This window comes from Triturus cristatus, chromosome 12 (genome assembly GCF_964204655.1).
Source record: "Triturus cristatus chromosome 12, aTriCri1.1, whole genome shotgun sequence".
NCBI classification, from domain to species: domain Eukaryota; kingdom Metazoa; phylum Chordata; class Amphibia; order Caudata; family Salamandridae; genus Triturus; species Triturus cristatus.
Genome location: NC_140595.1, coordinates 49,212,150 through 49,349,237, shown reverse-complemented (window position 1 = coordinate 49,349,237; position 137,088 = coordinate 49,212,150). Strand labels below are relative to the sequence as shown.

The 137,088-nt window shown below is 45.1% G+C and overlaps 1 protein-coding gene across 2 annotated transcripts; it reads right to left on the bottom strand.

Moving 5' to 3' along the window:
* Nucleotides 1-16,648: 16,648 nt before the first annotated feature.
* On the bottom strand, nt 16,649-112,724 carry ZBTB7A (zinc finger and BTB domain containing 7A). 2 transcript variants are annotated; one of them, XM_085639518.1, is made up of 4 exons: nt 112,285-112,724; nt 81,509-81,578; nt 47,437-48,714; nt 16,649-18,832 (listed from the first exon to the last, which is right to left on the bottom strand). In XM_085639518.1, the coding sequence occupies exons 3-4, from the start codon at nt 48,699-48,701 to the stop codon at nt 18,379-18,381; spliced, it is 1,719 nt and encodes a 572-aa protein (XP_085495644.1). In that variant the 5' UTR covers nt 48,702-48,714; nt 81,509-81,578; nt 112,285-112,724; the 3' UTR covers nt 16,649-18,378. The 2 variants fall into 2 exon arrangements, with proteins under 2 accessions (XP_085495644.1, XP_085495645.1); XM_085639519.1 differs by lacking the exon at nt 81,509-81,578.
* Between the last annotated feature and the right edge of the window lie 24,364 nt (nt 112,725-137,088).

Here is a 137,088-nt window from a genome sequence, read left to right as displayed (position 1 = left end):
GCTTGTGGGCAAAAGGTGTGTCACACAGTAGGCTCCAGAGATTGAGGAGCGATACAGCGGCACCGCGAGGGAGACTGTGGCCCACGCCGGGGTATGCGGGCGCAAGGGGCTCAACTCCTAATCCTCTGGAACAATTAGGCCTCGCACGGACTCAGGGGTGAGGGAGAGCTACACTGCAGACTCTTAGAAACGCACGAACCAAAATCACTGCTCTCCAATGCAAAGTATATGCACTAGATAAACGGGCGGTGTTCGCGGAAGGAAATTCATAACTAAATAACATTAAAATAGTGGGAATCCCAGAGGGGAGGGAGGACCCATCACTGAGACAGTGTATATCAACATGGTTGAAGTCGTGGATCTCAGAGGAGGATTGGTCACCATGCTTTACGATAGAGACAGACCACCAATCACTGGCCCCGAGTCTACTGCCTGGAGCACCACCGCGGCCAATGATAGCCAGAATATTTAATTTTGCAACCAGAGATAGCCTGAAAAATAGTTACAGTGAGATGTGAATCCTCTACATGATGATTTTTCTAGACTATACTCTAAAAGAACAACACAGAAAATCCTCCCTGGAAGTAAAAAGGAAACTGCACGCCATGGACATCCAGTATATTTTACGCTTTCTAGCACACCTGAAAGTCCTCTATAAAGACAAATCTGTATTCTTTGACACCCCAAATAAAGTTTGGACATGGCTGGAGAAACAACCCCTGCCCAGAAACAGCCCAGGCCTACAGCCCCTAGGCTGCCAGACAATAGGACACAGTGGGCAGTTGGACACAACTGAAAAACGACACCCAAGAGCCGCCAATGACATAGATTCGAGGAAGTCAACATGAGTGGCACCTGGTTAATACATCAGTCCTCGGAAGGAGCTGGAATGGGTCTGCTACTGATGACCAGTAACTTGCTCTCCCCTCTTGCCATACGTATTGTACTGAGGGACGGAGACAACAGCAAAGCTTATACAATAAATTGCCATGCAGGAAAGCAAATAACTCATTACTCCTAATCCATAATTGTTCACTATCTTGGGGCGACAGACTAAGCATGCATTGGGGAGGCGGTTAGTTTGGAAACCACTGCATGGTAAGGCATGGAGGTGAGGAGTCGGGGTTTTGTTGTTAACTGTTTACTACTCCGTGCATTTGCAGTTGGAATGGAACACACAGGACCTCCTCACAAGGCTGACAAGAAGGCATAGATGCCCCGAAATGGTAGGTGGGAAGGGTGGAATCACGTTTTTAGGAAATAAATGATAGTAAAGGTGTTAAATTGAAATTTGACCCTGTATCAGAAGAAGCAAAAAAGTAGGCATAGATGCAGAATTGTGGTCAGAGTACAATGACTCCTGCACTAACTTTCCTGACATGGAACGTAAACTGGTTGCGGTAAAAAAATAAAAAAAGGACTAATCGCTAGAGCACTGAAACAATACAAGAGATACTTTGTCTTTCTACAAGAAACACACTTCAAAGGTACAAATTAACACTTCATTCGGAGAGGGAAATACAAGCTGCTGAGTTACTCTGAATTCACAGTACGCTCCAGGGAGTGGGGATACTAACACGAAAATCAGTCAACTTCCACACCTCCCAGATATAAACTGATAGTAACGGCTGATAGACAGCGGTGTTTGGGAGTGGGAGGAGAACACGCCTAACACTAGTGAATGTGTACGCCCCTCCAGGCCTACAAGCGGTCACATTACAAATCCTGGCACAGCTATTAGCGGACTTACCACAAGCCCTTACTAGGAGGTGACTTTTTCTGGTAGTACATCCCGACAAAGCGAAAAACGCACGAAACAAATATCCCAAACTACACCGGGGAAACTGGAAGGATTCATAGAGGCCTTGGCGATGGAGGATATCTGGAGAAGGCCACACCCACAAGAAAGACACTACTCCTATTACTCAGGAGCACACAACTCCCAGTCAAGAATTGATCACTGCTTGACACCCTGCCCCACCCTAAAACATTTCAAGACAGCAGAGTACTTAGTCAGAAGTATATAGGACCACTCGCCGCAACAGGTTGCACAAGGCACACTGTGTCAATGAGAGAAGGGGCATTAGAGAATTGCGACATTGCACCTGGCAAACTCCAAGGAGGTGGCGAGCCTGGGTAAAGCCACAGGGCATTATTTCAAAGAAAATACAAATTTGAAACAGGGTGCTGACAAACTATGGGAGCATATAAGGCCACTACCAGAGAAGTGATCATATCAGCCGAGGTGTGGCAAAAGCGAAAGATGGAGACGCAGATGACAGAACTGGAACAGGACATTAGGAAATTAGAAGCGGAACATGCACAGAGACCCATGACGAGACTAATGTGAGATTTAGCACGGACGAGAGAAGACTGTAGATTTACACTGACTAACAACGGTAAAACCCCATACTTCCTCCACAAAAAAAGCTAGTAAGAAACAGGAGATAAGGCTGGCAAACTACTAGCCTGGCTAAACATCAGAGTGTGTGAACAAAGAGACATTCGTAAGATAATTACACCTGAGGTGCAAGAGATGACAGCCGCCCAGGAGATAGCAGAAATGTTCGCTGACTATGTCCAGGCCTGTTACCAGTCACGCCACACACCATTGGCGCCGGACCTAGATGGCTTGATTCGAGATAGCTCCACACAACAACTAACTAAGGTACAGAGGGACTCCCTAGAAGAGGAGCTCATGGAGGAAGAGATAGGACAGGCAATCACACAATTACAAATAGGGAAAACGTTTGGACCGAATGGCATGTCGATAGAATTTTTAAAGAAAATGGCGAATAAGGTGCTCAAGCGGTTGCACACTGTGTACACATGCACGCCAATCTCAGACATTAACAACAGACTTGTGTACTGCGACAATAACTTTAATATATAAAGACGGAAAGCCTGAGATCAATGTAAATCCTACTGCCCAATATTGTTGATTAATGCCAATTTTAAAATCCTGGCTAAGGTGCTGCCCAATAAGCTACAAACTGTAACTGTTGACCTGATTCTCCCTTATCAAACAGTTTTATTCCACAAAGATCTACCAAATCGAACCTAAGTGACTGTATAACAATAAGGCCTTTTGGCAAAAATTAACCAATAGCGGTAGTATCTCTAGATGCAAATATAGTGTTTGACTCTATTGAATGGCTGTACCTACTCGCCATTCTTAAAAAAAATGGACACACCCCTAGATTAATTTCCTAGATTTGCCTCCTGTACATGAACCCTCTGGTGAGCAAAAGGGTTAACGGCGCATTGTTGCAGACATTCCCCATTGGGAGAGGCACACAACAGGGATGCCCAATGTCACTTATGCTGTTCACCCTGGCCATTGAACCACTGGCAAAATGAATATGAAAGGACGCACAACAAATGGGTGGAGCATGGGAAGGGGGATGGGAGGACCATATCTCCTTATATGATAATGATGTCCTGCTTTACGTGGCTAACCCCGAGGAGTCTCTTAACAGACTAAGACTACTATTCATCATATACCAGACATGTATACGGAACTCCGCATTAACTGGGCAAAATCACTCCTGCTCTCGATGGGTGGGTGGCAACCACGGGAGGCCCTCCCAAATACCCCTAAGGGTGGAAACGCAGCATTTTAAATAGTTATTCTTGTGGATCACTAAAGACGACGGACTGCACTACGAGGACAATCCAATCTCTTTACTGGCTAAATTAGAAGCAACATTGAACACAAGCATCATGTACCATTCTCGATATTGCGGAGGGCGCACTTTTTAAAACGATTGCACTCCCGAGGTTCATATATATCCTACAAAATACCCTATACAGGATACCCAACCATTTCTTCGCGAGGGTAGATCACTTTTTAAGGACACTGCTGTGAGCAGGGGAAACACCCTGGATCACTCGGAAGATTCACCAACGCTCAACATACCACGGTAGAACTGCATTACCAAACGTCCGTAAAAGCTATATGGCAGCACAGGTTTGTGTAGTTACCGATTGGGCGCACTCCTCAGCGGAGTAACTGGCCTACAGACTGGTCAGATTCACATCAGGGGCAGGGGATACATACATGTCCTAAACAAGGGTAAGCAGGAGGGCCAACTACCACCAGTAACAGACACAGTCATTCAGTCAAGGCATAAACTAACCAGAGAAATGGGATGTGGGAAGAGACTGACTAGCAAAACACCATTGTAGATGGGAATGAGACTGAGGGAAGTGACTTAGCTACCTGGCTTCAAGAAATGGGGAATAATTTCCATATCGTCACTAGAACACGAATGGGATTGTTCCGTTCAAATATCTACAAAAAGAATTTGAAATGGCCCCATCCCAACGGTTCAAGTCCCTACAGTTTAGATATGTATTAAACTCTATAATCCCGGCTGATGAGGAGACGAAAGAGGATTCCCCGCTTGAAAGGAGATTATTCAATGGCCACATCACCACTAAGGCCATATCACTCACATCAGTACGATTATGATTAACGCGATAAGAAAACCACACAAGCTGAGGGAAAAATGGGACAACGATATTGGGGGTAGAGAGGATACGCAGTTTGATTCCCAAGAGAAGTATAGACTAGTGCAATTAAAAATCCTGCACAGAGTATAATACAGCAGAACACTGCTAAACACAATTGCAGTGCCGAGTCAGAGACATGCCATGCAACTCTGGGGAGGGAGGTGCCCTCTTTTATATATTGTAGGAGTGCCCCACATTTCACAGATAATGGGGGATGGTAACCCGCAGGCTAGAACAAGCCACAGACTAAACCATTCAACTAACGGCCACATTGGTCCTGGTGGGGATTTTGAAGGAAACCGAGGCAACCAGTTACTAAAAACTGCTGATAAATTTGGGATACAAGGAGGCGAAAAGAGATATAGCTCAATGGTGGGGAAGCGCATTACTCCCCACGATACAGGACTGGAAGAAGGGAATGGATTTATGCACGGTCATGGAGCAAGCAGTGTATAAAGACAGAGGCTGCCCTCAAATATTTACGACGATGGGGGGGCATGGGGATGACGAGGCAGGTACATAAGATACTGGGCTGGGAGAGCCAGTAATGGAATGGCATGACCACTCCCTTCAGAAGACGGCAGATGGATATTTTGTCCCCCCTTTTCCATCTCCCAATCCTCCTCATGAACCAAAGCAATCAGGCTGCATGCAGGCCTACAATTTACTCAATCTACTGTAACCAATGATATGCATGTACACAGCAAAATTTGTATACATAATCATCCTGTGGTGGGTATGAGGTCGCGTGAAAGACACTGGAATTGTTATTCTTACTGTGTTAAACAAAACTGAATAAAAAATGTTAAAAAAAAAAAAAGAAATTGCATTGGTACTCTTAGTCATAAATGATAGCGTGTGCACGTGTTGTTGAGTTGCATTCATTTTATTGTATAGGTTTAACAGAGAAATTGGTCTAAATAAACTATATTTAAGTACAAAAGAAACAAAAAAACTCAACACTGACCTGTATGACAACTGCACCAATGGTGGGTCTCCATCAGGTGACTTTCTTTCACTTGGTTTAGGTCCTCACCATCTCCTTGGCATCAAGTCCTTCATACTGAGGGACAGATGATCCAGCGACCTTAGCTTCACATCCTTTGCTTGCATTGCTTTGTATCTGGTCTGGAACAATATATCTGTATCCATAAGGACCACCTCAGCGCTACGCCAATTCAGGAAAGAGTTGAAGATGCACCACTTAAAAGAACACCACACCACACTGCAGTAAGAATCCAATAAGCAGCTATTTCTCCCATCACTCATTGACTTTATGCTTGCCTTTGACACTGTACAGCACTTTGATGTCTTTTTGGCTGTTTCGTGCTATACAAATACCCCATGCATACATAATACTAAGACTATCCAAAGCTTCTAGGTTCCCATATGTATTGATTTTAGCAATGCCGATCCTATATCTTGCTTTGGCAGCTCGATTGGAGAATTTCCCTATTTACTCTGTCGATCGCCTAAGAGTAATCTAGAGCCCTATTATCTCTTTGTTTGGCTGAATCTGCCATTATCCATTGTGTCACACCCTGTCCTGAAGCCAGTTTGTTCTACTGATAGAATAGCATTATTAGTCACCCAGTTCTGTGGCTCCTTTAGTAACAGACTGGCACAGATATTTTTTTCCCTCTACATCCAACAGTGCATTGCTGGGTTGGGTGGTTCGAGAACCTTTTTATGCAGTCAATAGATGATTGAACCAATCAAAGAGTCTAATATGTATGAACAATTAATGATGGATGTGAAAAGAATCCGCAATAAGGATTGCGAAAAGATGAATTTATTTTTAGAGCATTAAGAGGTAGCCTATTGGGGCCAGGAGCCCTGGACCATATGCTTACACTTATCAAGTCTGAGATTTTACCATTGTTGATGGTTAAGCAACTAGAAATATTCCCAGCTACATTTAGAGTGGATATATAGGTCTTAAATTAAGTGAATTTATATGGGTAGTCCATGTTCTGAAGTTGCACTGTTTGTGTTCAGACATTGTTCCAGGCCTTCCAGTCCATTTACAATTTGCCATCATTTATAGAATCATTTGTTTTTACCCTAGCTTGCAAGATTATCTAAGTGTTGCTAATATGCTACCTTTTAACTTCCCACAGCTTTAGTTTAAACAGTTTTTTTTTAATTTTGGAAATTTGCTGCATGTTGGCTACTGCCATCAGTTTTCAGAATAACTTTCTCACCTCCCTTTTGGCTCCTTTGAAGATCCTTATTTCATTTGTCTACCAGCCCTTCAAAGGACTCACCTTTCTTTCATGCTTCATGGAACTATTGCTTATTAGAACCAGTAAGTTGGTTAACATTTTGAACCAAGGGTCCTGTTTTTCCATGCTTGTGGTTTATGAAGTAGTTAAACACCTTACTTTATCTCGTATTTTTCCATATGGACTATTGTTGCATTGCTATCCTATCCTATCCTATCTTGTTCTTTTTAGTCCACTGAGCCCTCCAAATCCTCAGTGGATATAATTTCTTGTGCCAGGAATATTTCTGCACGACATTTTATCACTTGAGATCTTTGATCCCTTTCTATGATACCCTGTATTGTCAAGTCCAGACAATGTTGTACTAAAGGTGTAGTAATAAACAAAATAGTCTTGGACTGCCTCTCGAAAGCTTGAGTGAGGAGCAAACTTTATTGGTATATACAATTTTTTGTTCTGCCATTGAGGGCTCTTAAGTTTGATCTTTCCAAGAAAGAAAGACTAAGTTATCATGTCCTGTATTTGAAATATTTTTATCTGGTATGGCCCAAGTATGGTTTTGCCTGACACACCATTCATTGTTCGCTTGGTCATATAAAATATTATAGTTAAAATCATCTATTATTATCACATGACCCCAAAGGAATTCCTCAGACATCTTCTGGATCCATTCTAGTATTATGGTATCATATTTGTTTTGAATTCCAATGTGGGAGGAATATTTAAATTTCATAATAACATTGTGGACTCATCAAGCAATATCCTAATATTCCAGTTGCAATATCCGGACATTACTGCTCCCCCTTTACTACTGTGCTGTATTTAATTCCATTTTCCTACCGATGACGGAAAAAACTGATCCCTTAAGGGGACCTTGGGCCCACGCTTTAGCTAGTCTTGAGTTAAAATCATTTAAATCCATCTACATACTTTGGTACCGTATGATATGTCTCTTGGAAGTAATTGTGAAACAACTCATGAAGATCTGGTTATTCACTGTATTTTTTTCTTAAACAACCCTCTCCCACCCAAAAACTGTTCCAGGACAGCCTACCAAATGTATGTTTGCCACAACTGATGCTGTTCCGGACCATCTGCGTGAATAGATTGACAGGTCTAGGGCACATATCCTCTAACTGGTTCCTCCTCTTGCTCTTTCCTATTTCTTGGATTCAGTATCTACTCTGCTTTAGCTTCTGATGCTTTATTATGATGATTTGCTACATTTGGTTTCTGTCTGCTTAAGGCAGCAGCTTTCAGTTTTGCTTTAAGATAGCAAAAGATATATTTGACGTGGTAAATTGTAATACTTTGAGTTTGACTTCCTTTGTTGATATTGAAAAATCCTCAAATTTCTTGAGTAAAATGATGAATATCGAGGAAAAAACCCTGGAAAATGTTCCTCTATCATGCGTTCCTTTTGGTAGAGAAAATTCACCCAGTGAATTCTGTTCTGAGTTTCACATAGTGCTCTATAAATGAGACCATATTTGTTACCCGTGAATCTTAAAAGAGGCCCTTTTCCCACTGTAATGACCAATTAGTGATGGAGATTCTGCTTTTCAGTTTTCGGCGAAGTCCTCTTCGTAACACAAGTGAACATGGATAAAGTGCTCTTAAAGGGGCCATCGAGTGTAGAGCGAAACAGTTTATCTTTGCCAAGCCCTGCATGTTTATCAATCACCAATAGCAAGAAGTCTAGAATGTTGCTTGTTTTGATGATGTCAGCTGTGGTTTTGAGGTCCACTGTGACATCATTCACTCTACGGACCCTTTAAGATTGGCATTTCCCATTTGTGAAACCAGTGGCATATTACAGTGGTCCTCCCGCTACGTTCTTAGCGTGCCAGTTAAATGTCAGATCTTTTTCCTCTTATTGAGTAATGTGGAGATTGCCTCAAAGAATCTTTTTTTTTAAATGTTTTTTTCCTACTTTCTATGCCACTAAATGATACTTTCTGCAAATACTTATCGGCTGATATTCATTCAGGCTGATAAAAGCGACACAGTAAATCGCGGCATCATGGCCTATTATATGGAGCATTCACCGAAACAGAAAGCCAATATCCAAAATCCAATCATCGGCATTCTTTCAACAAGAAATTTGTTTTTTTTCTTGATTTACAACATAATCTGAAGTAGATGATTAAATATGGGTAATGCAAATTAAAAAAAATCTCAGACAAAATAACAATTGTTTACTCTTTTTAACGAAAGCATTGTGCCAGGTCTATCCAGGAAAAATAAAACCGAAGAGATGACTTGTGCTGATGCTTTTTGTGGAAAATCATATATTTCACATTTGCTCTTTTGACGGATGAGTGACAAGAAACAAAATAGACTTCTGTTTTTCAGGGTAATTCTTTTTATTTCTTTTTCATTCTTTTTTTTTTTTTTAAAGCTCCATCCCGCCCTGCCCGCCCCAAAAGTGCAATCTTTGTACTCCCATACATTTTTTTAAGGACAGCGTTTACTGTCCAGCCGCCGGAATGTATCCGTTGGGGTCTGAGCTTCGAACAGGTTTTTCGCATTCGGCCCCTTTTGCACACACAGTAATGAAATCGCAGAGACACTACTGCCCTAACCATGTGCCCCAGCCTAATTCACCATTACCCAACAGCCAGGGAAAAACAAAAACAGCAACATGAGAAAGAAACCCTGCCAAGCCCCCCAGGGGTGGGCAGCTCCCTCATCAATCTCATTCCCTGCACATGTGATTCGAGAAAGAGGAGGGTGTAGAAACAATCCCATCTGAACATGACTGTCAATAAGTTGTTGTGAGACAGTCTAGTGACGGAACCACATACAAAGTGGCTAGGAGCTGGGGGGCTTGGTCAGTAGAGTTCTAGGTTTAGCAATGCAAGTTTTAGGGGGTTTCCCATGGAAAGTTTTGAAGGCATCTATAGAATCTGATGAAAATAGTGAAAATGTAAAATCAGCAGTGTGGCAAAGGGGTGCACAGGCAGATTCTAGATATTTAGTTTATTAGAAAATATTTGTTTAAGTCCAATATTAAAAAAGCAAGGAGCTTGGGCACCATGTCCTCCTTTTTCAGAAACCTGTGATCTGATTTGCAAATGCATTGGGTTGGCGGAATGTGCGCTAGGCATGGACTCTGTTGTTTGTGAGCTGGATGTGAATGGTGCTCTCACAATATGGCTTCTATATTGGCTGTGATCTCAGAAATTGACTTGCCTGGGACATTGCAAGGCTTTTTGGGGCCCTCTGTGAAGTGTAATAGTTTTACCACAGTCCCCTGAATGCTATCTGGCCCCGCCCTGCTAGCGGTGCCACTAGTGGCTGCCTGGTACTGTCTTGTTCTAGAACTAGCCATGTCGCCAGCACATGTATTATGATGTTACAATGTCACTTTCAAGTTGATTGTGATGTCAAAATGTGACTCATACACGGGCTGTTTTGTCACAAAGCGACTAGGATGCAGACAGCGATTTCAGAAAGCGACGTACACAAGATGTAAAATTACAGTGTGACCTGTGTATGAATTGTGATGCCAGAATGTGGCTTTTAGGTGGATCGCGATATCATGGGACTTGCAATGTCAAAACGTGGCTCGTATGCAAATTGTGATGCCAGGACGTGACATGTGCATAGATACTGGCAACAGAACTAGGCCTGTGCATGGACTGTAATGTCAGAATCAGCCATCCTTATGCACTGTGTTGGCATGATGTGTAATCTACATGGATACAAATATTAATCAAGTTCTGATATCACAGTTTTCAGGCAGTGCAAATGTGGTCATTTTAAGGGCTTCTTATAGTTCCAAGTCAGTGGTATAACATTTTACATCATAAACCATTCCTAACGCTAGCAAATCTCATCAAACTGACACATTCTAGCATTTCTGTGATCATTTACATACACCATGATGTCAATTTTCTCTATTGCTTTTGCCCAATGGACTGTGATCATAACCACGTTTGGCAATGCAAACATACAATGGTGGGCAAACGCTCACATCTGCAGGAAATGCATCAACGGGGCTAGAGAGACCTAGGCAGCTGCCAGAGGGCTTTGGCTACGAAGCTAGTTCAGCAGCATCTGAACTTACTAGTCAGAATCTTAGGCGTAGCAAAGGGTTAAGGGTTCACACAAAATGCTGCCACACCCACAATGTTTTGATCATGGTTGCAGGTTTCTGCACAAAGAGGGAACATACTTTTCTAAAAAGCAAATATAAATTTAAATAGATTCGAAAAAAAATACATATATTTATACACCCCCATTATCTCCCCGTGGGATTAACCCCCACGTTTCAAATAAATAAATAAATACAAGAGCATTTCCATTGGGTTTGTTTGGGGTGGGAAAATCGCAGATTATCTGCTCTACATTACCCAGAATTCTTTGGGTTGTCCTGCCATCTTGGATCGGGATTTTCAATCCCATGCTCACATAACAAAGCTAGCTCTGGGTAGTGAGGAGCTGCATTGTTTTTTCTTGGTCTGATTTCTTTTTTTTTTTCTTTAACTGATGTTCTCCTGTACGTCTCATGTCCTCAGCTGATGAAGGATCACCCCTCCCCCACATCACTATAAAACCTCATTTTAAAATAGAACCTCTTAAAGTTGAAGCATCTTGTGAAACACACAACTAAAAAGACATCTGAGTATACAACAGATTCAGCCACCCTCCTGTACTGGTCCAACCACCCTTTTCAACCCATACATCCCTCAAACCAACACCCCCCTCTCCCCTGTGCAAGAGAAATAAAATCTTCACTGAGCCCAAAGGACCCAGTTAGTGCTAAGAAGGACCCTACCTCCCAGTGGCTAAGAGACTGCATCAAAAGCAGATAGACAGTAGTGAGGGCAGGTTGCCCTGCACGTAAACAGTGAAACAGAGGGCATCCACCCACACGCTCACCAATGGAATCGCCATTCAGGCACTTGCGATCAGAATCTCTTTCGGAAACAAGCATACCTCTTCCCCACGCGCTGGCGAGGCAAAATGTGCAGCTGCTAGAAGTGCTGTCTTTACGTTCTGCTGATGGTTTGGTGTGTGCAGCCAAACAGCTATACTCGCATCATGGTCAAGGATCCACTCCCACTGTGGTCAACAGATAGCTTCTCTTTCATGTTGCATAAATGATGGTTAGTCCTCGTCCCCTCCCACCCTACTATCATACAAGATTCATCGCCTTATATCATGACAGGCATGACATAAACGGACCTTTGCTCGCCTTTTAAAGCTTTCAGTCCATGTTGATGAGAATACAAAGAATCTCTTGCTGACCAGCAGTCCAAGAGGTTTAAGCTCCTCTGCCCACACTCCCTTCTGCCCATACTCGGGTGGGTCTCAAGTGGGAATCAACAGGGAATGGTCCCACTGAAGGCATTTTCTCCATCCTCACAACATTTCTCAACCAGGAACAAACCAGATCACACTAGGGATGTTTTTCTCCTCCTAACTCTCTGCAGATGCCTTGTGGGAGGTTCTTTGCAGAGCTCTCCAGTGATGAAAGGTGAACATACTTTGGCCTTTGCTGTAGATCTCAGTGGGAACACATGTGCAATGGTGCATCTACCTGTGAACAAGCATGGCCGAGGGGTGAAGTTTACAAAACACACTTCTAGAGACGATATATTCCAGCTCTCCATTCTGACTTTTTGCTCGGCCTGAAAGATACATTCACGCTTTTTGGTACTTTTTCCTTCCAGCAAGAGGGGTACACAACAGGACAAGAGACTCACTGCTCCTAGGAACCCTAAGTTATTATCAAAGAAAGAGTTTGAACTGTGGTGTGGGCGATGGTCACCCATTCCTAAAGACCTTCAGATGGCTGAGTTACTATACGAAAGAGCAGGCCTCAGAGTGTGTGAGCGTCCAAACTCCAAAAGCCTCAAATTGTGTGGCCCTTTCACCTTCTAGGTGCTGGACATCTACATTTCCGGTGTCAGTGGGATATCGCTTCTGACCAAGAACCCCTACCCAGACCAACAAAAAGCCCACTTGAACTAACTGTCAGACCCACTTTGTTTCCCACTTTGACCGTTCTTTCCATTTCAAGACCCGCTTAAAAATCCAACAAGACAATCCAGGCAAGTCACTATGCTGGACCTGAAGGCCAGGAAATTCTATTGAATGGATGAGTTCTTTTAGGAACGAAGAGACCACAGCATGGAGTGAAACCTGTACAGGTGGCACCAGGTACGTAAACAGCCAACACACACTGAAAGCACTCTTACAAAGACAGGCGACAGCTGTTTTGATACATTCTGTACCAGGAAAACACATCCGGTGAGCTGTGGTTGATCGAGACGTGTCAAGAAAGGTGATAGGTCTGCAGAGTCTCTGGCAACACTTTACCACAACCTGATTTTTTTTTCAAAATGAACATTAAAAAATAAAAATTCTGAGCAATAAGGATTCTGTCGAGGCTCAACGCGGTCATCCAGTGTATGCTGCGTTACTACTGACTGGGTGGTGGCGATAAGGTTAGACCTGTCAGACAGGCTAAGGCAGACTGGGCTTGGAGATGTGTGGAACCACCCCTGGACATGAATATTGGAGGGGAGTGTTCACCTTTAGTGCAAATGCCCAGGACTTGTGCTAAAGTGTTGCTTACACTGACTCCAGGAAATGCTTACTGATGGAAAGCTCCGACCCACACACACATACATACATACACACACCTGTTCCCCAGATCCCAAATAAAGGTAAAAGCAGTTTATCAGAAGGAAGCTATGGTATCCCCATAGTGTACGCCACGTGACCAAACTCTCCTGATGTGTTCCATTTTTGGGACAACGCTCACCATGTTGTAGAGAGAATTTATAGGGAGGAAATAAAGTTTTACAATTTTCTTCAGAGAGCAATCCCTATGTTGGTCTTGAAATAGAAATTAATTCTCATTTGTGGCAAACCACATTTGCCTGAGATTTCTTAGCATCTCACAAACTCTTAAAGGCCAATCTTTAGAGTATGTCAACAGAATGAAGAGACCCCCTCCAAATTCTACTTTGAATTGGAGGTTGAGGAAACAGGAAAGGGCTCATGTTGCCCCTGAACTAAGGTAGTTGGAGAGCAATCGAGGGAGCGGTATACATGGTCAGATGAACTCGGTGTAGGAGAGGTAGGACACTGAAAGCACAAGAGGATATCACAGCTTCCTGTTACATTAGGAACCTCAAGTGACTGTCTATGTACAAGTCCACACTCGATTTGCATATGCGGTTTTCAGCCAGTGCATGGCAAGAGGGGTCCCGGGATACGCTGGGTGTAAGGAGGGTCGGCATTATTTTAAAGCCCAATATATTGAGCTGTGGTCAATGCAGCCAACACAGGTGCCTTCCTCCAAAATATATGCTAGATGTGACAGAACTATTGAGATTTACCGGTCAAAGCCTGGGGTACAGGATATCACATTACACATTTCAATGACTGGCATAATTGCCAAAAATTAAACGAATAACACAACACGATTCTTATTTACCATGGCTGAGGGGCAAAGGTGTCAAGAATGGAGCAATGTAGTCTGGCAGCCTGCTCAGGCCTGGGATGTACATCTATCTGTTGTTATGGCAGGTGTTTGGGTGCGAGAATAAGGTCTATGAATGTTTGAGTTTGACAGGGTTACTGGTAGATTTGTGCGTATAAATGTGTCAAACTAAAAAAAAACAGAGTTTACAAACCTTTTGCTTTGGAAGTGTATTGGTGGTATGCCTGTCTGCCAATGTAAGAGTTAACATCTGTTTGTGTATGAGCTTGTGAGTATGGGTATGTTAAATCCACATGTTAAAGAGCGTTCATGAGTCAAGTTGGGGTTCTTGCACCAGCGCATGTTGGTTGGCATTCATGTGCTTGTTTTCTTATATCTGAACTGGTGAAGCTGTAATGCATGTATATTTACTTAAGAATGCTCTTCTGTGTTGTTCTTTGTATGTGTTTGTAAATCTTTATGCATGGGGTGGCGTGCTTGTATGGAGTGGTCTCTTTAATACGTTTGGGAGCGTAACGGTCTGCCTCAGTGTGTGCTTTAGGCAGTCTGTAGGTATTCATTTGGTGTTTGCCTGTCTGTAAATGTGGGTCTGTCTCACTGTGAATGTATGGTTCTGCTTTTATGTTTCCATCCTATACCTCCATGGTGTTGCCTTTGTCTGTTTTCTTCAGGTCCTCTCTGTGCATCTGTATCTGTGCTGCTGTTTTCCATGTATCTGCCTACATTTAAGGCTCTGCCTCTTAGTTGACACCCTTTCTCATGCAGGACAATAAAAACCATGAGAAAACAGCAATTGCTAGGGTAATGAAGAGAGAAACCTCACATACCTTTTGTTCCTACACATACGACTGTGCTCATCTTTACAGGACATGGAGTCTTATCAATGGGGACGACTCAATGGGTCTCACAAGCGAAGCCATCTAACTGACCCATTAAATGTCTCTACTGCCTATGTGGAGCAATCAGGGCCTAGTGCATCTGATGCCATCCACAATATAGGCAAGGACTGCAGCTTTCAGAAAGTGGAAAAAATCTAGAGGGACAAAGACAGCAGAGTAACATATGTACATCTGGTGTTTTGAAGAAATGGCTCCTACTTCTTTTCACTATTTCCATGGGGTTTCATCAGGAAATTCTTAAAATGTGTTACTTCAAATCCCGCTAAAACCTTAAAGGCAACTTCTGTGCGTAAGGAGAAAAATCTCTGGTGCGTGTCACCTGATGTAGTAGATAACAATTGAAGACACCAAAAAATTAAAATACAACGTCGCTCAATCAGATTGTCAGCCTTGAAAAATCTAATTGGGCGAAACATATGCAGAGCTACGCTGAGAGAAAATCTAAGTGGGATTCGGCGTTTGATCATATGTTCGATTCTGAATGCTTCATGTGCATCCTCCATCTTGGAGTAGCTTTGAGTCTGCATTTACGGTACCCAAACCACGGTGCTTCCCCAAGGTAACAAATGTATGTCCCTGTTTTGTTCGAGGCCTCAGCGCCTTTCAAATAAATAGATGTGTGGAAGGAACAGGATAGGTTCTGGCCTGACGGGAACACATTGAGCTGAAGGAGGGCTGAGACTTGACCACTTCTGCTATGTCGCGCAGATGAAGAGGCAACAACATGCGAAAGTACACGGCAGCATCAACCTTGCACTGTGGGTCACAATTTTTATGTCAGATGATTAGTAAACCTGGACTAATTCAGTTCCCAGCTTACATGTTCACCAGCTTAGAGCAAAAATGTCCTGATTCTGCAACGATATCCGGAACACAAGTGCTAACACACCCTTCCACTTCTTTACACTCTTGCCTCAGCCTATCGTATAATAAGCACCCGGCCCCACCAAGCCAGCCAATGCCCACAAAAAAACAACCATTCTGCGTGTGAATCAAAAACAGGGGGTATGTTGCTTTGGTCAACTGAAAATTGCAATGCCAACAGGCAGGACTTGAAAACTCAAGTGATCTTTTTCAACAACCACCTTTATCACCTGTATCTGTCAACGGCAGCCATGTTTAGGGTTGTTTACGTGCGAACCTGCCGGCCTCCTCCCACATGAAAATTAAGACCTTAGGTTACAGTGCAGACTGGCTTTTCCCAACTTAGGTAGAAAGAAGAATTGGTCTGCCATAGTGTAACCCAATAGGCTGAAGCTCTACTGAGAGCTGCTGGAGTGTCGGATGGACATGGGATTCTGAATGCGTCTGGGGGTACCCTCTTTGCCAGCACTGGTTGTAAGACATTTGTTTTAAAAATACAATAAAAAGGAAAAACAATAAAAACACAATAGAACCCATAATTCCTGCCTACATTTTCAAGCCTCCTTTAGAAGTGCAATCCACTGTGAGGGGTCAGATAAAAGTCACATAAACTAATTAGCACAAGCCTCCTCCCCTTTTTCCCCCCCACAAACCTCCCCCCACCCCTTCCAACCACTATTTTCTCTGTTTCCCATATAACCCACCCACCTTATATCACAGAGTAGAAAAATAAACCCCTTCTTGCTTTGCTGCTCTTTCTATACCTTTTCTCGCCATTTAATGGTTTCTTATATATATATTTAAATATATTTGTTAAAGTCCACTTGTAAACACCCTCTCACTGAGGGTTAAGATAAAGGGAAAGCCATCGGATCGATACTATCCCTACTACTAAGACTCAATAGCTTTATATTGCTTTGGAAACATGCCACACAAATCCTTCCCCATATTCAAAACACACTCTTCTTCTGATCCACACAGTCTTTTCTCACACTCAAGTCCTCCCTACTATCCTTTGTAAACCAGTGCTAAGAATGAAATGGAATCCAATTTCTTAAACTCGCTAGCAATAGACTCCGGGAACAGAAAGTCTTTAAATACGTGCCGCTATGGTACAACCATGGTGTTGGCAACACGAGGCTTCCAAACCTGGGCTTTCCATTTACAAACAATTGTAATTTGGTTGTGTCTACGTAAACCAAGACTACTGGCATGAGGGTCTGGAATGAGATCCAGGGAGTCCCTGGCGACACAGAGTCATCCGGATACACTACTCTACTATGTAGCCCACAAGAGACAACAACTGCAGTGTCCTCAATTCCAACCCTTCACAAAGAAGAGCAGAGATCTATTATGATATTCTGTTAAGCGCTCTATCAGCTATGGAAAACACCATTCAGTGCTCCATCGTAAACGTTCACAAATATTTGAGGGAGAAGTGCTGACTGCTAGCATCGCTGTACTTAGACGAGAACGGAAGGACGATGAGCACTGAAAGCTAGAGGGCAGGAAGAGGAATGAATTCTTGACAAATCTCATAATACGCAAACACACAACAGAGCCCCAGCTTTTAAATATACTCTTCAAACCCGGGCAGGTGCTAAGGAACCTTGTCCTGGAAGTGCATAGAAACTTCAGTAGAAAGCTGCACCGGAGGATTATTTCACACTGTATCGGTGTGTCCAACAAATTTTCTGTAGGTTAAAAACAACTGAAATTCCATGCATTAAATTATATAATGTGAGAGGGTGTAAGCTGATACATGAAAGTTGCCTGAGCTTCTGTGTTTCACCCTACAGAAAATTTCCAGAAGGCTATAATGGCATTGCAGGAACTTGCACCGAGTGCTTTAACTGTGATAGGAGAATCCTCACTAGAAACTCCTTTAAGAACGCGGAAGGCCTCTGAGAAACTGGGGTCTATTTCTCAGACATACTCCTTCACTAAGTTGTGAAAGCGATCATCTCAACATTGGCCCTCTCGCCATCCAACCTTCCACCCCCATATTCTCATGACCCTAGAAACAGACTCCTTTCCTAAGTAGCCCCAACCCCCAAGAGTTTTGCCATTTCAAGTAAAGTAAGGGGGTTTTGTTTGGCCCACCCTAAAAATAAAATCTAGTTTGCAAATAGCCTTCCACTGATATGGGCAAGCAAGATGTCTTCCAAGTTTGTGTGTTACGAGAACACCTCTTTCATAAAAATATCATTGGCTTCAGAACAAGCACCCTCTCTCTCTCTCTGTTAAAACAATTTGAACAGTCAAGATTCTTTGAAGTTGGGAGAGAGTCAGTCAAGATACTACAGTTATAAAGAGGAAAGTGCTAATTAGATTTTGTGACACCTCATTGTACATACATATATATATATATATATCTATTTAAATTTATATATATATCTTGCTTTTTTGGTTTTTATGAGAGTTTTGGGGCAATTTCCCCAGATAAGCTCCCTTCTACATTCTCTCCGGCTGGAGTTTCATTTCTGGAGCTATTCTCAAAGTGCATTTCTTGTCCGATTTCACGGATGTCCTGGGCCACTGGTTGTGCCACTGGAACCGGGGTGCCCAGGCTTCCGGGGTTGACTGGTAGCGCACAGGGCGCTAGGCCGCTGACGTCTCTCACCCGGGGCTTGCGCCCCCGCCGGGATGGAATCCCGTTGCAGCCGTCCTTCTTAAGGTGCCTGTGCAAGTGGTCAGACCGGACAAAAGTCTTCAGGCAGCTCTCGCACTGGTAGGGCCGCAGCCCCGTGTGCACGCGCATGTGATTCTTCAGGTCGTAGTTGTGAGCGAAGGCAGCGCCACACTGCTGACAGAGGTAGGGCTTCTCCCCAGTGTGCTTCCGCATATGCACCTTCAGCTTGTCTTGCCTGTTAAGAAAGAAAAGAAACGGCATCTGAGCATCATTCTTTCGACACAACTAACCAATATGACACAAAGTGACAAAGACACCTTCCTTAGGTTCCCCAACTTGGCTACAACATGGACAATAGTAGCCTCAAATTCAGTAACTCTGGTGCAACATGAACAACAATGGTGAACAACAATGGCACCAGATTCCCTAACTCACCTGAAACATATGCAGAAAAGATCTTAGATTCTCTAACTCAGTTGCAACATTGATGACAATGGCTCAGATTAGGTAGTATGGCTGCAACATGGACAACAATGGTCCTGATTTCCTAATTAAGATGCAACATGGACTGCAATGACCTCAGATACCCAAACCTGGCTGCAATACGGGCGACAATGACCTCAGATTGCCTAGCTCGCTACAACTCAGTAAGCAGACTCAGATTACCTTGCTCAGTCGCAAATCAGACAACTGCCTCAACTATCATAGCTCTCCTACAACAAAGTCAATGGCCTCTGATTGCCTAATTTACCTGAGACAAGGAAAATAAGGCCTCTGGTTCCCATTTCCAATAGAAAAAATCACACATAACTCCTTAAATAATGTGAACGCATCTAATCCGACTAAAATACATAAAACAAACCCAAAATAATGTAACAAAATTAAAAATATTGAACAAGAGTACAGCTAATTGATAACAGCCTCTGATAATTCGATATAGGTTCCTGTATTAGAGAAGAAGAAACAAGTTTAATTTACATTATCTGGTTTCTAATAATTTGGTTACTAATACAAATATTAAGGTTTTCTTTTTTTTTGGTAAATTGAAAGATTTCCCATATACTTATGCCTTCTAACTGCTCAGGGGGTACCATATTTCAAAATAAAGTGAAGCATCAGGAGGCCTATGACAAGCTTGGTCAGAGAGGGATCTCAAATGGAGCATGTGAGAAGCAATGGAAAACCCTATTGTTCAACATTTGCAATGCTGGTTGTTTGCCGGCATTGGTTTTACCAACAATGCGCTAGCATTGCAATAACAGTCATGGTCACCTTTGAGTGTTATTTTGTATACTTCCAAGACAGCTGTCACCTTTCATGTACATTATGGTGCTCCTAGGGGGAAGTGCTGAAAATAATGTTCACACACCATAGAAGATTATTTTATATGCTGCCAAGAGTCCTACTAAGTAATGCCATAATGCAATGTGGAGGCCATATTGAAAGCATAGAAAATAACCTTCCAATATGTTCGGCTGCAGCTACTGGCTTTGCCAAATTCTTACACAAAATTGCATCACAATGTGTGGTATAACAGATAGCAATGGCTGCCATCTTGAACCATTACTTTTCTATGCCTCAAGATGGCCACCACGTTGCATCTACATGCAATTTGAGGGCCATCTTGAAACAGTAAAACCATTCCAAGATGGCTGATTGTTGCTAGAGGCTTTGCCAATGCCAGCACATTTTTCCAAGCATTGGCATTTACAATAGCAGCAGAAGAAAAACAATGAATTATGTGGAAAAGATATTCCTTGTTTTAAACTGATGTTTACAATTTAAGGTATTTAAGTATTTTAGAAAATTACTTTCAACTAAAACATTTTGATGTTTTGAATACTCGTTGACACCAACAAATGTCCAAGGGCCTGCTTTAGAGTTTGGCAGACAGGTAAGGCTAGCCAGTCACTTTATTACAAGTGCATTATAAGGTAAACGAGCACCCGTCTAACAAATTCTATATCAGCCTAATATTGCTTTCTAAAATATAAGTTGTGACATCTAAGTGCAGCAGATAGGTAATGTAAGAGACCTGCGATTTTCAAGATAGTGTGTAGTGGGAGAGTTTGAGCTATGATGGAGAACGAGCACGCTTTATCTTGAGGAAGATGTTTATATATCATCTTTGTTGTAAACCATGCAACATCAAAAGTAGAAATTAAAAAATAAAAACAAGCGACTTCTAAAAAATAAAATCAAAACAAAAGAGTGAAACGCACACAAAAATTGTCTCCTGCCAAAAAACAAAACTGAAAGCACAGAACACATAACAAACAATGGCAACAATATTTGTCCCAAGTTATGTTCAATGTACATTTGAAAACACAGACATATTCTGGGACATGAGAAAGCATCGCTTTTTAGGTTGAAGATAGCGCAGTGGTCTGGTTGTTAAAGACTTCTTGGGGACATTCTGAAAGTTCTATAAGAATGCATTCTCCCCAGCGCCCACTCGGGACACCTACATCTTTTTTTTCTTAGGGGACATTGGCGGGTCAACCTCCATGGCTCCGCCTGCTCCATGCACAGGGCTGTGCAGAAGCTAGCAAACACTATTTAAAAAAAAGAAAAAGTATGTAGGGCAGCCACCTATGGCACTCTCCAGCACTATCCCCACTGCCCGCCGGCTCCCTGCTAGCGCAGGAGCTGGTAAAGTTAGTTATTTTATTGTTTTAATTGGGTTACCGGGTGCCCACCCAGGGTGCCCCACAGCATTTGTAACATTGGGGCTGAGGGGGTAGCCCCATGGTCCCTGCAACCCTGTAGGGTACTCATCCTACACCCGCCCCAGAGAAGCTGTTTTTTTTTTTTTACTCCCACCAGGTACAAACAATTCTTACATTTCCCTGCCCTTATAAGAAGTGACAGGGGGAAACATTTGTGCTTCCATCTGCTGCTCCTGCCGGGTGTGGACTGCCTGGGATACTGCACTGAACCGGGCCTGTCAGTTGTGGTTCCTGGGGTCATAGAATGGCTCAGAATACGGTGGGGGGTTGGGGCGTGCACCTCCCCCCTATAATTCGTTATCGGCACCAGTGGATGGAGTCCCCAGAACCTCGGACAACTCCAACAGGGAGCGCCTCCCCTTTAATTAAAGTATTGACTCCGGGGAATGGGGTCTCGGAGCCTCATGTAGGCTCTGGGAGGGTGGCCATGCCCCGCTCCCCATTAAATTAATTATCACCCAAGGGATGGGATCCCCAGGGCCTCAAGCAAGATCGGGGAGGGGGCTGCAAGCCCAGCTCCCCCATAAAAATAATTGCCCAGCTCCACTCTGGCCCTGGCCCACCCCGGGGGGATATTTTTGGAAAGGGCGGGAGACTGTGCCTTAAAAAAACTAAAGCAGATTCGCAGATCCACCGCAACTACGCAGTCACATGTTTAAAACATGTTTTAGACCGCAGGGTATCTCTACCCTGCATCCTTATATATTTTTTTACCTTGCATATTTTGACCTTTCTTACAGAACAAGGGACTGAGTCCCAAGTCCTAAGATGAAATACACTAAGTGTTTGAGCCTTAAATTCATGAAAACTACAGAACGGATTTAAACCAAATAACAAAAAGCATGCATTCTGGACCAAGATCTAGCTTTCTGCCAAATTTGGGGATAAATCCATTCAGCTGTTTGGGCTCGAGCTGTGTCTAAAATGCCTATGGTAAAATGAATGCGGAAAACACAATCACTCTGACATTTTCCTGGAAGCAGCTGAGGTGGATGAGACTTTTGTGGAAAGTTTTGTCAAATGGTGCTGTAGTTGGATAGGTGGTTCTAACTATAACTACCCAGTGGCGAATGCCACTGGGAGATGCATAGAAGATTTGCTAATCTTATGATTTACTACTCTAAAGTGCCGCCTTATCTGCAGTAAGACTGTAACAATACAAGTTTATGGAAGGTTAAACGTTTGGCAGTTTGGAGACATTCATGTGTTTAGATGGGGAAACTGAGACTGATTTGAATAGGTTGGCGATCGAGATGCTGCAGATACCAGAGAGTTTCCAGATACATTGTTGCTAGCGGATGTGGCCTTGCGGCCAGTGATTGGAAGGCGGCACGTATTGCTGTGAATAGCTGTTTTGTATGTCTTGGTTTTAAATATCAGTTTTATATGACATATAATTTTTCAGTTTGCAGTGGAGTGTGCAAAAACCTTATAAACAAACTGTACCTGAATGGGAATCTAAAATCACATAATAACCAGTGCAGATCGTGTCCGTTTGTCTAGCTACGCTTAGCGGCATTTTTTGGGTATAGTTTAATGTTGACCTGTGTGGTTTCAATAGGAGACACTACGTGATCTACGCTGCACAAAATTTTAACAATACCGTTCATGCAAATGTTAAAATGTTTTTTTATAATGGTAACCGTCCTGAAGTAGGATTTGATTTGTATAATTGATGTAAATACTACTAATGAGTATGTCGAAGTATATCTTCCTCTTCTATGGTATTATGTCATCAAAATGGTGCTTTTCAGATTGAAAAAGGATGTTGCGCAGCCAAAACGTGTCTCTCTGTGTCACCGGATCAAAAGTTGCCTGACTCATTGAACAGGTTTAAATTTCTCCTGTCTGTGTGCTCTCTTCACAAGGGAGTTGGGAGGTGCTAAATATGTGTATACATATATTATATATCAAAAGTATATTAAAACATTTTTTTTTTACAAAATTACGGCAGTCAATATTCTGGCTACGGCATGTTTCTAAGACAGTATTTAAAACATAACGTTCTTCTGGAATTCACAGTCAATACAACTTCAACTGGTGTAAGAGCAAGTTATTCTCGCCAACCTGGATTTATTTCCTGCTCCTCAATAAAGACTACCCTGCTATGAATGCCTGTGGTCTTGCAGAAACACTTCAAGCCACATCCACCTTGGCCCACCCAGAAGAACAATCATGCTTTCTTAGACCATGCTCTGCCTCATCTCTGCCCACATATGGCTGGAAAGTCAGTTTTACACCAACCCTCAAGTACAAACCCTAAAGGCGCACACTAGAGCTTACGGCAAGAGCAACGCGTCTCACAGCACTGACATCATCACCGTAAGACAAAGCGCTCATGCATTCTCTTCTTCTTCCCATTCCTTCTTATTCATGAGGATAGACCCAAGCAGCATGCCCTCGCTTTAATAGCGGAGATCAAAAACACAAGCCACACCTCAGTTGCTGCTAACACATCAACTTTAATAACTGACCAAACAGGAAATCAGTGTTACATCAAGCCGGCTTCGTTTCAGGCATGGCGCCACAAGTGTGAAGTTAGACCTTGGAACTGTGTTGCACCATTGATTCACTAACTTGTTAAGGAGAGTTGGAACTGAGCCTGGCTGATTTTATTTTACTAGTTTAGTGTGTCTCCCTGAAAGTCTCAAAAGAGCCTTGGAGAGAACTGTTCTGAAACTGGGAGTCACGGGACGGTTTCAGGGCTTATGTCGAACCATTAAATATTTGTCTCACCTGGGCTCTTCCATTGGAATGGACATATTTACAGAATCTTCCCTTTGAACCGATCCTGAGAGATTCAATTTGGAGGTCTTTTTCATGCTGACCACAAATTGCGAAGGATAGCTGTAAGGCCTGAACTCCTGAAGGTCCAGGAGTCTTTTTTAGGGTTTTTCTTGACAGCGAGGTCCAGTAAGTTGGCTCAAGGTTTTTTCTTTTTTGAAACAGTAGGTATCTTCTTTCATCTTGATTTAAAACCCGCCTTCGCTTGATAGACTTTGCTCACATAATGGGTATTTTTCTAGCTCAGCTAGCTTCCTATCGATACTACCACAATCTCTTAAGTTTGGAGCAGCAGGTAATGGCTTTTGGTCTCCTGCTCCACAACGCCTCAGTGGATATAGATGGTCATTTAGCTGACTGTTTGCTGGTCTAGGTAGGTTTACCATTCCCAAGCAGTGGGAGGATTACCTCCTTTGCAGAAAGGAGCAGCACCTTGTTGCAGACATCTGCATGGCAGCAACCTTGGGTACTACCTTGGCTTTTGTCTTGCACGACCACCTGGATTTTGAAGTCTCTTCTCCACTGGACAATGGGTCCCAGACTCTGCTGTGCTGCAGGGTCAATGTGACTTTGATTTCCTATTTCCAGTGTTATTAAAGTAGGAGTGGTGAGAGCAGGCTGTAGTGTGGTATGTGCTTTTATTTCAGGTCAGTGAGATCAAAGACATGCATGGTACGTAAATCCTAACGAACAGTAAAGTATGAGAGGAGGAAAGGGACGAGGAGACCCCCAATACATACCAATGATCAGTATTGCGATGCCCCTTCCTCGCATCAGAAGCAGAAATGTTTCTACCTTGATCTCTTTCAGCCTAGGTATACAAACATAAATCCTTTAAGGTCATTTACAGGAAGAAGGCGGAGCTTAAAGTATTTTTGGTGTAGTTTAAAATGGTTAGGTAATGGGGCGCTCGGCTCCCTAAGTGGAGAATAATTTTATGACTAGAACAGAGAAGGACAAAAAAAAGGTGGTAATTAGACAATATAATACTTCCATTCGGTGCATTACTATTTTAAATAGCCGTCAGTTTTTTCTCTCAGAGTATATTTTGGTTTTTAAGCAACTGTAATAGATTCTAATAGAACAATTGCAAAGAGCATGGAAAGATATTGGAGCTTTCGGATCCACAAAACAACGTGCCCTCGGGTAGAGCCGGGTCATGAAATGTAAATTTACCAACATGGGGTCAAACTCCTCGTTAATTTGTCTAATATGCAAACCTTAAGTTTTCTACTAGATAGGAGAAGTATAACGGGGCCCCCAGATAAACTAAATGAAGCGGCTTTGCTGAATAGTAAATTAAAACAAGACATTCTTTACTAAATCTTTAGCTCTGCTGGAAGCTGCAAGAGCCAATAAATCAAAAAACCATCATCTTGCATATCTTTATTACAGACGACAACTCTGAGCCAAAGTGACGATGGGGACACAGACTCAGCTCCTGGTAGGAGAGCCGTCAGGCCAGCAAGAATGAGATGTTGGTTGGAGGGGACTTTCATTCCTAACGAAGAACTCTGAAAAGGACTATGGGGTACCCGAAAGTCCCTAGTGAGCGGACAGAGTGTCTCAACACAATGAGAACATACTCGTTTTTGACCCTTCTAAATCGACCCATTAACATTAACGGAATCTCAGATTGGGGGCTGAGCAAGTTTCTGTTAGACCATTACATTTGATTCAAACATTAAAAACCTGACTTTAGGACCATCAGATCACTGATTGGGGATTTTGTCAATCTTTTTGTAAGTGATGGTATGACACTATTGACACACATGTACATACTTTCTCCAACAGCCTATGCTTGGTTGACTTGCCAGTTTAGGCCTGACTGCACAGAGCACCTCCTGCAGCGGCAGCGCTCCTTCGTACTTTCAGGAGCATCCGAAGGACCTGCTGGGGATTGGGACTACCTGGGCCTTCAACTTCTACTATTGCCAGCCCTGTCCTAGTTCCAACTTTTTTTTTTACCTTTAAATTTAAGCCACTCTGTCTGCCTCATGCCTATGTACTCTATCCTTCCCTTCCCACTTTGATTCTCTTCTCTTGTTGACAGGCTCACTCCTGCAGTCAGGCAGATAATGTGAGTCAGTTCCACATGTCGGCGCCAGCCAATCGCCCTTCTGAGGCTCGGTTGGCTTCTAGCCTGTGGGAGTGGTACACTTGGCACTCTTCCCTGGACACAAGCTGCATTCTGAGGCTCACAGGCGTTGGTCTCTTCACTTACAACATGGGTGTGTTAGCGCTGTTCCTCATCCGACCCTCTCCTCCGAAAGAGGTGGAGGAATATGCAGGTAGAACAGGTTAGAACACCAACCCCACAAGACAAAACACCCATTTTATGAGTCAGACTTGAAAATGTCTCCCACCGCCATCTCACTGCCCTTTTCGTCCTCCCTACATCATTGGAGCCCCAAAATCACCTGCTCTTCTTCACCTATATTTTATCTGATCAGTGTGGAATTTCTCAGGAAATTGATCTTTTGTTTCATCTTGCACAATCTACCTCCCTCTCACTTATGTTGACCCAATCGTAAAATCTGATGCACAACTCCTCTCTATTTTGGCTCCTACATTCACGCTCTCATGCCAATACCGGACCCCTTTTACCATGTCCTTCCGTCTTGCACACCTTGCACCTGCCTTTCAGCCAGCCTAAGGCTTCCCGCATTTCCTCTTTTCTTCAATTTGCACATGGTTTGCTCCATCCCACATCCTCTCCACTCTCCTTTCTATAGTTGCCTCATGCACTTGTCACCTTCCCTTCTGTGCGTTAGCCATGCCTCCTTGCCTCATGCATGTCTGCCACCTGCCCTCTACCCTTTTTCAAATGTGATCCTCTTTAATGTCCTGTAGAGAACTGTGAAAGTGATTCCCACATGCAGTTGACACACTTAGTCTCCCCCTAATGTGTGCAGTCATCTGTGTTACAAGTAAAGAATACATGTGGCAGTATGCAGCTATGCTTCTGACTACCTGTGTTTGCCTCCTTTTCTGATGCAGTTTACATATCACTGCGGGCTCTCACAACCCTACAACAAGGCTTCGGTGACAATGCCAACCCAAGAGCAGTCTCTGCCTTGCACTTACTGCTGCGCTGTCATAATTGTTGCTTACTGCATGCCGGTATCCTGCAATCCCTTCAATCCACCTGATGAGGTCTTGGGTCGCGCGTCTCGCTACTCTTGTGCGAGCACACGCTGAACTGGATGCTGCGACTCTGGCTCACTGTAATGGCGCCTCCTGATTCTGAGATCCTGCAGCGGCTCCTTTGGTGCCGCTGCATAAGAGGTTTCTTACACGCCCAGACACTGACTACACCACCGCGCTAACGGCTCTAAACGTGCAATTCACCACACAAGCGAACCTTATATATGAGCGTTTCGTCCTGTGCCAGGTAAGCCCAAATGAGTTCATAGATGCCTTTTTTGTTCACCTAACTCTCTGCCACCGCAGGATTCCATTTCACTTTTAAGCACAAGTCGAGTCAGAGCTCGAAAAACTAGACGGGGCTGTCATCATAGAGAGGGTAGACAAATGTACCCCATGGGCCTCCCACATAGTTGTACCCAGAAACCCAAGTCAACCAGGTTCCATCTTTGTTGACATCCGGGTGCCGAACAAAGCCATCAAAGGAGAACGCCGCCTGACACCCACCATTATAACATAAATGGAAGCAAGTGGTTCTCGAAAATATATTTGAAGTCTGGCTATCATATTAAGTTCCAACAAGAATTCAGGATACATTACCATATTTTCGACACACATAGGACTGCAACTCTACAAGAGGATGAACTTTGGCATCACCAGCACAGAGGTGTTTCAGAATTTTATCAAAGAAATGCTGTGCAGTGTATACAGAATACTAAATATCAGTGGTGACATTCCAGTTTATTCCACCACCACTGAACAATATTACGACAGCCTAATCTGACAGAGTGGCCTGACTCTCCATCAGGATATGTGTGAATTTCTCATGAACGTTTTATTCTTTAGGTACGGAGTCTCTAAAAAAGGCATCTCCCCAGACTTCCAAAGAGTCCACGACGTCTGGGTGCCATGCCCACCGACCAATGTTTCAGAAATGAGGAGCTTCCTGGGCATGGTCACCTACTGCAGTAGGTTCATACAGAACCTTACAGCGTTAATGAAACCCCTACGTGACCTACTGAAGGTCAACATACCATTGAAATGGGAATACACTAAGGCAGCTCTATCAGCAGACACCAACATGAGATACTACAGTCCGTACAAATAAACAGAGTCAACGCATGTCACGGGGTTTGGGGCAGTGCTAATATAAAAGAAGCACACAATGTCTGGGCTCCAGTTGCTTATGCCAGCCAGGCTTTAACGGAAAACAGAACAGAGATATTGTCAGATAGAGATAAAAGCTATTGCAGTGTTGCTGAAGGGCTGTAGGCATTTCTACTTATACCTCTACGGAAACACTTTCCAAGTATGTACAGATCAGAAGCCCTGGTGCTCTTTTTTCAAGGATCAAAGTCCAAAACTCCATCTCAGATCGAAAAGTAGATCTTGCAACTCCAACAGTACTCTTCCAAGGAATAATGTCAATCAGGGCAGGAAAATGATGTGCTCTGTTGTTATAGAGCTGCGACTATTGCAGAACATGAACTCACTCAAGAAACAGAAGCATACGTCCGCATGGTTACAGATAACTCCAAACCCAAGTCCCTTAAGATGACACGAATCAGTGAGAGGAAACTCTGGACCAATAACTGGTGGACCGTCATGTAAGAACACACAATTATGACTCCCAAAACCCAAATGCAGATTCAAGCAATTCATTACATTCTTAACGATTTGTCACTAGTGGAAGATGGTCTGATTCCATGAGATCAGCGCATAGGGATCCCTCTATGCCTATCCCCTCGCTCATGTTAGCGTCCACCAGACCCACCAAGGGACTGTCAAAACCAAAATAAGACTAAGACTAAAGGTCTGGTTTCCAGCCTTCGACACCCATGTCAGAGAGACGATAGCTTTCCCGTCATGCCAAGTCGTGGCACAGCCGCACCTGCCAGCACCAGTAATATCCTAGGATGCCCTTATGCCATGTACCTGTCTGAGTGCAGACTTTGCCATGCTGCCAAGGAATTAACACCTGCTTGTAGTAGTAGATGAGTTTAGCAAGTATATGTGAATCAAACAGCTTCACCTAACATCAGCTGAGGAAGTGGTGCAGAAGTTTGAGAAGATATACGCCACTCATGACGTTCCACAGAAGGTCCAAACTGATAATAGGACACCCTTCCACAGACAAGAGATGCCAGCACATTTCATCTCTCTAGGTGTGAAACATGGAAGAACAATGCCAAGGTGGCCCTAAGCAAACGGAGAAGCTGAAAGGTTCATGCGAACTCTAAATAAAGTGATCCACATAGCAGAGTTACGACAATGACCACATACAGACGGCCATTTACACATATTTTTTTTATGTGATTATCATAACGCCCTGCATGCCAGCACTACAAGTATCCAGCTGCCATGCTTGGAGGGACAGAGACCAGAGAAATTGACCTGAATCACTCGTCCTGGATTTCCACAGTTGAAGCCAATAAAGCCATCAAATAGAAGAACCATGAAGCTTTAAGCTGATGCCGGAATTCAAAGACTCAAGCTCTGAAGGTTGGTGACCCCATGTTGCTACGCACATGTCAATAGGGAGGAAAGTTTAAACCTTGGTTCAAACATCACCTGTGATATATCTCGAGGGTCAAGAGCATCACAATAACTCCAATTCGAGGGGAAACCAGCATTACTCACAGCATCTCGCACCTCAAACAAGCAGCGCAACCTCCGCAGTAGCCTAGAAGGTCCAGCCTGCAGTCTCACCCAACGGAATCTGTACAAGGTACCCTACCTCGGTAAAAAGGAGTGAGTAATGTCAAAAAGGACTCTCCACAAGACCAAGACTCAACTCCAATGCTGGACGAAACTAATCCACGATCTGGTTGGCACCAATATTCACTGATGCCCCATCTCAACGTTACAAGGACTATGAACAGCAAAGAAACACTGCCTTCTAGTGCTGACTGCTCCTATCAGGTTGATGCATTGATGTATTACATCCACCATCTTTTCCTATTTCGCTTTCTTTTGTTGTTGTCCTTGTATCTTTCTCATGACAGTGTTTTGTTTGATCTAAACATTGGGAGAAATGGAATGTCCTGTAGGGGACTGTGAAAAGGGATTCCCCTCTGCAACTGACATTTGGATTCGCCCAAGCATGTTGTCACACATGTTCTAAATAAAGAATGCGTGTCTACGTGCGGCCGTGCATAGATATGTGCCCGACTGCCTGTTCATGCCTTCTTCTTTGCTGCAGTGTGCGTACCACCAAGGCCCATTGAATAATTACACCTCTGCTTCGATTTTACCTCCCACTGTCCACCACACTGCCCTCATCGCCATTCTTTGTCTCATGTTTGCAGACTACTTTATTTCTTACACATACCGTCTCTTTTCTTTCATCCACATTTGTGTCTCATGTCTCTTTCGTATCTCATGCTTGAGTGCCAGCATCCACCTTTCGGATGTGGGACACCTTCCTTCCCATGTACATGCTCCTTCCTATGAAACTATGTGTTTCTCCTCATCCCTTACTCCAATATGAAAACATTGCCGATAGGAGAAAGTGGGGATGACAGAGAACATATAGGAGTGAGATAAAGAGACATCAGTGCAAAATGGTGGAGAAAGAGGCACGAGGAGGAATCAAGAACAGGCAGCCTCGGTATTCATGAGTTAAAGCACAGGAAGTGAACGCTGGTGGAAGAAAGCTGCATGAGGTGGAATGAAAACTAAGCAATCTCGGTATTCATGAGATAAAGAGACAAGAAGTGTAGCGGTGGAATACAGAGGCATGAGGTAGAATCAAGACCAGGCAGCCTCGGTATTCATGAGAAAAAGAGAATGGAAGTGTAGGGTGGTGGAAGAAAGATGCATGAAGTGGAATCAAGACCAGGCAGTCTCGGCATTCATGAGATAAAGAGACAGGAAGTGTAAGGTGGTGGAAGACAGAGGCATGATGTGGAATCGAGACCAGGCAGCCTCAGTATTCATGAGATAAAGAGACCAGAAGAATAGAGAGGTGTAAGAAAGAGGTATGAGGTGGAGTCAATAATAGGCAGCCTTACTATTCCTCAGCCCCTGTATGTGGCACCACCATAGGCTCGCACCTAAGAAAAACTTTGGGCACCTGCACATTAAAAAAAAAATCTGGCACTGTTTACACCCTGGTTCCTTACCTAGTCTCATAAATACTCCCATAGGACTCCCTTTATTGGAGATTCTATGCTTCAGCAGAGCCTACTGTTAAAAAAAAACGTGCTTCAGCCTTCCTTTTTCAGGGTGCACACTCGTCCTCCTACCTTTTATGTCTTCATCTGACCCGTTCCTTCAGGAATGCTCCTAACACACAGTAATTCCTCCCAGCCCGCTCTTTTCTCTCACCGCACCCTTAAAAACTCACTGTACAGGATGTCTACAAACCCAGTTCCTTCTTCCACATCAACCTCCATCAACTCTGACCTCTTCCATGCAAGGCATCTCTAGCTCGCTTCCATCTTCTATGAGGGAAGTTCCTTTCTACCCATTGGGTGCGGCTCCCACCTGCTCTACACTGCAGGTGCCTTCTCTCATCCCACGCTTATTTATTTTCCTCCTCTCTCTCCCTCTTGCATGCTCCTTCCTTCTTCCTCCCTTCTTGCTCGCTCATGTATGAGAAGGAGGCATTACTTGAGCACTCTGGCGCTTTTGGGAGTAGGTGTCATGCCACCTTGTGTCTCTCTCAGGCAAGTCTGTAGGGTCAGCTTACCGTCCTTGTTCCACTCACATGGCAGCATGGGGCCTTCCTCCTTTTTAGGTCGAGCCTGGGCAGTACATGCGCTGCTCTGTGAGACATTGTATTCAAGTATGGAGTTGAAGCTCCGCCCACTCCCCGCCCATATTTTTCATTGGCTTGTGTCATGGTCCTTTGTAAATGCTGGCTTCTGATACCTTAATAGGCTTGTTAGTCCCTCCTTAGTATTGCCTTGTCTTCATTTGTAACTCCCCATGAGGACTGGCCCTTTTACGTCTGTTGTTGCACGGTATGTCTTATTTAGTCTGCAAGTATTATTTTTTTTAGTGAGTTTCTCCTACTGCAGACACAATATGTTTTCCTGCAACATTCAGCGCGCCATGCGCGTTTTCGATAGCCAAGCAGCAACAATGGCAGGAGCTTCTTTGAAATGAAATAGAGCTCGCATTTACAAGAGTTTCAGCTAATGGAATTGTAAATAACAATGCCTTTTATTTATGTATTAATTATCAAAACAGATAAATAAGAGGCATTGTCATTTACAATGCCAATAGCTTAAACTGTCGCAAATGCGAGACCTATTGCATTGCAAATGCTTGTTCTTTCATATATATGAAAAGGAATGCACTTGGCAGTCCTCCCATCTCCGGTTGCATGTTGGAGCGTATGGCCTCTGTACTTTCTACTACATGCAGCTCGTCAGTGTGTCGTTGGCATTACAGACAAGACGATAGAGAGGCCTGCAGAAAGGGAACACCTACTTATCAAATGATTACCATCATGCAAATAAGACAACTGACTTCTGTCAAATCAGGTGTCATGCTGCTCAGCGCACTAGTATAGTGCTGCTGTCCTGTCTGTGGTCTTCCCGCTTCCACGCAGTTCCCCTCGCTGCATCATCATGTTATTACCTCCTCAACAGTTCAGTGACATGTGCGAAGACACTACACCCAACTCAACAACCATAGAAATCCACAAAGATGGAGACGGTTCAGTCTGCAACACTGATGCAATCGATGATCATAGCAACTGATGCTTCGTGTGATGCACCGGGTGTCAAACGAGGACAGCAGGACAGATCAGTCTACCCCTCCCTTGGAAAGAGGACAATTTCCTTCCTTCCTTCCTTCCTCGCCATGCTGCTTTGATTCAGTGCATTGACTGCCAAGTGAGGGTGAGAGAAAGGATCAGTTGAATGACTTTGAGAATGGCAAATTGTTTATGGCTGACCTTCCTTTTCAATTCGCCTTGAAGAGCATTATGTAGAAGATCGATTTTGAGGGAAAGTGCACCTTTGGGACTTTACACGTAATTCCAACCCGCTTCACCAGTCTGCACGAACCTTTTCAAAATCAATCTTGGACGCACGTGAACATTTTCAGGAAGGTGGAGGAAAGTAACGGTTGGAGACCCCTGTACTACAGTGATTTCCTCTTCTTCCTAAATCATCTTGTAACCCTTCATGCCCCAGAGCTGCAGCTTCATCTGTTATCTAGCCATGAAATTTACACACACAGATAATACTGATGGAAGATAAAAATTACTTGGCTCACCTGGTCTGTCAGAATTCTTGTCTTCTGCAATTTCCTAAAATCTGCTTGGTCTACAACTCCATCTTTGTGAGGCAGGGTTCTTATGGGCGGGAGGGAGGGGGTGGTGTTGTGGCTTCTGGCTGAGGGAGGGTGCGAGATGGAACCACACCTCCTTACTACTAGAATGCATAATACACAGGGCCTGATTTACAAAGTTTTCTCGGTGCATAAGTCAGACATGTGCATGGACAACATCGAAGACTGTCCTGAAAAACTGATAGGTGACTCACAAAGCCAATTCTGCATGTAGAGGTGTCATTGCCGCAATCCAACATTTTACCACGCCTTTAGCTCTTCCGCAATCGGAAGACAGAATACCTGATGTGAATTTCCCAAGAAGTGTCTGCAGGTCATCAGGGAAATGTGATGCAAATGAGGTGAACACCAGCAGAGTCATGACTTTGAGGGGCCCCACATGTCACACATGCCTTATGATGTATCTCTACACTTCCAAACCTTCATTTGAGAGATCCAGGTACGCAGCAAATGTGGCAGGGTCCGCCACCAGAAATTATTTTCTACTTCAGGAAAATGTGGAGGAGAAAAATAATTCTCATGTTCTATGAAAAAGAAAAACATCTCTCTCATGTGTGAGGAAAGTAACAATTCACTCTTGAATTATTCAGATCACCAGTGGTGGATCCTGTTGTTGGCGCTAGAATTGACTGTCCCAACTCATTATTTAGGGGCTGCGAAAAACAACTGATTCTTAGGTTCACCGTGACCCAAGAGACTCCACGGGCTAAGAGTAAAAGATCACTTTCCATAACAATTTTAACATTGTGACGCTTTCTTTACCTGGACGCCCCGTTCGTATGGGCCTGCTACTTCTATTGACCGGATGTACATAGTTGTTTACTTGTACTTGGTTATGTGGTTAGTAGAAATGTGTTAAATGTCTAGTTTAATAATGTGTTGCTTTGATTGAATCCATGGTGGTGGGGCACAGGGTAAGGGATGGTGGAGTCTAGGGGGGACGAGGTAGTGCTGAGAAAGTAGAGCAGCTGGGGAATGGTCCAGCCCACGGTCCATCTGTAGGGTGGCTCGGTCTCCTCCTCCAGTGCCCCTGTCTCCAGGCCTAGCCGTGAGGCTTCACAGAGACCGTGTTAGCGCACACTGAAGGGCACCTCTTCAGCTCTCTGAATCAGGCTACACAATGGCATGCATTCTCTTTGTTGTCAGAGGAGTAGGAAGGCCAGGGTGGAGCAGCATTCGGATCAGCACCCAGCAATCAGAGGCTGGCAATACCAGCTGTGCTTCCTCCCAGGTAGGGTGTTGAAAAACAAACATCTCCAACGCAGAGCACGGTGCACATCAGCAACAGGAAGCTGCAGGAAGGTGGGGAGTGGCAGCCATGTCAAAGGGGAGAGATAGGTCTCTGTCACAGGGGAGGGCAGAGACACCCGTGTCACTAAGGAGGTCATAGGGGAGGGACAGCTGTGTCACCAGAGGGGATGGAGAGTTGGCGGTATCATACACGAGAAGGGTTTGCGCGACAGAGGAGTTCAAGGTCGATGTGCCACCGGGGAGGGCATACAGAGTTGTATAGGGGAGGGCAGAGATACCTGTATCACAGGCGAGGGAAGCAAGCTATGGGACCAGGGAAGGGGAGTGGCTGTGGTGCCATAGAGGAGGGGAAAGAGTGAGACTGGGAGGGGGAAGATTGCAGTGCCTCAGGGGAGGGCAGAGGCATGTATACAGGAGGGCAGTGACACGTCACAGGTTGAGGGAAGAGAGTGATATCACCAGGAGGGTAGGGAGACGGTGGTGTCGTAAAGGAGGGGCAAGATTACGACGGGGGAAAGGAAGGATGCTGTGCCAAGGGGAAGGGCACAGGCTGCTGTCCACACTGGACGGCAGATAGATGTACCACTGGGGAGGGCAGAGACTTCTGTGTCACCAGAGAGGGCGAGAGAGACAACTCTTTCACAGGGCTGAAGGCACAGACCGCTATTTCACTTAAGGAGGGGAAAATGCAGCTGTGTCACAGGGGAGGGGAAAATGCAGCTGTGTCACAGGGGAGGGGAAAAGGGAGCTGTGTCACAGGGGAGGGGAAAAGGGAGCTGTGTCACAGGGGAGGGGGAAAGGCAACTGTGTCACAGGGGAGGGGGAAAGGCAACTGTGTCACAGGGGAGGGGGAAAGGGAGCTGTGTCACAGGGGAGGGGAAAATGCAGCTGTGTCACAGGGGAGGGGAAAAGGGAGCTGTGTCACTGGGGAGGGAAAAGGGAGCTGTGTCACAGGGGAGGGGAAAAGGGAGCTGTGTCACAGGGGAGGGGAAAAGGGAGCTGTGTCACTGGGGAGGGAAAAGGGAGCTGTGTCACAGGGGAGGGGAAAAGGGAGCTGTGTCACAGGGGAGGGGAAAAGGCAACTGTGTCACAGGGGATGGGAAAAGGGAGCTGCATCACAGAGAGGGTGAAACAGGATGACAGAGGAAACTGTGGCAGAACAGAGGGCAGAGACAGCTGTTTCACAGAGAGGTCTCAGGGCAGCGACAGCTGTGGGAAGCAGGGAGGGATGGGCCAGCTGTGTCACTGAGGAGTGGGAGGGTACTGTCTCTAGAGACATTGTGTCACAGATAGGCCAGAGTCACCCATGTCCAAAAGAGGGGAACAGCAGCAGCTGTGTCACGTGCAGGGGTGTGTGGAGCTGTGTCCAAAGCCAAGGAAAGGGCGGCTACGGGGCTCTGCCTCGGCATAGAACCCATGGGGAGCCTGACAAGCAGCCAGCACGAACTCCGAGGAGGGGATTCTTGGTTTTACATGCAGGGTGGACCTGGCGCTCCTGTTAGTCTCTGGGGCCCATACTGGCTTGAACCAGTCTTAGGTGTCACAAGGGAGGGAGGCCAGGCCAGCATGTCATATGAAACATGGGAGAGACAGCACTGTTAGAGGAGAGGGGAAAGGCAGCTCTACCACAGGAAAGAGGGGAGAGACAGCTCTGTCACAGGAGAGACTGGTAGAAAGGCAGCGGTGGCACAGGCACTACTGGAAAGGCAACTCTGTCACAGGAGTTAAGAGACAGCTGTTGCAGGAGATGGAGCTCTGTCACAGGAGAGGTTGGAGTGGCAGCTCTGCTACAGGAGAGGGGCAAGAGAGAGGGCTGCCACAGGGGAGAAGAGAGGGCTGTCACAGGAAAGAGAGAGGGCTGTCACAAGAGAGAGAGAGAGGGAGAGACAGCTATGTTACAGGAGAGAGTTGGAGTTCTTTTACAGAAGAGGTGGAGAGATAGCTATCATAGGGCAGAGGTGGAGCTACAGCTCTGTCAGAAGAGAGAGGAGAGGCAACTCAACCACAGCAGAGGTAGAGAAGCAGTTCTATTACAGAAGAGGTGGAGAGGCAGTTGTGTCACAGGAGAGAGGTGGGAAGACAGCTCTGTCACAGGAGAGAGGCAGCTGTGTATCAGGAGAGAGTGGAGAGGCAGCTGAGTCACAGGAGGGGGAGAGAGGCAGTTCTATTACAGGAGAGGTGGGGAGGCAGCTGTGTCACAGAAGAGGTGGAGAGATAGCTATCACAGGACAGAGGTGGAGCTACAGCTCTGTCAGAAGAGAGAGGAGAGAGGCAACTCTACCACAGGAGAGGGAGAGCGGCAGTTCTATTACAGGTGAGGCAGCTGTGTCACAGGAGAGAGGTGGGAAGAAAGCAGGGTCACAGACGAGAGGGGAGATACAGATCTGTCAGAAGAGAGGCAGCACTGTCACAGGAGAGGGTGGAGTGGCAGCTCTGTCACGGGAGAGGGTGGAGTGCCAGCTCTGTCACGGGAGAGGGTGGAGTGCCAGCTCTGTCACGGGAGAGGGTGGAGTGCCAGCTCTGTCACGGGAGAGGGTGGAGTGCCAGCTCTGTCACAGGAGAGGGTGGAATGGCAGCACTGTCACAGGAGAAGGTGGAGTGGCAGCACTGTCACAGGAGAGGGTGGAGTGCCAGCTCTGTCACAGGAGAGGGTGGAATGGCAGCACTGTCACAGGAGAGGGTGGAGTGGCAGCTCTGTCATGGGAGAGGGTGGAGTGCCAACTCTGTCACAGGAGAGGGTGGAATGGCAGCACTGTCACAGGAGAGGGTGGAGTGGCAGCTCTGTCACGGGAGAGGGTGGAGTGCCAACTCTGTCACAGGAGAGGGTGGAATGGCAGCACTGTCACAGGAGAAGGTGGAGTGGCAGCACTGTCACAGGAGAGGGTGGCGTGGCAGCTCTCTCATAAGTAATGCTGACATTACTGACAGATGTTGTACTAATAATGGGCGAAAACCTGCCAGTACCCTCATCTCGCTGGAACTCTCTCTGGAGGCTTTTTTCATGGTGGCATTGGAGTGCCAAGTGAACAGCAGAAAGAGTGTTTCAGTTATTTCTTGAAACACTCACCCACCTTCTATACGCATTAATGGTATTACCATTAGAGTTATATCCATTTCCCGGACAGGGGCCCAAGTCATGTTTTGAAAGAAAACACAAAAGTCATCTGGCACATTTTGTCACAAACGGCTGACGTATTAAAATTACACAAAACTGTTTTATTATCAATACTGCGTTGCCTTTTCTGGTGGTAGCATAAATATTGTGACCTATTAGAAGATTCTGTGTATTTGAGATTATTTATACTCTTGACTATTAGCCACCGCCTTACATTAGGAGTCATCGCTGTACTTTGACATCTCCCCAGTGATTCAAGGGTGTGCCATTTGTTGTGGGTTGAGTAGAGTTATTATAGAATTATGTCATCTTCTTTTTAGCTCTTTACATTATATGAGATGTGGATGTATTCACCAACTTGCTTCTGGTCTTAAATTTAGCGAGGACACTTCAAGATTTTTTTATGAATTCATATTAAAGTTGCTGCTTAAATCTTCAACTTTTTGATGATTTCAATTTTTTGTGTAATGATTGGTCAGATTTTTGCAATTCATAGATCTATTTTGATGGCCTAGCATGGGTACAATGTCCAAGATGTCTGAGAAAGTTAAACTGTCGTGCCTGGCAAATGCTTGTCATCTGCAGATCACAAATGTGAATCTAAGTAAGGCAAACTCTGCTGTTCATCCTTCTGGAAAACTGAAAATTATTAAATTGGATAAGGCAAGCCTCTTATTTAATGTAATTTCAATGGCAGGATCGAAGTATGAAGCACTTCATAAAAACAAGTTATCCTTTTTAATGTTGTGAAATGTTTCTTTACAGCTATGGAATAATGTTTTTGTTAAAAATGTGGTTTGATTTTGAAGTGTGAATACACTTCTAGAGTTAAAAAAGCAAACAGGGAGACTGAAATGCAAGAGATACAAATAGAGGAGGAAGAAAGAAAAGTGAAGGGATAGAAATTACAAGAAGCGAGAGGAGACGAAAGAAAAGCCTAGAAGAAAACAGACACGAATGGATAGCAAGAGAATGAGAAAAGGCAGAAAGGAAAAATAGAGGAGAACAGGCCAGGTGTAATGAGAGGAAGAGAAATGTGGATAACACAGGAATATCGGAGAGATAGACAATAGGTTGGAAATGGCAAAAAAGGAGAAAGAAGGGAAGAAATAGGAGGGTGAAAATACGAGAAGCATGGGACTGGATAGAAGGAGAGAAAGTGAGATGGAAAACAAACTGAGTAGGAAATAGAACATGAAGGTAGGAAGTGATCTCAATGGAATAGGGAGCATGAGGGAAAAGGGATGGAAGGATGAACAAACACTTCAGGAGAGAGGAGAGACGGACAACTAGGAAGATAACAGGAGTGGTACAGAAAACCAGTTAAGAAAACTAAAGAAGTAACAAAGTCAGGAAAAATAATGTAAAGGAAAGGGGTGAGGGGAAAGAAGACTTAAGGGAAGAGGATGGACAAAGACCAAGGGTTTCAGATAAGGAGAGGAATATATGGAGGAGAACAGTGGAAGACTAACAGAGGAAAAGGGAGAATGGGAATGTATAAGAGAGGGAAAACGTAAATTAGGAAGGCATGGATGAAGGGGCGAGGAGAAAGAAAAACAGAACAGAAGAGAGAGAAGGCGAGGATTAGTAAGAGAAGAGAGAAACTATAAAGTGAAAGGAAGGAAAAGGTGAATGGAGGAAGAGAAGGACAGGGTAGAATGGAAAAAGAAAACACAGGGGGCAATATATTACAACCATGAATATATACAATAGACCCGTGTTACAGAGCTACAGATACAGAAGCGTTACAAGAGAAACATCATATTACAGGGCTGGGAGATCACTTTGTTTTAGAGGTTTAATTTGGGGAAAGCGAGGTCTTATTTAAAGCAAAAGGAAGAGTGTATAATGGGAGAGAGGAAAAGAAACCGGGGAGCAGCTAGATTAAAGCAGTGATGGCAGAGAAAGGAGCACTAGATTCAGGAGTTGAATATGATTCATGTAACTAAGAAGAGACTTTGAAATATTTGAGACCTGCACAGATTTGACCTGAATATGTAGTACATATTACAGACATCTTCCCACACTTTTCTGTCTCCCTCTCATAAAAGAGTATTTACCTACAAAAACTACAGGAATTTTAGACTTTTCCCCTCAAAGGCAAATCACTGTATTTTCACTTTGAATAGAAACTGATACTAGCTCCCCAGACCCTACAATTCCCTAGCGTGAAACTACTGCTTGCATTAAGGAAAGGATACCATGGCTGTTTACAGGTGTCGGAAGCAGGGTATTGGTTGAATTTGTACAGGATCCTGGAATGGGACAGATACTTCATATCTGGAGAGATCAGATGGAATGCTAGATTTTCAATGTAAAAGTGGGCAGAGGTCAACACTGCTGTCTCACACCCTTCCGAGGATAATAAATGAATATTCAGTCCCCGAAGGTAGATTTCCACACTGGTGGTTGTCTGCTAGCTTAGCACTGCAACTGGTCTATTGGAGCGCTGCATTTGTGTTGGCAAGGTCTACTGCCCACCCAGGGTAGAACACAGCGGGTCAACTTGGACTCAAGTGATCGCTGTGGAGGGAAGGTTAACCAGGCGGTGATCTCCCAGTTTATTCCCCGCCATTATAAGCTGAAGAAGACACCTTTCAACCTCTAGTTGGCACTCTCCCTAATACTTCACTAATTCTGCAACTCAATGAATGGAGTAGTAGATCCATGCCCCATCTTTATACATTAGGAGGTTAAGCCTGTTGCCAAAGATTTTCATAAGCTTCTGTGTATGGTTTTGTTTTTATTATTAAATATATAAATATATTTATTTTACATCAGCCTTGGTCGTGGGGCTGTCCATCATCCAGTTACAAAAGCAGTACTAAGATAGTTTAAGATAACAAATACTGTTCAACTCTGAGGAAAGGAATGGCCAAAAGCGTGAGAAGGCGAAAGGCAAAGCAGCCCCTTCCAAGGATCTCAGGAATAGATAGTGGTCGTTGTGGGCAGGGAGCTGCTGTCTGAATTTCACTGCTTGCAGGCGGGGCTCAACACTGACCACATCTCCTCACACAATAAGCCCATGAACATACTTTGGAGAAGTGTCCATTTTTATCAGGCTGAAAACAGACTCCATCATCACATTTTTAGCTACGAATGAGGAGATTCCTTTTCTGTAGCAAAACAAATATTGTTTCGCTTCACAATTTTGGGAGTTTGGTGCTCTGCATTTTCTTATCCCAGTGGAGATTTCTACTATGTGGAGGGGTGGAATAGTCTTGTGATCCTCCACCAAAGTGTGTGTCTTCTACCCTAGTTTCAATTAGCACCCCCTGTCTGTGTTGGCGCATTCTGTTCCTATGCATTCTCTAAGTCCATGAGCTTCTTCCTTTGTGACTGGTCTGCCTACTGTGGGTTATCCCAACGAACGTCAGAGGGGAGGCTGGGTCGTCAAACCTTCCACCAATCGCATATCGTGAGTAGTAGGCCTTGTGCATGAGTGGTGGTGGTGGCAGCTGGAAGGTATGCCTCTGGCTGTCTGTCATTATGGTCCATCGATGAATGAGTTTAGATAGAGGTAAGAACTGCAAGCGAGGTCTGTCATCACAATATCACACTGTGACGTATACGTATATTGAGGACATATCTTGAGATCAGCTTCAATCCAGGCTTCCACATCCGACATAGGCGAAGGTCCTCGACCAGCTATGGATTCCAGAGGCAGGATATTCATCTTCTAGATGACGCCTAAATGATCAGACTGGAGACAGACACAGGCTTTCTAGACCAAAAGGCATGCCCTCACATCACCGTCTCCAACTTGGTTTCCGCATATCAGTCTTCGTTCTACCTCCAATCCTCCTTCCTCCGAAGCCCTCTGTGCTCATTTCATGCCAATCTTCCCCCATACAAGTCATTGCCTCTTTCTTCCATGCCACTATCCTATTGCTCTTCTCTACATCTCGCAATCCCTTTTTACTCTATCTCGAATTCAGTTTGCATTCATCAGTCTTACTCCTCCATATCTCCCCTCTCGTCTCCAACCATACTCCCTCTTGTAACTTACGTCCTAACTCCTATCCTTGCTAAGGCTCTGCTCAGGTCCCTCACTGGACTCAGTCATTTTTAAAATAAGTTTTTTTAGTCGCTTCTCTTTATTGATTTATTTGAAGAGCTTCGTAAGAGCACTACGGAAGGCGCGTTCCAAAATTACACTGAGGCAGTAGTGCGAAAACCATGAAACAGTGAATTGTCCACCATAGAAAAGAGTAGAAAAGCCTTAAGAAATGATGCTTTGTGGCACGGAGAAAACAGAAAAAGACAATGACTCATTTATTTGACAAGTCATCCTTCGAATGAATGAACCACTTGCAAAATATTTAATATTAGAAGCCATCACGCATCCAACTCATCTCAGCAGGCAGCAGAAGATGGTGCAGGTTGGCTCAGGAACCTCATCCCTCATGGTAGGCGTTGCAGGTCGTGGTGCAGTTGCACGGGCACGGTCGGGTTTCAGCTGTGCAAATTTAAATTGCAAACAGAGGCGCAACCAATACACCTGCACATTGGAGGGCCTTCCCTCTTTCTGCCTGCTATGTTTGTACTTGACATTCCTTCATCCCCTCAGAAGGAACACTTTGTTTCCTCCGCCTCTTACTCTTGACTTATGGTGGTTCAGCTGCATTTTTGTGTTTCAAATCTACTGGCAGGAAAATACATACTTTTTGCCCAGCACATGCAAGGAAACGCTTAATACCTTCACTAAAAAGAAATTACAGAACTTCGAGGAGTGTGCAAAACTGCAAACTTTTTTTTTTTTAATAATGTCATTTTTTGCAAAATTACTTGTATTTTACAAAATGTAGTTGGTTGTAATCTCATGTAAAAACTGCAGGCAAGTGTATATCTTGCATACAAAAGAAATGTAAGATAACAGACAGGTTGAGGTGAATAGGTCTCTGAGATGCTGTATCGCTTTTGCAGCAAGACATTGTCTCTTTGAACTGGTATCCTGAGGGCATGAATTATGAAAAGCTGTTTCGTGAGATTCACAAAAAGCAAAATACAGGAGCCTTGCGAATTTCGCCTGAAGAATGAAAATACCACCCTGGCCTACCACTTGGCTACCCCTAGCGAGATCTTAGTAACTCTCTAAATACCACCCAAGTCAGGACAAAGTGAAGTAAAACCAGACCAACCTAGGCTGAGATCACAGAGAGCTCGAGAAAGCCAGGTCAGGACAGGGAATCTAAACCGTGTCACTTCTATTCGATTAAATCAAGTCAACAGAAGAAAAAGTGAGTTTTTGAGGCCTTGAGAATCTGCAACATGCTGCCTCTTCCAGAGGCAAAGCAGTCAGTTAGATTCTGTGACCTCGTTTGTCAACAATCTCTCTGCTTTATTCTTAGTGACTGAACGATTCATTGTCTAAAATCTAGTATGTTAAAAAGCCGAAGAATCCTTGACCAGAAATAGGACCTCGTATTGATGCATGAACCGATATCAAATGTACACGCAACTCGATGGTCATCTGGAAGCGGGTGGGCATGAGAGTGAGTGGAGAGATGGGTGAAAGAGAGGCCTGGTCATCCACTTCAACTAACAGATTTGTTAATACTGAGAATGCGTCAAACACATCTTTCCCAAATGCACACCCTGTGTTCACCACAAATCCAAACCAAGTTTACAGGCACAATATAAAAATTCCTTCAGGAAAAGCCATTCCTTTTTCATTTATATACGGTAATTTTCTTGCTATGAAAATCACTTTTTTGGGTGGTTGAAGTTTTTTGAAGAGCTACAATGAAGCTCACTCAGGGTTTTCCATTTATTGAATATAACCTGGACATGCCAGTGGTGCAAGGTATATAGTGACCAGGCTCAAGCTGAATGCAAGTCACTACATCTATAAAGCTTTCTGTTACTAACATTTACAGTGCCAACCACAATACAATATTTCTCCGTTGTCAATATAGATATATTGCATGTATTTTACCACCACTACACAATAACACTGTCAATGCATTAAGCTTCTCCAAAATTAGCTTTAACCTTTGACCCTGCATCCAGCCCTAAGTCACTGTCCTGACCTATAACCTTAATGCTAGCCTCTAATCCTCATCTTAACTGCGACCATACCTTAATCTCCAATCTCAACCAAACCTACTATCTACCCCAAATTTCTAATCCTACCCAAACGGAGAACCATGACCTACCTCCTACGTTAAACTTTCGTTCTTACCCCAACTCCCCAATCCCCTACACAAGCCTCTAATCCTAACCCCAGACCATAACCCTGATCCCACAACTCATTGATTCCTAAACCCATCCCCAATTCCCGTTACTAACCCTGTCCTGTTTTTGAAACATTTTTACTTAAAGCTTGATCTGGCGCAAAATAAACAAAAACTGCAGAAAGTATAAGGGATCATGCCCCCGAGACACAGCCAGTGATGCAGGCAAGTGACAGAATACATCGGGCCTACAGTAGTCAATAGCTGTTGGCACCAACGCAATCTATATCATACCCATAGAGTCATTTCAGTCAAATTTTAAGGGTGATTCAAAAAGAAGTGGTAAGTAGAAAGAGTCATAACAGCAACAAACAGCAATAACAGTACAAAGGAAAGGACCCTCCTCTGCAGCTAGAACGCGCTGAGGAGTGTGAGGGGCATGTATCTAAGAAGTCTGTCTACTTAAATTGCTGCAGTCTGTCTGTCCACTGCTTCTAATCCCAACCACAAACCTATTCCTCATTCTAATCTGTAATCCTAACTTCATCGCTTGAACCCAGTCGTCCGGCACCAACCTCAAAACTACCTTCTACCTTATCTGTAGACCTAATTCCTCCAAACGACTTCCAACCATATTCCTTCAAAACAACCTCCAACCTTAACATTTAAACCCCATTCCTCCAGCCTCCACCCATCAAAACTCCCTCTTACCTTAAAATTAGATCCAGTTCCTCCAACCTCAACCCCTCAAAACGACGATTTACCTTACATTTTAGACCCAGTACTTCCAACCATAACCTCTCAAAAGTACCTCATCCCTTAAAATTTAGACTTCATTCCTCCTGCCTTCAACCACAACCCCTAAACCTAAATGTTAAAAGATGTAAACGTGCACAATGTAAACGTAAGCCACTGCAACATCTCCAAACTTCTCTATGTGAAAATCATAATATTTCCCGCCATGGAGAAACTTTTGAACGATTCGTAGGGTTAGGATAAAGTCTGTCACAATTCAGGATGTCAAAGACATCCATGTTTCAGAAGGAACCCTTCATCCGGTCTCAAAATCAAACACATTTGGAGCCCAATCTGAGAAATTCTGAAAGGAGGATTTGCAGGCAGTGAACGTATATGACCAAATTAACTGGGAGCAGACAAACATTTTAATAATAGAAAAGTCTTGTGAATGATCAAGTAACAAAGGGAAACTTGGTTTTGTCTCGTAAAATGAGCCAACGATGATATCATAGAGTAAGGAAAGTGCGTGTGGGTGAATGCTACAGATAAGATAAAAAAGAAGCCGATGACATACACGATAATAAAATTAACAACTGCATATACTTTTAATGGAGCAGTACAGGTGCTTCCTAGCAGACAGGTATGTTTACACGCTTTAGAATAGAAACCATTTTTAACTTTAATGCAGATCACAGGAAAATATTATGCTTAGTGGTGCAAAGACTTACAAATGGTTTTGAATTCCTGTTACCTGAAGACATAGTTTAAACACACAAGGATGACTTTAAAAAGGAATAAAGAATGGAATGAAAAAAAAACACACGCGTTGTCCAAGTAAACTAATAGCCACTAGACCCGACAATGAGGTGCACTTTTTTTCAGGCAAACGTGCTCGTGATGAGGCAGAATGTCACAGTGTCAATGGCTGAGGTGGACTGAGTCCCGTCCCATGTTTTTTTCTGTGGTAGGTGGAAGAAAATGTGAATGAAAGTTGAACAGACCAATGAACGAAGAGAGTTAACCCAAAGACCCCATATGCATGTATATATTTGTATTTATGAATTTGTGTGAATACATGAAGGTGGTGAGACAACTAACAGATGTTAAAGCGTTCTTCAGTGAACAGCACCATCTTTTAAGACCTGGGAGCAGGTTTCCTGTTGTCATGAGATGAGCCCTAACACAGAGGATCTGAACTCCTTTTTCACACACGTGATCAGGTTCTGAGTTCATGGGTCGGTTGGTGCACAGAACCTATAAGCATGTTCTAGAGAGTGACATGGAAGGGGTGGAGAGGTAGGCTTAGTGTTTACAATGATGGGAACACGTGAGGAGAACAAAACACGGGTTCAACCACAAAAGAGGGGCAAGTTATGCAACTCACACAAAAACATTATCTTTGGATATGTGTGTCTTAATTCCATCTTTTGTAGCTTTCCTTCACTTTTCTAAATATATTAATCCTTTCCATAATTACCTTCTTCTGTACACCTAAGTATATCTTTACGGTTTAATATTTTTCATTTATGTACATCTGCCTACATGACATACAAGTAAGTGTTTGAATTACGTCAAATTAAGGCCACACATAAATGTTAGAGATTCGTGCTGGAGTGCTAAACTCATGTTCTGGGAAGTAGTCCACTGACTGGTGTAAAATTATGTGGTACGATGACACAAAGAATTGTCATTTCTGTAGGTGTTGTTGTTTATTCACCAGTCGAGGGTTACGCAGGTAGTAAATGGGGACGGCACTGCTGCAAAACTACGATTATTGCCAGTTTTCTTTGTGAAATTTTCGCAAGATTTTTGTGTGCACAAATCGAGATTACGGGTCTATTTAGAATGGGGCCGATAGCTTGTAGAAGTATGTCCATTACTTGTCAAATCAAATCCCGTTGACCTTTTTTGTTGTGTAGTTTGCTATGTAAAACGTTTAAAGAAATTTATCAATACCCCGTATGTGATAGTAATATTAGAGACATGGGGTAAGACTAACCTACATATATTTACAAACTCCTAAAATAGTAACCAAATTACTCCATCTGCTTTTTTTGTTGTTGAACATATCGGTATATTCTGGACTTTGTAGTTATTTGCTGGAATGTAATTATTTCAATCAACACACAGTGACACATATTTGTAAAAGAAGAGTGCAGACCTAGGTACATAGTATCTAAAATACAAGGAGCAGTCCTCCTCTCTGAACTATAGTCAGACGAACAGACCTTTAAAAAAAAAAAGTACAAACTCGGTTTTGCCGACCATCTCCTTGTACACCAACTCCCCTCCTTTCAACCACCTGCCCCCAATGTCTACCTTTGATTTTTGCTATCACCACATCACTTTGCATCCTTGAGAGCTTTACCGCCTGCCTCCCTCAACCATGGTCCGTAGCTTCAGCCTCCATTTTAAAATGGTCCGTCTTCTCCCCAAAATCTACACAAGATTTCCTTATTTCCTTTCATCCTTGTGCTCCAGTTTCCTCTCTGCTTAGAACACAGACTCTCACACTTGGCACCAAAAGAATTGCAAAACCTAGAATTGTCCCATACATCTCCCCTCCACTTAACAATGGATGACATGACATTACCTGGTGAAGCGGACCTTGCAGATGCTGCACTCGTACGGCTTCTCCCCGGTGTGTGTCCGGATGTGTCGCGGTAGCTTGCCCGCGCCCTGTATCACCTTTTCGCAGATGGGGCACTTCTGGAATGCTTTGGCCCGAATCTTCTTCTCCACCTTCTGGGACCAGGAAGGATACATGTCGCCCTCTTGAGAGCCACGGAAATACCTCAAGTAATAATCCATAGCCCCGTCTTCGTCCTTGTGATCGTCGTCGCCAGACTGCCTTCCTACAGAATTCATCATTTGCTGCAGCAGGGCACTTGCAGCCATATTGTCCACTTCGGTGCTGCTGGCCTCCTCTGTGTCTACAAGCTCTGGATTACCACTTGGAGAGTCTAGGGCATCCAGTTGGTCTCTACCAGCCTCCTCGTCCTCTTCTTCCTCATCCTTTATCATCATACTGTGTCCACTGTAATGTCCATTTTGGGAAGGAAGGTGGGATGGAAGGTACAAGGAGCCTGGGGCCTCCTGTTCTTTCTTCAACCAAGCACCCGGGCTACCGTCATCGTCTCTTTTTAGCCAAGGGCCTGGGCTGGCGTCCTCGTCTATCTTTAGCCAGGGGCCGGGGCTGCTCTCGGAGTCGCAGCCCGTTACCTTTGGTCGATCATCACATGTTTCTTGAGAGTACATGTCCTCTGGGTTGCAATCAGCGTCTTCCTCGTCCGGACTTTGGAAGTTTAGTCTCTGAATCTCTCTCAAGTCCTGGTTGGTCCATGGAAAATTAGGCTCATGTCCATTAATGGGATTTGTCTGGAAGAATTCCAGGTATTCTTTCGCTTTGACATAGTTTCTCTGATCAATTTGATCTACTAATTCCTTCTGGTCACTGCTGGCCAGAATGTTTCTGTCCAAGAGATCCGTACACACCTCCGTCACCGACGGAATTTCCAGCAGGTTGGCGGCATTGAGGATGTCTGCGACGTTAGAGGTGCTGACTGTGAGGGTCGCAGTGTAGGCGTACTCCAGGAGAGCAGACAGAGCCTCGGCACTCACAAAATCTATCACGTACACGTTCTGCCGGTCCACCACTGCGCCAGAGGTGAAAAGCTTCTTAAAGTAGTGGCTGAATGCCGCCAGGACCGAGCGGTGGCTGTGGAACTCCTGATCGTCCACCAGTATCACCACGTCGCACAGGAGGCCCAAGTTCCTCTGCTCGTTCAAGCTGCTTAAAATGTCACTGCTATGATCGGGAAACGGAATCCCGATTGGGCCATCCACGCCACCCGCCATGCTCAACGTGGCTCTAGAGAAGAGAGGAAGACAAGTATGGTAAGTCTGGAGCTATTGACAAGAGTCCTACTCATAAATACAAAGCAGTTCACAAAGGCACATTGAAAATGATTAACCATCTCATTTAGGGTTTATCGGTGGGTTGCCGTCTGTCGGATTGGCAGAAGTCCTTATGTCTGCCAGCCTGATGGACTATCACCCTCCAAATTTAAAGATCAGTGCCAGCCGAGCAGCGATCTACATACATTTCAAGGAACCACTGTTACCTCTGAAGGTACCAAAAGTTTGGTGAACACCTGTTGGAGGACAGCCAACATCGGTTTTGGCAGCCATCCACCAAACTTATTGTTTTTGAAAAGCAAACTCCCAAAGTTGGAATTTGCTTCTGAAAAACATAACTAATGACCCCCACACCTAGGCAGTTTTTTCCGTGGATGGGGGAGGGGGTCATCATTTTTATTTTTCTGTTCATCACCCACAGCTTTTTTCTGGCACTGACAGACAGAAAAAGGACATCAAACAGCCAGTCCTAAATAGGGCCGGCAATGTGGTGAGCTTCCTTCTACAACCAGCACTTAGCACCAAGATACCCCGTTAGGGTGATTCGTGCACAAATTAAAATAACAGAGCACTCTGTCCAGCCATCATAGTAAGCTTTCCGCTGATGGAGCCAATGGGGGAACTGCCGGCGGAAAGCAGATGGTCCACTCAACTCTAAATAGGGTGTAGGGACCGATGGTTTGGTGAAAAGTGTACTCCGTCGCATTTGTAACAGAGTACCCTGCTCGCCCATCTTAAATCTGGCCCCTAATCCTAACCCCACTTCATGGTCACATAGAGATAATATGCTGCCTTGATAGGCTAAAAGGGTAGAGGCAAAGTCTGACGTGTCATGAAGTGGATTATACCGTATCCCTCTTGACGGGAGGGATTTGACCTCAGTTCTGCTGGCTTTTCAGCAGGGAATGGTCGGAACAACGCGGGAAAAGCCATGTGTGTCCCAACAACCCAAGCGCTACCACGCTTGCCTTAACCACGCATATGCCTGAACCACGCATATTCATGGTTAAGGCAGTGCGAGGTCTAGCGAGCGGAATGGGCGGAAGCAGGAAGGATCGTGAGAGGACACAGTGAGAAAAGTGGGTCTGGGGACAGGTTTTAGTGGGGGTTAGTTTTTAAGGGTTGGGGTCGTTTTTAGGACGGGGGGGGGTTCGGGGACGTTTTTAGGGCTGGGGGTTTGGGGAAATGTTTAGGGCCTCGGGATAGTTTTTAGGGCTTAGGGAAGGGCGGGGTAGTTTTTAGGGCTGGGGGGGCAGGGATCGGTGGGGTTACACTTGCCAGATAAGTTTTAACCATGCATATGTCTTTGCCATACATGCCTTAACAACGTATGGTTAGGACCTGCGTGGTTAAGGCCGGGTGGAACGGGCATTTATTTTTTTATTTATAAAGTTTTATATAGCTCGAACGTGAGCCACAAGGGTATCAGAGCGCTTTACAGTATACAGTATAAAACAAATGGATGGGGTGGTATACAAGCATTCAAATGTGTCATTTCGTACAAAAGAGATATATAATATATGGATAACAAACATAGGGGACCGGGAATCTGCAGGACATTGCACAATATACAGTTATTGAGCATTAGGTGATTGTGCTAACAAACAAACATATAATATACTCCTTCGATTCACAATGGGTATAAAGTATAGAGATAATAAATGGGACCTGAGGCCAACTGAGCTTTACACTACATACGGTTATTGAGCATTAAGTGGCTGTGGTATTAATCTTACATATAATAGGCTCATACATTCCACCAGAGATGGCAATGATATGCGGAACTTATAGGTGACTCGGGGTCAGCCTAGAATTAAGACTAAAGGACATGAATTTGTTCATTTGTAGTATTTTTACTTCTTTTTTGAATGCGGTAAAGGAAGAGATTCCACGCACCCCTGGAGGAAAGGAGTTCCAAATCTTTGGTGCAATCCCTGAGAAAGCTCTGCAGCCAGTTCTCTTCTTATGAAAGGATTGAGGTTTCAGAAGGAAAGTACTCACACTTCGAAGTTGTCTGCAGCCTCCCAACCTTTCTAGCTTTAGAGCTAGGTAACTGGGTGTATTGTTATGTATTGCTTTGTGGGTCATGCAGGCCACTTTTAGGTGTAATCTTGCCTCGTAAGGCAGCCAGTTCAGGGCTTTCAGGGTCGGAGAGATGAGACTATTTCTTTTGGTTCCTGATAGCAGTCTAGCCGCAGCATTAAGTGATGCCCTCAGCGGAGCCAGCTTGTATTTGGGGAGACCACAAAGATTGGTGCTTCCATAGTCTAATCTTGGTAGCACTAGGGCTTGCACTGTAATTTTTAGATCGGCCTGAGGGAGGAAGGGTTTGAGTTTCCTTAGTATACTCAACTTGTGGTTAGCTCCCTTGGTGGCATTAGAGATGTGCAACTGCATATTCAGATGTTTGTCTATGGTGATTCCCAGGGATTTTGCTGAGTCAATGATGAGGGAAACACAGTCAAAGGAGGATAGGTGTTTTAACCATAGGTCTAACTTAGGTGTGTGACTCGGTGGCGAGCGGAGAATGAATTCCGTTTTTTTGGTATTCAGCATGAATACATGGTAATTGCATGTGTGGTTCTGTCACACAACCCTTTTCAGCTACTTTAGGCTCGTCTGCAATATCCAGGCCTCATTATCCCCTAAGAATGTCGGAGAACAGTTACTATACATTCTACCTATAGAAATAGCAGAACAAGAACAGTAAGCTTCCGGGTAAGCCTGCAGTCAAATTTTGTTCCCCCAAATAATTCATTTATTTCTGCTATTGCCACTGGGTGCAATAAAAATGGTACCAATGATAAGGCGTACACCAGGGTATTGATTAGTGACCGCCTGTCTGAATGAATTAATGAGGAGTACTTATGCTCTGCCTACTAAAATCTACACACCTGAGTTGAAGTGCCTGCTTGCTACAAAACAGGTGCCCCCCACTCACCTTTGTGTTCAAGAAGCAGGACACATGTACCAATCCTGACAGACAACTCGACGCTTCATCCTTAACTTGTCGATACAGTTACTGCTATTGAGCTGTGTAGTGGCATTACATAGGAACAAAACGTGTATATTTCCCCAATAATACCATATAGGGCTGTAAACCCGAGTAGCACAGCCTCTGTGGCACGACAAAACACATGTAGTGCTCTGCGGTATAATGTGTTTCTTACTGCGATCTATGGGTAGTCAGCGAGTCACAGGCTCGAACCCCAGTGCAGGCCAGGCTTGCATCCAATACCAATGACAAAAAAAATAATTAAATTGTGCAATCACAGCATCATTTAACAGAGCTCTGTAACCACAACTTGTTGCAGCAAGTGCTGTATAAAAGACAGTTGGCTACGATTCGTCGTAGGCCCGTCCTTTTTGTGCAAGACAAAATTGTCACGATTTTAATGATCCCCACACCCAGGGAGTTTTTTCCTTGAGAAGGGTTAATCATTGGTTTTTTTTCCGTCATCTCCTGGTTTTTACTGGCCCTGACAGACAGAATAAAAGGGCAGCAGGCTGTCAGCCATCTTTGCAGGTGCCTAGTATATATTCATGAATTCTGGGAAATGAAGATGGCTGCCAACTGTTTTCTCTACAAATACCAGGAAAAAGTGTGAATATATGTAATTTTTGTGGTACATTGTTAGACATTTTACAGGAACTAAGTTACACAGGCATCTCCCGTTAACCCAGAAAGGTGCATGTATTACAAAATCTAAATGCCCAGGTTTAGAGACCCATTTTAAAGCTCTATGGATCTGCAGCAAACCATGTTTGCACTGTGTGAAGAAGTTCTTTTTGCTGTGAAGGAGAGACCTCCTCCTCCCAAAACCCTGCTTTTTCAGGGAGAGTGCGCTACATATAAAAATGTTGTCAATCTTGCAACAAAGAGGTTGGGGCATAGTGTACCCTTTCAGGAGCCTTTTGAAACAGATGTATTACTTTGCAGTGAGACCAACTGATATATGCAACAACAAGCCTTGATATAGCTAATGAGCCTTGCGTGACTGCCAGCCTTTTTGCTTTATCGATATTTGCAAAATGTTATTTGTGGGGAAACTGTGGGCCCCCATCAATCTAAAAACAAACACAAAAATTGCTAAAAGTATTTTTTTGGGTCTCAAAAAGCACACATTACCATGGTAGTCGCTGCCACCTACGTGAACTACTTTGTGTGTTCATGTGCTCCTTGTGAAATCACAATACACCTCCTACTACTAACTCTATCAACACTACGAATGTCAATAAAACTTATCCAGGGAAAGGACTCCCATTTGTTAGAGAGGCTATCCCTTTGGCTCTTGTCCTTGCCAATGTTCCTCACTTAAGACCAGGCCAAGTAGAGTCTACAACTGCATTAATGGACAAAGCCTTATATTGGCTTAGTAGGAACATGAACTTTGGAGGAATGGGTGGGCAACAACAACTGGCAAGAGAAATTATAATGGCCAGACGGGTCCCATGGCTTGGAAACAATACGAAAAAGTTTGGGGGAGATTGTGTTGTTATTAATTTCGCTACAACGTATGTACTACCTAATGTTCTTGCTAACTTACTACCACCTCAGAAAAGGGATTCTGATATAATTCCTCTCACATTGGAATTCTTTATTGGTAATTCCAGGTCCCTGAGACGTAATATGATGCCAATACTATCAAACGGCCCAAATATAGTTACAGGGAGGAGGGCACTTTTAAGTTTCTCTACTGATCTTAGGCTAGAAAATAGATATAATGCCTTGTCCGATTTAGAGGAATGCGATTGACATAGGGAAAGTGAAATCTACCCTGCTCATAAGTACCCTCATGAAAATAAGTTGATCAGAAACAAAACCCAGGATGAAACAATTCCTTGTATTAGTACCCGAATCTCGTCGTACACCCCTAAGAGTAACTATCAAACAGTGGTATCTGCTTGCAATAATCCACCTGAACAAATGATTTCGTCCGGTTATATTGTAAATAATCCTTTGACAAGCGATAGGTGTAGATCCCTACAAAAAATTCCCGTTGGTGGTAGTAAAATATCCCTGGTATCATGGAATATTGCAGGTATTGCCCAGAAATTGTTGTCTCCTGAATGGGGCAACTTTATTGACAAACATGACATCTGCCTATTTCAGGAGTCCTGGGCTGTTGATCCTGTTTTTAGGGCCGGATATCTTAATTTTTACACTCCTGCAAAAAAAAATCCTAAAGGGCGCCCTGTAGGTGGCCTTGTGGCCTGGGTTCGGCAAAAACTAGACTATAATGTGGTATTGTTAAAATCCTCTGACATAGATATCTTAGCGTTCAAACTTAGTAGGGTTAACGAGAGTACCCTTGCCATTTTCAATGTGTATGCTAGGGGGCAGAGGGGAGGTCTTAGCTCAGAGACCATATCATCTCTGGACTTACATTTAGAAAATCGTCCCATCCACATTACTCCTATTGTAACAGGGGATTTCAACACCACATTTGAACCATTGGGTAATGAGGTACAAGAGCTATCAATAGAACAAGATCTTAGATGGGGAATCCCAAGGCTTGACTTACCGCCTGTTAAAAAATGGTCTAACGCTGCAATCCAGCTTAAGGCGTTGTGTATGGAAAGAGGCCTTAGGGCTGCAAATGGGCGCACAAGATCTGATCTGAAAGGAGAAATTACTTTTGATAATGGGCGTTCCACCAGCCGTATCGATTATATACTGATTGATCTTAGGATATGGCATAGACTTGATGACATGAAGGTAACATGGCGGCTCGAAAGTGACCACAACCCTCTATGTATGGATCTTTGGGCCACTACTAGAGAGGGAGACGTGACCCATGCTGAGGGAACTGTTACCTCGGATGTAGTGATCACAAATGACAAACGCCGTGTAAAATGGAATAAACTAATTGAATATCCTGAGAAGTTGGAAGCTCTTAAAGCTGAAGTAATTAAGAGTACCAACTACCTTATGTCAAGAGTCTTGAGGGAAGATTTCCCACAAATTGTAATAGAAGCCCATACTAGCCTATTTGATAACCTGAAATCCTACTTTCTAAAGGATGTGAAGCCAGGGAGACAGGCTTCGAAAACCAATGATGTTAGCTGGTTTGATACTTCATGTAGAGCTGCTCGACAAAGGCTGAGTGAAGCCCTAAGGTTAAGAGATCACACGGGGGTTAGGGATGCAAGGGATCATTATAGGGAGGTGCAAAAAAAAGCCAAAAAAGACTGGGATCAACTATGGTGGCAGGATTTAAGAAGTGCCTGTGCTGCGAAGGATTCGAGAACCTTCTGGAGCATTGTCAACTGGGATAGGGGTGGGCGTCCGGAGCCCCCACAGAATAATGTTCCCCAGGTAAAATGGATTGAATTCTTTGGCCCCCAGTACGCTTGTAGCGCAACTAGCGAACAGGCTTCACCATCACTCTTTGAAAAATGTTATTCCGGTACAGTGTTTTTTATTAAGGATGTTGAGGCAGCACTTGACTGTGTGGCAAAGGGAAGAGCTCCAGGTATGGATGGAATCCCGGCCGATATATTTTTAAGTGACAAGCCAACTTGGTGCCAGTACATAGCCCTTCTTGCTAATGCAGTGGCTAATGGAGCTCCAGTGCCCCTATCATGGAAAGGTGCTGAGATAATCCCTGTTTTTAAGAAAGGAGACAAATCCCTCCCCAGTAATTACAGGCCCATAAGTCTTATTGATTCAATTCAAAAGGTTATGGGTCGTTTAGTGCTAGGAAAAGTACAGACTTGGGTAGAGGATGCTAATATCTTGTCCCCATTTCAAGCGGGATTTCGTTCCTGTACCAGCACCATAGACCAAATTTTTCGGTTTATAACTATCTACTGGAGGAACGTGCTCCTGAACGAGGGGTCACTATACGCTGTTTTTGTAGATCTCAAATCAGCGTTTGATTTGGTCCCTCGGAGGAAATTGTGGGGTGTCCCCGGTGACCTGGGGATGGCTCCAGAGTTGTTAACACTTCTCGCCCGCTTACATGAGGGCAACTTTGCAAAAGTCAGATGGGGGGCACAGGGGGAGGTTACCGACTCCTTCCCTGTTGGGCGGGGTGTCCGACAGGGGTGCGTGTTGGCTCCTACCCTGTTTTCTTTGTATATCAACGGGGTAGTTGAGTATCTTTCAGCGGTCCCCACCGATGCTCCCCTTCTGGCTGGCAACCATGTTCCTGTCCTCATGTTTGCGGACGATACTCTGCTCATCTCCAGAACTCCGAGCGGCCTCCAGAAGGCCATTAATGCATTTGTAGAATTTTGTTCCTTAAGAGGGCTAGAAATAAATATCTCGAAAACCAAGTTTATGGCTTTTAATCAGCATAAATCTTTCAGAGGCAGTATTTTATTAAATAATGAGCCCTTAGAACAGGTGAGTGCGTTTACGTACCTTGGTATCTCCCTCCAAAAGGATTTGGGTTGGAAACACCACCTGGACATTACAGCTTTAAAACTACATCAACATATAGGGTGTTTGACCAAGAAATATAAATCCTCCTTCACCAAACCAGTTACTCCTGCCCTAGAAATCTATAACGCCAAAGCAGTGAGCTCGGCCCTTTATGGAGCTGAGCTCTGGGGATTTAACGATTTAAAACAGCTAGCAAGATTAGAAAATAAATTTCTACGTAATCTTGCAAGTGTCCCACAAAGCACTCCCATGATCCCGCTCCATCTAGACTTAGGGAGGAAAAACATAGTGGACATAGCAAAGCTACGGCCACTCCTTTATTGGAGGCGTCTCTGGGTCACCCCAGAACTTGTGCAATACGCTATGGGTTTCAAGGATGTGATCTTGCGGGACTGTTTCCACAGAGTAGGTTGGTTAAAGGAGGTTAGGTCCCTACTCATTAAACTGGATCTAGAGATACTATGGGATAATCCAGAGACGGCAGTCTTCCCGCCTAAGGTGCAATTGAAACAGAAATACTGGGAAATGGTTTATGCATCTGTAGGTCACTCCAGTACTCCAACTAGCCTAACAGGTCGTTTTTTGGATTTTAAATCATGGCCTGTATGTGAGGCTTACTGGGATTTGATCGAGAGGCCCATTGATCGAAAACTTTATTTTCAGTTTAGGGCAGGTAGCTTGCCTATTAAGACTTTTACGTGTAAATGGGCCTCTAGAACTGATGACAAATGCCACTATTGTTTGACAATGGCAGAGACCATTCCCCATGTTTTCTTTGTTTGTCCATTATATGCGGCCCCACGGAGGAGATGGCTGAGGCCGATCTGTAGCCTGTTGGGTGTCCGGAGATGTGCCGTTGCGTTGAGAATTTTAGGGTCTGATTGTAGCCCTAGTATAGCTATAGCAGTGGCTAAATTTCTGGGCTGGTCCTGGATTATTCGCACTCGCACTTTAAACAAAAATGTTGCTGCTATCTTATCATAAGATGTATCTTTTAATTAGGACCTGTCTATTCTGCTGCCTCTTCTCCTTCTTTCTTAACTGTTCTTAAAGTTTTTTAGATATCTGACAGTATATGGAATTTAATAACTTTTTATTCTGTAATTGTAATGTATTATGTGTTATTTATGTGTGTGTTATGTGTTGTATGGTTGTGCTTTTATGACAAACTGTCGAAATAAAGCTATTTGAATTGGTAATTTTTGTGGTACATTGTAAGACATTTTACAGGAACTAAGTTACACAGGCATCTCCCGTTAACCCAGAAAGGTGCGGGTATTACAAAATCTAAATGCCCAGGTTTAGAGACCCATTTTAAAGCTCTATGGATCTGCAGCAAACCATGTTTGCACTGTGTGAAGAAGTTCTTTTTGCTGTGAAGGAGAGACCTCCTCCTCCCAAAACCCTGCTTTTTCAGGGAGAGTGCGCTACATATAAAAATGTTGTCAATCTTGCAACAAAGAGGTTGGGGCATAGTGTACCCTTTCAGGAGCCTTTTGAAACAGATGTATTACTTTGCAGTGAGACCAACTGATATATGCAACAACAAGCCTTGATATAGCTAATGAGCCTTGCGTGACTGCCAGCCTTTTTGCTTTATCGATATTTGCAAAATGTTATTTGTGGGGAAACTGTGGGCCCCCATCAATCTAAAAACAAACACAAAAATTGCTAAAAGTATTTTTTGGGTCTCAAAAAGCACACATTACCATGGTAGTCGCTGCCACCTACGTGAACTACTTTGTGTGTTCATGTGCTCCTTGTGAAAGGGTAAAGAGCTGTCACTCACAGTAAAGTTAACCAATGGCCCCTTGTCCCATGCTGTATGATGTGGAGGGTAGAAGAAAGATTGGAATGAAACAATAACAGACCAATGGATACAGAGGAGCTGGTTGAAAGCCCCTATGTGTATATTATATTATACATATAATTTTAGTCAAATGAAAAGTTCTTGTCTAACACACATCCTAAAATTGACCCTGACAATTACAAAAAATATATTTTAAGAATAAAAAAATATTTTCAGTAAAATAAAGAGACTGCATCTGATATTGGAACATTGGCTGTCACAACTCACAAGAGTGTGAGTTTGAGTGTGTGTTCCCTAAACGCGTAGCAGCCTTCTAAGACAAATAAAGATTTGGAAACCTACCTTCGGTTTGCGGTGTCTCTGTGTGTATATAAACTTTGCTAGCCTCATACGCTGCAAAGCTGTTGAAATTGTAAGTCAGTTACTGCCTCATATTCCTACTCATATTCAGTGAGTAGTGGTTCTGAGGGAACCCTTAAAGAGTACTGGATGGTATGTTTGTAGTTTTTAAAAAGTGTACCTCTGGTTCAGCTTTGCAAGTCCTTACCTAGAAGGCAGAGGGTTTTAAGTTCAACCCTCTGCTTGATTGGCAGCCAGTGGGTGTCATCAATGCAGATGAAATGTGATCAGTTATTCTTCGGCAGAGGATGCGCCAGAAAGCAAACGTTTGAGCTGCATGTCCATCATTCTGGCTTGGAGTCGACTATCATCTCTACTGGAGTAGTCATTGTGTCCCTTAGGACCGCTAACTTCAAGAGAATTAGCCGTTTATCACGATGGATGGCTTATTGTAGCCCAAGAGCAATTCATACAATGTACCCATCTGTGCCTAATAAAAGTTTAGATGCGCCCAAGTGGGAGAAGGGGATTGGTTACGGATCTTTTGTGAGTGTCCCAAGCTGCTACAATTATGGAAAGCGATCTTCCAAGCATTAAAAAAGGGTGTCCAAGCTGTAATCCAAGCAGAAGCAAAGCTGGTATTGTTTGGGGTATGTAGTCAATCTTTTGGGGATAGATAAGCATGCTCAGAATTTTATTGCCTGGCTGATGAGGAGTGATACCCCGAAACCGGTCCCAGGATGCTGGTTTCCGGTCTAGGGATGACCTGCCTTGGCAATTCGGCTGGACTGTTCACATGAGGAGGAGGGTCAAGACTGATTTGAATATGGCTAGGTCCCAACTGGGGTGGCGAAGTGAGCAAAAAAGACGATGTATTATACCCAGATCCCTGTGACTGTGGGGTGAATGTTTGATTTGTTCAGCATTCCATCCATCATTTGTTCTTTTTGCTTCAGAATTTTCCTGCAGCATCTCTAGTCGTGGTCAGACTCTGATATTACAATGTTGGTGAACAATTACGGTGCCAACTTTTAAGATGTGATTAGAGAAGCAACAAAGGACAGGGCTATTTGAAGTAGCATATGCCAGGAGGATGGGCAGCTTGAGAAAATGTCTTGCTATATGGGCACCGTTGGACAATATAACCGAGCATATAGTAGCATGTTAGTAGGCGAGTACCAGTGGTGGCCATACTTCGATTGATAATTCGAGTTGATTGTTGCACTTGTAGATAGAGGGACCCATTAGAATGATGACGTTGCACAGTAGCACTTTTTTAAAAAGAAAAAACATTAACGTGCAAGATACTCTGAGGCCTTGGCCTTTGATGCATTATCTTTGTAAATGCTGTAGCACTTTAGTAATGGAGTATGGGAAGAAGGGGTATTTGAGGCCCCTCGTTATGCACTTTTTGCTGGCTTTGCACCGATAAGTAAAGAGAAGGTTTCTATTGATTGCTATTCTCTTTTTGCACAGATTTCTCTCTTGCAATTTGTATCAGGAATATGTACCTGCACTTTAGCACAGTGGAACGCCGAGCCCATACTTTTGTTAACACCATGGCAATGTGATCTAGCCAAATGTGTGTATGCATGATTTATTTGAAATGTGTATATTTGGATCCGTTACAATTTGACTTCCTATATATGTAGGATGTATGGTTTGCAAAATGATTTTTTTTCTCGGATGCATTTTGTACTATATCTGGTGCACTACTCAAATAAGATAAAAAAAAAAAACGAACATTTTATTGCAGAGATTCCCCGCCTCAGAGTGCGGAGACTCATTCACGACTGCGGGGCCTCTGTCACGACTGTGGAAGCCCTTTGTGAATCAATCCCTCAATGTCTAGGGAAACTGGAGAGCAATGTAGGATGTATTTGCCATGGAGCGTGCTAGGGTCCATGGATACTAGTAACAGGTCTCTGTTGACACAGTATCCGGTGATGCGGAGACAGTTGACTGCCCATGATATGGTTGCTCAGGATGGACACAAGTGAAGAGCACTGGAGTTGATGTGACCCCTAAGCAACCCGTATGACATTGATGGTTTCCCAGAGGGGACCCACTGTCACCTCCTTTGTGAGGCATCTTGAAACACTGAAGGGGTGTTCCACCAATTCCACAGAAAGCCTCCCACTGATTCGAGACAGAGTAATCCATCACCCACATCACGACAGGTCTGAAGCCAAGTAAGACATAATAGGACAACTGTCAAGTTTTAGGAGGGCAGAAAATTCAGAGATGACCCTTCTTTCAAAATACTCTCCGAAGGAAGATGGGTCGGAAATCGGTCTGAAATTTCACAAAGTCTTTGGATCTGACAAGGGTTTCTTTAGCAACGGATGTATCTGGCATGACCACTTTTTATCGGCACCTTTGCTGCCATTTGGAAAGTATAGCTAAACCTTGTGATGAGTTGTATGACTGCTCACTGGCAGAGTTGGGGTGTTTCCAGGTTACAAATCTATATGTAGAAAATAAAGATTTCAGGATCTGGGGGTCCTCTGAGACGTTTGAGAACCGGATGAAAAAGATGGACTAACACATGAAGAACCAACTGCAGTACGGTTAGCACAGAACAAATCTCTGAAGTCCACGAAGTGAGATATCTGATTAACTAATACGTTGGCGGCAATATGCTGTGACACAGAAGGGCTATTTAATTAAGTTACCGGCTTCAGCAATACAGGACTAAAGCGAAGTTAGTTTTGCTATGGTGGATAAATTACTGGCTGAGTTTTGAACGCTTGTAGGTCAGCGCCCAACTCCACATTTGTATTTATAATTTTTATGCAAATTCCCTTCCTGTGAAACTCTCATGAGGTGCCTTCTTTCGTGATGTCTAGAAGAGGGTGCAAAGGCAGCTTTAAAAACGATGGATACCGCTATTAGCATAGCTAGACTGGCCGCACAACTGCTTCATCGACTACTGCATTACGTTTGTAGAAGATAAGGTGGAAATACATAAATATACATTTTAGGTTTCTATCCTTGTTTTCACCCAAACAAAACCCTACTTGCCTACTTTCTGTATTTTTTTTGTTTTTGAGGACTGAAGCTGTGTGTAAATGCGTGGAGGGAGGCGTTGAGGGTACTACGCCTTTAGGAGTTTTCCCAAACATACAACTTTGGAAAATACCTTCTGCCCGGCGGGTTTTGCGTTGTTGTAAGCAGTACTGGTGGTTGTAAAATTCAGCAAAACCAGATTCTTTGAAGACTATTTAGGATTTTACATTTCTGCTGTTGCAAGTTACACATAGGAGACTGCAGAGGGTTATACGAATCAAATCGACGGTCCCTTAGATCTCTGTACGAGTCCTATTGTACCATTGCATGTAATCTATTTTTTGAGTACGCTTAGATTTTAGGTCATGGTGCACCCCAGCCAGAGAATTCATAAATTCAAAAAAATAACTAAGTGTGAATAAAAGAGTTTTTGTGTAATATGGGGTCAGTACATGGCAACCACCATGAGTGTTTAAGCCCTGAAGCAGCTATTAAAAGGAAGAGGCATTCATATATAGCCTCCCACGTTAAAGACAAAGTTGGACATTATACATCAATTTATCACCTTCAAAGGTTGGGGACTCAATATCTGTAAATTGTATGAAACTGCAGACTCCGATAATTCATGCTATTTACCAGATTAAGCAGAAATCAAATGCAAGATGTTGTAACACGTTCGCTTTCAAAGTCCCACAGATTTCTTCAACAGATGGTATTAACGCGCTGACTAGGAGGATGCAGAACCATCTTCATCCTTTCTGATCACGTACAGAAATAAATCCTGCAATAATGTTCAAGTCGGAGTCTTTACACCCTCATCGTTCAGAGCAGTGTGCAATCTTAGAATACAGTTTTTGGTTAGTGTGAAAAAAGATTGTACAACAGGGCCTCAAGTCTCAATTTGTACACTGCGTATGGTGTGGTGCAGCAGGTTTTTTTGTGAAGCACATATGTCGACATATGTTATGTTAATGGATACTTGGTATAGCGCAATGACGCGCCCTCGGAGGGGCATCTCGGCGCTGAAGCAGCAGACAAATAGAGAAGCAGCCATTAGAACAGCCAGGTTTCAAGATGTTTTTTAAAGCCTGAGAACTCAGTGCATGCCCTAATGAACAAGGGAAGCTTATTCCAGTGGTACGGTGCAAGATGAGAGACAGCTCGTCCACCATAGTTAGAATAACGAATACGCCGGGGACAAAGAAGAAGTTGACTCGTTGATCTAAGACATAAGTCCACTTCAATGAATCGATGACTGTACGAATGGGACGCTGCTGGCTCTACTGGGATTATGGAGAGCTTTAGTAACCCACAGACCCCTTGTGTACTGTGCCCGTGGAGTATAAGCCATTTGGATCCAGAGAGATAGCATGCATTTTGTGCAGGAACGAGATACAACTACACTGTGTACAACTGGGCCAAATTGAAGAAAATACTCTCTCTGTGCATCGGTCTACAAAACTATCCACGATAGGGGTCCCAGAAACCTTGCGGATAAACTCATTCATTACCGACCAAGCAGATCTCTGCGATCTGGAGAGAAGGCTCTGCTGGTTATCCCTCGGCTTAACAAACTACGCGCCAGTGCCAAAACCTTCTCCTACCTGACCCCTCGATACTGAAACTCTCTCCCCGTCCATTTACGCAAGTGCCTGAATTTTCTCAAGTTCAGGAAACGCCTAAAAACAGAACTCTTTAACAACTGATCGCCTGTTCCACCCTCTGTACCTCCCTCCGTCTACAGCGCGGAGATACCCCTTTGGGGGTCATTCCTGCACTCTATAAATCTTTCATTCATTCATTCACTGATGACATTTAACTTAAGTTTGAAAGGGCATTAAATGGTAAATCCTTTGCAAAATTAGATAAATCCATGATGGTGGGATACTGTGTGAGCTCACAAACGTACCTTTTGGCACGTCAAAAAAGCACTCCTAAGCGAATCTACATGCTACAACATTGGATTCGCGATGCCCCCAGTAGGCATGGTGGAAGCACAAAGAACGGCTTGTAGATAATGTTGGTGTGGGAAGTAAGGTTGCAAAGCATGGATACCGGTTTTGAGAAAGATGAACTTGCTTAGAGTCAAGATAGCCTAGGATTTATTTTTTTACATGAACATTGGCCACTATAAACCATGCATACACAGTGACTTTTTTCCAGATTACGGTTGCCATGATAGAAAAGAAAAGTTTAAAAAAGAACCTGTTAAAGATGCCAATTTTAAGGAAAATCAAAAATTACTCCAGTGATGCGTTTATAAACTTTGCAGTTATATTAGCTATCCAGCCCATGCCTCAGATTGCCATAGCTTAGTTATGGACAGGGTTCGCTCACTCACACGTCCTCCGAAGAGATGGGAGATTCTCACCACGATGAAACCAACAAATAACATGAAGTCTTCAAAAAAGTGATGGCACCAACGTATCGTTGAGGCAGGCATATCCCTGCCTCCTCCTAAAGGTATCTTATTTAGGTAGAGGGGAGGAGCCTAGGAGGACACGAAATGGGGGCAGCTAAACAGATAAGGGGGGGGATATTTAATCATTTAAAGTCTTGTCCCACCTTGACCTTCCTCACCCTGTGGCGTAGCTACTCCTTTAATTGCCTCACGATAGGCCACAGGTAGGAGCGGGGGGGTGAGTGTGCTGGCGATCCCTGTGTTTGATGCCCCGCAACGGCCGCAGGTAAGAGTGGGGGGCATCCGCCACCCCTAAAAGTCGTGCATGCCGTGGCAGACCACCCACCCATTCTCTTCCGCCCTTGCTACGCGACTGCCCTCACTTTTTAATTTCAATAGGCCCTGATTACAAGTGGGCCAGTACATTCTGACCCGTGCGTAAACAGGTCAGAATTATGAGTTGGGCTATATTTAACGCATCCGATAATTATTGGATACAATAAATACCTCAACTGTCATATTTCAGCAGGTTTAAACCTGACGAAATTTAACAGCAGAAATTGTACCTGTATTTACCGTGTCATGCAGATATTGGTGCGTTAAACACCAAAATCCGCATGTTATTCCCCACAAATCTGTTATAGGTGTTACTCATCGCACACAATAAATAACGTAACCCGTGGTATCATTATTTATCATGTGTGATATAGAATGCCTAAACTCGTAATCAGGGCCATAATATTCATAATGCTGTCTTGTCTGTTCTCCTACAGATATTGTTGTTATAATCAAACACTGGTGTAATATCCACCGGTTCAATTTATTAAGCAATGTGAGAATATTAAAGGAGCTGCTGCCTTCTACTCTCATTAAGTATTGTAAGTTTTATAGGGTTGCTAAATCTAAATAAGATGACCGGTAGCATACGTAATATTTGAGGGAGCAGCCTGGCATAGGGAGGGCCATGGAACTGCAGCGCTCCATATCCCATTATACAGCAGAATTCTGAGTTAGTGTACATCACCATTAGTAATTCACAGCAGCACGCAGGGTTACAATGATGGTCATTTAGTGTTGCATTGGGAACCCATTGTGCTCTACATGCATAGGTTTAGATCCCTTCCTTGTTGCCGCATGTGAAGTCCCAGACAGTGGAAAAAGATGGAGGACTTTGAGGAGAGTAAAAAACGTATTCCTCATAAGCATCACCATGTTAAGTACCAGAACACCCTAAGACACCTCCTTCCCTACTGATGATAATAGTATAACAAAACAAGTCACACAACTTCTACATATAGTACTTAACGTGGTGCTTAAATTGTTAGCTGCAGTAGCTATTCAGTACTGCACTACGCTGGTGTGGCCATGATGCACAGCTGTCTCACACTCACTGTGTTGAACCCTGGTTTGTATCCCCAGGCTGGGCTCACAGAAGATCATATTTCCAATTCAGGTTTCACTTCTGCCATCAAAAGCTTCTTCACTCACTTCACCACCGTCGCCTTCTCCTCCCATTAGATAATATTCAATAATACTTTAGGGCCTCTGTACTCCAACAAAACGTTATCAGTTTTACAGCAACTTTGATCCAGATCTAAAGCCTGCACTGGAAATACTTCTACCCCACAGGTAATGTGCTGTAAATTCCCCATCTTTCGCCCACCGCACCACCAGTTCATGCCTAGATATCTGCCAGCTGTTTTTGCTTATCCATGCTCAACACAGTTTAGAAAAACTGAACCCGTACTCCACAAAATACAAATAGTGCTTCACTCAGGACCAGGTGTGACGTTGATCTTTACCTCCGCGACACGCAAGTCACATCCTACTTCCAATCCATCTGCTTGCCAAGATCACCAGTATGCACTTCTTTAGCGTTGGGTTGAACTGCTCGATTAACGCCTGAGGGTGGTGCAGTGTTGTTCACCACTGCCTGCCCTAGGTTCAATTAGGAAGACCCTCATTTGATCTTAAACCATTTACATACTGTTGTTTGTTAACAGTAGTCCTGGGAACCCTTCCCTTGGAAAAATCTTTAACTAAAATCCTGCAACTGATCTGGTTTTTATATACTCTACAAAGTTTAATTCTGACCATCCAAAAATAACCATTCAGGATCAAAGTCTTGTGAGAAACACTACCCATCGAGGTCCTTCAAAATCTCCTGCGAACGAGTTCTCTCAATTTTGCATTTCATTTCTCATAACACACTGCATGCAATTTCCCATGTACCCCTCTTCCACATTATCTCCTCCTGGCCCCCAGGAACAGCTTCAATGCTGCATAACACTCATTCCGTAATGCCCTTTACGGACTCGTTATACTAGTTTTTAGCTTTCTGAACAACTGTAACACTAAGCCTGTGAAAAGCACCTCCGTGACATGATAATTTCCAGCTTAGAAATAAGTCCAAGCGCCATCTTCTAATGGTCTTTAATCGGTCAATTGTTTACAGTGCACTCCCTTGCCTTCCTTAGGTTGTCACTGCCATCAAAACTTTATATCACTCAGTAGCTTAAAGCTACAACACAAGCATTACCACACTTTCTCTACAACAACCTCTGACACCTGCCCTTTCAAGTGAGTGGAATTCTTGTCAGGAAATTTGGCGCACTTATGTAGCAATATGTGTGGGTGTCTCTGAAACTTTTCGTGAACGACAGATCAAAAATCTTGTGGTTGGTGAAGATTATAAATTTGATTAATTAAATCTAAAAATGCTAATAACGTACAAACTACTAACGAGTTATTGTCTCCTTTTCATAAAGAGTATAGTTCGGTTTTATTACCTTCAGTGTACATGCTACATATTGATCAATGTTTTCTCTGCATCACAACAGTTCCTAGCCCCTGTTCGTTCGCATAATCTACTATTATGGACTTGATATTTGTGTTTAAGGTCTTCAGTGTGGGTGCATTTACAACCACCTGTTTATTAAAGCAAACTCTAACACTCATTCATCTATTAAAAAAGGAATTTCCCTTCTGCAGCAACACACTCAGGAGCACAGGCCAGGCAAGAAAATGTTGGATAAGTTTTATTAGCGTTCTATTAAACCTGTAAGATTAGGGCATTTCCAATGACTAGGTGACTTATCTTAGCTTCCATTAACCTTTCCTTTTGTTTAATGCATTATTATGTATGCTATGACTTTGGTATTCAGTTTCAGCAGCAACTGTGCGGTGCTATTCTTCTTGTTAATCTAATCTCTCTCAATATTCGTAACACCAAAAGCAAGGTTGCATCATGCGAGCCCATCCCTGGACCATACACAAGAATACCATCCTCAACAAAACATATGCCATGGAACACTTTGAGCATAGCCCATTAGAAAATGGCCGACGCTAAACCCAAGGCAATGGCATCTGTGCGAATTTGTAAGCGCTTACAGGCTTTATAAAAGATGTTCAGTGCCTGGCACCCTTGCAGAGCTAGAACTGGCAGGAAGTACTACAGAAATCAACACTGGTGAACACCCTCTAGCTTCTACCCTTGCAGGCATCTTGTTGTTTTTCAGAAAACTAAGCATTCAGATCTTGAATGGCCACACACATGTGTTGTTTATGGTGCTACTAGACTTGTGTGCTACAGGTACATGTGTTAACTATTCCTGCACCTCTGTTGTCTTAATGATTCCCAAGAGAGCTACCCTGCTAAACTGTTCTAGTACCTCACTTAAAGTAAGTTTTGATACATGGCTTGTGCCAGCTAGGCTCCACACTATTCCAATACGGCTCTGGACACACGGCCCTACACATTTCTAAAGTCCACATTAAAGATATGTGGAAAGTCTGATTCTCAATTCAATATGTAATACACTTATAGAGTTATTAATAACTGGTCGGGATGGGTCCCGCCTAATTTTATACCTAGACATCTCATCCTAAGAGCGGTTTAACTTCTTCACTTATTAGAGTTTCTCTGAGCTCTATGGCACTTGAATGCAAATCTGCTGGTAGCAATAATTTGGAAATCCATAGTGCTTAACCCACATAGGTTTTAATCTTATCCTTGCCACAAAATGGGAGGTCAGAGTAAGGAGCAGGCAGCCTCTAGGTGTAAATACCCTCTGGAAAAGCCAATCGGTCACTGAATTAAATGGCCTAACTGTTGTCTTTGCCAGTGTTTGTTGCCATTGTCATACAAATGCATGCACAAAACGCCTGAATACGCATGACCAATATTGAAATGTATTTCCTATTAAAGGAAAACCACTACAATATGCCTGCCATGACTCACGATGAATATGTGCGGTAATTTTAAGTAACTTTTCAAACACGGTGGGCGCCTAATTAGAACAGTAAATGACAGACAAAATGAAGCAGGGACAGGGAACACAGAGAGAAAGGCAAAAATAGGGGAAGGGGTTGGAAGAAGAGTTTGAAAAAAGGGGGAGGGGGGCAGGAAACACACTCCCATAGATTGCTTAAAGGAAAAAAGTCCACTCGAGTATACAGTGGGCGGATACAAATCATCTATTCAGAACACCGTAAGACTAAAACGCCCCTGGATGGACACAATACACATAAGAAGAGAGGAAAGCCATCATGAGCAGTAAAGTGAGATAGATAACAAAGTCATCTAACATGAACAAGGTGCTGACCCGAAGCCCACTCTAAGTATATGTAATATATCTGAGATAACAGATCTAGTAAACAACCAGCAAGAGCTCTCTGTAGCCGAAACCTTAAAAGGCATTATATTCCTTGAACATGAAATCACTACCAATCAAGGTAGAGGCAGGCAGCGACCAATCCAATTATCTCATTTTATATAAACATTCCATCCACAATTGTGATGTAAATTGTATGGATATTCCAAAGGAACTTAAAACACGCAAATCCATGCCTGTGCGGATGGACACCTGTTTTAGATAGATCATATTACAAGGCATGCCCATCTGCAAGTAACAGCCACGCCGTTGGACAGCTTTCCTTGGATAAAACTATTCTGTTGTTCCAATTACGTGCTTCTGGAAATTACATAAACCTCCCAGTAGCCAGTGACCGACACCTTGTCCTTCCTCAAGGTTCAGCAGGGTTGAATGATTGATTATCTTACAAAATAGAAAGAATGATGACATGAATGAAAGTTTTCCAAAGTCCATACAGACCAGTCTACTCCAGTATCAATAGAGACTTAGGTACATAGTGTGTGATATCACACCCACATAATTTGCAGAATTTAACATGCAAGACACTGGCTCGAATAAGACGTGGTTTAAAAGCCTAAAAAAACTTTGCTGTTTATGGGGAGAGGGTCTTATTTTACCTCAACAGATTCTGGCCCAGGACAAGAGAGATAAAGGCAGGAAAGATAGAAAGGAGGATGAGAATAAGCAGGAAAACAGTGACAGAGAGAAGGCAGGAATTAAAAAGTTTGCAAGAGTGTGATAAAGAGACATGAAGAGAAGAGTGGTGAAAGAAAGAGGCACCAGGTGGGAGCAAGACTAGACTACCTCGATGTTCATGAGATAAAGTGGCAGGAAGTGTAGGGTGAAGGAAGAAAGAGGCATGAGGTGGATTCAAGACCAGTCAGCCTTGGTATTCATGAGCTAAAGAGACAGGAAGTGTAGGGTGGTAGAAGAGAAGCATCATGAGGTGGAATCAAGAGTAGGCAGCCTCAGTGTTCATGAGATAAAGAGACGGGAAGTGTAGAGTGATGGAAGGGAGAGGCCTGGGGTGGATTCAAGAGTAGGCAGCAGGCACCTCAAGAAAAAGTGTGACTCCGGAGTTGTTCTGTTTATATGTATGCCCACATTAAGCATGCGTAAAAAGCCACTCACATTGGGGTTGTAAATTACGTTGAAAACACTGAAAAATCACACCAGTTCCAGAACAATCTCCCTTTAGGCCAGGTGATATATTCAGGTGACAGGTTAAAGGAAGCTTGTCTTGCTCCTGCGGGCATTCCAGGAGCCAAGTTTCACAAGAACTCATACTTACTCAAGTCCTAAAGATCCCACCTGCTCTGCAGTGGGCGCTGTCAAACAGACTCCACCCACTCCCTCTGGTTACAGTCTTGGCAAGGATGCCAAGATCACCGAGAGAGAGAGAGAGAGAGAGAGAGAGAGAGAGAGAGAAAAAAGGTCTATTTGGCTGACGCAAGTGCCATTTGAAACATATCGGGCACACTCTGATTTTCGACAAACCAAGTTTAACAGTGCATCAAAAATATTATTTTTGGTAGCCCGAATGTGCACATACCACTTCAGAAGGATTATAGATGGCAATTTTCAAACGTCTCATGTTTGCTGCAGCTAAATATATTTTCCAAGGCATAAACATCTCTGTAAGTGTCTTATTAGCCAGGAGAAGCGATGCTGTGTGTCCCCCAGCAGCCACAGTCAGCAGGCCCAAGGCCTGGGTGGAATGGCAGGATATGCAACTAACACAAAGAGGTCTGCTAATACTTTTAAAGGGATTGGGGCATTGGCAGCCCCTCCTGTGGAGGAGCATTGCCCAACTGCATTTTGCATTGTAAGAAAAGGGAAAATAAAATAATAACTTGATCTTATTATCAGTTTATTTGTTCCTGTTGCGGCGTCTTTTAGGGGCGGGCGGATCTGCTCTGCTCTCAGAGCAGGGGGGAGGAGTGTCGGGCACTCTGCGAGTGGGCAATGACTGATTTACCAGCTCTCTTGGGCCAGCCAAACAGTCATGCGTACTTTACATGTTGTAATGCAGCCTGGGTGGAGAACATGCTCAGGGCTCCCATTCCCTGGCTGAGCACCGAACTACAGCGCTCAGACCAAACACAATGCTGCATTGCAGCGTTGGGATTGGCTATGGGGAACCTGGAGCCCGGGTGCCTCCCGTTTGTACAGAAGAAGCCAGGAAGAGGACGAAGGAAAGGCGGCAGTCAGCCAGATGCCGACTGGCAGGTAAGTGCATTTTTATAAGCCCCCCTCACTCCCCCCACCCAACTGCTGCTTCCAGGGAGCAGCCGCCACTGGACAGGGGAAAGGCTGCCTCGCCCACACCTGTGCCATGGCCACCCCACATCAGTGTGGGGGATCAGACTGCACTTGACTTCTGGCATCTTCTACAATGCAGCATCTAAAGCAGGGTTCTCCAAAGTCGGTCCTGAAGGGCCGGGTCCATGCCAGATATTTTTCATACCCCCATTTAGATAAATGTAGTTATCTTAAACAGCTGGCATGGATCTGGCCTTCCAAATGAGACTTTGGAGAACCTGTTCGCTATAAGGCCTGCAGAGTGTGGCAGTGTATTTAACTACTGCACTGGGGAAGGGGTAAGAGCTAGTTTGGGGGGCAGGGGGTTTGGTGACTAACAACTGTACTAGAAGGGGTGAGCGGGGTCAAGGTTGGGGAGGGCCGGTGTCTGTGTACTATAGCTACCAGTGTAGGGAGTGAAGGACAGGTCCTGAGGTTCTCAGTCTAATGTTATACCAGTACTGGGAAGGGTGATGGGCATGTCCCCAAAAAAGGATGAATGTGTATTTTAAAGTACTGTCCCAGAACATGTGGGTGGGGGGGGGAAGTGCAGGGGGCGTGGGTGGTACTGTGCACAACAACTGTCTTGGGGAAGGTGTGTGGAGGGAAGGTCAGTGGGAGGAGGGTTGTCTTGTATCACAGCCACTGATATGGCGAGGGCTGAGAAGACAGAACTGAAGGTCGAATGAAGGTGAAATGCCATTCTCTGCAGTTCCTTTGCAGGGGAGGGCGAGGTGAGGGAAAACCTAAGGAAAGGAGGTGGTTGTGTCCTGTAACCACTGTTAGGGTGCATGGAGGCACGGTGGTGGCCAACCACAGTCTGCGATGGTCGCCTTGATGGAAGAACCTAAGGAGGTGGACTACGGCAGACGGGTCTGGGGGCAGAAAGTGAAAGAACGCATCAGTGCCATGCAGCCACCTTCTGGGTAGGAGGGTGTGGAATGAAGGTTAGGGTAGAGCCTGCATATTGCTACCAGTGTTATCTGGAGGGGCCAGTGACATAAAGGTCAAGGGAGACATGTTATAGGGGGCAGCACCCACTGTTCGTGGAGGGGTGAGGGGAGTGAAGATCATGACAAGTGGGTCTTCTAGGGAAGGTGAGAGGGGAAAAGGTTAGGAAGAAGTGGGCTACAGAATACTGCAGCCTCTGTTCTAGAGTGGATGAGAGGTGCAAAGATCAGGACGAGTGGGCTACAGTGTACCACACTACTGTCCTATAGGGAGGGTGAGGGGGAATTGGGCTACAATCATCCTCATTCAGTCTTTGGTGAAGAGGTGGGTTCAGCAGAAGTCAGGGGAGGTGGGGGACTGATGCAGCAAGGCAATATTTTCAGACTTCAGTACAGTCTCTGCTTCAGTCAAGGCGTAAGTATGACTTGTGCTGCTCACCCACATCTCCAAATTGAGCCTTTCACCAAAAGCATCCGCAAGATTCATTTAAGATTGTGAGAAAGATGATCATATCTCTCCTGTTCTAAAATCCTTCAGCTGGCTTTTAAAGGACAAAAGATGCATTCTTAGAAATTCACACCTCATCCGTTATAACTAGGGCCAAAATGAAAAGTCCTAGGAATAAAACAGAAACTAGAGGAGCAGTGAAAAAGATTTTAAAAATCCAGAAATTGCAGAAGCAAAACACCCTTTGCCAAGGAGTTTGAAACGCTACATCAAGAATCTTGAATAACCTCCTACGTGGTCTTCAAGCAATGGAAGAAACGAGTTTTATTAAACGGTCCTCTCGAATCATACAGGAGTATTCTTCTGAATTAAGGCCACAAAAATCCTTAAAATGACACTGGGTTGAGACAGAGTCCGATGTAGAGGTGGGCCGAGAAATGGAGAAAGGTTAAGAGAGAAAATAGACAGAGGACAGAGAGGAGATAAAGAGAAAATAAATCATTTCCATCAGGCCCTGGGCAACAGTCCACTTTCCAGGTCTTAAAACATCTGTTACTGTAGGCCGTGTTCTCAGGAAATAAGAGTGGAGCAGGGCCGGACAGGCCTTTTATTCCACTGGGCATTTATTTTCCTATGGTGCTGAGGTCCTTGGAGGCCAGCTTTGAAAGCCAAAGACCACTCCTGGCATCTGTCACATTCCCCAAGAACCTGAGGTTAATTCAGTGCTTAATTTGAGCCAGTGGTTTCTGGTGCTTGGCACCAGCACTTAATTGTCAACACCGGCACTTATGACACGCTGCCACATGGTGGCACTGTCTGTTTAATTTAGAGAGAAGCGCCACAACAGTCGTTATTCATTAAATATACAATAAAAATAACAAATACCACCTACCCAAGCCATTCTTAGAGCTTTAGAGGCCTGGAATAATCTGAATTGTCACACTTGTGGGAGTTTAATGGTCAGTAGTTGTGTTGGTACTGTCACTGGCAGTGATGTCAGGGGCATGGGTGGAGCAAGCTGAAGCGGCCTCCTGACTTGGGCCCCACTTACTTTGTAACAAATTAAGCACTGGGTTAATCGCAGCAGGCACAGAAGAGGCTTCAAGAGAGAGATGGGGGAAGGTAGAGAAAAAGCGAACAGAGACAGAGGAAGGAGATAGAAGGGATGGAAAGAAAGAGCGCGACAGCCTAGAAGACTGAGCGCGTGGAGCTGGTTGGAGTATTCCTGCCAGGGCTGCTGCTGGTTCCCCAGCCCGTCCCTGGAGTGGGGGAGGACAGGGGCCGCTGGCCGCTGGGCTCTGCAGACTAGAGTTCAGGGATGGGGAGGGGGCGGAAGGTCAGGGAGACGGGGGAGGGAGCCACTCGCAGGGGCGGTGGGACACTGTCGGGGGATGGGCTGCCTTGCTTATCTACTCAACCCTTAGCCACAAAATTGCTCCAGCAAGCACTGGCCCTGCACACAGGCAGGGAGGGGTATATTTATATCCGCTCTTAATGGTCATATGCAGAGAAAAACACTCACTGGTTCCCTTTTTAGATTCAACGTTTCCACTGCTGGGAAAATGTGTTTGGTGAAGCAGCCAGAGTCTGAGCATTTTGGTTCGGGGAGAGAATCCGAGAGCAGACCCTTACTCACCTTTTTTAATGCAAACACCATCTTTTGCTATTTGTTATTTATTTAAGCGTTTTTTGTTATTACTTAAAAGATGTGTATTTTGCTGCTATTTTTTCCTTTCATCCATTTGAAGTTTTCTCAGACACACAAAATGATGAAGCAGAACGCGCTTCTGGAAACACAAACAGTCGCATTAAAGGTGAGAGGATTGTGCCTGGGGCGTGTGAGAGGGGTTTGTGTGCAGCGTGGTGTGCTCAAGTGCATTCCTGCTTTATACCGGTTCCAGGAAAATGAAGACAGGGTAATAATACACCTGGGGCCTCGAATGTAGTCCTAGGGGGTTGATCCATGTCATCACAATACTAAAGGTCCAGCTCTAAATTTAATTTGAGAAAAAATCTCAATACATTCTAGGAGTTGTAGTTTTAATTAGGTTCAAATGGACTAACGCAACCGAGGATGATTTGTAGGCGATAGCTAGAACTAGAACAAGTATTGCCAAAAGGTCTCACCTTTGGAACCCACTGGTTTTAGCACTAGTTTTAGGCAGGACTAAATGAAAGAAAGAAAAAAACATGACGCGAACTTTCGTGTGATTTTGTAGACGTGTTCCACAAAATGACAATAATTTTTTTAGTTGAACTGGGAATATAATAGTTTTTAAAAAAATAGTGCGGATGGGAGCAGCAAAACAGAGGAAGCGGCAATGGTGGGAACGGGAAGCAATAAGGAGGGGTGGGATGGGGAAGAAGCAAGTGGCGAGAGTAGAGGGCGTAGATGGGGGAAGCAATACGAAGGGTAGGGTGGGATGGGGAGACGCAGCGGGCAAGAGGAAGGTGCTGAGGAGAAGTAACATGGAGAGCAAGGTGGGGAGACGCAACAGGTGAGAGAGCATTGTGGAGTCGGTGAGGGAGAAGCACGCTGGCAAGAAAGCAACAGGGCGTACATGAAGGTAAGCGCATCATGGAAGATAGGTGGGGAGAAGCACACATCCAACAGAGAGCAACATATAGTGCATGGGGGCACAAGTACCAAAAGGGAGACAGCTAGAAAACACATGCACACTCATGGAATGCTCAACCCAAACGTAGTGCTTTAAAAACACAGAACAGTGGAAGCATAGAAGCCAGCCAATCAAAAGAGATGGTAAAGAGGCTATGCTACGCAGGAGGGACAAACAACAAGATTGACATGCTGGAACACAAATAAGAAGCGGGTAAATGAGTGCCAGGAAAGCAAACTAATGGTAAGCACAGAGAGCGCATGTGCGGTCTAGTAGGGCCGGCCTAAAAGGGGGGCCCCAGTGACAGAGTTACTCAGTACATTTATCTAGTCTGTAACCTCTGTTGCAGCAGGTGTGGACCTAACATATTACATTGTCACGGTTTCATTGCGGACAAGGTCTGTTCTCAAAACTACACGTTATTATTATTGGTCAAAAGGACAAAGACGGATCACCCATATTTGTGTTTTATTCTTACAGTTTGAAAACAGGATTTTTTATGGAAATCGAGGTAGAAAATACCTTAGAGACATCTACACTAATAGTATTTCTGATATTCACTATTTAGTTTGGCTCAGCTGGCATGACATTTAATATCTTTTCACACAGGAAAGTGTTTAATTAAAAAACAGTGCGACACAAGATATGAATTTTAACTAAAATGTTTGTTGCAGATCCAAGAAGTACATTTTGCTGCAGACGTGAGGGGGTTTGTAGCAAGTTTTTGCTCTGTTTGGTGACAATGGGCCACTGATTTTTATGTCATTTCCCTGAATTATGAAAAATAAGTATTTTGCTTAGTCCCCCGTCAACCCTAGCCTGGCAGGTAGATTGCCAGGGCTCCACCATCTGTATTGTATCAAACCCCAAGGTCAACAGGAAGAGGATGGCCTTTAAACAACGTAGTTTTGGCCCGGATTGTGAGAATTTCTACATGGTGCTGATGAACTTTGTCAATGCTGCAGGGTGACCAGACCAACACGATGGACTGCCCGATGCAAGACACAGGGAGTGATGCGCATGTATGTGAATGCAAACTCCCATGCATGACTTGTGGGAGTAAAGCGGTGAATGAGAGACAGAAGTGCGCTGCTTACAGATCCAGACATGAATGTGGAAGTATTGCCTTTGTCACAAGCAAGTCCAGGGCATAGCTCCTAGATCTCGCCCAATAACTCTGTTTTTTGTTGATCTCTCTTCCTTCACATGGACCAACCTTGATAAGAACATGCACTATTTTAATCTGGTATGAGTCCGCGAATTATTCACCTTGAAACGCAAATACGAACATAAAGCATATAAGATCAGGGCACTTATTAAATGTGGAATTGCTGCCTGTTATAGTACGCATTACCTTTCAGGTGTTGTTACAGGCCAACCTTATACAAAAGCCATACTGTTGCTCATTAAAATATGCCTCTCGAGCAAAACATGAGTATCATGGGACACAGAATTCCTGGAAACACGGACACTGATTTTCTGCTGTCCTGATGCTGTTTTTGCCGCAGCCAATTCAGCTTAAATGTTTACTTATGCATCAATGTGGCAATCCCAAATGGCTATGTTACTTTTCCTGTGAAGCAAAATTGATCTCACGAATAGCAACGCTAGCCACCCTCTGCCCAAATTAATTAAGCACGATCAAGTGCCTCGTGAAGAATAGACTGGCTTTCTCTAATAGAGGATTATTTGTCAATTTAATTACTCAAGTCAAAGTGACCCAATGCTCCATGTGTGCCTTGGTTCACAGTGATAAAAAAGGGGCTTGACAGAGTGGAACAGCATGGTCTTTCCTAGATTCGATTTCTTATGGTTGAAGTATTGCACGATTCTCCCAAAGCATGTGTCCACTCGTGACACATTCAGTTTTAAGCTCTACAGACTGACTAGCCATGGCTGATCCCGACTGCCTTCAATTTATTTCTAATCCAAAATTCTTTCCTGAAAGAGTTAGGAGTACTTGTCATTCAAGACATAAAAGGTCAGAATTTACACTTCTGGCACATGTTGATGACATCCTCCAAGTTCTCTCAGACCTTTCCACTTCTGCACCAGAGATACCCTTTGTGATCTACCATTATGCACTAGATGCAGGCACAACAAATAAGGAAAACAGACTTCTTCCCTTCTTCTGGTCAGTCTTCCAGAGCTCGCCACCCCAATTATTACTGGTTGATGCAACCTACATTATTAAAATGCTGTGCGACCAGAGTCGCAAACCACCATTTACAGGCTTCTATTTCGTTAAATCCAGCAATTATACTTTATTCTATGACGAATATTACAAATTATTTGAGAGTTTTATATAGCACTGGCAAGACCCAAGGGTATCAGAGCACTTTACATCTGTGCATGTTCACTACCAATAGTGAGTATAATTACATCTGAACGATAAGATCACATTGAGCCCAAGTTTGCGCACGAGGAAGGTAAAATAAAAGGGGAGGGATGTAGGGAGAACTGAAGGTTGAGTTCATATCTTGACAGCCAATTGATCTTCTGTTATTTGAGACGTTGATTGAGGAGGAGGTCATTTAGCGGTCTCTTTAAACTCAAGATTAAATCAGTAAGGGGATTTTCAAGATCGTCTTGAATATGCACCATTGATTTTTAATGGTGTAGAATATATTTTGTGTTCAAGACCTCCTTGAACAAAAAATACGCACTCCATGTGCAAGGACATCAGACTTCACCAGTTTGTTTTTTTATTTTTTATCATTCTATCACCTAAAGGTCTTTGAAAGTTCTATTTTAATGCTCTGAAAGTTATTTGTTGTGAATTAAGGTGAATATAATATCGATCCTCTTTTTTTTCCCCCTTTTCCTTAGCTGTTACAGATAGATGTCTCCTTGCGATATGGTATTATCAACCCATTTGAGTTCTGCAGTTCAGAATGGAGGTAAACAGTAACATTGCAAGTCATTTCCTTTTGAAAGGGGCAAAATTCAGAATCCCGTGAACTTCCCCTGCGTAAATTTGTTGAAGAAAATAAATGCTGGGTCAATGTCTGTACATCCTGATTTGGGAATACACTCCTTTCCGTGCCATAGTGATGATGGCCAGAGTAGGAACTCTTAGTGCTACAATGGAGTAAAACAAAAGTGCATAACCGATGGGCTTTCTGAGATAGATAGATAGATAGATAGATAGATAGATAGATAGATAGATAGATAGATAGATAGATAGATAGATAGATAGATAGATAGATAGATAGATAGATAGATAGATAGATAGGATAGATAGATAGGATAGATCAGATCCAGGTCTTCTGGCTGGAGCCAGACAGGTACCCCATTCCCCCATCAAAATAAAGAGATTCCCTTTCTTTTCATCGACTATAGCTGCAGCTTCTGCTCGCGTAACGGGAGCCTCCAATGTCATGTCATCCTTTTCGTGTTGGATTCCACTTGAGGGGATGTAGCCAACTTCTTTCTGCCTTGGCTATGGCCTTCATTCTAGCCTCGGCTATGGCCTTCATTCTAGCCTCATCTTCAGTGCTCTTGTGGAGAGCACCTTCCATCACTGCGGTCCCATTTTGTCCCTTGTAGAGTTTGCCTACAGTCTGTATGTCATGTAGAGGTGCCGGCTCTATTCTGGAAAACTTGGTTGCCCTCTTGGAATGGTGCTCATTAGGTTTGTTCGATTTAATTGGATTTTACTTTCTCACTATTATTTTAAATTTCTATTTTTATTTCCAGCATTCCCATCTGAAAGAGGAGCTTTCCAGTTAAGGGTGGAGCAGCTGGGCTCCTAGTACGCATTTTATCCCCCGTCCCGTATCTTTAGTGACAAAATCACGCAATTCTGAAGCCATGCCCCTAAACATGGTGGGTTTATCGCTTTATCCTCACAGCGGACGCACGTAGCAAGTCACCACCGCTGGCAAGCCCATCTGTGTCCCGCTCATGCTCAGCACCAAGACCGCATCATTTTATTATTTCTGAAAATGCACACATTTTTAATCTTAAATACAAACATTTCAATGTTTGTAGACATAGATTAGTTAAATGAATGAAAGCTTCTGATTTAGCAGGGAGAGCTACTTACAGGTAGCTGGAGAGCTACTGCTAGCTCACGAGCTACTGGTTGGAGAAGCCTCAGGTTCAGATACTGCTGTAGCCATTCCACCCAAATATAGAAGAGAGAGAATGGACCGTCTAAATAATATGGGCTGTGGCACTACAATTGAATATAAAGACATCTACAAATGCTCTCTTCTGGAGGACAACGTCCCTGCTTCAGAGGGTTTTCTTTTTTCAGTAAAAACTGATGAATCATATGGTTTTCTGGAGCTCTGATCTTTATCACCCCGGCACCTCGATCTGCCCTGGTTTAATACCTTACACCATACCATATGCGAACTTCATCATCTTAGCAGAAATTAATATTCATTTAGAAAATAAACTAACACGCTGAAGCTGGGAAATTACTGGGCTCTATGGAAGCCTTAGACTGTAACCAATTGATAAAAGAAGCCAGTCATATGGCAGGACATAACTTTGACCCTATTTTTACTAATCGTAGCTGAATAAAGATAGGCAACACCATTCCTCGCAACCAGTGTGACAATTCAGCAAATCCTATACATTTTACTACCATAGTAGCTATCTGCAGAGACAACAGAATGCGCTCTTACTGTTCTACAAGGTCCTGTTCATTTTCAGCAAACGCTAGATAATCTCAATTTCACAGGGTGACAAATTGTTAACAAGGTGGCTATTAAAGTCTAGAAATTGAATAGTCCTGCTCTAGAGGACTTTGTGCCCAAAAACATTGAAAGAATGCCCCATTTCTGCTACCGTGTTCACCTCAGAGAAGCAAGGAAACATTGTAAATTACTAAAGCAGAAATTGAGATGCATTTCAGCCACATGACAGGACCCTGTACTTGGAAGTCATATGCTTAGGCAATCTTTGGTCTGCAAAATCCAATATTTATGCTACCACCACTGCTAATTCCAAAACCCCACTTGGGAGTTTTCGCTACTGTTAAAAAATGGACCCAGCCCTTAGCAGAAAGTTGTGTTTTTTTTCTATTTTCCAAGATCTTTGTGTCAACCAGTTGGTCTATTTTAAAGACAAAAAAACTATTTAAACTTCCCAACACTTAATGTATTGGATTTCCTGAATCTCTTTCAGAGGGAACATAGGTCCATAAAAGGTAGCTCCAGGCGCAAATTTAAACAGTTATCTGTCTGTCATCTCAGATTATATCTATACTCTTAAATCTGGGGCTCCGCTACACCCTTGCCTCCTTCTTATTTTACAGTCACAGTGATCGAGAAAAGTACTATACTTACTGATCTTTGTAATATCTCTCTAAGCACAGCCCAAGTTCTTAGAAGGGTGAACTAAGCCCGGATTAAATCCTTTTCCTAAAATAACCTAATGTGGATCTCACTATTCCATCAAATTATTGATTTATTTCTCTCTTGCCTCTCCCTACTAAGGTCACTGTAAAAATCATCACTCAAGTGTCAGAATATCTTCTTCACAGTCGCGATTTAGACCAGAACATTGTACTGAATCGGCTCTGTGAACGGTTGTGGGTGATCTTAGATGGCCTCTGGATGAGGGAGTCTCGGCGGCTTTGGTGCTCCTTGAACTCTCTAAAGACTTTTGCACCATCTCGCATTCCATTCTCATCTTTAAAAAGGCTTTAGGATGGCTCTTTTCTTTTATACAGACAAATCTTAAACTCTAACTTGCCCTCCATTTCAGTCAGCACCTTTTACCATCAGCTATGTACCTCAAAGATTATCACTTAGTCCCACCCTGTTTGATGTATAGATTTCTCCTTTAGCCCCAATTGCTAGGTCTTTTGGATTCAATTTTGTGTCATAAGCGGATGACAAATCACACTCTTTTTCTGACTCCCGTGAGATTGACAGGGATGAGTTTCTGAACTGTACGTCATCAATCGCCCAAAGGATTATTCTAAACGGTCTGAAGATTAATCGCACAAAACAGATTTTATTTCATTGCAGTTTTTTATCCCAATGGCCGCCTTCCTGGAGGCCAGATGAACTGGGAAGGTGTCTTGTGCCAGTAACTTCCACCCGGGACATGGGAGTCCTTTTTGATAATAAGCTTTCTTTCACCGCACAGGTATGCAAGGTAACTGCCACCTGTTTTTCTTTTGCCGCATGCTCTTTACAAGGTTGTCAGAAAGGTGGACTAAAGGGCAGTACACCTTTAAGCACAATCATTAAGGAATAGCCAACAGGGAACAACAACTCTTGTCTTCCTCCTAAATTGTTGGTGTCTCAGGGTGCAACTATGATCCGTCCAGAAGAATAAAAGGTTCTCAAGCTAGGGCAGGAAGTTCTAGGTGGCGGGAGATGAGCATCCCCACGAAGGCACGGGCTCCCAGCATCATGGCATATGTGCATGGAGGAACCCATTGCAACAACCCTGACTAGTGACGATAGGGCATCTGCCAAGACCAATCAAATAGGTAACTGTGCGCTAAAGTGGCCAAATGAATACACAACCTCAATAGCGTGCAATGTGGGGGATGCAAGCAAAATTCCTCCTCTACACTATATGTAGCTTTTTCAACAGGTTAGAAGTAAGCTTCACATGTATGGCATCCAAAACAAAACCAAAAAAATCAACAGAAAAGCACAGAACAAGGATTACATACTATGAGCTAGCAAAAGTTGTGTCTGCTGTCAGACGGACATTACAGCAAACAATAACAGCAACTATTTGAAACCACACATATAAAGTTGCTGCACAAGAACACACAAAGGTTGTGATCCTCCTATACATGGATTAGATGGACCATGGTATTTAATGAGGAGCATAACAAGACATATACTACCTTCACCAGTTTCTTGGGAGGGAATCAGTGTCTTGTCATGTTCCAACTTCAGTCAGGTCTGTTTTGCCAACTAGAACAAATACAATAAAACAACTGTTAGGCACAGTCAACCAAGGCGTTCATCCAATATGCCTAAACTGTGCATACAAATCAAAATCCCAATTTTCAGCGACAAATAAACCCATCTTTTCCAATCAATAAAATAAGCAAAAGTTGAGCACATGTACTGAGCCATTAAAACACCACCACATTTACATCTTGGATCTATCTTGCATCTAACCTCCATAGACATTCAAAACATCAAACTATGATCGAACCTCAATCAGCAACAGATTTTTTTAACAACCTATTGACACCTCTGAGACAGTATTACACTCAATATCACCATTCCTATCAAACTCTGGAAGACATGCTGCAACTTCTTTAAGCCCCTTCTTTATCCAGTCCTTTGTCGAATCACCTTAGATCTTCTAAACCTTACTGTTCCTCATCAGCTAAAAAGCTTCACTCAACCCTGCGGTCACAAACAATGACAGATCTGTACCAAACCTCCACAATGTTCAAAGAAACTTGGAAAAAAAGACCATTTCAGGTCAACTCTAAAATCAGACTCATTCCATCACCTTTATCCACTCAAATAGAGCAATGATGAGGTGGGAGGGCGTTGGTCATGGGGAAGTTGGCTTAGGCGCCCTTGTGCGTATATATACTGCAAATAACCTGCGTGGCTTACACTGCTGTCCTCCGGTTCTCTGCTCCATCCTTTATGATTCCTGCAAAAAGTCCCAGAAGAACCTACAGGCCAGTGTGACCGGTGAGAGAATCAGTAGTCTGTGCTTGGATACTAATGCTAGGCAGAGGAGAGGTCAGTGGCGGTTCAAAAACTGGCAGACTGTTCACAGCTTGCCCCGCAACATCTCCAAAATCTCACCCTATATAAACACTTCACTACAAACTTTTGACCAGCAGCTAATTCTACTGTCAAGCACCAGCCCATAAATTTGGGATAAAAAAAAGGGTCAAATAGTCAACTAACAAGGCTCTTATTCATGTGTGAAGTGATTCTGGCTAAATACATTTTTAAATTAAGCACAGGTCGAATTTCTTGTCCAGAGGGGTTTATATAAGACAGACATTTTGAAAGCCTATAATTAGGAGCCTCTTTTTACAATTGCTATTTTTACAGTCCTTTTCTCACTTTGAACCCTTGTTTGGGCCATGACCTCGAGTTCCTCAAAAAAGGGCCTAAGAAACAAATACCCAATCAAAACAAATGGCAACTTATATGCAAGAATGAATGCCACATAATCGGCCTGATGGAAATTGGTTTGGAGACAAGACCAAGCACTGTGTTCATTGAGATGATCCTTTCAGTTGTAGGAATTATGCAAGACTGAAATATTGCAAAAGTCTGACGAAAACTGGCATCCAGGAAGTTTATTTCTCGGAGTGCGCAGTTGCACAACTAATTTTGATACCTCCTGAGTCACAGCAGGTGTGTATGGAGCACCTGGATGCATTGCTCAAACTAGCAACTCTTCGACAAATCAATTCCCAGAAAAACTAATAAGGGTACACTTCAGTCCATCAGTGAACAAATCTGACAGAAAACCAGATTCAGAGCAGTCAGATAACATGAACACTCTGGTTTAATCAAGCTGCTAGTGGCACCAACACACACACACACAGCACTGGTAAACCTCTACCTAGGGATCAAACCCTAGACTGTCTTCACTGCAAGTTGATGAACATTGGTCTGTGCAAAAAATCAAAGGGGAGTGGGCCACTTGTCCTGTATATCCAGGGTCTTTTTTGTTCTTGGTTCCTTCATAAAAGAACCCTCATAACTATACACAGGTATGACAGCGGCATGAACTGGATTACCGCTTATGTGTAATAGTGCAGCATCATCATTGGGTCTTTTTCTGTGTGTATGCTGACCTCCACCCGGAGGAAGACCATCTGGTTAGACAGTAGCGTCCAGACATGAAGGATCAAGGGATGTGAGAAGGCTCATGTCAAGTGAATTAAAATCTCTGGATCATTGTTTCAAAAGTAATTTTATACTGGAAATCTTGATCAGAGAGGGATAAAAGAAAAAGTTCAAGTGCGGAGGAAGACCGAGTTACTGGTCTGCCGTACTTATCAAAATTAAAGGTCAAAGGTCGACATGTTTCAGCCTACTGTCGTAGTCTATAGGCTTTCATCAGGACCGATGTAAGGAAGGCGCATTATGGCTCCTTATCTAGTGAGATATTCCCCACTAATCTAATTAGAGTGGTCAAATCCGTTTATCTGAACCTAATTGGAATAGAGAAAACAGTGGTTTTTCTAAATGATTTGAGGGAGCCAATAATCATGAAATTCTGTCCCATGGATTAATTTGGAGCTACTACCTTAATCTCAGGAGAAGTGAAGGTTAAAATAGCGTGGACTGTTTTGGCAAATATGTAGCGAAATATGGGGCGGCTAGGTGAAGGGGGGGGATTCATTGGTCTGTGCCATCTTAGTACACCAAAACCCAGAACAAATGTGGCTACATGCGAAATAATGGACAGCTTCCTGCGACTGAAAGAAGCTCTAACTGAACATGGTGCAACCATGGTCTGAAGCAGAAAAAGAGACATCTCAAAATCAATGGAAGAAAAACCCAAAGCTGGTAAACAAACAAGAAAGGCATAGAGTGACAGGTGCAGTAAAGAAGCAATTAACCCCCAAACAAGCTAAGGGGATTGTTAGCATTTTCTGAGAAACGACCAAACCAGAGGCCCTAAAAAAATCTCTCCTGCATATGCTAGAAGCACTCCATTGCAAACAAAATGGAATCTTCTCCAAGATCACCAATGAACAGTTACACTCGAATCATCCTCCTCTAGGAAACCAGTGTCGGCTATCTGCCTGGAAGCAAGCCAAAGCGCATGTAATAATCAGTTGTTAGCAGTATAATTATTGACTATAACAAACAACGATAACTGGATCCCTCTTAAGCAGATCTCTTGCTGTTCTCTTGAAACAAAACATTATCACTGGTCTCTGGAAGCGACCAATGGGGTAGTTTCACATCTCACTGAATTTCCATCTCCCACTCCCAGCAAAATCCTGGGAAAAGAAGTAACCAGAAACCAAAAGAGGGTGCTAAACATAACCACATTCTGCCCAATCTTCAGTCCCTCGAACATCCGAGAGAAACTTCAAATCACATTAATGAAGGGCAAACACTTTCTTTGAGACTGTTCAACCTCTCAACAACACATGGTATTGTTTGGCCTTCCAATAGTGTGGAAGACTTGAACAATGAGTGGGGCACCATGGCTGTCCCTTGGAGGGCGTCTGATCAATTGCACTCAGCCAGTTTACATTCCACTACAGTTGAGTTTTAGGCCGCAAACAAGCCTTGCAATATGTTCCCCTGTTACCCTAATTACATCTTCATACGCTTTGTTGGTCTTTGCAGGGTGGAGGAAACGTTTAGAGCCGAAGTAGCAAAGAGGATGGCTGCGTGGTCTGAGTAATTCAGAATATCCAGCTTTAGGACTTTAAGCAAGATGATTGCCTTTCAAAGCTCTGTAGATCAGCAATAAGGCCATCTAAGGCAAGTACCCATCCCTCATCCAAGTAAAACTACAAACATACTCGCAGATATTAACCCTCCTCTTCTCTACAGTGGTGCCCGGGATCTGAGTTTCCAGACATTGCATTGGTGGAACCTCTTCTTCATGCAAACAGAAAAAACATGGACCTCATTCCTGACAATGTCCTGAAACATCTACAACCGCTTAGAATTCATGAAGGTAATGCAGACTCCGAGTTCCCAAAGTGATGATAAAGGGCCACACCCCCAGCAAACAGAACCACTTTCCACTATTAGGAGTGTGGGACAACTCAGACCAGAGAATCATACCCTCTCATGCAACTGGAATTGCACCCAAGGATCGTCAGCACATCAGAGTGAGCAGCCAGCTCCCACTCTCCTTGACTCCGTTCAACAAGTATGTGCTTCTACGTAGTCGCAGCAACACAGCGTAAGCAGCCTTTATCATACATGCACAGCACCCAAGCAGGTCGCGCATACGAAACATTGAACTTACATACTGTTTTCCATCCATAAACGAGGGCCTTCAAACTTAAGTGTCATATATGTCACTTCACAACAAGATGCAAGGACAACAAAAAGAAACTCATGCACAAAAGCGAAACACTTGCCACACAGGCCACATTAGAAGCCTACACTCTTGCAGCCAAGAGCACCAGACTAGTGTGCTAGCTGTACGCAAATGCACTTTGAAGCCTTATCAGGTGTACAAGCGCCTCAAAAATGCAGAATACAATACGTTTTGCAAGGAAGAAGACATTGGAGTTGACACCTTGCTCTAATGGATGGCAAAGCCTCCCATGAGGATGTTAGCAGAGTAGTGCTGAGACACTGGAGCTACCAGGACATTTAACCAAAAAGCAAAATTAGCATCAATAGGCCTAGAGGAAAAAAAGAAAACATCTGACCTCGTGAATAAAGTTTTAATGGAAAGAGGCATCTCCACAGAGGATGGGCAGTCACAAGATGCATTTTTTTAAAGATTTAGAGTAGTCCACTTCCTGTCTACTTGCTGAAGAAAGATTATTCATCTGAGACTATCCAGCTGAACTATTGGAAGTGATGCGTGCGAGAATAACAATTCCTTAACATTGACAAGGTCAAGATCATATTCTCTGACAAAGAATGATTTTATCAAATGCTCACATAGGTTTGTTCACCGTAGAGAGGCAATGTATAGAGGGACATCAAGGTGGCCCAGCAGGGTACCCCAGAACCCACCCTATTTTAATGTTCCCCAAAACTTTCCACCAATTTACCACAATATACTACACCTTCTGTCCTTTGGGTGGCAAAATCCATACACCCCATGCCTTAATCAGGGGGTCCTAACACCTCATAACAGGCTCCCTAGTATAGACAGAGGAAGAAGGAAGCGGGAACCAAAGGTACAATGGGATGACCAATCAACAAAGGTCAGTACCACGAGTAAGATTAGGGAAGCAACCCCGTGCACAAGCACGTCAACCTAGTGGTGAACTTGTCCAATAAACACCTGACTGACTCCAAGATACAAGTACTTAAAAAAGGATTAGGATGTGTTTCCACCCCTACAATTGACAAATTCAAGCTGCGATGCAAATTTGCTACGTTTTTCATAAGGATAAAGCTAAAGGCATTTTTTCAAGACAGAGAAAATGATGGAAAATAGACAGATTCTGACTTAAGGAGAACAAATCTTTTTTTACTCCATCGTTGAGTGCTGTCCTGATTGAAGTTCACAAATTTCAACACGCTGGTGTAAAAAAAGTAGAATTGAAGTTTCCATGATCTGGAAGTTCCAGGAAATGAGCAAGGAAAAAAAGAGACTGCCCGTAACATCCTGAGAGAAAACAACTGCATCATAATAAAACTGGCAGACAAGGGTGGGGCAAGTGTCATACAAAATCTGGATGGCTACAGGGAAGAGTGTCTTTGTCTCCTGGGAAATAGAGGGAACTATAAGAAATTGGAGACACATGGACAGAAACATTGAAAACTAAGATTAGGAAACTGGTTGAAGAGGCTGAAACTAACAGATGGATCACAAAACGAGAAGATGACTCCCTTGTGAAAAATCACCACCCTGCCGCACATACATTAAAATAGAACTCCCACACCAGGAAGACCTATTGTGTTGGGGATCAATTCTATCTTGGAACCATAGTCAAATTTCAGCGAGCGGTTCTTGAGACCACTAGTGGTACACATCCCCCATACATAAAGCCACAAGGGATTTGTTGAGACTACTAAAAATCATCCAGTATAATCCAAAAATCAACTTACTTGCGGGTCTATACGTGGAAGGTTTCTATACCAGTCTGCCTCTGGAAGAGACTGAGGGTAATGGAAGACCTCCTATACCTCGACAACCTGGATGCACACTAAACCGAGACATTTCATGCTGGAGGGTGTGTGTCTGTTTTTTTAGTTTTGGGGTACCGTGTACCAACAGGTACACAGGACTTTGATGTTGGTTTGGGGGCACATTTGCCCCTACACTGCCTGATTGTATGTCCACCATTTTTAAACAACTACAGTAATGACTGGCAACAACTCAATTAGAAGCAACATTGAACTCTGGAAGAGGTACATTGAAGACATTCTGATAATTTGCAGGAGAGATTTAGAGTCAGCAAAAACATGGATAAAATGGCTGAGTATACCTAAAGCTCCTTTTCTGCACTGACAAGGAATATCTTTCATGGTAACAGCATTTAGTGTGCAGATACACATTTAAAGAAGACAGACAAGAATAGCTTGTTGAGGTTCAAAAGTCACCACTATCGACCTCTATGTAAGAACCTCTGTTATGGCCAAGTCCTCAGGCTAAGCTGGAAATGTAGCCAATTAAACAATTTTAACAAACAAGCAGACCTCCTTAGTAACAAACTTAAGACAGCACCGTTTTACAGAATCAATTAAACAAAAAACAGGAAAACGAATCAAGAACAAAAACATGGATGCTCTTATTGAGCATGACCAGAAGAAAAAGGAAACTCAACAGTTGGTGTCCATAACCACTTACGCATGTATCTCTAATTTGATCTAACAGAAACAGGAATACTAGGAACAGGCAATCTGAAGTTGGAGAAACCCCTATTTGCACTTGAGAGAAGCAGGAATTTGAGAGCTGGTTTGGTTCATTCAAGGACTTACAAAAAAAATGGAGAAAGAAAACCAGACAAACTTTTGGAGTCTACCACCGGTGATGGGTCACCACCCATGTAGGGGTTGCAACATATGCCATCTCATGAGCCTACCAAGAAATTAAACTTAGATCTCGATAGAGAATGGCCACAATGCAAACATATTAATTGCACCTCCTCAAACGTTGTGTATCTCACCACCTGTCTGTATGTTATGAGGTATGTAGGGATGACTAGTATTAAAATGAAACCTACTGCTTGTGAAAAGATTTCTATTCTAATCATGCACTTGTACAACTTATAAACACTTCCCTTTGAGGATTTTGCTCTTATAAAGGTCGTCCATTTTGATCTTATGGCATAAGTAATTTATTTATTTTTAAATCTTTTTATTAACTTAAAAAAAAAACAGTACAGGCCATGGTTGCATCTATATTCAATACACAGTTATGCACAGTGTTCAAAGAGCATTTTCCTGAGAGGGCTTTCATTAAATTGCCTACAATCATTCGTGACCACCTCCTCGTCTTTCTTTCAGCTCCATCTCTGCGGTTGGGGAGATACATATCTCTCCTCTGTAAATGTTCCATTTGCCAGACTTTTTGTCCCATTTTTTGGGTTTGGGCCATCCTCTATTTTTAAACACCTCTTTCTCCGCTATCTTGCATTTATCCATGTCCGAAGCCCATCCTCTCAAGGTCGGCACCTCTGCAGCTCCCCAGGACAATAACTCATTTTTGTGGTGTGATCTATCTTTGCATAATTTTCAGATTAGTGTGTACATGTATAGACTACTTATACCAGAACATGACAGATTCCAGAAGGGCATATTTCTTTTATGGGGTCTGCACATCCTGATTTCCTTAGTAAGTTATGAAATATTTGACACTTTGAGTTAGCATAGGAACTCTTTCTTGACACTTTTAAATTGGGCCCATTAGAACACATAACGTAGGTGACCACGATCAGAGTAAGCGATGAAGTAGTGCGCACATGACCAGCTACGTCATCACATACACATCCTAACATTTCTCTATGCTACTCAACAATCCACTCAAATACGGACACAGGTGTTTTTGTTCCCCAGTATTCAAGAGTTACAAGAGTTACGGGACCTTGTTTAGGTGGTCTGCCAGTCCATTTGTTTGAAGTTGTGAGTACAGAAGAGGTGGACTTCTTGAACTGTTCTCTGAATTAAAAAAATATTTTTCTGGACTATGGTTACATTCTCTTCTCAGGGATCTTTGAAACTGTAGTAGTTATTTTATGTCTTTCTACAGTGCATGACACACGGGTCGATCCCTGCCTGTAACTATTGATGTTGTGATGATAATCCTGTACGAGTAGGTACCACATCAGATGGCATAAAGGTCTGCCCAACTATAGCAAAAGATATCAGGGACTCTAGTGACATATCACGATGGGCAAGAACTAGTGCGAATGCTTGTTTGGACAACAGCAGGCCAGTGTGACTACACGTTATTAAGTTACTAGTCAAAGGAGCACAGATGTTTCCCTTCCAGTGAAGGCTAAAAACCCCATTACACATGGTTGCAGATTTTAGGTTTGCATAAGAATTTAATTTGAACGTTAAGTGGATCATGGCCATGGACCTGGAAAAAAGCAACCAGTATACTATTGCACCATGCTTTCTCATTTGTATTTCAAAAAGATAAGAGGACTTGCTAAATCACCAAGTTGTCAACGACGAGACTCAACAATTAGCAGTGGAGATATAACCTACACTTGTATATGTGGATGGCATGTTCTTGTGAGGAATTAAGGCCTCATCCCATATCCTGGCACACTCCTAGATGATGAGTTGGGGCCAGGGGCGTCCTGACGAAAGCCGGAAGACCTATAAGGCTGAACTTCACCAGAAACATGTTGATATGTGGATGTGGGAGTCACTCATCACTACAAACACATTCAGCCCTGATTATAATTTTGCCAGTGTTACTTCAACAGTAAAGGTTAATCAGGTTACCTTGAGCAATTTTAACTCTTCCTGATCCCAAAGAAAACATTCACTAACAAAACGTGTTTCCTCCAAAAGTGGGGCAGAGCCTGCCCACCTATAACTAGCAAGCTGGGCAAGGAAGGAATAGATGATGAAGCATGCCACACAATTCAGTGGGTGAAAGTCCTTATACAAAATCAGGGTTTGACCTGGTTACAGTCAGGATTTAATCCTAAACTTACTTTGATCCAAATATTTCCTCATGGTGTTCTTCTGGGAAAAAATGTAGGTTTCTTGATCTAACAATTTATGCTCAAGGCAATCTTAGTTATTGATACACTGAACAACTAATACATACAGAAACACAGGAGGCAGACATGTTAACCTTTCCTGTTAAAGGAGGAGGTGGTAAGATCTGTTTACAAAAAAAACACATATTTAACATATACTCTCGATATTAGTGTTGGACAAAAGAGAAACGCCACATCACCACAACAGTGCCCACCCATCAACAAGACAAAAACTTCGAGCACACGGGTGCAGCAAATGGCTGACAGCATAGTAGCCGTCATATCTGCTTACAGAGACCAAAAATGGCCATAACATATAAGGCATGCTATAGGCAAAGATGAAATACGGAGCTTTATTCTCACCCAAGTCACACAGTACAATGATGGGACAACTGGATCAGTTCTAAAGAACTTCATACAGTGCAAACCCAACACAACTATTGTATGCACTGCCCATCAAAATGTGTTTTGCGATGAGATGGCCTGCAAATTGACAAAACTAGAATTCTGCAAGCCAAAGTGTAACAGGATATGTCGATCTTCAGCAGGGATTCTAAATCTGTGTTCTAAGTTCTTACAACCCTTGGACTCACATTGATTCAGGATGGAAGGTGCCTTAAAGCTACAGTCCTTTGAATGATGTTGGATGCGTTGATCCTGTCTTTCTGAATATCGCCATACTGGAAGCCACAAATACTCAGCTGAAAGACCACCAAGTTTCCACCATTACTGGGGAAATATAACTCTTTCAATGTGCCTCATTTGTGTCCTAAAGCAGGAGTTACTGTTCAATCATTGGACTCAACACAATGCAGCGGCAGCACTGTCTGCATATCCTGTAGTGGTGGCTGAAGTGGGCAGGATCTATTGGGAACAATGTTCCCAATCTTTTCTTAATCTTGCAAAACTAGTTTTCCTACTTTTTTGTTAAAAAGCAACCGTTACTTGACGGTTAATGTCAACCTTCAGGTGCCAAAGGGGGGAGATGAGGCCTCATGTACAGTAAGGCCAATGGAGAGGAAGACCGCTAAAGAAACACCTTCCCTGCATGATGCTTGCAACCTGAAAGGAATGTAAACGTGTACAATTGGTTAATCAGCAAATCTAAAAGCTACTTGGGGGCTAGTATAAGCCTTATTCGATGGAGTTATTTGAGGCTTTCTGGTGACACAGAAGCATTCTTTTTGAGAGGTAATTCAATTTTATAATATTGACTTACATATTCACAGTGCTTTCAGTCACAGACTGGAACCTCGTGGCATTGTAGCTAAAAATTTCACCATTCCCCCCTTTGCCAACCAGGATTCAGTTCTGTGACTGTCTGGTTACACACACAGACATCTGCAGTGATCGCATTAACAAACTGAGCTTTGATAAGTTTAAAGAGTGCATTTCCCACCGTTAATTTTCTTTATTTTTCATTTAAGGTTTGTGTGTTATATTTTGTATGTATTTACCGGAATGTGAAAGACCAACACTATAGTTGCTGATCATGCTCCTTTTAGCACGCCAAAGGCAAGCCAGTCTGCGCCCGTCCGTGCTCGGAACGGGCTCAGGGCCTGTCCCTCTGACCCCCAGAAGTCAGGAACAGAATCACTGGTTTATTCTAGAAATGAACTCCTAGCATGGAACCCCAAAGGTGAAAATACCATGTGCCCATGCTTAGAATTCATGGCCACTCCAGAAGAATCGGTGGCAACCTGTATAAACTGTCGCCTAACTCTGCTCCATATCCTACTCCCATAAAAATGCCAGAAGAAACTGAAAACAAAGAAGTAAGGCCTAAAGCTGACACGATGCGGTGCTTACTATTAAATGCCAGATCACTGATAAAACATAGCACCGAATGTGCACTACTCTTGGAGGAGCACAATATACATCTAGCATTTATTACAGAGTCATGGTCAGACAAGGCTGCTCGACCAGACCTTGCGAAAGATACACTTCCGGGTCTCCAATGCTATACTCAAGATAGACCCATCAGGAGAGGGGGAGGACTTACAATTATCTATCATAATTCCCAACAGTCCTCCTTCCAAATAGCATCTAATATAGACTGTGAAGCACTGTCGTTCAGTTTTTACACAGCCCAGCAGAATTCTTTTAAGAGTATTCTCCTCTATACACCTCCAGTCCCAAGAGGCGCTTTCTTAGCGTCAATAGGGACTCTGTTAGAGGCCGGGCTCTGTGGTGACTCCTTCACGATTCTGGGGGATTTTAACTTCCATCTAGAAGCTTTTCTCGATCCGGACACCATTAGTCTGGTGGAGGTGATGAATAGTGGGAAATTAAGACAACTCGTGGAGGGTCCTACGCATTTTGCAGGACACACACTGGATGGGATATTTTCAAACAATGCCCTAATAAACTGTACAAAGGTGCTACCTTTGACCTGGACTGATCATGCCGCAGTGCTATTTGAGCTAACATCTCCTGAACCTCATCGTAGCATATTTGGACCAAAAAGGGAGATTGAGGCAGGAACCTGGCAGGAAATAAATAGTTCGGAGCTTGCTGCTTCTCTCCAGGTGACGGCTCGCCATCTTCCCGTAGACGATGCCACAACTTCCTACACAGATTGGATAGATGTTACATGCAAAAAACTAGCCCCAATTAAACTATGGACTAATACTATGGTATTCTGAAGAACTGAAGAAGCAAAAACACGTTTGCAAGGGATTAGAGCGCAAATGGAGGAGAGGCTACAAGGATGTTGATAAAGCATCTTACTAACGGAGCATCACTCTTTATAAACAACTACTGCTCAATACCAAAAAGACCTTCTTCGAGGAGCAAAATCACAAAGGCAAAATCCTCTACGAAGGATGTCTATACAACTGTAGTCAAATTGACCGCCCCATCTACTCCTAAATCTCATGGCAGCCCAGAGCTCTGCAAGGAAATAGCCACTTTCTTCCAACTGCAGGTGGAAGCTATCTTCTCCTCGTTTAGTCTTTTACCAATCACACAGATCAGGGAGCCAGCCATATCGATGAGAAACATAATCGTGCCTCAACCAACCCTAGATAAATTCTCATCTCTGACAATGCAAGACACTATTAATCTTCTTGCTTCTATTAAATCAGGATTCCCAAACGACCCATGCCCGGTTTCTGTGATCAGACTCATTCCTGAGCTCATCATCATGGCATTTACCCCCCTTTTCAATGCAATGTTCGAATCAGGGCATTTCCCTAACAAATGGAAAAAGGGGTCCATTCTTCCACTACTCAAAAAACACAACCTCGATCATAAGGACCCCAACAACTACCGGACAATCTCCCGTCTACCTCTGCCAGCAAAGATGATCGAAAAAGCTATGACTATTCAACTCAGTACCCATCTCCAAGTAAGGAACTCGTTGGATTCCACTCAATATGGGTTCAGAGCACAGCACAGAATCAGCCTTGATAAAATCAATGGAGGAAGTTAGGGAAGCTCTGGACCAAGGAGGCAATGCAGCACTTATCATGCTGGACCTCTCCGCGGCCTTTGATACGGTCCATCACGATGTCCTGCTGGACCGTCTATCAGACTGTGGGATAGTCGGCAAGGCATGGAGCCTCCTAAAATCCTTCCTTACGGAAAGGATTCAAACCGTGGGCCTTGATAAAGCTCGCTCACAACCGTTTTCCCTGCCTTGTGGAGTACCACAGGGGTCCTCCCTTAGTCCCACACTATTTAATGCCTATGTCACACTCTTGGCTGCGCTAATCAGATATTTTGGAATCCAGCTGACATCCTACGCACATGATAGGCAAATAGTGATGTCACAATGATCTGGACAAGAGGCAGAGAAGGGGAAAAACTTCCATGACTCCATGAAAGCAGTCAGGCTGTGGATGGCCATGAATTGCTTGAAGCTGAACTCAAGCAGAACGGAGCTCCTCATATTTGGCAGCAATGCCAACTTTTGAACTCCAGATTGGTGGCCAGAAGAACTAGGGACGCTCCTGGAGCCATCTAGGAAGGCGAAAAACCTTGGAGTCTTAATTGAAAACAAATTGACCTTTGAAGACCAGGTGAATGAGGTTACCTCCACAAGTTTCCATCTTCTTAGGATGATAAGGAAAATGATGGCCTTTTTGGTGGCAGACAGCCACAGGGTAATGATAACATCCTTAATCCCATCACGTGTGGACTACAGCAATAGTTTATACCTAAACATCCAGAAGGAACATCTAAACAGGCTTCAACTTGTGCAGAACGCAGCAGCAAGACTTTTGACTGGAACACCAAAATTAGTTTAAATTAAAAAAGGAATAAAATAGCTGCATTGGCTCCCTGTCAAACAGCGGATTCAATTCAAATCCTTATGCACAGTTTTCAAGGCCCTCCATGGAAGAGGTCCGGAACATCTAAAATAGTGTTTAAATGGCATGCTCCAGAGAGAGCACTCCGATCGACCAGAGCAAGACTTGTGGTAGTACCCTCATTTAAAAAAGCAAATTTCGGGGAGAAAGAAGCTTCTCCACATGCGCCGCCAGGGCTTGGAATTAGCTTCCTTTCCATCTCAGGAACACTACAGAGCTGTTGACATTCAGGAAGGGACTTAAAACCTGGCTTTTTACTTCCTAGGCCAACTCACTCCCTGACAACCGGAAAGGCAGCACTCAGCGCCAGGACACCTTCGGGTAACTGTTGCACTTAAGAAATTTAATTAACATAACTCCTCCAACCCCACCCCCGGACCCACTGACCCGTCTCATTGCACTCAAAAACCCTGCTCCCGTAATTTTTTTGTTTTTTTTTAAATACACTTCAACCTCTGCCTGTATTAGATTCGGTGTCAAACCCGGCGTGAATTAGACTCTCAATGCTTTCCTGTTCCCCCAAGGGCCTTTATGTCACATGCCTAAATTAAGGAGTGATAGAAAATAAATAGTCATGCAGCTCAATGCAGTGAAGACATGCACCCTGTGATTTCACTACTGGGGCACACATGCATCCCTACCAACGTATTGTAATCAAGGGCCAGATGTACAAAGGCATTTTGTGGTAAAAAAAAACCTGCAATTCACATAATCACAGGGTTTGCAACCACAAAAATGTTTCCATTTACGAAAACCCTTTTTCGAGTCCAAAAAGCTTTTTGGACTTGCAAAATAGGTTTCACGATCCATTCTAAATCGCAATTTCAGGTGTGGAGGGATTAAAAAGGGTGTTCTCTCCCAAGTGTGAGCTACAGTGTATGTCTTAGTGGCGTGTGACTGCAATTAGTTACCAACATCTCAAGGGAGGTGGTAACTGATTCACCAAGAGAAGGGTGTTACATTTTGGGGGTAGGAGGGCACAACACGCTGCAAAAGGTTGGTGCAAAATTTGTGAACTATCTCTTAGTACATCAGACATTTTGTCCTGTAGCACTCAATCATGGCATATCTGCTGTGGTGAGGAACCCCAATTTTCACCAGGTGCTTAGCCTAGAATTTCAGCCCTAGGACAACACAAACATCTGCCAGCCTGTGCCAGCTCCCCCTGACCCCTTATGCCCGTGTCCTGCCCCTGACTGACTACCTTTGTTTGTATGCAGGTGCTCGGCCGTTTTTGCTGTGCCCGATTGCTTCTTGGCACCTCAGCTCCTTCACCACTTTGTTTTTGTACTTGTATTGTTCCCCACTGTACCTTAATGCTATGTGCTACCATTTTTATTTTCCTGTATTAATTCAGCCCCCTGCACAGCTCCTTTTTCCCGCCGAATTTGCCGGCCTCCCAACATCCCTCCCACCCCTAGGATCTACTTAATGAAGGCTGCAGTGCAACCACGCACCAAAGGCAAGCCCGTCTGCACCGGTCCGCGCCTGGACCGTGCCCAGCACCAGGAACCCTGGCCCACCTCCCATCCACTGGTATGCTTCCACTGAGCTGCGGTCCAGGAGCTGGAACAACAACTGCTGCATCGCCTCACCATGATCAACGGAAGGACCCTTCACATGCCACAGCTTCACCTGCAACATCAAAGCCCATGTGAATTCCACACAGCCGACACCTGATCCCGGGGCACAGCTCCACTTGCATTCTGCTCAACGTTTGGCCCCTCTACAAGCATGCCACAAAAATCTGGGACACCATAACCAACCTCACCCACAACATTATGTTCATCACAGAGACCTGACTCACTCTCTTATTGATGCTCAACATCGCCACCACTATGCCCTGCGGCTACAACATGCTAACCCTCAGCAAGCATGGTGGAGGCATCGCAATCATTAACGAGGACACACTCCAATGCACCACCTCTGAAGACGAAATCACACCGATCATGGAACACCCTCAAAGATCAGAATGGATGCGAAAACAAACAGAGGAACCCTCGCCTACAGACACCCAGTCCGACACCCAAGTTTCTGCAACGCCAACTCCAACTTTATCGCCCCCTCTAGCTATCGACTTCAACCACTACATCTTCCGGTGAGACCTGAACTTCCACCATGAAGGCACTAAAGACACCAACTTCTGCAACCTCCTGGAGAGCATGAGTAACATTGGTCTCTCGCAGCGGCTCACCAGCCCCATACACAACGCAGGACACACACTGGACCCCAACTTCTCAGCCAACGACCGAACCAAGTTCTCCCATGTAACCGAGCTTACCTGGACAGACCACTGCAACATCCATTCACCTTCACAGGCTCACCTGTACATGTCACCATACCCCCAACCCACCTCACCGAAGTTGGGGCCGAATCACGGAGTTCCTTTGGACCTCTGCCCTCAAAGACACCAGGCCCAACTCCACCAACACCATTGATCTCAATGTCCAGAACTTCACCAACTGGATCTCCGCCTCTGACAACACTTTCGCCCCCATGAGGAAGACGAACACCAGCAGATCCAGCAAGCATGCTGGTTCACTCCAAAGCTACGACCCCTTAAACGGAATGCAAGTGATGGGACAGGTGTTGCCGCTCCAGCCGGAACCCCTTCGACCCCCAACACCTTCAAGTGAGACCTCAGCAATTACCACCAGTGCCTCAGGGAGGCCAAGAGGGACACCCTCACCAACCGCATTGAGGCGAGTGCAAACCATGCCAAGGAACTCTTCAGCATTGTCAAGAGGGTTCTCCTGCCCAGCTGCCACCGAAAACACAATCCATATGTCCCAGGCCGTCTGCAACACTCTGGCAGACCACTTCCATAACAGGATATCAGACATTCACAGCAATTTTGACCCTCAACTCACCGACCTCGACTAGCTCCCAATACCCATCAATGCAGTTGAAAGTCTCCAGCTCACTGACTGGACACAGCTCATGCCCCAGGACACCGCCACCATCATGAACTTGATCTACTTCGGATCACCAATGGACCCCTGCCCCCATCACATCAACAACCTAGGAAGGAAAGTATCAGCAGTACCCTCACAGACATCCTCAACTCATCCATCACCTCAGCTGCCATCCCCAACGCATGGAAGCACGTCATGGTCAACCCGCTCCTCAAGAAACCGTCCGCTGACCCCAGTGAACTCAAGAACTACTGCCCCAGTTCGCTACTCCCATTCCCCACCAAGGTCCTGGAGAAAGCCATCAACCGCCAGCTCTCAGAGTACCTGGAAGATTACGTGGTTGCCGCCTCCCAATCTGGCTTCCAATCCAGTCATAACACCGAGACTGCCCCGTTCCCTGCAATGGAGAATATCAGACACCACCTCGACAAAGGGGAGACCGCAGCCTTGATCCTCCTCTACCTCTTGCCAGTTTTCGAAACCGTATCCCACTACACTAATCATCACATCAGCATTATGAGTAATGCCCTCAAGTGGGTCTCCTCCTTCCTCACTGGATGAGCACAAAATGATCTGCAAACCACCCTTCACCTCCAAACCCAAAAGCATCTTCTGCGGAGTCCCCCAGGGCTCCTCCCTCAGCCGCACCCTTTTCAACACCTACATGACGTTGCTAGCCACGGACTCAACATCATCTTGTACGCCGACAGCACTCAACTCTTCCTCTCCCTCAAGGAAGCCCCCACCAACACCAGATTCAAATTCTGCAGCACCATGTCCAACTTCACCAACTAGATGAGGTTCAACTGCCTGAAGCTGAACACAGACAAAATGGAGGTGATCATCTTCGGAAACAAAACCTCACCATGGGATGGCACCTGATGGCCCGCTGTGCTTGGCCCAACGACGACCCCCTCACACCATGCACACAACCTCGGCATCGTCCTGGACAGCCAGCTCACCATGAAGCAACAGATCAACACTGTATCCTCTTTATGCTTCCACACCCTCCGCATGATCTTCAAATGGATACCCATCTCCACCAGAAAAACAATCAGCCAAGCCCTTGTCTTCAGTCGGCTTGACTACGGCAACGCACTCTACACCGGAACCATCAAACAGCTCCTCAAAAGTCTCTAGACCATTCAGAACAGCTATACTCATCCGCAACCTCCCTAAGAGAACCAGAACGACCCCTCACCTCAGAACCATCCACTGGCTTCCTGTCCACAAGAGATGCCACTTCAAGCTGCTGACTCACGCCTACAAAGCCCTCCACAACATAGCATCCACCTACATCAACCAACGACTGACGATCCTCTGACCCACTAGGGAACTGCGCTCCACCTCCCTCGCCCTGGCAAACATCCCCCACATCCACGGAGCCACAGTGGCGGTAGTTCTTTTCCTGCCTCCCGTCAAGCCCTGGAACAACCTCCCCCTGCGAACCTCCCCCTCGCTCACCGACTTCAAGAAGGGGCTCATGACCTGGTTCTTCGACTAACGCCTCAGAACCTCAGTGCCTGGATACCCCCCGGGTGATAAGCCGCGCTTTCCAAGTACCACCTGATTGATTGATCTGCCACCTCGAGTCTAGCAGACCCTGCTAAATTTCCCAGCCATGGGTCTTTTAAAACCCACAAACTATTGTTGAAGCACTAATCCACTGCAAATCTACAAATGTGAGCTACAAAGCCCGGCCAAGCCTTCTCACCCATTACTGCCAATATTCCATGCAATGCTACGCCTGTGACAGAGCCAGTCCTACCAATGCGCCTCAACCATTCCCTGCAGCCTCCGATGCAATTCTACATCTATGACCTTCTCTGGGTGACCACTGCACATTCCTCATCACCTGCAGCATTTCTTGCTATTTCAGATAGATGATCCACACAGCTATATTGCTTTAGCTCGCTTCAACATAGGGCTACCTCTGCTACTTCCACGACTGCAGCTTCCCCTTTAATACACAAATACTTCAATTTTGCACAACACCCACTGTCACTCCAGAAAAGCACTTCAGACCTGACCAGTAGGGCAGACGGATACTTACGAACTGTGACCCACACACAGCCCTAACGATGCTCCGAAGCAGGATAGAACTGAGCACACAGGGTGAAAGCGTCCTCTTGACTGTTGCGGTCTTACTTCTGTGATGCAAAGTAACACTCTCTTTAAGGTTAGAACTCAAGTAATATTGTGAGCCGTCTTGGCGAAGATGAGACAGCAATGAATAGTTGTACGCCACATACTTGGGGTGTTGTACATGTATAAAGCCCCCCTCTATATATGCATGTATGGCTGCATGGTTGGGGAAAGTTCTCATCCTGGACCTTATTGTTGTGTTATTTTGTCTACTACAAACGATTCCAAGAACAAACACAATGGCTAAAGTCCCTGTTTAGATCCTTTTAGGCTGTAGGAGTAACTGACGTGGTCAGTTTGCCTTACTCCAATGATCCCTGTTACAGTACTTTTGCAGCTTAAACATTTAGTAGATCTGCATGGGCAATCCGTAGCCACAATATGCATCATCTGTACCCGTTTGATCTATATATAGATTGATTATCCGACTATTACACATACAATGCATTTCATTAACTTGCAGTAGCACTATATAATCATTGGAAATTATCTTATGCAACATGTGGAATTTGCCACTTGGCCTTCCATACGTATTAACCATCCACTCGCTGTAGTCATACTGCACTATTTTAAATTACTACATTCGATTAGCATCTCTATTTGTCACTTTGTATCTGCATGGAACCTCCTTGAACAAAATATACTGCTTATGCTAAATTATTAAATCTTGGGGCAGGCACCTAGAGATTATGGGCTGGCTCCTGGGGTAAGCAGGGCCGCACAATGTATCTGAGATGGAAACGGGGCTATGGCCAGACATGTCCAGACTCCTGTCACATGATAATCACGACACAACAAAGAATAGCATTTATGTTAGTAGACTTCTTCAGAATTTAGTTTTTTTTTTTACTTTAAATATGCATTTCTTATCGACTCTCAGAAAACAATTTTCAGACATTCTAGGCACTTAAAAATAAGCGTATAAAAATGAACTTGGGCGAGTGTGACAGAGTTGGACTCAGCTGACAGAAGTGGCACTGGGCCATGTTCAGAGCAAGCCAGAACTACGCATGGTATTCTACTTGCCCTTTCCTCACAAATCCTGGGGCTCTTCGAACTTCCATTAAAGTATAGACAGCCAAAAGAAGTCTACTGACCTAGGATGTCGAATGCAAGTCCAGAAAGCTAGATCCATGCTGGGCTTTCAGTGTAACCACAAACCATACCAATGGTATTATAAAATCAGTGCATTTTTTATGGATATTTTGAAAATATGGCTTTGATGCACAGGGCCGGCTTTAGCGCTCGTGGCGCCCAGTGCGACAATGCTTGTCGGCGGCCCCAATGACCACCTCCACTACGGATTCTTCATAACCATCGTTTCACAGTGCCCCTCAAGCCTCCGTAACCATTCTGTCTCCGGTGTATTTAATTCATTTTATAGCGCAGCTCCTATCAGTGTAAGGTGTCAGAACACTTTACATCACACAGATTACATAGAGACAATCAATCATTAGTGTGTAAATCAGTGCAAAGGAAATGTTACATAAGAGATTTCAAGAAGGTGTAGGAGTTACAGGTCATCCATACAGGTAGGCAGGATAGTTTAAGAGTGCTTGGTCAGGAGAATCTGAAACTTAGAATGTAAAACCTAGCACCATGGATGGGGGGGGGGGGGTCTCTTAATAATAATAATTGATTTCTACCCAAATGAACCCATTTTGCAACATTAGAATAATGAAAAACTGGGGGGAAATCATAACGCTCTAGCCCATACCCTGCAGTTTGCATGCATCTTTGATAACAGTTACTTGCTCACTGTTCTTCATTAGGATTTTAACTCATAAAGAGTTAGCAACAGTATGGTCTCTCTGACAAAAGTGTAACCCACTGACCTATTTACATTACATTATATGCACTTTGTGAGCTCCACGTTCTTTGCAGCAAGCATAGTAAACCTCTGCGCTACATTACGATGAGTAGAAACGTCCAACGTGGCCAACCAAGATGGCCGGGTGGACGTCAGCCATAACGGCTCCGTTGCCAAAATAGAATTAAAGCATTGACACCACCAAGCTACAGCCGCCAAAAGTGTGTGAATGTACCTGGATTGAAGCGGAGACGCTCAGGTCCCTCTTGTAACGTCTGGGACGGCGCTTGGAGCAGAGGATGACCGGAGAGTGAGGCCCGCGTGTGGGACTGCGGTTCTCGCCGGAGCTTACGCCTGTGGCTATCGGCGGTGCTGTGCCGGGGGGGGGGGGAGGGAGCTTCTTGGATCTGGCGGTGTGGCACGGTACCTGGACGCGCTCTGAGGCCTGGCGAGATCCCCCGCCTGCGGCGGCCTGGTGAGTGACAGCGGCGCGGGGTTGCAGACCCGGCGGCCGCTATTTCCTGGCAGCACGGAAGGACAAGACGGGCGGAGGCTCGGCGGCCGGCTCACAGAGGTGGAGGACGTTGCAGCAGGTTTCTTTTGTTGAGCATTGCAATACACAGCCTCATGAGGGCACAGGGCCTCAGTTAGCAGCATCTGTGACGATCCACAACAGAGATAGGCCGGTTACACAAGATTGAGGGCAAAGGTGGCCACCCATTATCAGAAGGTCTGCAGGTGCGGAGGGAGGCAACACGAAGTGTGGAGAATCGAAGACAGAACAGGGAGCTTGGCCAGTGGGTTGCCCCCACGTCCTGTCTGCTTCGGGGGGGGGGGGGGGCGGCGCTGGAGAGAGGGTCCCGGTCCTTCCAGGCTCTGCGACTCAGGTGTCTCGGGCTTGGGACACGCCCGGGCTCACGCAGACTACACCTCTATGCCGCCTAAAAAACAACCCCAGAGTAACAGGGTGTCTACATACTTTGCGCCCACCTCCAACTCGGAACCACAACAGAGCGCACGTGAGGAGGGTGACATGGCACTCTCAAAGGACGACCTACTCACCTCCCTGAGAGCATTTAAGCAGGAGCTGAGGGGTGAACTGAAGGCGGACTGGTCCCAATCGCTGGATGCTTTGAAGGCGGATCTAATTGGTAGACTCACCTCCCTGCAGCACGATATCGACTCGGTGGGCACAAGAGTACTAGATGTGGAGAATAAAAATGCGGAACTCGAACGGAGAATGGAACAGATCTCGGCCCTGACGAGGGAACTTCAGACTCCGCTCACAGCGACACTACTGAAGCTAGAGGATCTGGAAAACCGCTCTCGGTGGGATAATATACGGATTCGTAATCTGGCGGAAGGCCAGGACCTCAAGGCCTTCATAACGGGCCTCTTCTCGGAAATACTGGGAGCAACGACGGTGAAGGTGAAAATGGAGAGAGCCCATAGAGTGGGGAGGCTCCTACAAGGAGAGAAGCGCCGACCAAGAGACGTCCTCGCCAAGCTGCACTCTTTCAAAACTAGGGAAGCGATACTCCAGGCGGCCAGGAAAAGGGACGTGGTGAAATTTCAGGGGTTCGCTTGTGAATTGTTCCAGGTTATCGCCCCCGCAACCTTGGCACAACGTCAGCCATTCCAGCCCGGTACAGACAAACTATGACAAGACAATATCCTCTACCGATGGACATATCCCTTTGGTCTCAGTTTTGAATTCAAAAACAGAGAGAGCCACGTCGCTGAGGTCCAGGAGGCGTGCAGGATCTTAGGGATCCCACTTCCTGTTAATGACCCCGGGGAGAATACTACGGCTCTTCAAAACATCGACATGGCTGGAAGGGGTGAATCAAGCGCATGGCGGGCCTGCCGACCCTCCTAGCCAAGGAAGACCCAAGTTACTTCTGATCCGAATTGAGGAGCGCCATGGAGAGACTGCGTCATATGAGACGGCGGATCAGATAAAAGGAGCTGCACTTTTTTAGCCTGGGGGAATGGAGATGCATACAGTCTATGATACAGAAGGAAACAACTGTTCCACTCTCAGTATTGTTGAACACTAGACGCTGTTGCAATGATGGCTGCTTACCCCATTGTCCTGAACACGCTAGAACGATAGGCGCTTCCTACGCTGGTCGTTGGGGGTTGGTGGTTGTCTTTATAACTAGACACCTCTTTGAGATTTTGGCAACGGACTTTGGTCCTAATCACCTCACAGTGTTGGTAGGACACCATGTAGATACGCGAGACTGGGGGCAGACGGTTCCAAAGTTAATGCTGTTTCTATTCATTGTTTTTTTTTTCTTTTTTGATCGTGGTTTTTGTTTTTGACCCTGGGTGATGGGGGTAACACAGAGGGCTCTGAGGGGACGGGAGGGTGGAGGGGACGCAGTATGCAGGAACTCGAGGGGCGGGGGGAAGAACAGGGATGGGGGGGGAGGATTGTGAGAAGGGAAGTGTCCTAAGATATAATCTCATGAAGAAGCTTAACATGCTGTCATCACTATGGTGATCACCACATTGACTTGGAACGTACGAGGTATGAATGCTCCCTTTAAGCGTCACATGGTCTGGAAATACCTCACAGATCAACACTATGACCTGGTGGCCCTCCAAGAGACCCACCTCAAATGAGCCGAAGATTATAGATTGAAACACAAATTATACCCATTGATCTACAAGTCCTCCGCAACGACAAAACATAACGGGGTAGCCTTGCTCTTTCATTCCTCTCTCAAATTCCAACCCGAGGACTACAAAACAGACAAGGAGGGGAGGGTCCTCATGGTGAGGAGACCGCTTTGGGGACGTCAGTGCACCATAGCAACGATATACGCACCCAATACTAATCAGGCGAAATTCCTCAATTCTACGCTGTCTTTGCTGGGGAGGGCTTTGCGATAGGTGACATAATCCTCATGGGAGACTTTAACCTCACCTGGCACTCAGGGGCAGACAGCACTAACCCTCACAAAACACATACGGGTAGTTTTCCAAAAGCTCTCAAACAAGAGATGCAGTCAATGGGTCTTAGGGACGCATGGCGAGAAGCACACCTGGATGACTTGGACTATACTTTCTTTTCTCATGTCCATCGCAGCTACTCAAGACTTGATTATACATTCTTCAGTCAAACACTCATAGCCAGATTAGAGAAGCCACCATACACCCCATAGTCATTTCTGATCACGCCCCGCTGGCGGTTTCCCTGGAATGGTCGGGCACTCCACCCAAGTTCAAGAGGTGGTATATCCCAACTGCCCTAATCCGTGACAAAAAATTGCAGGACGCATTGAGAACTTCCATTAGAGACTTCTTCCAACTGAATGACCCTCAAGTTACGTCCGTGGCAAATAACTGGGACGCGTTTAAAGCTGTTATTCAGGGACAACGTCTGTCCCTTTTATCAGCCCTTAATAAAGAGAGAGCGACTGAGAGGTTACTCCGATAGGGGGAATTAAAGACTGTGAAGCACAAGGCTAACCCCACTCTCACTCTCCAAAGAAAAGTCACAGCACCGAAAGGGAAGTTACACACAATTTACTCGAACAGGGCGGAATTGACCCTTCTCCGCCTTCAGCAGACGTCGTATGCTCAGGGTAACAAAATAGGGGCTCATCTGGCACGACAATTGAGGGTGAAAAGGGAAGAGAGTATATCGCAAATATAAAAGATCTAACAGGCGTCCCGGTTCGGGAGGAACCAGGAAAAGCGCAATTGTTCAAAGACTTCTATGATACCCTCTATACTCCCGACCGAGTCAACGGGCATGCTCAAGTAACTTACCTGAACTCGGTGACGCTACCTCAGGTAACGCGTTCTCAGAACGAGCAACTTGATGAACCTATCTCGGAGGACGAGGTTCAAGTGGCCCTTAAAACCCTTAAGCTGCACAAAGCCCCGGGATCAGACGGTCTGACCGTGAAATTTTATAAAAGCTTTAGCGCTGAACTCATTCCCTAACTGACCCTTCTTTTTAACCACATAGCGACCGCTGCCCAGGTGACTCGCACCATGAGCGAAGCATTAATCACTGTGATCCCTAAGGCCGGGAAGGACCACCACGCTGTGTGGTTCTTACCGCCCCATCGTGCTCCTTAATCTGGACGCTAAACTCTACTCTAGGATACTGACTTCGCAGTTGGACAAATTGATGCCAGACCTTATACACCCGGATCAATCCGGATTCATTAGGGGCAGACAAACCCACAACAATGTACGTAGGGTGATCCAATTAATAGAGAAAACTCATAAGAAACAGATTCCGGCAGTTCTCCTGGGGTTAGATGCCGAGAAGGCGTTCGACCGGGTGGATTTGGGCCTTTCTTTTTCCGGTCCTCCAGGGGTTTGGATTCTGCGACACCTTCATCAATATGATCTGAGCTAACTTTGCAACTCCAAGTGCCAAGATCCTGGTTAATGGGGTGGCATCAGACCCTGTCTTGCTGGGGAGGGGGGACGAGGCAGGGATGTCCACTGTCCCCACTTCTCTTTGCGCTAAGTATCGAACCTCTGGCAGAAGCTATTAGGGAATCACCAGAGATCAGAGGATTACCCTTTGGTTCTGATGCACATAAGATATCTTTTTTGCCGACGACGTATTGTTGACCTTATTGGACCCTCTACGCTCCGTGACTGCAGTACAAGCTGAACTGACCTGGTTTGAGCTGGTAGCAGGTCTTAAAATTAACCTCCCTAAATCATTCCTACAAAATTTAACGTTGCCAGAAGCTGAAATGAGAAACTTAGAGGCCTCTACACCATTCCAAAGGGCCAAGAAGGACTTGACCTACCTAGGGATTAAACTGACCCCCAAAGATTCAGGCCTGTTTGCTGCTAACTACCCTCCGCTCCTCACTCAATTACGGGCTGACCTCAAACACTGGGCACCTCTCTATTTATCCTGGATCGGTAGACTCCACGCCATTAAAATGGTGGTACTGCCGAAATTTCTGCATTTGTTTCAGAGCCCCCCCATCAGTCTAGAGGAACACTTCCTACACAGAGCACATATTCTTCTTAAAAAGTTTGTCTGGCAAAATAAAAGACCGTGGCTACCATTTCACCTTTTAAGAAAACCCACAGACGAAGGGGGATTGCTATGCCTGATTTGACACTCTATTACAAAGCAGCACAACTCCAGGTAATAGTCGAGTGGTCCCACCGAGAATCGGACAAACACTGGTTACATATGGACCGAGCGGTAGCCGGTCGGGTGATCTGGGACCTTATCTGGAAGCCGAAATCGGATCGTCCAGCAAATGCTTACATTAGTACTCCTACTAATACAGTTCTTCATACATGGGACTAGGTGCTGCGCCAGACTGAGTGGACGACATTCCCATCTCCATTCACCCCTATACGTTATAATCCAGCGTTCCCCCCTGCACTTTCGATGCATGGAGGGAGGGGGGGGGGGGAATGCCTCGCTCTCACACACTTATTCCATATCTGGGATTTCCTAACATTTTACGATTGCCAGCGGGACTTCAATTTGCCCAAGTCAGAATACTTCCACTATCTCCAACTGCGCCACTGAGCTCTACAACCCGGGATTAGAGAAGGGGCGACGAGAGAACTCACACCTTTCGAACGATATTTGACAAAAGCAGACACACCCTCCCCTCGTCCCCGATATCTTGAGTTTTGGGAAAGAACACTTGGCCAAGACATCACAGACACCCAGTGGAAAGCACTAAGGAAGGACATACGACGCCACAATCACTCCCTGACACAACGAGAGGCCCATTACAAAGTGCTCTATGACTGGTACCTATATCCCACCAAACTTAAAAAGATCTTTCCCAACACGACTGACCTATGCTGGAGAGGTTGCGGCCTTCTCGGCGATTTTCGCTGGAAGAAGCAGGAGGCCCCAGCCATGATGCAATGGCAGGCACGCCACTGGAGGGCATTAACCATGGAACGACTGAGCGAAATTCAGAGACACTTTAAAAAATGTTGAATAGTCATGGGGTCCTCTAGTGAAGTATTTATCCACTGGTCTACCATCTTTTCCAATTCTAGATAGCGCTCCGCTACACATCATAGCGTGTCATAGGCTTCGCTCCCCCATCACTAGTCGCCCAGGGCCATATTTGGAATGAGTTACACGAGCCCATCTCCTTGTTTTTTCCTTTATTCCTTTTTCTTTTAGTATTTTGTTCCCACACAGTTGAGAGTTCATGCCCAGGTTCCCTTGCACGCTCAGCGTAAGCGGGTGCAGGAGTGTTATTTGGCAAAGGGACTGGGGTTTGGGGAGGTGGGCGGGTTAGGGTTCCATGGTTGGGGCTAGTTTAAGACAAATTTGCTGTTCGCAATATACATATGATTTCTGGGAGACCCTGGGACCCGTAATAACCGTGATACTCTGTAATAGGAATTAGCACTATTACAGCTGAATACGGGACGTATGATTCTATGCATTGCCATATGCTGTGACAATTGTGAAGAAAAATTCAATAAAAACAAGTTTGAGAAAATCATCATATTAGCGCCCCCACACGAAGTCAGCACCCGGTGTGGTGGCACCGGTCGCACCGCCCTAGAGCCAGCCCTGTTGATGAAAACCTTCGGGACTTAAATTCCACACACCTAGTCCCATTCCCACACAGTTCCTCACTTGCTTTAACTTCATGGAAGAAATGTAGAACTTCTATTAACGTTCTCAAAGAAACAACCCTTAAGTTTAGAAATTTAGAGAGCCTACCTCCAAGGCGACTAGCCCACTCTTAGCCACTCGTCATGCCTAGCCTGCTGAAGAACTAAACTTTTGTCACCTTATCTTTGGCACCACCAAAGAAGATGGGAAACTGGAGCCACGATACAAGTAAGAAAATCTGCCCGATACTGCCCTGGTGAGCAAATCAAGGCCCAAAGCATTCATGCCAGAAGTGGGTTGTGAATGTAGGTAGACCAACCCATCTTTATAAGTTACTTTCAATGGCAGCTGCATGAGAGTTTGAACCCCCAAATAGGGACAACTGCAATATTGCTTACCAGATCCTCAACATGGTATGCGACCAAGCTGTGTCTACCTCAAAGGTTATGGTCTGCTGGCAGTTCTTACTGAAATCCTTCCTCCTCATACCCGAAGGCTCAAATAAAAGTCCTCCCTCACACCCGAAGGCTAGAAAAAAAATAAGATTGACCATTTTACCTGAAAGTCTTCATTGGTGTGACCGCTGATGAAACGTTGGCTAAAACTGTCGCCTGGGCGACCGTCTGAAATGTATTTAGTCACCCAGTGATAGGATTATAAATGTGGTGGAAAATAATTCAACCCACCAGCGGAGGTCGATATGTTTCTGCCAATGTAAACTCTTGTGGTTCCCATGTTGTATGAAGACGCCAGCCAGGCAACCGTTTTAGATGACACACAATTCCCCTCTGCATTTTCACCCTCAAACCTACGAGGATTAGGAGAGGAATTAACCTCGATAGCCCCTACCTCCTAAAGAAAGAATGCCCAAGGAGCTCCCCTTTCACTTTGGTGGGCAGTAGCTCGCACCTAGATCAGACTGATCGGAGAAAGGAGGGGCGAGAGGAAGAAGCGCGCCACCTAACAGGTTGACCAGGGTCTTCGTCCTGAAACAAGTGAGGTTCTTGTACCCATGTCTTCTTCTTTCACTTGGCAGTTAGCCTTCATGTAGATTTAATTGCAAGATACCCTAGTATGTGCAGGAGCCTTTGGGCCACATTCCCATTGGACAGTCAGACTGGAGAGTCATACAATTGTAGTAGGAGAGATGAACTACCAACTCTGGGTCCTTCCTGTGGATAATACTTTATCGCCTGAGATGTACCAGCCAGACCACTGTACAAAAGGTTGCACAGAAGTTTTGGTCTGGTCCTAGTCCGTCAATCTTGGGTGCTGGTGCTGGTGCTGGATTCTGATTTTGTACTGCGGTCTGACCTCACCACCATACATGCCAACATTTTGGAACAGAAAAGTGGGAGGCTTTAAAAAACAAAACCAGGGAAATGTATTTTCCCTTTTGACTTCTATTGAAGCCGAGGTAATTTCGGGCGGGAGACCGCTAAAACAAAGCCATTTTTGGCATCAAAACTCGGGAGTCTCCTGCCTGAAACCTGTCTTTTGGCATACATGCATCTCTTATCTTTCTATATTTTTTATACATCCTTTCCGCCAAAAGCCTTGAAAAAGACCCAGGCCTACATGCCACGAGGGGTGAAACACTTGCTGGCGGTGATCCTCTGGTACAAGAAGAGCACAAAAATTAAAAATTAATAACTTAATCAACCATTTGATCTATGATCACATTGTTACTTCTCTCTGCTGTACATACTGATGCGTTATATTTCTTCTTAATCTGACTAGGGACTATTCCCAAAACAATATATTTGAGGTACAAACATCCCTGATATTATACTTTATCCGTTAAACTTTGAGGGACATGGTGTGCTTTGGGTGTCCCATCATCATTGCCCAGCAGTGATGACGAACAGAAAATCAAAATGATAGCGCACACTCAGTTGACTTGAATGATTGACAAATTCATGTGGGGGTGCATGGCTAGCCATAAGGAAAAAAACTGACAAGGTATCATGGTGCAGTTTTACAAACCGTTCGGAGGACTTTTGCCGGAATGCAAAAGTGGCAAGGGAATCAGTTAGCAGAGCGCCGTATTGAAAAACCCTCCTTCACTTTAATCTTGAAATGGCTTTCTGTGGTTACACATCCCCTAGACAAACAGGGCATGCAGAAGGAGAGCAGGCCAGGCATTCAGTCACCCATAGACCTCTGGGAGTGTTATTGGGTGCAGTCATCCTTAGGCTTAGACCTCTGGAAGTGATATTGGGTGCAGTGGGGAGGTATGTGAAGCAGACATTGATGGTAGCCCCCTTGGTGACTACACCCTATCTGAGCTTCTTCCTGGGAAAGACTTGATCAACCGCTTGCTCAAGAACACCAGCCCATTCTTGTAAAAGGCCTGGTGCGTGACACATAGAATTGTAAAGTGTATCCTTTACCGACACACAGCATATCAAAAATGCTGGTGTAAGACGGTTCAGGCCCAATGGTCACAGCGTGTAACCCTGGCAGGATGAAAAGAACAACCAAAGCGTAGACTACACACTTTAAAAAACCCAGATGATTTAGCTTAGGCTACTATGGGTCTGCAAACACCTGACAAAAGTGGTGTCCCTGACTTAAGGCACTGGTCTTCCCTGGGTTCCACAGGCCAACAGCATCACCCTCAATGCCATGGAAGCCACCGTTAACACTTGAGATTTTGTAATGGGAGTAGGCTGCTTTGTAAGTTGAGTCGAGAAATATTGTAGGAACGTCTAAATTTTGTTAACGACGATAAAAGTGTTTTTTGTTTGTTTGTTTTTAAATGAATCGTATTCTGGAATGGTATACAAACCAAGTGTAGGTGTGAGTTTGCAACTAAGGGGGAGATATAAAGATTTAAGAACGCAGTTTACTGTCAACAAATAGGACTGTTGTTTTATGTTTCATTATATTTAAAGTATGTTTTATGGCACTTCACTGGAGTCACTTGAGTAGGCCTGGGGAAAAGTAGAGCCTTGTCCCTTTAAGAGAAACGCATCTAAACAACCAGGAAGTCCAAGGCTCGCGGGACCCGTGTAAGTCACTCCACTGACTCCCCCAGACTAAGTCCACCTCACCCCGCTCGGGGATTGGTCCCCGAGTCCCGCCAGCCCCAGGTATCGGCAGCCCTCATGGGGCGGCGCTACTGTCACTCAGCGAACCTCCCTCGTCCCACGACCTTGTCGCAGTGCTCGCTGGGGGATGTAGTCCACCGCGGTGTTCCACCTGCTGGCGGCCGGCAGCGGCACGACTACAAGCCCCAGAGGGCCTTCTGGCCAGACCCTTCCCTCTTCCCCTGGCAGCACCAGCTCTCTCCGCGCGCCCCCACCCCATAGGCCAACGTATGTACGCAGCAGAGAATAAGACGTTGTGGGTGTCAAGGCCGTTGCCTAGACCCTGCCGCCCCCTCCTAGGCAGGTGTGGCTCGATCTGAAACTCTGCACAGCTCGGTCGTCAGGGGAGGCTTCAGCCTGCTGACATGTGTTGGGGTACATTTTCCACCTGGCCTATGCCCCGCCCACGGGGGGTTAAGTATGAGCGAAACTGGCAACTTAGTGACATGCGGCTCCAATACAGTCCAGTAAAGCACACTCCTTCAATGTCAACACCCAAGGATGTTTCCACAACACCGCCTAAGTACAGGCGGTTGCAGCAGGCACCAAACCCACCAGAGGCAGAATGTTCCCAGTCCAAGAGATGAGGATTCCCCCAGCCGCCTGTCCCCTCGCCCCTCCCCACAGTGGATTACATTTCCCAGACAGATGATTAACTTCGCAGAGCCTTTGCTACAAATCACTTAAAATGTAACCCAATAAACACCTCCCGCTTCCCAGCCTCTGTGCTGTCAAAGTTAGGGGGGAGAAGGGGTGGGTGGGGAATTTTAAAAAAGAAGAAAAAAAAAGAGAGAAAAGTGTAGTGTGCAGCCAGGCACCCAGTTGCAAGGTGGTAAATGCACACCCCAGACTCCACCCCCAGGATATGGGGCACCCTAAAAGAGGACAGGGGCGTGCAGAGGGGGAGGTTAAGGGGGGACCTCGGAAGCTTACCTGCTGGTCCTGGCGGTAGGTGGGGCAGAAGGCGCCTGGAAGTCAGTGCCTGCCCGGCCAGCGCCTGCTCTTACTGTAACTGTACATCCAAAAAGCACCCGTATGATGCTCAGCTTCCCTTCCTGGTTTCTCTAAGGGCACAGGGGTCCTCCTCCCTTCTCTTAAAGGTGCAGCCTCCCACCCCTGGCTCTGGCCAGGCCGAGAAGGGTGGGGGGGTGGAGGAAGAGGAGGGTGAGAGGGAGAGATGGCTTGGCAGTGCTAGAGCCAGAACAGGCTCTGCAAGTCCCCGGGCTCAGGGGCAGCACCCTGCCACGTCTGCCCTGCCCGAGCTTGGAGGGTGGGTGGTGGGGGGAGAGGGCCCTCCAGGAGATACAATGCCTGGCTGAGGCTAGGGAGAACCCTCTGTCCCTTCCGCCCACCCCCTCCCCTCAATCCTGTGACCTGAAATTAATAACATGCTTTCTGCCTTCCTCCTCCACTCAGCCACCCCCTCCCCTTCTCGCCCTCCCTCTTCTGCCATGGCTAGGTGCCATCTTATCTAGCCCACAGCAAGGGGCAGAGCCCTCCCGAGCCTGCATCGAGCCCTCCCCTGTGCCAGCAGCTTGTTTGTGCTCAGCTGCCTGCTGAAGAACATTGCCCCTCTCCACCCTTTTTCTACCTCCGATGCATTCCTTCCCATTCCTCCCCACCCAGAAAGAAACCGGCCCCAAGTATGACATATTAACATTCGCCTGGTTTTCAAAACAGCAGAAGGCAGGAAGGGTAGTTTCCACGACTGGAGCACCCCGTGCAAGGCTTTGGAATCCACGCACAGTGCATTTTGGTCCTTGTAGTTCTGACTTTCTCTTCTGTTCATGACCTTCGTACTTGCACCATAACTGGCAGCCCGAGTTTTAGAAAATCGATGCGGATAATGGTTGTTACCTTTTCTGCATAATGTACTTATCTAAAATGCATCTCTCTCATTTCACAGAAATTGAGATTAATGTTGCCAACCCATGTGTGTTTAATCCACATTCGGTCTGGTGTAGGGGAAATCGGTGTTTATAGCTCCGGCTTAGAAAGGTTTAACCTGTTTTCAACAACGCACCCAGTTCGGGAGAGACAAACATCAACCTAACTGCCAAGTGTCCCAGTCCGAAGTGTGACACTGACGTTCAGTCCTGGTTTTCAGATTTCGGTCACAGTTCATCATATGGTTTCTGAGTCTGCCTCTTAAAGGGCCAGTCTAAACAAAGTTTCGATTTAGAAGGAGTCTATTTCCTACATATTCTTTGAACATTATTGTTTTAATGGCGTTTCCCCCTATTTCTTATGCATGTGTTTCTTTTAAACGGCAGACTGTGTGTTGCATATAGTTTTTTAGGTCTCGCCTGATCCAGCGTATGCGCTGGTCTGGCCGAGACAGTTAGTGTACGGGTTTTCAAAGTGCTGCCACAGGCTTTTGGTGGCCTAAAGCTTGCGTGCACGTGAGTGTGCACGCGCGCAGCCGCCATGTGTCTTTCCTCCGCTGCGCTACTATCACTTTTGCGGGCCGCGCAGCCGTGTCACTTACACGGCCGTGCGGCCAATGCTTGTTTATATAGCGCTCAAATTCGCATTTCTCCCGCGTCTAGGAGCTGCGACTTAACAATATGGGCAGAAGGAATTGAATTAACAATCCAGCTGGAAAGCAGCGCTGTGGCAGGGGGAGCTAAATGCGTAGCCTTTTCTGTATCCCAAACGAGTACAGAAACCCAGGGCGGCTGTATATTTAAGGTGCGGCTATTGATCCGAATGCCCTTTTGAATAAGCGTGCCCTGTGGTTACAGTACTCCGTCCGATTTAACCGTTACTTCAGAGGAGGCCGCCCCAGAATCATGCTTACTGCTTAGCAAGAATAAAGGACACAGGGCGCAACCCGAAGCTCTGCTCTGTAAATCAGAGATCTTACCCACGGCTTGACATCCAGCGTCGGGTAAACACTGACAATATTATTACTGTACTCACCTTTGACCTGCCTCACCTGATTTACTCAAATGACCAATTGGAATAAAACTCTATCAAATCAGTTGAAAACCAGAAAGTTACTTTCACATGCAATCGACATATTCTCTAATCCTTATTATTTCTGTGTTTTAATTTCCCTCTCGGGTTTCCATCGCCCTGTTCTAAAGTGAGGACTCCCCCATCCTTCCAAGGGGCCCTCGTACCCTTTCTACTCTCAAGTGATGACATGCCTATCGTTTCCGAGCTCCCTGCATGCGCTACATTTGCGATCTCCAAGCCCCAGGCCACTCCAGCCATTTTAAATCTGCAACACAAATAAAGATACTTATTCACCTCTAAGGGCGGTTTGTCACTGTTTTTTATATGAAAGGCGAACCCCCAAGTGTGTATTTTTTATTTTGTTTGCTCATCAATTTTATTTGCACATTATTTGAATAAACAAATACAATGTCTGAGATAATAATTTATACGCAAGAACAGTGTGAAAAAAATAAAATGACCCAGTAAATCAAGTTAAATAAAATATTGGTCACTTTGACCTTCAGAGATGCACCTCCCAACCTTCCCGCCCAAAGCTGTGATTACGATGTGGAGAAGGGCAAAACCACAGTGATGGGGATTGGAGATCTGGGTCAAAATACGCAGGTTCGAGGAGCAACATTTCATCTTTTTGGCATAGATAGAAGTGGTGCACTGAGCTGGGTAGCAGTGGTTATTTATGGCACTTAAATAGGGAGAGTCTTACACCAGCGTTGTATGTAAATAAATGATTATTTCTATAATGCTTAGTTACCGCAGACTTCCTTCGTTAACACAGAGCACACTGTCTGCTCTTCTGCAATGGAATAATTACCAACTCTCATCTCATATAAACATAGCGTTAAATTCCCTTTCATCAACACATAGGGGCTGCTTTTACAGGAAGTGCCTAGAAAGCAATTTTATCCATGCAAACTCTGTCTCAAAACACACCGTATTTTAGATTGTCCTTGCTGCCTCTGGGCGCTAGCAGGTGAAAGGAGATAAACTGATCTCTCTACCTTCTCCCAACCTTCCTTATATCCATATGTTGACGAGTCGGAAAAAGCGCCTCGGTTGTCTTTAAGGCGGTTTGGTGAAGAGCGCTTGTGTAGTGCAGAGTCTTCACGGGTTTACGTGTCACTGTGCGGGGGAGCACACCCGCCTGGCAACATCTCCCATGCAAATATGATTCTATCTGTAAGGGGCTCTTTTACAGCTCCAAGCAGCGCTTGGAAGGCCTGCCAGATTACGGGGAATTATGGGGGAGGTTAAAAGCGGGTGTTGATAAACGCGTGAATGAATCGGATATCTTTTAAGGTGTGTATTATACTCTACGAAGAGGCAACCTCTTAAATGTATTTATTCACCTATAAAGTAAAATACAGCAACAGTTGTTCATACAGCCGCAACATAAAATAGGTACGTTTGTTGTATTTCCTCATGTATTCCAATGTTCAAAACATAAATGCCAAAGTACTTAGCAGTATTTGAACCGTGTCATCACTAATAAACTGTTGGTTGAGTTATGATAAGACAATTTGTATTATTTAAATACTGAATACGCAAATACTTTTGGTAAAGATGAGCGTGAGTTACTTTCTGAATCGTCTACACCTTGGCAATAGCATCTTAAACATTTTGCAACACTGGGGGTCAGGTGACGTGCACTCCTGCTCTCCTTGTCACCTCAGCCCTGCTAGAGCGCTGCGCGGAGGGTAGACAGGTCTTACAGGCGCCTGGCAGCAGTGACTGCTATCTGCGCAGCAGATCTTGTCTTTAAGGGCCCAAGTGACAACGTTCACATCTTCTCTTCTTGTGTTTTCATCCCTAAAGTGTCACTCAAGCCCTCCCCTGCGGCGCAAGGGGCTTGTAAATAAGCCCCTGTGTGTCAATTACTTTTTTTTTTTTATAACTAGTATGATAGCTCAGTGGGTTGATGCATCCGATGCAAACACTGTGTGTCAAATACTATTTTTTAGATCTCGCCTAGCGAAACCAGCGCATGCGCTGCTCTCGCTATTGCGAGTACCTTTTGGAATAGATTCTGCGGAGGGCTTGCATGCACGCGTCTGCATGGACAAACATGGCTGCTCTCGCCATCTGTCCATATCAGACAGCATGGTCGTGTCCGTCGAACTGTGGGCAGCCCGACGCCATCTTGCGATGCTATTGCGAGTACCTTTTGGAATCGATTCTGCGGAGGGCTTGCATGCACGCGTCTGCATGGACAAACATGGCTGCTCTCGCCATCTGTCCATATCAGACAGCATGCGCGTGTCCGTCGGACTGTGGACAGCCTGACGCCATCTTGCGATGCTATTGCGAGTACCTTTTGGAATCGATTCTGCGGAGGGCTTGCATGCACGCATCTGCATGGACAAACATGGCTGCTCTCGCCATCTGTTTATAGCAGACAGCATGCGCGTGTCCGTCGGACTGTGGACAGCCCGACGCCATCTTGCGATGCTTTAGTTGTCATAGCAACGAAAAACCGATCGCTTTCACTGCCACTTGTTGACAAGTAGTCGCTGAAGGCGAAGCGTTGCCTTGTGTGAACGTGTATGTATCACGTTAAGCTTTAAACGGTACCCCAACCAGCACAGACGGTGAAATGTTCAAGTTCATGGTTTCTCATACCTCAGTGGTGGCCCACAAAAGCTGGGGACCCAAATGTCATGGAACCGTGTTGGTAATTTTAAGCATGAAAGTGACGACGTTTGCAACTCTGTCAAGCGCGTAGTTGGTTGGCTTTCAAATATTATCTTGTCTGACGAACTGAGTGACCTTAGGAAGCAGACCATACATTGATAACAATGAAAACCATGCTTTCTTTGCTGGACTAAACATTTCCGCTACACAAACGGCAAATATCTGCCAGAGCATTAACATGTTCGCATGTCCCAATATGCCATATATGTTGTCCAGATTAAGAATACATGCCGCTCCTTTTAAAGCCCTGGCGCTCCGTACAATGGAGTGTGAAATCTTTCACCCACATCCCGGAAGTACACGCTTCCGCTATTTGGCCTGCGTGAGTTTCACTTAGTTTTTGCCCCTTGGAGACTTTCCTCCTAGGGCACGTCCGCTTTAGATTTGTATTCTTCTCGTGGTTGCTTCCTGTGCCTGCCTACCGTGTTGCATTCGCAGTTGTTTTTTGTGTTATCTTGCAGTGCGGATGACATTTATTCAATGAAACGTCTAGTGAATAGCCGAGTTTGAACTACAGCTGGCATGTCAAGCCTCCTTATCGCAGTTTCACATATTCAGACCTGCCGATCTCCAGCTGCCAGTAGGCATTTCGAAATTTGATCTACAAAGCATATTTGAACGTGTGCATATTTTTACAGTTAGATAAAGGTCTTATTAAATCATTGGGGGTTAGCTTTATCCACGGGTTATCTGCTAAAGTCGTCACTCCCAGCTCCAAACTAAACTCGTCACTTCCTGTTCCGAATTTGAGCAATCTACAACTCCATTTGTTATCGCGTTTCATCACCACTTTGGCTCCATTGAGAAATGCCAGGAAGAGTCTGCAGAGTACGTTGAGCAACGTCTTGCACTTCCTCGAATTCAACATTTAAACTTCGAGTCTGCCATGACGAGTTGCTCTGTTCTATAGCTGTATGAATGGGATCTGAATGATGACATGGTCAACTAAATCACACTCTTAAAATTCCTGGAATATATATATATATATAGCTGCAAAGCAATAGGTCTCACATGCACACGACTTTAAGCTATTGGCATTGCAAATGACAATGCCTTTTATTTATCTGTTTTATAAACAAAAACAATAATAAAAGGCATTGTCATTTAGAATGACAGTAGCTCAAACTTGCGTAAATGCGAGACCTATTGCATTGCAAATGCTTGTTTTATAACTAGTATGATAGTTCAGTGGGTTGAAGCATCTGATGCACACAGTTTTGTGCATCTTGTCAGAGACCGGCGGCAATTTCAATTCAGGCTTTCATTAATTAAAAAAGGAACTATTATTTACAGCACCCAAAAGTTACAAGTCTGTGCTTACAGGTATGAAATAATACGCAAGTTATTATTATATTCTCTAACTTATATCAGTGGAATTTTGGAAACTGCTAGCAGCCATGCCACGTTTAACATATCACAAAGTATGCTGGGTGACATCAATAGCGGATGACCCAAGTATCTAATAGGTCTATACCAACAGCGAGACAACAGCTGGCGTCTAAGCATGAAGAGTGAGGTCACACCTGGTGACGTCACTAGAATGTAGAGTAACTTATTTCAGGAATTTAAAGCAAAATAAACAAAACTAATAGTAAAACGTATTCTAGGCCTAACTTGCACAATACTCCGTGCGTAGACAGGTGTATGCTGATGCCCCAAAGGACATTGCATGTTTGTACTATCAGGCTGTATGAGTGGCGAAGGGGCCCCTATGTGTGTGTGTTGGGGGAGTGGGGTCACATTGAACACCAGCTGCAGACCAGCTAGCTTTCATTGTGTAAGGGAAATGGAAGTATGTATCCACATGCAGGCAGACCTCACCACAGCACACCGGTCCTTTCCCTACGTGGTTGGCCCCGGTTTGCAGAGACTGCTATTGGAGGGGAAGAAGTGGGCGGCACCAGCTAAGAAAGTACACTGTGTTCCTTGCAGCCCTATACAATGAAACCTGCACTCACCAAGTGAAGAATCAGAGTGCACCTGCATAAATGGCTGTGAGATTGAAGGAGTAGGCCTGGGGCCAGGTGCCAAAAACTACAACGACCCCCCCCACCCCAAAAAAAAAAGTCAGAAAAGGAAAAATAAAAGGACACACGTTTTATTTTTTCTTCCTGCCGAGTGTTGGGGGCGGGGGCTGGTAGTGATAGGCATTGAGGAGAGTGGTAGTGCACTCCCATCACTGGGCATGATGATTTGGCCAGCCGTCAAAGACCGGCCAAACAATCATGCGCAGTGATTGCTCTGGGTTGGACGAGGCAAATCACCAGGCCAATCCTGAAGCTGCTCTCATGTGGGCTAGAGCAGCTTCAGGGTTGTCCGCGGGCCATTCTGGGAGCTCGTAGCTTCCTGAAGAGGAGCAGAAGAATGCGATGGGGACGACTGCAGGTACGTTTAAAAAAAAATGGTATCTATCTCCTCCCACCGCGACACCTAGTGCCCCCTTGCACCCCTCGCCCGCCTCCCCCCCCCCCCCCCAGCATACCAGCCCAGCCTCTCCTGCTGAATATGTGAAGGGAGGGCGGGCATCAGCAGATATTTCACTGCTGATTTGTAGTAATTGCCAGGAAGAAGGGATCGGTAGAGATGTAAATAATTACTTCCAGTTTAAATGTTAAATTAACCCCTGGTACTCAAGTTATTGAAAACATATTTTAAAAAGCCTAGAGAAATTGTCTCATTTTGCCTCTTGCTTTGCCTAGTGTGACCAACAGAATAACTTTCTGTAGTCTGAATGTAATTTATTCTTGTGATTTTCTAAATTTATTTTAATACATAAAAAAAAAACATACATTTGCCCTCAATATCAAAATACTGGTTTTTCGTTTCTTGGCTCGCATGGAGAGAGCGCCTACTTCAGCTATCCAGAAGTACGAAGACCTAAGCCCTATGTCGTGGCACACTTGTATTCCACACCTGGATACTGGATACTGCTTCTCAAGTGTGATTAATTCAGAGTTTCATGTAGCAGGTATCTAGTGGAGGGGCAAGGATGCAATTGGTTTTAATGAAAGGAAATGGGTCCTTTCCCTCCCCTGGGTTTGGGAGTGAACACCTATATATATATATATATATATTTATGAGTTGCAGTGGACCCCTGGGCACCTGTTGCACCATGTTTCGATACTTCTATGCCACTTTTTTTTAGCATGGTTAGAAATGGGGTTCTCTAGTTGGCAGGTTTGTGCCCTGTTCATTTAGGGACCTTTCCTTCTTGTCAGGATAAGGGAGTTAATAACCCCTGCTCACCCCGCTTAGTAGCTTGGTATGAGCAGTCAGGCTTATCTCAGAGACAATGCGCTAAAGGATTTGCACATAACACACAAAAATACAGTGTAAACACTACAAAAGGACACCACACCAGTTTAAAAGAAGCATTTGCAATGCTGTAGGTCACGCATTTGCGAGAGTTCGAGCTATTGGTATTTTACATGACAATGCCTTTTATTTATGGGTTTTGAGAACCTGCATGTGGTGCGTGGACACCCACTTTTAACTTATAGTCTCTGGTTACTAGAAGCAAGGTTGACAGTAAAAGAGTCATAGGTACTACCAACCTTGCTTCTTGTAAGCAACTCCACGTTGCCAGCACAAGACAGTAGTTTGGAAGCAGGGGCCTGCAAGGACACGGCGCACACATGTAACACTTCTATAGGAGCCACTTAAGTATAAGAAGTAACATTTCTTTCATATGTGAGGCAGTATGAAGCACTAAAATGCTAAATTTCCCTGTCAAATTTAATAAATCGCCATTGCCAACCAGCCTGACAAAAAAGAAGAGACTAAACTAATGTCCAGCTCTGCAGACATTTTCTAATGTTGATTTTTGAGCATTTTTAAGGACAATTTGAATTGCAATAGTTGGTACCCAATGTAGTTTCTTTCTACAAGTTTCATTGTTTTGAGACGTATTAAGGAAGTATTCACCCCGCAAGAAAAAAACCTAGGCTTGTAACTTCTGTCTCTGAATGAGGGGCTACGCACCACAGGAACCGTGGTTGCTTTTAAGGTCGTTTTTTTTTTTTTTTTTTTTTTTTTTGAAAACCTTTATTGACAGTTCAATAAGAACAAGTATGGGCCTACAACCCCCCAGGGCCGGCCGCTAAGCAATCAGAGCAATAACAACAAGTATAAACACAGGCAGCACTTCGGGGAGCAAAATCGTACTGCTAATACTGTGAACAGCGTAGGTAGGGCACCAGGAGAAAGAGGTTTTCATTTTATGATGAAACAAGGCAGAAGGATCAGGTGACAAGCAATTTTAAAAACAACGATCACGGATATGCGGAGTAATGAACGTTAGCGATTTACAGCAATCTATTCGGTCAATGGCGCAAACACAAGAACATCAGGATGGGGAAACACATAGTATACAGTTGCGCCCGCAGTCACTCGCCAGAACTCCCCAAGAACACCCCGGAAGTTGTGAACACATGGAACGGCAACGAGGCATAGCAAAAGGAGGTGTATCACGCTGATCCCAGAAAAGAAAACAAAAAGAATCAGAGAAGAAAAAGGAGGCCATGGAAAAAAAGATGAAAGAATACAGAATCCCCTCCCCCAACCCCCCACCCTGCACCTCTGCAGATGAGTACGCCCCCCCCCCCCCCCCCCCAGCAGTGTGCCTGTCGCCCTGGAACCAGACCCGAAATGTAGGAGAATAGGGAAAAAGAAGTAGGAAAGGACCCCCACCAGACGGGGGGGTAGAGAAAGTATTTATAAACTGGAGGAGGGCCTTCATAACAGACCCCCGGCTTCTCCCTCCCGCACAGTAAGGTTCCCCTAAAGTGAACAAGGAACAGCACAAAAACAATCTTCTCAAACCTCGATGGGGAGCATTATGCACCTATTGTGCCAGTAGCCATGTCAGGAGAGCACACCACCCCAAGCCCGCCCGTCCACTAGGCGACCACCCCCGAGGGGCCAGCCTCATCCCTGACCACTCTTTGGAATTCTGCCCATGCCAACCCCTCGACCCAGCACCATACCCAATGTTCCTAGGCAGAGGAATGTCCAACAACAACAGAGAAGCGACGCACACAGGTGGGGTGGAAGTCTCTGAGCATCAACACAGTCCGCCGCTTGAGGAAACAGGCTTCCCAGTGCTGCCCTAGGATCTGCTCTGCACGCAAGGTTCAGGAAGGCAGAAGCAGCCAAAGCAGACATTAGTTGCTGGAGTTGTCTCTGGGTCGCAGGAGGGCATGCACGGGATGAGGCCACCACATCCCACTCAGGTCCGACGCCTCCGGGACAGATCAGGCCCTCAGAAGGTCGAACACACTGTAGCATACTGGCCGGGGCGTCCAGTCGTGTACTAACCTCAGGGGTGGCCGCCACAGCGTCCTCCTGCGCGCAGTGTGGGTAGACTCTGTGTTCGTGCGGACAGGCGGGCCGCCACTGCCCCAACTCCGACGCCACACCATCGAGCTTACTCCCCAAGATCACGAAACCATGAACCAAGGAGGAGTGAAGAGTACCAATAGCCTCGAGGAGGTCGCCGTACCCCAGCTCAGCTCTCTGTGATCTCGCCGCCACACTCCCAAAAATCGTACGCTCACAGGCCCGCTGCGGCCCAGCGGACAGGATGGTAGGCTTCATCGACCCAAGATGGCCGCCAAGTATGCCCGACCCTCACCGGGGCCGGGACCCCGGGACAAGCGGCGCGATGTCCACGTCGCGGGTGACCGGGTTCCGGGGGCAGGCAAAAAACTATCCGTGGTCACGGGCAACAGTCGTCCCCACCACGGACCAGCTCCCGTAGAAATCCGGGGGCGGCCCGCAATGATCGGGGCTGGATACGGACGGCGGCCGGGCAGCTCACCAGCAAGGCAGGGGCAGCCACCGGAGGATCTAAGATTTGCGCCCCCGGTCATGCACTCGGTCAGCTACACTGGGCAGTAGAAGTGACCACGCCGAAATGTAGGCCGAGTTTGGCACCGCTCCGGTGGGCCGACTCCACCCAGTCACCACCAGCCGCTGTTGTCGCACTGCCACCCGGCCACGGCGTCCACTCGATGTCCCGGCTCCAGGGTCGCACAGGCCGCAAGGTTCAGATGCAGTTTTCTCCGGCGATAGCACTGCTAGAAACCTCGGAGTCACACAGTCGGGAGCCCCTCTCCTTCAGAAACACGACCACGTAGCACAGGTTGAGGATCTCAGGCAGGATATCCGTGCGGGATGCGGAGGTTCACGGAGCCGGGAGTCTACGCTGCCGTCCCGGTCGCCATCTTGGCTCCTCCCCTTAAGGTCGTTTTTCGGTCAGAGAACATCACTTAAGCTTTAAAAATATTTTGTTTCAGAAATTGTTTTCACTTCATCTGGGAGAGTGATGATGGTTCTGGAATTCGAGACAATTAAAATGTGAAAATATATTGAAGCTCAAACTACCTATCCAATACAATTATAGCGCACACTGCCAGACAGATGTATTCAAAACTCTACCAAGTGTAGCTGCGGAACTGGGGACATGGATGAGAATACAGGTGAGGTATGGAGAAAGAGTCAAGAGTTTATTGCCTGTTTTTAAGCATGGCATGGAAAATCTGAAAATTTGTTTGTGAACGTGCATTAATGGGGATTTCTTTTTTTTTTTTAAACCAACGGCTCGATTCCAGATATGTTTGTAGTCTAACTGGGGCAGCAGAAAGTTATTTGGCAAACATCCCCTCAGCTATAAAGTATATTTTACTAGGAAGTCAAAGAAATATACAGTGCAAAGTTATATCAAGAGAGTAATCACACATAAAACCATCAAAAAAAGTAAACAAATCCTAGTACTACCGATTTAGGTCAACAAGAATTCGCTTGCGCAATAAATATGTGAAGCTTTGTTTGACATTTTCAACGGTGGAATTTGCCTATCTTAACGAGACACTGAAGGAGATATTTAGAGGCGCACACTACTGTGCTTGAAGTACAGATTTGGACGTGTAATCCCCATGTTTGCACCAGTTATGCCAGTGGTAACCTACAAAATAAACAATGTATGGCGGGGGTTTGTGAATGCCACCCAGTGATGTGAGCGTGCAAAATCACAGTGGGGACACACCAGGGTAAAGGTGTTTACCTTGAAGTAGCCCCCTTGTAGAGGGTATTGGGGAGCCCTAAGATCAACACCTGTCAGTTATAGAGCGCCGACTCGTCCACCAGTGTGATCCTGAAACCGTTGACTGGCTCCTCCTGCAGGGACTTGAGCTCTAGCATTAGGGCCTTCTGCAAACTGGTCACCTGCTGGTGTTCCATGCTGGAGAGAGGTCGTTTTTGCTGTGGAAGAGTGCAGTTTTTAAGAGTTGGGAGAGCCGTGAGCAACGAGACGCTCGCCCGCCATCATTAAGCATATAAATTAAAAAAACACAAGTTGGGTGAGCTGCGCAGCCGCCATTCATGTATGTAAATATGAGACCAGATTTTTCTAATTAAGACAGCCCCCCCTGCCTTGTGGGTGTCTGTACAGTAGGGAGGGGGGGTTATGAAGCATATTTAAAAGTTATAGTGGGATGCTCCGCTAAAAAAAACAAAGCCACACGAAGGGCATTGATGGGGGAGGGAGGGGGAACAAAGGAGGAAGCGTCCAAGCAGATCTATAAGTGAAGCTGGCGTCCCATGCGTGCTGTGTCCATTATTTAAGTAAATAGTTCTCGGAACTGCTAATGAAAGCTCCAGAGTAAGGACACATGTAGAAGGGCCAGTCCTCATGGGAGGTGACAACAGAGTATAGGGAGGTACTAAGGAGGGACTAATAAGCTTATTAACAAATCAGAAGGCAACATTTACCAAGGACAATGACACAAGCCAATGAAAAATATGGGCAGAGAGTTTGCGGAGCTTCAAGTCCATTCATCAATACAGCTTGTCTAGAAGAAACTGTGCAAGCACTGTCTAGGTGAGACCTAAAAAATAGCCAATATTTATCTGTGTAAAACAAGACCAAAATGATAAAAACCCAACATACAGTAATCAAAATACAAGTATTGCAAAAATAAATTTAAAATGCAGTTCCCTGAAAGTGATAGCCCCGGACGTAGATATCACGGCGTCATGAACAACAAATCCAAAAGTTCAGGCCAACAGAGAGGTCGCGAGCCAGCTACGGTGTCCGGAAGCCCCGCAAACAGTACCTTGGAAATACAGGGCGTCGGAAACCTTGCAATGAACTCCAAAGGGGTGGCGTCACTAGTGTCGGTCCTGGAGGTCGGAGCCGTCGGGCCCTTGAAGTCACACGCATTGAAGGTCAAACTCCATGAGGTTGAAGTCAGGAGCGCTGGCATCAGGGCTGCGATGAGAAGCGGGACACTGATGTGCAGTGCCCACAGGCCACAATGCAGGCAGCGGCATTGATGTCAGCATGGTGCGTCGTCGTTGGTGATAGCAGGGCAAAGATGTGAAGTGCAGTGCACACAGGCCACTGTGCAAGCAGTGGCTCAGTGATAGCATCAGGGGCGACGTCTGGGAGACCAGGGTTTCGGTGGGATGCTCTATGCTGTGTCTTCAGGTCAGGGAGCGGACAGCGGTGTTGTAGTGGGTTTTTTTCTGTTGCAGCACAAAACACACAGTTAACAGTCTGTTGGCAGATAAACCTGAAGTCTTTGGTGTTCCAGAGACTTCCAAGAGGAGGCAAGCTCTACTTCAAGCCCTTGGAGAAACTCAGGCAATAAGTTGCAGAAACTCCAGTCCTTTCACTGCCCAAGGCAGAAGCTGCAGGCCAACCCAACAAAGCAATACACATCCTGGCAGCTCTTTCAGCTCTTCTTCTTTGCAGGTCCCTTAGTCCAAAAGAGTTCTAAAGTTCTGGGGTTTTAGGTCTAATACTTATACCCATTTTTCCCTTTGAAGTCTTCGTTCAGAAAGTGTCTCTTGCTCAGCAAAACCAATTCTGCCCTCCCTGGTCCAGCCACACTACAGGGGGTGGAGACAGCATTGTGCAGGGCAGCCACAGCCTATTCAGGTGCTAGTGACAACTCCTCCCACCACTCAGCCTATGCAGGGCACACCTCAACCCCCTTTGTTTGAGTATCTGGAGTGAATGCACAAACAAGCCCCTGTCAGCTGAAAACCAGACGTTGTTTCCACAGGCAGGCAGAGGCATAGGATGGTTAAACAAGACAATACCCACTTTCTAAAAGTGGTATTTCCAAACACACAATTTAAGAACAAACTTCACTAAAAGATGTATTTTTACATTCTGAGTTCGGGGAACCTAAACTCCAAATCTTTATCGCTTCCCAATTGAAAGTTACACTTGCAAGATGTTACAAGGCAGCTCCAATGATAACCTATGGGAGAGATAACCTTTCAATAGTGAAAAACGAAATTCCCAGTATTTCACTATCAGGATATGTAAAACACACCCCTACATGTTCTAGCTTTCAGATACACTGCATCCTGCTCATTGGTGTACATTAGGCCTACCTTAGTGGTGACTTACATGTAAGGAAAGGGAAAGTTAGGGCCTGGCAAGTGGATGCACAGACACCGCAGTAGCATGTCTGAGACACATATGAAAGGCTACTTGTGTGGGTGGCAAAATTAGTGCTGCAGGCCCACTAGTAATCAATAAATCAATCAATCATAGTATTTGTAAAGTGCGCTACATACCCGTGAGGGTCTCAAGGCGATAAGGGGGGGGGCGGGGGGGGGGATGCTGCTACTGTTCGAAGAGCCAGGTCTCGAGGAGTCTTCTGAAGGTCAGTAGGTCTTGGGTCTGCCGTAGGCGGATGGGGAGGGTGTTCCATGTCTTGGCGGCGAGGTGGGAGAATGATCTGCCACCGGCGGTCACTCTTCGGATGCGGGGATCAGAGGCGAGGGCGCGGTCTGCAGAGTGGAGCTGGCGGGTGGGGGTGTAGAAGCAGAGTCGGCTGTTGAGGTACGCTGGTCCAGTGTTGTGGAGTGCCTTGTGTGCGTGGGTGAGGAGTTTGAAGGTTATCCTCTTGTTGATGGGGAGCCAGTGCAGGACTCTCAGGTGGGGTGAGATGTGGCTGCGGCGAGGGATGTCGAGGATCAGGCGTGCGGAGGCGTTCTGGATGCGTTGGAGCCGTTTCAGGAGTTTGGCCTGGGCTCCTGCGTAGAGGGCGTTTCCGTAATCCAGTCTGCTGCTGACGAGGGCCTGGGTGACCGTCGTTCTTGTTCCAGTGGGGATCCACTTGTAGATCCTACGGAGCATGCAGAGGGTGTTGAAGCAGGAAGAGGAGACGGCATTGACCTGCTTTGTCATGGAGAGGGAGGAGTCGAGGATGACCCCTAGGTTGCGTGCGTCGTCGTGGGTGTTGGGGCTGTTCGTAGTGTAGTTGGCCACCAGGAGTCGTCCCAGGTCGAGGGGGTGGATCCGAGGATGAGGACCCCCGTCTTGTCCGAGTTCAGCTTTAGTCGGTTGTTCCTCATCCAGTCGGCGACGGCCTTCATTCCTTCGTGGAGGTTGGTTTTGGTGGTGTTGGGGTCCTTGGTGAGGGAGAGTATCAGCTGGGTGTCATCGGCATAGGAGATGATGTTGAGGTCATGCAGTCGGGCGACGTGGGCGAGCGGTGCCATGTAGATGTTGAACAGCGTCGGGCTGAGCCCTGGGGTACGCCGCAGATGATCTCGGTGGCTTCGGGGCAGAAGGGGGGGTGGGGGGGGAGGCGGACGCTCTGTGTTCTGCCAGAGAGGAAGGAGGTGGTCCAGTCCAAGGCCTTCTCTTGGATTCCGGCGTCGTGGAGGCGTGTTCGTAGTGTGTGGTGGCAGACCGTGTCGAAGGCGGCAGACAGGTCCAGGAGGATGAGGGCCGCGGTTTCTCCGTTGTCTAGCAGGGTCCTGATGTCATCAGTGGCGGCGATGAGGGCAGTTACTGTGCTGTGGTTGCTGCAGAACCCGGACTGTGAAGGGTCTAGGATACTGTTCTCCTTGAGGAAGCTGGTCAGTTGTTTGTTGACGGCCTTCTCGATGACCTTCGCCGGGAACGGGAGCAGGGAGATGGGTCTGAAGTTCTTGAGGTCCTTGGGGTCCGCCTTGCGTTTCTTGAGTAAGGCGTTTATCTCTGCGTGCTTCCAGCTGTCCGGGAAGGTCGCTGTCTCGAAGGAGATGTTGATGGCTTTCCGTAGATGGGGTGCGATGATGGTGCTGGCTTTGTTGAAGATGTGGTGTTGGCAGGGGTCTGACAGGGATCCGGAGTGGACGGTGTTCATGATCTTGATGGTGTCGTCGTCGATGGTCCAGGAGAGCAGTCGGTTGGTGCGGGAGGTGGTCGTGGGGGCGGGGGTCTCAGTGGTTGCCGGGGCGGTCGCGGTGTTGAAGCTGACGTGGATATCTGCGATCTTGCGATGGAAGAAGGTGGCCAGCGAGTCGCATAGGTCTTGCGAAGGTAGGATGTCGTTGGTGTTGGAGCTGGGGTTGGAGAGTTCCTTCACAATGTTGAAGAGCTCTTTGCTGTTGTGTGCGTTGTTGTCTAGGCGGTCTTTGAAGGAGGCCCTTTTGGTGGATCTGATGAGGTGGTGGTGTCTACGAGTGGCGTTCTTGTGGGCTGCGTAGCTTTCCGGTGTTCGTTCACGGATCTAGTTCTTCTCCAGCTTTCTTGCTAGTAGCATTTGATTTTAAGGCCCTGGGCGCACACAGTGCACTTTACTAGGGACTTACCAGTAAATCAGATATGCCAATCATGGATAAGCAATCATAATCACAATTTACACAGAAGCACTTGTACTTTTTACCACTGAATAGCAGTGAAAAAGTGCACAAAGACACTAAACCAGCAAAAAGGAAGTCCAGCATACAATAAAAAACAGGAGGTCAGAAAGCAAAAAGACAGGAGAAACACTCCAAAAGATGCCAGATCTAAAACGCATGCATCTTGGCATATATTCAGTCGCATTGTCGTCCCTATGATTCTGTTCAATCGTCTTCTTCTGACATTTGGAGTGGACAGAGATTAAAGTTTTCGACTGACAGAGCCGGACCTCAGGGCCCTCACAAGGGTGCAAGCAGCTGAGACTTTTTGGCCAGGCCCTGTACTACTTAGGGGCCTGTTTTGCCATTTCAGCCTGGTTTTGTGATATATTCGTGATGAGACAGCTAACTCAGTCACCAGTGCCATAATCTGGGGCGATACTCCTGTCCAGCAAAAAGCTTCTGGAGGGCCTCCGGACTAGAACCAAAATAAATCCTGCAAAAATGTGAAATCCACCAGCCCCACACAGCAAGAGGCCACAACTAGAAAGGGACCATGGGGACCTTCATGGTTCGGTGATGGCAGCACACCCTGCTCTCAAACCATCCCCCTTGCTTGCATCCTACTGGAGCAAATGTACGAACAGCCAGTTGAGCCCTGCCTACTGGAATCTTAACAGCTTGTTCGCATTTATTGATGGTTTGGTCCTGCTGTACTTCATTGGTGCAGGGTCTCGACCTGTGGTGGTCTAGGGAATTGTAGACTCCATGAAGATAGCCTTGATTTCTGATCATTCAGAGATAATCAGTGAGCGTATCATAATCCCACGGGTGCTAAGACAAGCAAAGAATATGGGTCCTGTTAACCAGCTATTGCCCCTGCTGCACTAATGATTAGTACCCTCCGTGTGTGCAGGCGCCTGATCTCTAGATGCAGGATTTGGTTAATCCAGTAGCGGCTATGCATCTCGGACACGGAGTGCCAATTTACAGACAAGAGACAACCTGGTGGCCAGAGATTCAGGCCTAATCCTGCCCAGCTGGTATCTGTTTCTGCATTCCCTTAGCTGTTACTGGTCAAGTCCCTCCTACTACATCACTAATGGTCATCTCAGTGTCTATAACTGGAGAAAGTGGACATGTATGCATTGGTCATGGCATGAGTACGCCACATATCCTGGGGCTGGAGCAGTGGAAGAGTTTTCACTCTGAGCCATCCTGCAGTTAGAAACTTTAAATTACTGGTAGAGACACTTGAAACATGCTTACTGAGGCATCAGCCCTGCAAGCACAGAATAAGGGCATTGGTGGCCGCCTCAACTCCCCCGCCTAGACCTTTGGTACAGGTGAAGTCACAGATCCTTAACCAGTTCACATGTTGAAAAAGCTACATTCCGCAAACAATTTTCATATCTGTGGACATCATGCACAGGTTTTCTAAGGATAATGCCATCTTTTTCTACCACCCAATAGTTTTGGGCTCCCCGAAGTGCAATCCTGTTTCATCTCTTGAATAAAGAGGCGGAAACTCTCAAGAACTTCAGGAACACAATACACTAATCCTGGGGGTTCTCCCTCAGACAAGGCACTGGTAGTCGGCCACGGCTAGCTGTGGTCTCTCGCTCTGGCCTGGTTTCCACCACGGTCTCCCTAAATCAAGGATGAGTAATTGCTCAATTTTGGGCACGCAAGTTGTAGATCAAACAATTCTACTCTGAGGATATCACCACCACTGTGGCCGAGACCATAATTATTAGTGTTTTTATCCACTTGTGCACATAGTTGAAGTCTTGGATTTGAAAGCAGTGGCCCAGGATAAAATCACTGATTTGCCATCTGATGGTAAAAATAGATCCAACGCTTGAGTGGATGAGGTGCTGTGGAAGTAGAAAACAAACATGCATACAGACATTACAGAGTTCCATCCAGTAGGTAAAAGCCAGACCATAAAAATCCTTAAGCATACCAACGCTTTGTATGCTCTCAATGTCTACCTTTCTTTCTCCCCAACCCAACAGCCAGAGCTTCCTCAATTGCTCAAACAGAAGGTGCTTCAGAGAGAAAATCACAGCTGCTCATCTCCCCAACAGCGTGCCTAAGAAGTTTCCCTGCAACGCGCTGTCCCCATCCACGTGATCACTGATGATGCATGTTACTCCAGATACTGAAAGGCCTAGAACTCCACTGTCACCAGTGGGCACAAATTAAATCAACTCTTGGGTCTCCTCACTGATTTGCCACTTCATTGGTCTACAGAGCCCCGAACGTCTATCGAAGTCACCTCTGACTCAGCCAGTCACAATAGAATATCCAAAGGACATGGAGAGGCTCCTTGTGGTATAGACTGTACCACTTGTCCTTCGTACTGAGAATGTGGGACTCCAATTATTACTATTTCATGGATTAAAAGGAGGGAGGTGGGCTTTTTTCTACTACTGTACCTCTGCAATCTCACCTGATCCTCCCTCTCTGAGAGTTAAACATGCTGACACAGCTAAAGTGCTGGCAACAGACTAGAACAAGCCAACAAACAATTCCTTAGGTTTACCACTAGAGACCAACACTGTCAATCCAAAACACAGCCATTCTGCCTGACCATAAGCATAAAGAATGACATTTACCCAAACTGTCTCCAGTTAATTATTTTCTACGGAGGACAGAAGGATCCGGTACTAAGCATACTAGGTTGGCTGAATGGAGGGCACCCCCAGAACCTTGCTTGCTTGCAAAGAGCTTCCATCTTTAAAAGACCTTTCACATTGTTGGGTTCTCAGGGAACGACCTCATCCTCCCCACACCACACTGTTCATGGCAGTCCTGCAGCTTCACCTAGCAAAGCAAAAGGACCACCTTCTTGACAGCCGGCCCAAACCCATCGCAGGTCATCTGTCCTGTCTTCTAGCACTGAAATAGTAGTAAAATGGCCTCAAGCAATTGGCGAGATGCCCCTTCTGCCTCCCATAACCGCAGGTCAAAATCTTCAAGGATTGATCAGAGCACAGCTGAGGTCACAACGTGGATAATCTGACAAATCTGATTTTGTGCTCTTCATAAATACATTGGAGTGAAAGGTAGTCTTCCTAGTGTTACATGCCTTACTCTCAGTGTGCAAGAGCAAGGTGGTGACCCCAACAACAAAATGGCCTTACTTTATATCAGAAAATGAGAAAAATCCCATTCACCACAACATTGATAGCTAGCAGAAGGTTTATGCCAGTGGACCGCCTCCCTGGGAGCGTCCTTTCTGATTGCCCACAGTGCAGGGATACTGTCTGTGCTAACATCTGCACTCAACCCATGAACGAGCACTGAATCTGGCAGTCTTCATCTCCCCATTTTTGGCTTGGGGTGGTCGGGACATATGTGGCTCAGAAATACAGCAGAACAAAAAAATGTGACACCTCTTTCTCTTGAATGGACAGGAGTTGGTGATACTGAGAAGACAGACCATTGGATGACTGGGTGGAGACATCTATATGCATTCCTCCCGTCTTATCCCAGATGGAGTTCTACAGTAAATAAGAGGCCCAGGTTAACAGTTATTTTGGTGACCCAGTCTGGTTTAGTAGAGTTTGATTTTCAGAAAACAAGCACCCTCATCATTAGAAGTCTACCCAACCTCCATAGAGATAAGGCTTCCCGATACCGGTCAAAATAGGGGAGCAGTGGATGGACAGAGTTCTAAATTACAACTTACAATTGCAAAATTCCAGAACCTGCTTCCTGACGGACTGGACTTCAACTCACCCAGGCTTCTCTTTTGCCAACTTGGAAATTCTCACAGCCAACAGGTTATTTACCTCCAGATCCCAATATTAGTGTAATTGGTTAAGTTTTGGTAATGGGCCTTAATTAACTGTACCTGCCTCTTTGCTTGCTCAAAGTACACTGTTGTGCCCAATACCAAGTCCCTGTTGAGTCAGCAGTTCAGGCGGACAGTTGAAATACGTATTTGGCGGTCACAGGTTTCTTTACAAATAATCCAGGAGAGTCCTTCTCTACGGCTGACAGGGTCATCAAACGTCATCTGACTTGTTACAGTTCTTACCTTCTGTCAGCTGGCTTAATTTGGGATGGGACCTCAACATCATTCCACCACATAATATGCGTAAGACCTGTAAATTGATGCCACTGTGTGAGATGGAACTACTTTAATCCAAAACAGCATCCCTAACTGCTATACCATTTGTACAATGCAATCGTGATTTGCAACCTATTCCTGCTCCTCGACTGTACATGTTTTCCAACAGGAAAGGGGTGCTCAGGATTAAACTATTTTTTGTGGCTAAACAGTTAATAAACTTCACCTTTATGAGCAGTCTTTTTCCTTAATTGTAGTCTGCAGACACAGTCTTCCTTGGTCGAGAAGCATAGCACAACACTAATTCTCCCACTTTTGATCTGGAGAGAACATATGACCTCTCTTTATTTCCAAAGTTTTTTGTCGGCATACAGGAGTATGGATGTAGGTAAGCCAGCAATGAATACCACTAGTGCAAGATGGAGCACCCTTGTATCTCACAACGCTTTGTGCTGCATGAGAAATACCTTCCATCCAAATCCATTACACCAAAGCAAAGGACGTATCTGCGGCATTCTCCATAGACCATGTACCATACATGGAAGCATGTACTTTTCTGTGGCCAAACAAGTATATTAGGCCTGTGGTGGGAGTCTCCAGCTACCTTGAGGTTTGGATTCCCAAGGAGCTTCAATTAGACCTTGAGCCCAAAATGTGTACCTGGAGAACTAGTGATCTTCACCCGAGGTGCCACAGGGGACAGATTAGCTACATTCAGCATTTTTGGTTTGTGAAGTTTTCACCAGCCATCCTGTTGATGGTACACTGGAAAATCAGAAGGAGTGAGCAACCATGGCAGAGTCCTACGCAATGCCTTTAAGATTTCCGTTGCAGCCTTGAGTGATGGCAAGATTGTGTTTACAAGGCAATTGACTTTCAGAGGTGACACAGTGCCTCCGATACCAGATTCACACCCCCACTGGACATTCTCAGAGTACCAGAATACCTATCCTAACTTAAAAGTACTCCACGAATATCCTTTCTTATACTGGGTCGAGAAAGTACTATAGAGGTCTTTGTTTAATGATATGTTCAGCAAGGGTTAACTAGAAAATGGCTGAGTTCCCGTCAACCTGCGGTTGGCACTAGACGTTCATTCACTACCCTTTACGGTCTTACTGGGTGTAGCACTTCCCCCAACCTTCCAGCCAATCATCACACATACCTGGCTTTTTTCAAGATACTGAAATTGTGGGGACTGCCTAGAGGTACTGCAAGTGCCCCTACTGACTTGGATGCTGGTTACTTGGTATGAGATGGAAAGTTGGGACTCTAAATCCCATTTGATTTTGAATAATAGCCTAGTCAATCAGTCAAATCCTCACTCTTTGGAGGTGGCATGGAGTTTGAGTCAGATGCTGTATAAAACGGATATTTATCACTCACAACAGACAGCAGTGTCAGGGTTACTTCGATAAGGCTTAATGCTAACACCCCAAATAACATATTACTTACCTTTGGCAATGCCCTATCTGGCGGAGACTATCTAGCAGCAGATACCTTACCTTAAAATTATCTCTAGGCCTTAGACTGGATCCGGAATTGTTTTGTACACAGTAACCCTGCGTGCCGGTAGGTGGAGTCCACGCTGAAAGTAGCGTGTGTGGTTCCTATATAAGCACCATCCCAGAGTGCTGGCGTCAGTTTCTTTTTGTTATTTTCCACACAAGAAGCACAGAGGTTCGTAGAACACCGACCACTGGTGTGTGGAACTAGGGTCCCAAAAAGGGAAACAGCCCTGAACTCTAAAAATCCATTCAGGAGGATGGGTGGGTTGGAATGGAATCTGCGGCTAGATAGTCTGTACCAGATAAGGTGTTACTAAAGGTTAGTCATTTTTTCATTTGATGGAGACTTCTAGCCGCAGCTTCCTTACCCTAGAATAGCTACCCCAGCAATACTTTCCCAAAGGTGGGTCTGTAAACATGATTTAATCCAAAAAGTCCTGTAGGACCAAGCAGACCAAATGCAGATCCCAACAGACCTGACTTGCAAGGCAGTAGTGTTTGATAAACGTGTACAGTGAGGCCCACTTTGCTGCCTGACAGATATCTAGGGTTTGAACTCCACAAGCTAACGCAGTGGTTGCAGTCTTTGCTTTGGTGGAATGCGCACACAAACCCTCTGGGGGTTGCTCTTTGGCCAATGAATAGCAAATTGTAATGCAGAGCGCAATCTATCTGGAGATGGTTCACTTCTACATGGCCTTCTCTTTTTTGGCCCAGATATATCCCAAAAAGAGTTGATTGTCCACCAAAACCGTTTTTGGGCGGTCAAGGTAGTATAACAGAGCTCTTTTAGGGGCCAGCCAGTGAAGTCTCTCCAATTCCTTAAAGGGGTGAGGCAGAGCATAAAAAGCAGGCAAGGTGATAAGATTAGCCTACATGGAATGGAGTTACCACCTTCTGCAAGAAGGATGCTCGGGTCTGAAGGACCAGTTTGACTAGGAAGGAGGAGATGTATGGAGGCTGGAATGACAATGCCTGTAGTTCACTGACCCTCCGGGCAGATGGAATTGGCACTAAAAAGACCATTTGGATCATTGAGAAGCCTAAACAAGCAGGTATGAAGTGGCTCAAAAGGAGCACACATTAGGTAGGTAAGGATCAAATTAAGGTCCCATTGAGACATAATGAAGGGAGCTGGAGGTAATAAATTTTGCAAAGCTTTGAAGAACCTATTTAGAATAGGGAATTCGAAGAGGAAATGCCGATCTGGTAGCTGCTGGAAGGCGGAAATGGCAGACAAATAACTCTTCAATATGCCCAGTGCAGAACCCTGTCTGGCCAGTGTGAGGATAAACAGAAGATTGTGGAAAAGGGGTGCAGATAAGGGGTCAACCTGTTTGGCTGTACCCCACACCACAAATTTGTTCCAATGGCCAGCATATACTGCCTTTGCTGGAGGGACTCTGGGCTGCCAAGATAACATCGCAGCCTTTGGGCAGAAGACAAAAAGCTGTCAACTTCTACCGCTCAATCTACACGCATGAAGGTGGAGCGTTGACAGGTTCGAGTGGAGAATCCTCCCCTGCTGTTATGACAGAAGATCCTTCCGAAGGGGCAGCCTGATCACAGAACCGATAGCCATGCTCAACAGTTAAGGATACTAAACTCTGAGCCCAGTCTGGAGCCACAAGGATGACTTTGGGCTGGTCATTCCTGAACTTCTTGAGAACTCTTGGCAGGAGTGGTACAGGCAAAAAGGCTTGCAGAAGGCTGGAGATTCACTCGAAATTAAAAGAGTCTCCAAGCGCGAGCTGCCTTGGACACTCCAGTGCACAGAAGTGCTGACATTGCAAGTTCTCGATGGAGGCGAATAGATTTAACCAAGGCTCTCCCCTCTGCTGAAATAGATCTTGCACTACTTCCAGATGCGAGATACCATTCACGATCCGCTAGGTGTCTTCAACTGAGTTTGTCTGCTCTGGCATTCAGAGATCCCCGCCAAGTGTAAATGCTCTGACGAACCAGTCTTATCCAAAGATGCAGGGCCTCTTGATAAAGGGTTCACAACCCCACCCTGTACTGTTTGTTGGAGTACCACACAGCAGTAGTGTTGTCTGTGAACACATGCACTAGCCTTCCCTCGACAGAGGGTAGAAAGACTTTAAATGCCAGTCAGATTGCTCGGAGCTCCAGCAGGTTGATGTGGAGTCCAGATTCTGTCATAGACCAGAGGCCTCTGATCTCCATCTTTCCCAGATGGACACCCCAGCTCATGAGTGATGCATCTGTTACTGTCAGATATGGTTGGGGAAGGGAGAAGTGTCTGCCCCGGACCCAATTTCGTCTTGTTAACCACCACTGCAGGTCTTTCGCAGTGCCCTCCGAGATCTGGACCATGTCGAAGAGATTCCCCTGATACCACGTCCACTGGAACTATAGGTCCCACTGCAGAGCCCGCGTATGCCAGCGGGCATATGTCATTAGCAGGATGCAGGAGGTCATGAGGCTTAGCAGTCTCAGAGTCAATCTCACTGAAATCCAGAATAGAGACTGAAAGATCGGTATCATTGCCTGAATATCCTGGGCTCGCCATTTGGGAGGATATGCCCAAAACTGCACTGTGTCCAGAACTGCTCCGATGAAGGGAAGCGTTTGAGAAGGGGTCAGGTGTGACTTCAGCACGTTTATAGTAAACCGCAGTGAGCGCAGGAGGTCTGCCATAGTCTAGAGGTGGGAGACGACTGCCTAGGGCAAGACTGTCTTAAACAGCCATTCTTCAAGATAGGGAAAGACTGGTACTACTGATCTCCGCAGATGAGCTGCAACCACCATCATCACCTTGGTGAACACCAGAGGAGCGCTGGTAAGGCCGAAAGGGAGCAAGGTGAACTGAAAGCTCCCGTGACCTACAGGTAACATCTTTGG

Coding starts and splice junctions, on each gene's coding strand:
- ZBTB7A (XM_085639518.1), bottom strand. CDS start 48,701: ATGGCGGGTGGCGTGGATGGCCCAATCGGGATTCCGTTTCCCGATCAT. Junction 18,833..47,436: donor TGCAAGGTCCGCTTCACCAG/GTAATGTCATGT, acceptor CTTTCTTAACAG/GCAAGACAAGCTGAAGGTGC.